Source organism: Manis javanica, chromosome 11 (genome assembly GCF_040802235.1).
Source record: "Manis javanica isolate MJ-LG chromosome 11, MJ_LKY, whole genome shotgun sequence".
Lineage (NCBI taxonomy): Eukaryota > Metazoa > Chordata > Mammalia > Pholidota > Manidae > Manis > Manis javanica.
The window spans coordinates 42,469,373-42,613,551 of NC_133166.1; the positions used below are offsets into that span (position 1 = coordinate 42,469,373).

Here is a 144,179-nt window from a genome sequence, read left to right on the forward strand (position 1 = left end):
AGACTGGGAAGATGGGACAGCAAGGACCTAGCTGAGCTAAATGGAGGCCACAGCAGGTGAGATGAGAAGGTTGGAATTCACTGAGGGCTTGGCCTTGGGGAAGAAAGACTTCCTGAGTAAGAACGACAGAGGAAGTTACATAGGCAGATTATCAACAAAGGACTGGAAACTAAGAAACTTTATAAATGATTATAATAAAAATAAACTTCAATCTGATATGCTGCAAGAAAGATAATTATCTTTCTATTCTCTCTATGAAAAATAATATGAAGTTGCTGTTCTTTGTTGAGACAGTTGAAGATCACATAGCTAGAAATGCACAAAAGCATTATGGAGTGTTCCACTCAACAGATTAATAAAAATAATGGGTTTGCCGCATTTTCAGGTTTTATGATATTTATATTATTTGTCAACTTAAAAAATAATGCAGCATATTGTGGTTTCTTCTTTTTAATTCTATACAAATACTAAAGCATTCACTCTCATCCCTACTTTTTATCTACGGTTTGTCTTCCTTTACTAAGGAGACTTATTTGAAAAGCTTCAGATGCCACAAAACCTTTTTTCATCCCAGCCAGAACTGTATATCCAATTGCTTCGGTGTGCTCATGGGATGCTGTGGTTTGCAGCAGCCCTTCATGCTTGCTATAAACTGCCAGCTCCACTGAGCCCCAAACCTTTTCTTCCTCCTGTAATTTCTCTTTCTCTGAATGGGACCAGTTCCACTGGAACCTCAGAATTCAGGAAGGTCACCTCTGAGCACCCCTCCCCAGGCTGAATGCCCTGCTTTGAGGTTCCATAGATGCTGGGACCTTGCTCTCTCAGAGGATTCATGTCCCTGAACTTTCACCTACTGCTTATTTGTCCATTTTCCTCATTAGCTTCTTACATCCCTGAGCACAGGGGCTCCTGCCTCTTGTTTCTCCTCAGAGCCTCACTTGGCACAGACTCCTTGTGGCTGAGTCGTCCCTAACATACTATTAAGAGGATGCCTACATTCTTTCCTCACTCACCCAGAGAATTTCACTCTTTGTTTCACTGATTTATTCAGGTAATAAGCAAATATTGGTCTAAAACTGTGGTGCCAAGGGAAGTGCGCACAATGAGGTTTAAGATGTAGAACTTGTTTTTGGTTGCCTTCAAAATATATTCAGCACTTTCTCTGCTCCGGGCACAAGGATCCTATGAGGCAAGTGTTATTGCTATTATATATTATTATTACTTTATCTTCTAGTAGATTCAGAAATTAATATTGCATAGTCAGTAAGTGGCAAAGTGCGGTTTGAAATGAGACAGGCTGGCATCACCCAGGGCGGACCCTCTGAACAGCCTCACTCTCTAGGAGCTGTCAGAGGCCTGATACCCAGATGTATGAAATAGAATCCTGCTCTTTAAGAGCTCACTGGAAACAAGTGAAGTTGACACTTAAGTAAAAGCTGTTACTGCAAGTGAAAGAAGGATGTTAACAACCAGAAGTTATTAAAAGGAAGACAGCATAATACAGATTTTTTAGCATTATGTTTACCACACCTTGTTTTTTCAAATCATATCACAAAGTATTTCAGTTGTAACTATAATAACCACACAGTAAAATATGTTAATTTAAAAAAGAAAAAAGTATACTGTCCTATTGCAAACAAATGTTATGTTTTAGTCTGTTTTATTTCTTGTAGACCTTATTTTCACAGCTTTGTTTCTCACTTATTTTTGATTAACTAAAAGTTCCAGCAAGGAATACATTATACTTAGGTATTCCCTTCATTTTGAACTTTTAGGCATCCCTTTATTTTTGTATTAGAACTAATTCTGCAGTGAACTATCAGAGCATATACTTTTCTCATTTTATATGCAAATACATACTTCCATTCCATCCCATGAAATTAATGTTATCATAAACGTTTCTCTAATATTAGGAATACATTTTTAAAAACTTGAAGGCTTTATATTAATAAAGGATTTCAGTAATTGAAATAGAGTTATGATTTTATTTTAAAGATTTGTGGATGTCACAAGATGGTAAATTATAACATTTGCTTGACTTTTACTGTGATGCAACACAGAGATATTTTTTTTCCTGGTCTTTTACAGGTACTTGAATATGTCATGAACATATCCTCTCTTCTTAAGTGTTTGTGTTTTTTAATTTTTGGGTATATTTTTTCAGATTATATTACCTCTTTCAGACCTTTTGGGTCTCACTTTAATTAAGACCATTTGTATCATTAGCTTATTAACGAGCACTTTCTCTTTCAAAGCATCTTTCAACTCAAGAGAAGACAATTGGCGTATTATAGAGCTCTTCAGGTCTATCAAACCATTGGGTCAGAATGCTGAACCTTTTACTTCACTCATTTTTTTTTTTTTTTGAGTCTTGTAACAATTGACCCAGTCAGTGTGTTTCAGGACTTGGGTTATTCTGCTCACCAAATACCTTCTCTGAACAACTGTACCTTTTTGAGTTTTAGATTTTTATTTCCTTTTTGTTTTTTCTTTTTCTCAAACACTGAAATTATGAACATCAGATCATAATTTCCTTTTCCTACAGTTACCTTGATGAATTATTCAAGGATGGAGAAGCAGAGCTGCAGCGCGGCAGGAAGCTGACTTGCCTTTGCATCACTTTTCTAATGAAGACTAACAGCACCTGCACTTAAAATATTTTAGAGTTTAACTCTGACCCATTTTCAACAACATGATTATTTTACTTTAAAAGATATTTTTTTCTTTTGTCCTAGAAGAACCAGCAGCTTCTCATAAATGTACCATACTTTAAAGTATAATTTATGGCAGAAATTCTACCTTCTTTTTAATTTCCTGTCTTTCTGTCCTATCTTGGGCACTGTGTATGTCAATCTTGGTTCACTGACTTGTTCTTTTAGCTAGTCTTATTGCAGGGAATTTCTTTCTGCTTAATTAAATCATGCACACCCTTGTTAATTCTATGTATCTATCTTTATCTCTATGTATCACATTATTCTTTCACTCAAATGTCTTATCTCCTCCCCATCTCCTTTAGGATAAAGTTAAAATAACCCAGATACCCAGACAGTGTGTAGTAGCAGAGCAGGTTATAGAAATACTGGTTTGAGTCCCAGCTCTATGACAGCACTATTTCATAATCTTGGGTAAGTTATTTCAACTCTATGAAAATCAATTCCATCATCCTCAAAACTGCCTAGCTCTCAGGAAGTATTGGTAAGGTTAACTGAGATAATGCCTGGGTATTATGTATGGCAAAAATGTATGTTTTATCCATTCTTGTAGTTTTAGTCTCAAGCCTTCCATTATCTTTCTGATATTTTTTATATTTAGCAAGCATGTCCCCAAGATTTACATCCCACCATATATTATTTCAACTTTTATGAGGGATATAAAGAATAACAATGTTCCTGCTCCCAAAAAATATGGGCATATAAACTACAAAGGTAAGGTAACTGAATCTTAGGAAACACAGGTGAGAGTTATGCCAGATGAGGCTCATTGGGAGGCCAGGGCTAGATGGCAAAGGGGTTTTAACTTTTTCTCAAGAGAAAGGGGAGGCTGTTAATGAGATTTAAGCAAGACAGCAATAGATCAAATGAGCTTCTTCAGAGCATGGCCCTCACTGTGAGAGTGAATTAGAAGGACCAGAGACTGAGCAGGAAAAGATGCTGAGACAAATTCCTAGAGATAACAGACTCAAGTAAGATTACCGACAGCCAACCTGGACAGAAGCAGATGGATTAAAGAACTATCATGCACAGATACTCAAAAAGGCTTGGTCATTGATTGAATGGGCCTTGGGGGACATAAAGGAGAGGAAAATGTCCAGGAAAGCACCAAGGTTATTAGATGGTGGCTTTTATTTTATAATTCTATGTTATTTATTTTCCTCTGTGTGAATACCCTTTCCTCAAATGGACTGGAAATTCCTTATGAAGATAAGCCATGCACAGACATAAACATCCCCCAAATACTCATCTTATAATAGCTGCTCAATAAGTGCTTGCTCAGTGAGTAAATGCTTGCGGGACCAGCTGACCATTGCTATGAGCAAATTATTTCAATCTCTGCAAAATACCAAGTCTTAATTACTCACATCCATGGTGGTAAGAGTGACTTTAACAAACTGCCATCTTCATTATGCTCAATTTTAAAATCTTAACTTCTGGAATAGATAACAAGTTGAAAATTACTAAACAGGATCTACTTTTATTCTCTTCTTAATAGTGACATTAGTGGAAAAAAACTGGGCTGTTTGGGAGAAGGAAGAAAAGAAAGAGATTCTAGTTTATCTACTAAAAGGACAATCATCTGTAAAATACTAGAATTCTAAAACTATATGAGAAATACGTGGGAAATAAATGTTATTTTTTATGGACTGAGGAGCTTTGATAGCTTACTCTTTAAAATACACAAGGATAAGTGTAAGTATTTAAAACTCTGAATTCAATCTTTAATTTATTGATGTCCTGACCTTGGAGAGGCTGTTGAAATAAAAGAGAGAGCAAGAAAGAGATTGAGAGAGACAGGCAGGCAGAAGTATTTATAGGATAATAGTAAGCATTAGGAGTCAACAGGTTGGAAATAGAGATATAAGTACTTGATTGGAAATCACAAAACGTCATTTCAAAAAGTAGAGGCGAGTGAATAATCAAAATAGTTCCTGGTTCATTGAGGTAAAAGGGTAGATTGAGTTGAATAGTGGACACAGTGTGTGTAGTGAAGTCCTGACAGTTTTTCTGTTTTTGTAATGCAAGGGATTGACTTAAGCTTTGATTTCTGAGGCTTCCACTTCAAAGAGCTGGAATAACAACATTGCTTGTCACAGGACTACATAAAGAGCCAGCCTGCCACCCCACTCTCTTCCTTTGTTCTAGACATCTTGGTTGATTTACAGTAACTGACCATTTGGGCCACCATTTCTGCACTCTAATTTCTAGTTCTTCACCCTTGACTCCAATAAAGCATAACCTTAGGCCCTCCACTGCCACCACTGTGACCTCATTGCCATATGCCATATGCTTTCCAGGCCCTGTAATTTACCTCCTACCCTCCTTTTTTCCAAATGTTGTTTGCTGAGGGTGACTTGCAATCATATAAGAATCACAAGGGCAGGGTGGCCCCAGGATGGGACTGGCACACGGCAGTGTGAATTGTAGTATAGGCATCACATATCTTGAACTTGTCTTCAGAAAGAATAGAAATCCAACCCACATTATCACTTGATTTCTTGCCTTTCACTCATTTATCAGATGGCTATTAAGTTAACTCTGTAACTATTCTATGTGCTTTATTTAAAAATACATAAAATACAATCCTTCTCCTGAACTAACATATACCCATGGGGGTGATAGGCACATAAAGAGATAATTACATTATGATGTCATAATGTTGACTCCTTGGTGGCATTGGTACAAATCCAGCCATGGCTCTGGTGCAGCTCAGACATCGCCATGCTTGCTGGGCACTCATTCCTGAAAAGTCTGGACATGTGTTTACAACACTGGGCTCCACATACCTGCTACCAGGTATTTGGTGTTGGCATGTGAGTTGAAGTTATTTGCCATTGATGTCAGGTTTTTATTACAGGTGTTTTGAAGTGTTGGGGAAGCAAAGCACTCCTACAATGATTGAGGCTTGCTATTCTGCAAAAATGTATCTCGATTCTCGATTCTCCTATTTTTAAAGTTGTTAGTTGAGTGAGTAATATATGGAATCCTTAGACAAATAAAATAGCATAAATGTCAACCCCACAAGACTAGTTCTTTGTGAATAGAGCAAATTCATTTGCTAATGAAGGATTTCTGATATGCAAGTTGAGACACCAGTGATTAAATTATAAGGCATACTTATATTTTCACTGACTTATCTATTGTGCTACTTTAACCTCATCCTTGAGGCTGAAATTTTTCTCTCAGAAGCTACACTGTTTTCGCAAATGTTCTCCACTCCACTGAGCATTTTTGAGTGCTTGTTATGCTTCTGAATTTTCCTCATAAACATCCTTAACTGTAAAGCATCCAGAAATGGTTTTCACATGTACATTAGAGTGAAATAAACGCAGTACTGAGCCAGGGGTGAGAGTGGCTACTGTCTCTGGCTCCCCATCTGCTGTGTGGTATAGGAGGAGAGAAGGTGTGTGGTGGTGTAGCCAGGGCCCAGGGCACACATCTTGTGGTGTTCCCAGAGACACAAGATTCCAGCCTCTGAGCAGACTGTCCTCCTTGGTTATATTTGTTGTCCCTGAGAATAGAATTTTTGAGTTGAAAGGATCATTTGAAGTATTCTACTTTTCATGGGATGACTGTACAGACCTTTAGAGATTCTAGGTGTATAAGAAAGAATTTGAAGAGCAATTACTCATGGGTGTCAGGGTGTTAAAAGGAAACTGCCTGGGACATATTAGAGACTCAGTATATTTTTACTGACTATATGAATAAAAATGTAATTGTAGTGTGAACTCAAAGAGTTTGTTTTTGCTGAAGGCTGGAATCCAAATGGCTTCATTGTCAGTGGAAGTCAGGTAGGAATAAAGAAACTGATTTCTGTATGAATTGTAGGATTACAACATTTCATAGCTAAGAGAAACCTAATGAGACCAGTTGTCCTTAAATGTTACTAACACATCAGATAGTTTAAAATCACCAGGGAGAATTTTTAACAATCCATATCCCTGTATCACAATCCCTACATATTTGAGTGAATTAGATCTAAATTGGGTCAAGTTATGTGAATTACTTAAAGTTCAGTAGGTAATCCTAATTTGTTGCAAGACTGGGAATCATTGCTCTAATTCAGTCTGTGAACCCATTCACCAATATAGTGTCCCAGCAAGGTCATTTACCACTGCTGACTGGGATGCCTCTTGTGACAGGGTACTCACTACTTAAAAAAAATATACACAGTAAGAAGGAAAGAAGGAAAGACAAGAACAGGAAGAAAGAGAAAAGAGCGACAGACAGAGTTCAGGAATTCTGGAGAGTTACTGCAAGAAAGCTTATAGAGAAAAACAATAACAACACTTTGGTGCTAAATCTAGAACACCAAAGAATTACTTATGGAAAGTAAACTTGAAACATTGCCTTCAGTAAGATTAAGGATAACAGATCTGACTGTTCAACAGGTGTTCCTGTAATTTATTTTATGCTTCCTTTTATTGAACACTCAAGACTGGGGCTGATACGTTATATGGCAAAGAAACTAATTAAATAACTTTTCCAACACCATATAGTTAAGTCAATGGAAAAAATAGTATTTGAAACCAGGCTTCTCTGACTGAATAGTTTGTGGGATTAACAGTCATTTTATCCTTTCTTGTTATAAGAAAAAAATGCTAAAACTAACGGTACATAGTAGTACAAAATGCATTTTGGATCAAATAAGAACTATAAGATGATCAGCAAATCTGTATCTACTCAAGTAAAAAGTATTAACTCAGAATTCATTAGAATTTTTAATTTGAAAAGGAATTATATTAGTTTAGGGTTGTAAGAAATCAGTAATTTTCATAGATCAATTTTTTAAATCTTATTTTTATTATGAATCAAATCTTATTAATCTGTGATGCTCTGGTTAAGCAGGCAATTTTATTTTTTGGAAAGCTATTGAGTACACCAGAAAATAGTAGCAAAACACCAAGGAGTCTAGAAGCAAAAGACCGCGTATCTTAAATTGATACTTTTTGATTTACATCGGAAAAATCATTTTAATTTTTATTTCTGTGAATAAAAAAGGAAAATTCTATACTTTAAACAAAAATTCAATTCCTCATATAACTTCACTTGTATTTCTTGGAAATAATTATAATATATACTTCCTGGAATGAATACAAATTGCCATTCTAATAAGATAGGAAAAAGAATAGAGGAAGAAATTTTGGGTTAATTCATGCTTTCTTGTTCAATTTGACAACTCAAAAATATGTGTCTAGCTTTAGTCCATATTTTCTGTGATTTTCAAATTTATAACCTGATGAATAAAGAGACTTAAAGGAGTAAATATATTTAGTAAATAAATAGTATTTTAAACCAGCCAAATTTATAATTGCCTTCCACCTCAGATTGAATTTCTTATGTTGGACTTATACAAATAAATAAGATATAGTCATCTAGGTATTGTGATACATAAAGAGAATTCAAGTAGATCATTTGCTTGTATTTAGTTTACTCTTTGCTTAGAGCAAAACACTTTCTTTTTAAGACTTATGGGAAATATTTTTAAGATCGTTCTTTTCTTATGTGTTAGATTTTAGATTGTTCACTGCCATGCCACCAGTGTTTCAAATTTCATGTTATTCCCCTTATATGTTCCCTCTTATTTGAATCTAGAGAAATACTTATTAAAAATCCTTTGGGAAAAAGTAACTTTATCCCTGAGGTTACAGAGGTGATTATATTTCATTTAAAAAATTTGTCTTTTTTTTGAAGAAGAAGAAGATCAAAGAAAAGGAGAAAACAGCTTCACATTACTAAATCAATATTTAAGTGAACTGCTTATTAGAGAGAAAATCAGCTAATGAATTTGATTTTCATAATCATTAAATAAAGTATATTGTACTATAAAAGTTTTTTGGAGATTAAAAATGACACTGTAATCTTTGTAACTGCAGGTTAGTAATATCACTCCCTCACACAACAAAAATCATTGTGATAAACACTGTTCTTTTCAAATAATGCTTGAAATCTGTTATCTGTTAGAAAAAATTTCTGTTTTTATGTTAGAGTATCTAGAAAGAAATGACTTATTTCACAGATCTGTACAACCCGCACCATATCAAACAAAACCGTCCTGTTTCATTACTGGGGACAAAAATTAGTCCCTATTTTATTTTATTGATTACATTTGTGGCTTTACTATGAATGACTTTCTCAGAGACAAGCTAAAAAATCATTTAAGTACTTAGTAATAATAAGTTGAGATTTATTACAACTGGGTATTTAATAGATCTTTCTTTTCCCCTTTGAACACGTGTTTTATCCTATTGACTGGGCCAGTGTCTATAGAATTGACAAAGGGGAGTTTGGGTTGGAAAGAGAAAAGGGATAAAAATATAAAACACATGAGTGCATATATTTGCAAGGCAGCCTGTCGAGTGGTAACGTGAGCTAAGGCAAAGTACATTTGTCATGCTAGGAGAAAGAGCCAAGCATTGTATGTGAGGAGACTAGGATGTATTGTCTTGATTGGTGTTCTGTCAAGAAGTCATCGTGGTTGGAATTAAATTTTTTAGTTTTGTCAAGTAGGAAGTGAAGTTGAAACTCACCTGTGGATGCTGAAGTGGGATCTTTCTCATTGAAAATGCCCACTGAGTGTAAGAAAAATACGTTATTTCTATCTCCTGAAATTGCTCCCTATTTTGGGTGCACAATGGTAAGATTCTCTAAGTGGGAGCTAAACAGGAAAGCTAGTCTTTCATTCTGCACTTCTCTTATCTCCTTTAACATTTAGAATTCAGCCAAGAAAGTAGAAACCACTCTAGAATGTTCAACTAAGAAGAGCTATAATAGAAGACTATCACTGGAAGGGCTGATACAGTGATTAGAACAAACCCAACTGGCACTCAAGTCTCTGTAACAGGATTCAGATGCTGCTGCTGCTAGCCAGGTCTTGGAAGTGTGTTTCAGAGTGACCTGCAGCAGGCAGAAAGGTGAGATCCACGCAGAAGACTCAGAAGCTGATGCAAAATGCCAGGTCTGATCAAATTTACTGCTCTCTGCCATTGCCACAGCAGGAAAACTTCTGCTTTCCAAATCTTGTGAGTACCTGTTATTGGTGGATTCTACACTGGAATCCTGCATAAAGGAATTCCAGAAAATGTAGCCCCTTAGACCCTGTTATACAAGGGACAACCATGAAGAGGTAGAAATGATACTGGGGTGCAGAAAATCTGACATACTTCTCTTCCTTGGTACTAAGGACAAGGATTTTTTTAATGTAACTTTGCTATTGATTTCTCTTCTAGGATTCTTTCAATAATACTGAGTCACTGTCTGTGGAACTAGGTATGTTCAGGACACAATCATACAATCTGTTGAATTTTAGTCTGTGAAAATATTTAGCCATGGTTCAAAGCAAACATAGATGGAAATGTCATTGAGAGCAAATAATAAGACATGGAGAAACCATGAACTTTAGAGTCCTGGGTATAATAGTTTGCTAGGGCTGCATTAACCAAGTGTCACAGACTGGGCGGCTTAAACAAGAAGTTTATTTTCTCACAGTTCTGGAGATTAGAAGTCTGAGATGCAGGTGTCAGCAAGATTAGTGCCCTCTGAAGACCTTAGGGAGAATCTGTTCCATGTGTCTCTCCTGACTTCTGGTGGCTTACTAGAAATCTTTGGCATCCCTTGGCATGTAGTCCTATCACCCTAATGTCTGCCTTTATGCTTACATGACATCTCCTGTATCTCTTCACATCATCTTCTCTCCATACATGTTTCTTCTAGCTCCATGTCCAAATTGCCCCTTTGTATAATACCATTAGTATTGGTTTAGGAGCCCACTCAGCTCCAGTACGACGACCTCATTTTAACTTGTCACATCCACAATGACCCTATTTCTGTATAAGGTCACATTCTGAGATGCTTGGGGTTAAGACTACAGTGTATGAATTTTAGAGGGGACATAGTTTAACCCAAAACACTGGGTTTGAATTCCAGTTCCATTGCTTACTAATATGAAAGAAACACTTAGCGTTTTGTAGCTTCAGTTTTTTTCTTACATGTAAAAACAGTGATTTATAAGCATTTCTAATATTTGCACAAGAATACATTTTTTTTAATTAGAACATTTTTTCATTGTTTGACATAGCAAGTACCAAATAAATATGAGGTTTATTTTTTCTTCTCTTTTAAATGGTAATTCAATTGGACCAGTTGAACTGGGCCATAAAAGGTAGATCTGATCTATGTATTAGAGAAATCGAGGAAGAAGAAATATGGCTTCATTAGGCCACTCAAAACTTACAGTCTGAGTTTAAGTTAATCAACAATTGAGTTTTCTCTCAGCTGAGGTGTTGGGACCTAAGAAAGAATCAGCTGTTGGGAAGTTTGGCAGGTTCTCTTCTCTATAGATGTGTTGCCTTTTTTTAGACCAGGCCCCAATTTTTCAGGTAACCTAAATATGAAAAGTAAATTTTAGTAAGTATAATACTGTCATAAATACTATTTCTGAGCAATAGAAAAAATAATGCTAAAAATTCAGCATATGTGCTGCTTATTACATGGAAAAATACTAATAATTTAAAATACAAGAATACCCTCATTTAATATCCTCAAAATTTCATTCCATGTTAAAGAAAAAACATGATCAAAAATGGAAATGTTAATTTTCCCCAAAATAATGGCTTTTGCTTAAATTTAAATAATATATGTAGATTGAGAAATAAAACTATAGATTTTAAGACACTACTTCTGAAAGCCCAGAGAGTTCTTAAGTAATACTGAATTTATTGAAATGCAAATAACTGCAGTTTTCCAAAGTATAAAATTAGCATTGGCTATAGGAAGAGAAGAGGAATCTGTTAGATTCTTCCTTAAAGGAAATTAATTTTTTATAATGAAGATTAATTATGCTGGCACTTACATAAATCAAATATTAAAAACGAATTTTTATAGGCAAAGATATCTAAGAATAGCAAGACATAGTTCAAATAATGGCTTAAGAATCAATGCAAGGATTTACAGATCAACTCTATAACCATAAAGAATGGCAAAGATAATAGTAATGAATAATATTTATTGATTCCTTACAATCAGCTGTATTACCTTAAGCATTCACACATGTTCCTTCCAATGAAAGAATGTGAAGTTCTATTTTTGGCCATGTAATCTCTAACAACTTTGAACTCTTTGAACCGGTTTCTCATCTGCACCATGAGGCACTGATAAATTGGTTTGATGACTCCAGTGTATCCCATGCTCGCATTCCCTCTTCCACCTTTCTCCTGACTCTAGGTAAATCTTTCATTCGTTTTATTGAGTTCTTAGAATCTCTTTTAAAAATGTTTTGCTGGTTGAAACCACAAAGTCCGTTCCACGACAGTCCCATGTGCTTGTACTTGGCTGTTCTTCGGGCTTTTCTCAGCTTTCCAGGCAAGCTATGATCCTCTGATCTTTCCTCTCCACATATCCTGATGGGCATTTTCCCCCAAGTCCTTCAATACTAGAATAATCAGGCCATGAAAGCAGAAGTTAATTTTTTCGATCAACGATAAGTTCAATTCCATATCCATTTATGAAGAGCCTGCCATGCACAAAGCCCTGCCCTCAGTGTTGTCAGTGACGGATAATTTAATGAGTAGAGTTATATCCTTCACATTTTACTTTTTCTTTGAATCTTGTCTTCCAAATAATAATTAAAATTAATCCTTGTGCATGTCGCATGTGTCAGGTCGGTGCTTTGAACCCATATAGTGCTCGTAGCATGACAAAGGAGACAAATGAGGGAATGGAGGTTTAAGTGAGCGAATCTGTTACCTCAGCGCTAGGAAGCACTAGAGGCACGTTGTGTGAGTCCAGAGCTGTGCTCTCAATCTGCCCATGACACAGCTTTCCCAAAGAGAAGGAAGAATGTATCAAATGCCAAAATTGACGTATATTCTATGGTTCTGAGGAAGAACAGAAGTAGTTGATAAAAATAAGGGAAAACAGTCTTTAGCATTAGTAACAATTAATCAAATTAAACCAAGAATATTTTCACTCTGTCATTATGTGTGTATGTATATGTGTGTGTATATATCTTCATCCACTATGTAAATATATGCATATTTACATAGTGGATAAAAGCACAGCTTCAGGAGTCAGGTTTAGCTAGATTTAAACTCTGATTTCATCTCTTAATAACTGCATGAATAACTGCATGACTTTGGCACTCTGGGAACAATAACAGAACCTAGTTTCTAGAATCACTATGAATAAGCTCTTGGCATAGTCTTTGATAATATTAAAAGCTTAATAAATGTTTGTAGAATGAATGAACAAATATTTCCTAGATTGTTCTATGCATGTACTAAAGACATATTTTTCTTTTTGCATTTCTGTGTTTTCTAAATTTAATGTTATTTTTGTAATAAGAGAATAAAAGTTATATCTATATATCTTCACTTTTGTACTGAAGCTAAAATTAACTTTTAGCTCTCTGAACCAGGCAACTCTTCGTGACCAGGACTATTTCAGAAGGGCTTTGAATGGGTACAGATCAGAGCAGGAGGATTCTGCCATGTGGAGGGACGTTCGCATGAGTGTTCAAAGGCATGGATATGAGTAAGTTCAGGAAACACAATTCATGTGATGTAGCAATAGTACTCGCAGTATTGGTGAGTGCTCAGGATTTGGGCAGGAAGGTAGAGTGGGACCGGAGTACCAAGACCATAGAATGCTGTGCTAAGTAATTTACACTTATAGTCACACAAATTGTCTAGAAACATTAGGAAGTCTCAGGTTTGAAGCAAACATTGTGAGGAGATTTAAAATGATCAGATGGTAATTCACAGAGAAAGAGTAACTTCTCTCTCCTGGATGCAATACTTCCCTCCCAAATGCTCATTCCTTCCAGCTTGTTTTAAGCTTGTGTTGCTCTTATTGGGCAACTCTTGTTCTGTGACTGATTTAGGTCCCTTGTGCTGGAGTTAATTTTCTTACTCTTGTCATTCACTTAAAGGCTTTCAGTAGTTGCTTTTGTGACTGGTTTCATCACAGCTGGAGAGCTGTTTTTCCCAAATGAATCTTTCCTTTTTCGTAGGAAAAATGAGTGTCTTCCTGAAAGAATGACATCAGGGCAACTGGTGCTCTGGGAACAAATGCATAAACTCTCTCTAATGTGTTCAGTTTCTCTAATTTAAGTACTATTAGTGGAAGAAAATTTTAAAAGATTGCCTGATAGAAAACAATGTTTGGAGTTTCTAACTATTTATTGAATATACTGGTTTCACCACTCTTTCAGAGATTATCTAGGGGTCAGAGGGAACTGAAAAAAATCAGTCCCAACATCCCTATTTGTGTGAGAATAGTTAATGTGAATGAGTAAGAAAAAGATAAGGTAGTTTCAAATTATATTTTTCTTGAATATAACTTTGATCTCTGTTTTTCTTGCATCTGTCTCTTTTCTTGTAATCTCCCCCCGACCCCTCTCAGGTTCTCAGTTCTGCCGAGCTGTACTCTGCAAATACACCAATATTACCGTTGTGGATCCTGAAATGGGTATGCCACATTTTACCTGATTATTTCATCTGGCGTTGTTCTGGCTTTTCTGAGATACCCAAATCACTGGGTGCATGAGTCCAGGTGAAGTGCTGCGTACATGTTTATGAAGAGGCAATAGGCTTTTGTATATGAGTCTTCTTTTGTGAGTACTTTGGTAGATTTTGTGACTTGAGTAAGTTGGCCTAACTTGCTCCCACTTTCTGTCACCTTACCTCCACTCATCTAACTTCATCTTCAATTTATCCCCAGCAATTAGGGACTTAAATATGTATTTTAATGTTCTTTTCCTTTCTAATGGTTAGTATTGTATAGTATGTGTTTTAATGTTTGCCTTTCCTCCATGGATTACTTCACTGTGCTTACCTACATATTAACAGGATTCTAGTTCAAAAAGAGTGGCAGCTATAAATTAATGAGTCTTTTCCTATTCGTTTTTTCTTTTTAGGATAAACCATATATTGTAAGCATCAGCACTTAATCATCACGTATCTGTGCATTCTTTTTCATCTCATGATTATAATTTTTGTATCAAATATTCAGAGATTTTCAAAATTTTTTTTGTGAAACTGAAGTCCTCATGCAGAGATACAGGCATTGATGGAAGGAGAGACTTCTCTCTACTAGGAATTACTGTAAGTCAAACTTTGTAAATTAATTAATCCCTGTATACAACTAAAAACAAAATGTTTCCTTTAAATCATGTGGAAAGGAGGTTATGTTTACACTGTAGTAATAAATTATTTAAAATATTTTGAAGAAGAAAGAATAAACTATTTACAGTTTACTTTAAAGTGAGTAATGAAATAAAGGATCATATCAAAAAAAAAAGGCTTTTGAACCTCATTAGCAACTGAATTTTCTATCAGCACTCCTACTTTGGGGATAATCTGAAGGTATCTGTTATACAAGAGTTGAAAATCTCTGACAGTCTATTTTAAATTTGTTCTGTCTCACAAACAAAAAGTCAATAACACATAGTTATTTTGAAACAACCTGGTTATTTTCACTTAAGAAATGCAGATTTTACTTGGATTACATTAAAAAATGAATAAATTAAGAATAGATTGGAGAAACTGCAGTTGAAAAACTCCTGGTGAAAATTCAGTTGAAGTACTGTTCTGGACACTCTTGATAACATAAGAGACTCTTTGAATATATCCAGAATTAATCTAATTGAGAATAGCCAAGATGTAAATTTACTACAATGTAACCAGTAAGGTTTTGAAACTGGGCAGCAATGTAGGAAATGACATCTTCAATTGCTTAGGAAAATGAATAGACAATGGGAACAATGACTTCAGAGCAGGAGAAATCCCATGCGATGTATTAGGCAACTTGATCCATCTATGCTGATCACACACTGTCTTTGGAAAGACACAAGATCAAATATTTTATAAATCATATTATATTAGGATGGTTCTTTGTCCCTCTCAAAATTTGTTAGATTGATTATTTTAAGAAAAAAGAATCACAAAATTCTTTATATTAGATATTATAATTAGAAGAATTATATTAAGAAAGAAAGGAAAAAACAGAAAGATGAAATATTCTTAAAATGCTTTTAAATGTACCCTCTCAATCAAACCCTCCCTTAACAAGATACTGTTTATTTATTTGTATTGATGGGATGAATGGAGAAGACAATGTTGTACAAGTAGGAGAAGGAAGAAATTATGTGATAATATATGAATTAAAAATTTAGCTGAAGAAAACAAAAATAATGTCTTGGGTTATGTTTTGAATCAGCACACTTTGAGTTCTAGATCTTGGTACTTCTGGGTTTCTTACCAAAAACAATAGTTAAGAGGTTGTCATGATTCAAAAGCTAAAAGAAGAACTCTTGATGAAGTGTATAATGTTAGTTAACACACAGCACTTATGCTTTGTGAGAGGCCCTGTTCTAAGTGACTAACATGTATAAATCAATGCAATCTTCTCAATAGTCCTGTGAGAGAAGTAATATCAGTATCCCACGTCCTCCATTATATTTTATAAATGAGAAAACAGGTTCAAAGTTAAAGTTAGAAAACCTGCAAATTTTCTAAAATAAATTGCTCCCTCAATTTGAGATGATCATACTTAAAACTGTTTTCCACTTTATATTTTACACATTTCTAATGATTTATGTAAATTTGAGCAAAAAGTACCCTTGTGAGAAGATGTTAGGATCTAACATTGCTTTTCCTTGGGAAGAATCCTGCTATGGTACTACAAGCTCTGAACTGCTTTGTTTTTTTTGTTTTCAGTTTATCCCATGAAAATTATTGGAGGGGGTTTCAGAATAATAAGTTATTGCCATTCTATACATACATAGCATAACATTAGTTTAATACAAAGTTTTGAGTGCACAGAATATTAGGTATGTGTTACAATCTGCTAAGAATGCAAAGGTGGGGAACCTTGTGGTCAACAGAATTCTAAATTGGCCCCACCGACTTCCAGCCCCTGTTTATGTACACCTTCTGTCAGTTATTCAATCAAAACAGTAATCCAGGTATTTCTCTGAAGAGATTTTTGCAGATGTAATTAAGATGCTGAATCATTTTACTTTAGTATATCTCATTATTCATAGAGTCTGAACCAATGACATGCATTCTTTAAATCTGTGTACAAAAGTTGGGAGAGGAGAGTCAGAGATTTGAAGCTTGAGACAGATTCAACAAGAAGATGGCTTGAAGATGTAAGGGTATTTGGGCCAAAAAATACCAGTGGTTTCTAGGAGCTGAAAGAGGAATCCAACTGATGCAACAAAGATATAGGGACCCCAACCCTACAACTGCAAGAAATAAATTCTATAAACAGCAGAAAAAAGATGAGAAGTTGACTTTTATCCATAGCCTGTGGATGATGACAGCCTGGCAGACACTTTGATTTCCACCCTGGGATTCTGTGATCAGGGACCCCAGCCATGCTGTGCCAGGCTTCTGACCTACAAAAGATGAGGCTTAATTGATTTGTAAGTTTGGGAGGAGAAACTAGATGTACAGAGCCATGCTTTCTCCTGTTTTTCCTTCTGAACTGATTCCAGACATGCATAGATGACTTTGGTGGTTCTTCTGTACACCATTCATTTTAAAGGGTTCTCCTCCTATGGGATGCTGGTGTGGCAAAGGAGCTGGCAGTTTTGGGGGTGGGAAGCCAGGTAACCAACAACAGGGACATTAGCCATATAACTTAAGAAATACACAATGAAAGTTTGAGGAACAAGATGACTAATAAACGTATAAATCTTAATTAAAGATTTAAGCTTTGTTGGTGCTTTACTTAGCACAGACTGTCCCTTTGATAGTGTGCAGCCTATATTTCCAATGTAAGTTTGTTTTTATTTACGTGTACTTTGTTGTCTTCTAATGTTTACAGCATGGTGAAAGATTTTAAATCTTAACTCTCATGGTATTTTTTAAAAGGAGATTGCAGTTAAACCATCTTACTTTATAAAAGATGAGATATACAGTAGCTGTTTCTATAGAAAGCAGGGCTGCAAATATTGGGCCTCAGGAAAAGTAAATGTCCCAGGGCTTTCAGTAAAAGAATAATTCCTTGGAGGCCTTAGCTATATGTTAAACTACTAACCATAGAAAACACCAAATGTGCTTCTTCATTGGAAGACCATTGTGGTTTGTTAATGTTAGGTAGGAGGCTGTGTTCAAAGAAGAAATTAAAATTAAGATCCTTTAATTCCTGGATATGAATAATATTTCTATTTCAAATTTCTAAACTTCTCAAGAACAGTAATGACTTAAAAGATTTCATTAATGAAGTTTTAGATCTTATGCACTATTGTTTCCTAAAAAATTAAAAATAAAATTTATTGAATCCACATGTGAATGAAATCTATAAATTTCTATGAAATAGAAATCTACTCAGTGAGGTTTACAAAATTAAATTAGGCCAAGATCATGGGATAATTTAGAAATTTGTCAAAAACTACTTCTCAACATCTCACAGGCAAAGTCTTTCTTTTAAGGGATATATAATTTCTATGTTAATTAAACTGTTTGATAGCATTAAGATGGAACTCGGAATTTACCACAAATAATCATACATATTGGTAGCATCCCTGACATTTGATTATTCATTACCATCATATCTAATGCATCACCAACTCCTGTTAATTGTGGCTTCTAAGTATCTCTCAGCTCCACCCACTTCTCTTCACCTCCAATAGCTAGATCCATAAAAAATCGGCAGAATTCTTAAACATGGCTTTCTTTGGCCTCTACCTACCTCTCTAGATTAATCTGGCAATAAGCATCACCACTGGCTCATTTCTGCGGGCCAGTTGTGGACTTTGAAAAGTAACTGCACTTGTATCAACTTGGAACAGACAACATCCAGGTCTGCCTGGAGAACTGAGATGACCGCAGTGAGATGGTCTGTGTGGGGCTAACTGCCGGAAATCTGGAGCTGTGGGGTTGGGAGGCATGGGCAATGTCAGGAATATGTAGTTGGAGAGCCCCAGCGACAGAAGAGAGCTTTTGAAGAACCTAAAAACACTTCCTGTGAGGGAAAATTATTGGATTTCTTTCAGAAAGAAATACATTTTTTAACTATGAACATATAATATACACGTTCTTATGTATAATTTGAAACTATGAGGTAAGTGACACCTATCCTCTGTCTCCAATCCCGAACCCCCTCAACGCTGTGTGACAAACTTGGAGACCAGAGAGCAGTAGACTGAGTAGGAGAGAGGCAGGACAAGGACGAGGTACAGAGAAGAAGCCGATCTCTATTGATTTCTGTCCAGACTCCCAAATTAGGCTAAAATTAGAAGAAAGAGGAGATTTACGTTATATAAGCCTGAATTTTGCTGATAGATTGTACTAGATATTTTATTACCTAAAAACAATATTATTGTCCCAAAATAATATTATTAAACACCTAAAAGTGAATGGAAAGTCGGTGGGATTTTCCCAAGGAGTCATGAAACGGTGGAAAGGAACATTCAGCACAGCAGGCAGAAAAGACACCGTTGTTTTCTCCTTATTGACTACTACATCCAGATTGCTCAATGAATAACTTTTACACAAGCATTGTGAGCAAGAGTGAGACAGTGAAAAAATGAACATAAAACAGAGCAACATAAAGTGAAGGAATGAGAATTACAGAGGAAAGCTAAAGGATTTTGACTTCAGAGATACGTGTCTTTGGGTCCCCTGATACCCCATGCCGTTTGTCTGTTGTTTACTCACATCCATTCCTCACCCCTCCCTTCTCTTCTCCCCCGCCACGCCTTCTTCCGACCTCCCCCTGGCCAAGTAGAGAGCACAGCGGATCATGAGCAGGAAGGAAAGGCTATGGCCTCTCCTCTTCACTTTTGGCAGTGTTTTCGGTAATGACTATTTCTCCCCGGTGGTTCTGTCTCTGAGAGCCCCTTCACTACAGTTGCAACTCATGGGTGACTGGCCATGACCCCAGCTCCCAGATCAGCCTCATCTCCCAGAGCCGCGTAACGGAATCCTCTCCCTTCACTCCCCGGCCCCAGTGACTCCCTGTATGTTGTAAGGCCCTGTGTTGTCTCTTGAGTTCCTTCTTCAGCCTCCCCGGTATGTCTGAAACTGGTACTCTATTTATCTGAAATTGCTTCTTTTTCCCTGACTTGCCCTTTTCAACATTTTTTATAAGATCATTTATAATTTAAAAAATAGTGACACTATTTTGATGTAAAAATAACCTACAGAGAGATATAAAATATGAAATCAATAAATATAAAAAGAATGCGTGAAAAAGATAGAAGTCAGTCTTGCCACTTATTTAGACATTTAGCAAAGTTGCAAGAATTTTTTGGTGTGTACTAAAATACATTCAGCATAGATTAATCATAAAGTTTCCTATTTTCCTATTCAAAATTTAATAGTGAAAAAAACAGAAATTATGGAAAACTGGTTCTCAGATTAAGGAGATGAATCCATTTTTTCTTAATTGCTAGGAATATGATTGAAAGAATTTTCGATTTAAAAGACAAGTATTTAATTCAAACCCATGCCCCATCACTACCTCCGGTGTCTTTCCCAGTTCAACTCACTTCTCTTGAGCTCTACTTGTTTCAGGTATAAAAATGACAGAATAATATCAACTTGCTAAATTGTTGTGAGGATGGATTGATAAAATGTCATGTAACTGCTCTGTAAATCTGAACGTAATATGGAAATGTTAGTTAATTGTATTCATTTTTTTCACAGTCAGCCCTATTTATCTGGTCCTACTAATAATCCCAGGTATTTAGTCCATCTCTTTTGTCTGTTTTCACATAGAGCTAGATTCCTCCCTTTAATCATTTGTTAGCCTTTCAGTCACCATTCCAATCTCCACTACATCTTTCTGAAGTTGCAATGATATAATTGCAGATAGTTTTCAGGTGCACAGAAACCAAGCCTTCATTGAAAAAGCATGTCATGTTCTCTGTTTCTTTCCTAGTATGTATTTTATGCTCACTGGTTAGGTCACGTATCTTGGAAGTCACTGAAAAAATGCTTCTTAAGCTTCATTAGAAAAGGCAGAGGTAGGGGAAAAGGAAGCAATAATATATGTAGATTTCAGAAACCAATGCATAAATATGTGAACATTGGCATAATTTCAGAATTGCTAGTTCACTTATATTTTATGTTTTAATTATTTCATTTACAATGCATGTGGAATTATGTTGTCTTTCACATATTCTTGATTAGATTAGTTGATGGCTATGTTATTTTATATTTAGAGTTGGTGAATTTTGGAGTATTTCTTTTTCTAATTAACCTCCAATGTTAAACCCCACTGTTTTCTTTTGTTTTTAATCCTTAATTTGCGTATCTTGTGAGGTGCCCATTTTTCTGGAAAAATGTGGCAAACATAGATGAAATCTATTTAGCAACATATTGGAATTTCAGTGTCATATTCCAAAAGCAATTAAATAAAGAAGTTATAAAACCAAGAAAAAGTAAAATCCAATTGAACAGTCTCTCATCCTACCTCCGAAGAGAATGGCTTATATTCTTTGAATAGTAAAAAACCACAATTTCTTCAAAGCAAAACAGTCATCAGAGCATTGCCAGTGAATATATATATCTCACAGTTTTCTGTGAGTGATTTCAAAGTTCTCTGTGGTAGAAACGGTTAATATTCCTCGACATTTCCAACATCCCCTGCCATTAGGCCACGTGATGGGTTCCTGGCAAACAGAATGTGGACAAAAACACTGAAGGCCATTTCCGTTTCCATGCCTGGCCCTTCCACACAGACCACACAAACCTCTGGTTCTTTCTTAGTCCTCTGTTCATGGCCATCTTGAAGCTACATGCATTGCTAACAGTCTGCAGAGGGCCACCCATAGAAGAACTTCTACTATGTTAAACCACTGTGCTTTCAGGATTAATTTGTTGTTGCAGATTAATAGTTACAGCAATAGCTCTAGGAATGAAGGGGTTAAGAGAACGTCTAGTGAAAAATGTCCATTGAAGTACAGTACCCCTAAAAAGGCAAGACAGTCCAAAAAGGAATTCATGCAGTAGAATAAAATCTTGGTCCTATAGATGACAAGGAGAAATATAAATCACTTCAAACATCCCTCAAATGAGGGCTTTCTTGTGACAACTGGGTAGGTTTTCAGGTTATTTTTATTATAATCTTTTAATTCACACCTTTTACATGTCAGGAACTGTTTCAAGCATTCTTTTTTTTTTAAATCTTCATAAGAATATCCTGGAAAGGTATTATAATTTTACTTTAATGACTAGGGAATCAAGATTTAAAGAGGGTATGTAATTACCCAAGGGAATGGGGCTACTAAGTGATAGAGCTGGAATATGAACCCAGGTTTTCTCTCCCCAGAGCAAGGGCATGCAGCCCACCACACAAATGGCCTGTCTAGGAGAGAGACATGAACCTATTAAGCTGAGCTCGCATTCCTCTGAAGTGTAGTCAGACACAGTTCCACTGCACCACAGGATACTGATATTGATATGACTCAATAAATCCATTAAATAATATCTTAAAATTAACAGTGGAGAGAGTTGAATGTGATGCGCTTAACTTTGATAACTTCTTGACTTTTAATACTCATCACTAAGCAGGTAACACAACCAATTTCCTCAAATGATTCTCCCCTACTTAAAATCCTCCCCATGATTTGCCCATGTCCTCAGAATAAGATCCAGTCTCCCTTACTGTGACTTACCAGGTTTAACATGTCTACTGCCTACTTCTGTCTTCAACCTTCTTTCATTAAAGTCCCCCTCACACTCCACATTCCAAGTACACTTACCTTCCTTTTGTTCCTTGAACAAACTGGTCTATTGCATCTAAGGGTCTTTGCACCTGCTGTTCCTTCTGTTTGGAACCTTCTTCCCTTGACTCTTCAATTGGTTGGCTTCTCCTCATTATTTAGATCTCAACTAATTTGTCACATCTTCAAGAGACTTTTCCTGACTAACTAATATGAAGGTGATCACCCCCATAACACATGACCCTGTTTCTGTTCTTCATGGAGCTCATGCTACTGTGAAATGAAAAGGTTTATTTATTGGTTTACCTCTTTTTTCTTTGTCTTCATGACTTTGTGCATATGTGTATGTTAAGAACACTTAACATGAGACATATCCTCTTAAATTTTTAAATATATATACAATGTAATTAACTATAGGCACAATGTTGTAAAGCAGATCTGCAGAGCTTAATCATCATGCATTACTGAAACTTTATTCCAATTAAATAGCAACCCCCTATTTTCTTCTTCCCTGAGGCTCTGGAAGCCACCATTTTACTCTCTGTTTCTAGGAATTTTATTATTTCATATACTTCCTATGGATGGTATCATCTAGTGTTTGTCCTTCTGCGGCTGGCTAATTTCACTTAGCAAATGTCCTCAAGGTTCATCTCTGTTGCATATGGAGGGATCACTTATTTATTCCTTGTTGAATCCAACCAGGATGTGCATTCCAAAAGAGCAATGAGTTTTGACTGTCTTCAGTTGGCCGCTTTGCCTCTGCTACCAGAACACTCCCTACACCAAGTGAGAACTCAGCTTCTGTTGAGTAAGAGTGATACCATATCTTCAGCCTGTCATTCATGGCATTCCATATTTTGTCCCTTCCATATCTTTCCATTCTTATTCTGAACAGACTCCCTTGCATCTGCTTTTTTTGTCTTACAGGCTTGTAAGCAGTCCTCCAAGACTCCATTGTCATTTCTTTCCTGTAAGCTTTTACCCAGGTTTGGGCTAAATAAACCTAGAAAAAAATTGGGTTTTATAATTCCTCTTAAATTCATCCCTAAAATATTAGTGCCTGGGTTATTTCAACTCCCTTATTCTTTTATTTCTTCATTTTTTTCTCTTACGTTTACTTTTCACATTTAATTGATTTAAACATTACTTTAAGGATAGTACTCAGATGAAGAGAGACGGAAAAAATAAAATATAGACTAGTGTCTATGTAGAGAATCTCAGGAAATGATTACCACCATTTTCCCTCCTTGTATATACTTGCTGCTCCAACCCATCATTCTGTGACTTGCTTTGGCTAATAGAATATAGTGGGAGTGGCAAGCTCGGATTCCTGAGACCAGGCATGACGAGGACTTCGGGCCTCCTTCCTCTTAAAGCCAGTCACTGTGTAAGAAAATGAACTGCCGGGCCACCATGCTGTGAAGAAGCCAAGTAGTAATGCAGGGAGATCACATGAATGAGCACTGCCCATAAAGTCTTCCTAGAATTTCCAGGCCATCCCCACCATCAGCTACCTGCTGGTGAGTGAATGCCTCCAGCCAGCGACATGAGGAGCAAAAGCTCAACTAATCCATAGAATCCTGACAAATAGTGACTTTTAATAATCTTAAACCAATACATCTGGAGCTGGTGTATCACTCAACACTAGATCACTGAAACAGTTTCTTATTATGTGATTTAGCAGTAAATATTTTCTTTGCACCTAGAAGATTGGAAGTAGCAAGCACATCAGTTAGGGATTACCTGGGGATATATTTTTAAAATAATGCTTTTTACCTTTACTTACTGATCTTTTTTCAGTTCACTAGTAGATAGGTTGAAAATTCTGTCAACTCTAATCATTCAGCTAAATGGCCTCGGTGCCTCAGCTCAGTTATCATTAAAATGAAAATAAAAATGTCTACCTTATAGATCTATCATGAGGGTTAAATAAGTTAATGTTAGTAACATTGTTATCATGATTGTAGTAAGGCCTATTAAATTTTGCAATTATGATCATTATTAGTATTCTGAAGGGATAAACTAATTCCAAAAGTGCCTATCAGGAAGAAAATTTCTAGAAAATAATTACTTTAGGTGAAGTTCAATATTTAACTTTCTTTTTATATCTAAATGCTAGAAAATAACCTTGTTTTCTTGCTCTGAAGAATCTCTGTGGTTTCTTTAATGTGTTTTCTTCTGACTTGCCATTAAGAAGTTTCCTGCTCAAATTTATGTTTAGTTGTTGCAAATGTGTAGAATCTTAAGGCCTCTTATCTTTGTTACTTTGGAAGGAGTTTGCATCTCATGAAGAGCAAAATAGTTGGATTTTAAATAAATTTTGGTTTTTAGTCTGTTCAAATTGTTTCTTTTAAAAACTGTATGCAAATATACGCTGAGTTAAAGTATGTTTACATAAGATATGCATATGAAGATTTTTTGTTTACTTGATAATGTAAGTTTGTAAGATGTCATGTGCAGTTTTCTCTTTAAAATCATATTGCTAATTATAGCCCTAAGGATTTCTTTCTAATATGCCATTACCAGGTAAAATATATTCTTTGATTATATTTTGAATTGTGCGTTTTAATCAACTAGTAAATGAAAGCTGTAATATTATTTTTAATAAGATATTTTTGATACTTAATTTCCAAGAGACATGTGTTCAATCACATTCAAAGTGACATTCACTATACATTATATTGTATAATGTTAAAATTATTTTATGGATTGAGGTGGAATGCCCAGAATAGTAACTGGTGCCCAATACATGATCACTGTTTCATTGACTATATTGCCTAGGGAGTACTTACTTATCTAGAATCTTCTCAAGGGATTTAAAAAGATGAAAAAAAGCAACAACTGCCTGAAAGTGGTTTCCATTCTTAACATTAGGAAAAACAGGTATGATAATACATATTCAGCATGTGCCAGGATTTAATTTTACTTGTACAAATTAGTTCATGTTTTACTACAACTGCTTAAAGAATTAGCAACATTTTATTGAAGAGTAAATTAAATCTTAAACAACCAAATTGTCCCAGATCAACTAGTCAGGAAATGGTAGGACAGACAAACCACTCAGTTTACCTTCCTCCAAATCCCACTGTAACGACTCCTAGAGTGTCAGGCTCTTGTCTGGAGTCGAAAGCTCTGATAATAGCTACGCTCCTGACTCCATCACATCCTGGGTAAGTCACTCTGATTTTCTGTTTTCTAAAATATTTTGTTTCCTGCTTTTGCTTTATTTTTAATTCTTCATTTCCCACCTGTAAAATGGGGCAGATGATTTTGAAGCCCTCATCAGGCCTGGACTGACACAGAGCTTCTCCTGGGTTTTGGGTCCTCCTTTTCTGCCCACTGATGTTTGTGAGGTTGGTAATGATGAAGTTTTTTTCTCTGAAGGTCCTTGTATTCATGTGTTTCAGCAAAGACAAGGAAATAAAGAAGAGACCCTTTGTGGTAATTTTCTTTTTAATATCCAGATTCTATTTCACCTCATGGAGTACTGCACGAACATTTTCTCCTTTTGTCTTCATTTTCTATCTTAACTGTTGATCTGTGAGTTGCTCTTGGAACTGATGCACTCAGCATTCCGAGGGTGGTGGAGGGAGGTGGTTGCTAGGCAACCTCCCCTGTTCCAAGTTCATTATTGGGCTTTACCTTTGAGAATCTTATTTGTAGAGAAAGTGAGGAAAAACTATTTCTAATTATTGCCATCTTAAGACTACAGAAAACAGTGATTTGGAACAAATACACAATGTGCTTAAAAAGGATTATCAAAAGGAGAAAACTGGATAGAATACGTGTGTTGTATTTATAGGTTTTAGATTATTTCTTTAAGAAAAAATCCTTTGATACTGTTCTGCTTTTCTGTTGCTGCATAACAAATCACCACAAACACAGCGACTCAAGAAAAGTACATTTTTACCTCACAATTTCCATGAGTTAGAACTTCAGGCATGGCTCACCTGGTCTCTGTTCAGACTCGCACAGGCTGCCATCAAGGTGACAGCTGCAATTGACGTTGCCTGAGTTAAGGTGTGGGATCCTCTGCCAAGCTCCTGTGGCTGTTGACATAATTTATTTCTTGCAGCTACTGAATTCATGGTGATTTGCTTCTTCAAATCCAGCAACAGAAAAAAGATTGAGGGTCTCTGTAGCTTCTAATCTGAACTACAGGGAAGTCCTAAACCCTCCTTGAAAGGTCTGATTAGGTCTGGCCCACACAGGAAAATCTCCTTTTTGGTTAAACTAAATTTACCTTAATTACATATGAAAAATTCCTTCATTTGTGCCATATGATATTAACCATAATCATATAAATATATACAAATCACATAAACATAATCAAAGAACTGATATCTCTTAATATTCACAGGTCTCACCCATACTCAAGGAGAGGGATTTATACAAAGGTGTGGGTCATTGGATATCAACTTAAAAGTCTGCCTACCACTGATATATTCTAATGATCAGATCATGTTTTATTAAGATCTTAAAATTTGGACTATGAGTCTAACACATGTAGTTCTTTTGTTTCTAAGTTATAATTTATCTTTCAGTATTTTATGGTCATAACTTAGTAATCAGTGTGAGCTATGTAAATAATACTCTAGTTAGAATTATTTTCTTGGAAGTAAATCATTCTTTAGATCTTTAGACAAGTACATACAAAACTACTGAGGAGTATTAAGGGGAGGGTTTAGTATTAAATAATCCAATTTCACGACTATGTGTACCATAACAGTATTGACTATGATTCAGGCATAGGAAAGAGATGAAGGCTGAAAATTTGCCATTAGATTTGGTTGATGGAAGGTGCAAATTTTTTTACTTGATTAGCTATCAAATATCTGTCTCAAGCCTGTGTATCAGATTAATATTCCTCAAGGGACAGGAGAGTGCAGTTTTGTGCCATAGTGTACTTAATTCTCCTCTGATACCACCTCACCACATGAGCAGAAAGCTGGCTTAGAAATATGAAGCAATTATACGTAGTAGTCAGCACTCAAGAGTAAGGATATTATTGGAGCAATTCTGTTTATTAATTCATTTTCTGGAACCTAAGGAGGTGATGAATAAGCAAACATGGCAATAGTAGAGAAAAAGAGAAATAATACAAAACACTAAGCTTTCAGTGCTTTCCCAGAGACTTGTGAGATACTATTGTGCAAATATTAAGTACATACTGTGTTGGGTTCTCATTCATTTTCATCCTCAGATAAACTAACATCTGAATTAATTTTTTTGTATGGTTATTTATAAATCTCACAAAAATCCAGACCCTGTGCTTATAGAGGAATGTTACATGGACTTCAGAAGAGAATTGGCACCTCTAAATCACCTCAGAATGTGCCTGAGTATATTTTTCCTATGGCAGAAGGAATTTATTTAGGAAACCTAACCAGATAACCAAGGTAGATGGGAAGAGTATGACAATAGTTACCTACCAACCTTCTTTCCAACTTTATGTCCTATTAGGACCCCTGTTCTCAGTTGAACCACAAATATGAGACACATATTTCTCTTAGGTGGATTGCATTATTATTTGGGTTCTATATTATTTGTTCTAAATAGAATTTCAAAGGTTTCTGATCACTTTTAAACGTAATACATTAGTTAGGTGGCCTCAAAATTAAGTATGCATAATAATTACCTGGTTATACCTGATTTTTCTATGGATAAGGTTCAACATCCTTTTAAGTAGCTTAGAGTTGAATTGTGAAAAAGAACTCATTTCTATATGGAAATAAAATTAAGTAATCAGATAGGTTAAAAGACAGTTTTGAACCTCGGATTGCCATGGATTCTAGCTGCATTTAGAATGTTAAAACAGGAAACATTATATTATAAAAGCACACATATACCATACATATACACATGAACAAATAATCATTAATAGAATAGTAAATTACAGGTCTTTAAATATGAATAAAATTTTGGAATTCCTGAAGAGAAAAAAATAAAACTACATTGTGTTTAAAGAGTGATGCCATCTGATAAAAAGATAATATAACCCATATATATGATTTTAAGTTTTTTAATGGTCAGATTAAAGTATAGAATGGAAAAAGGAAAATAAATTTAATTTATAGTTCATTTCATTTTTTTAAGAAAGTGAATACATTTTGAAAATTAAATCAATGAACTATAAAATAAAATCTACTGGATTCCAAATATTTTATTGCCAAGATCTCCAGAGGACATTATGTATTCATGTTGTGTGGAGAGCAGCGCTGCCCTCCTACAGACTTTAGGGACTGGTTGGGGTCATCTGTGGCATTACTGGTGAGGCTTTTTAGCCATCTTTACACCATTTTCACCTTGACCCTCACTACACAGTTTTGCTAAAGTGGAAAGCAGTTTGACTGCAAATGGGTATTTGCCATTTTAGACATCCACATTGTGGCAGTTCCTCCTGCATTTGTGATCTATTCTCTCCAGCCGTGGCATGTCAGTCCCTATGACACATCTTTAACCAGCAATCTTCTGAGCCTCTTCTCTTTGAACTTTTTCTTTGGATTCTTGATCACATAGAATGGCATTGATCTATCCCTTTGGGATGTTTCTGAGGCCCTGGGTTTTTGCAGCGACTCATTAGCTCTGCCACAAAACCTTCTGGTGACTACAAGAAAGCTCCCAACTTTGGGAAATCTCCAAAGCAATTACCTGGTACTTCACCAGCCTATGTCTTAGACCATACCATCATATTAGACTGATGATAGTACATTTAGCTATTTTTAAATGATATCATAAATGGGCAAATGGAAACAATTTTTTTAATATACAGAGAAACAGCAAAGTTAATTTTTTTAAATGGTTGAATAAACACAGAGTTCTCTTAAATTATCTAAATTTCCTATCCAGAAATAATATGATGAGCAGATTAAATTTTACTGTGCTTTTAAGCTTTAAATCCAATATATTACAACAGTTTGGCAGGTTGACATTTTTCACAAAACTAATACTTTATCAACCGTCTCAATGTAGGCATCAACTTTTCATTACTTATAATCAAACGTAGAGTTGCCAACTAGGAGCGAAACAAAGATCAGAGGGTCCATTCATGCACTAATTATTACAATGCATGACTTTCATTGGTTCCTTTTTTGTTGACTCACTCATTTCTTGTTTCTTAACCATTTTCTATAAGAAACCCTAGTCTTCAAATTTAGTTCCAGCTTCCCTTGGGGTTGTTTTCTATTTAGATTTTGGGCTAAGAGGAAACGGAGTATACAAATTATATGTAACATGATTTTGAAGATTGTGAAATCAGGGCAATGAAACATATACTTTGTCTTACATTTGGTTTCATTTTTTAGACTGAGGTTGAATCCTCCCTGACAGAAATATTTATTGGCAGTACTCTTTAAATCATGTGGAGAATAGTACTAGATCAAAGCATCATCAGCCCAGTGACTGTGTCAGGAGGAGGGAAGGTGTGAATCTTTTCACATGAGTGCAGCATTTTATCTTCACTGAACCTAAAAATATAAAGCATGAATAATAAACATATGAATGCAACTTCGAAAAACATGCGATCTGCTCATTTTACTTTACAATTCAAAATAAAATTGCCAAAGGTAAAGTTTGGCTTACAAAGTCTGTCACTTCAATCTATTCTTTGTGAAAAGTTCATGCTTGTTTTATGTATTTTGCAGGCATACTTCCTAGTAATGCAATGGAAATTATTCCAATAAAATAAATTAGGGAAATATACCAGCATGGCATAGCTGGATTCTCTGTTCAAAGTATCACAAGGCTGAAATAAGGTGTCATCCAAGCTGAGTTTTCATCTGGAGACTGGAAAACATCTGCTTTTGGATTCATTCCTTGTTAGAACCTGTTGACTGTTAGCTGGGAACCACCCTCAGCTCTTAGAGGTTTGTGGCCAGGTGGCTAGAAATGACATGCCAAATTCTTGTACATTTTGAGTCTTTTACTTCCTCTGTTTTCAACCTCTAGATCCAGGGATAAGAGCTCATGTGATTAAGTCAATTTCCCTGCCTGATAATCACATTTTAAAATCAAGTGATTAGGGAACTTAGTATGTCTGTAAAATTTCTTTTGTCATATAAGGTGACAAAACCATGGGAGTGATAGCTTACCATATTTACCCACATACAAGAGTGTGCGTAATCGGGGGTCATCTTAGAATTCTGCCAACCACAATCATTTCATGTATAATTCAGATTTATAAGACAACTGCTATATATGAAATGTGTTCTTTGTGTGAATCGCAGGATTAACATGGTAGATTCATCAACAGGCAATGAAAGCTTTTAAATTTAATAATTTACTAGATATGTGTTGTCTCTATGTCATATGACGGGTTTTCAGTTCATGTAATAAGGCTTTGCCAAAAAACTATTGCTTTTTCCTTTTCTGTACTGTATTATTTTGAAACAATGTAGAAAATTCTATGTTTGAACAAATTTCTCAATTTTGTGACACATTTTAGTTTTAGCTGTTAATTGAAATATCTTGCAAGTAACTTCTTGAGCTTCATTTGCAAATTTTGCAAATATTTTTAGGATAATTTTTCATCTATGCTTGCAGAAGCTTAAATAAGTTCAAGTGTATGTGTGTTTCTGTGCATGAGAGAAAAAAAAGAGAGAGAGGGAGAAAGAAGTGTTTTGGAGGTGGTTTTGGTTTGTCTTCCTTGGTATCACTGTTTATTTGCTAACTTTTATACATAGATAAGTCTGATAAACTGAAAAACAGAATTATTGAATTGTAAAATTAAAATCTAGGCAATCCTCATTTATATTATCCAATTAGTGATGTAGACAATTTTGTTTTTATTTCGTGCATCTTGTAAATCTCTTTATTGCCTTAATCAAATGTTATTCATTATTATAGGAAAAATCAATGTGAATTACTTAAGATAAATGAATTACTTAATATAATTTAGGCATTTATGGCTTCCAAAAATCAGTTTGTCTATATAAAGTTTGGATATATTTGCAGTCCTAAGATAATTATAAAATAATTCTAATTGACATTAGTTTTTTAACTAAACATGTAAGAAAATAGGAATACTAATTTTCACTATTAACTAACAAATGATTAAAAATCATAAAATATGCATATAACTTGCATTCAGTTATAATGCAAAACAGGTATAGAATAGTGAGGGGGAGGTGAATGTGAGTATAAAGATGAGGAACACAAGAGATATCCTTGTGATAAAATAATTCCATATATTGAATTGGTAGTGGCTATACAAATCAACATATATGAGAAATTTGGTATAAGACTGTGCACACAGTTCAAACCAATGTCAACTCCCTGGTTTTGATACTGTACTCTATTTATATAAGCTATAACTAATGGAGTAACCTGGTGACACATACATAGTACCTCTCTGTACTATCTTTTCAACTTCTTGTGAATCTGTAATTATTTCAAAATAAAAAAGCAAAAAAAAAAAAACCCTTTAACCTATGAAGTCTGAGTTTTGAAAATCAAGGTATTGTAAACATTTTCTAAAAATCCAAAATGTTAGTGGATAATTTTTTCTTTATAAGCAATTCTTCCTTAATTTGTTTCATACTGATATTAATTTAAAAGGTATGTGTTACTGTAAACAGAGCTTCTTTTTCTTTCCTAAGAATATATTAATCATGTTTGAGATTTTGTAGATTCTTGCAAGTAAAAGGCACTGTCTTCTGAATTAATAAGGATATCCATTTGAGATATGCATAGCATCAGACTGATCGTCACATATATCCTAGAACTGAACCCACTATATTTACTGCTCATTCGCAATGTTTAAAAATTAGAACTTCTAGTCCATAAGTAATTATTTTATTTTCATTTACAAATATTTATCATCATACAAAATTGAATAGCCTTTTTTGCACCTCGAATTAAACAATATAAAAAATGTTATAAAGGATGATATTTTGGAAAACTTGGAAAATTAAAAAATAAGTGATAACTTGGACAATATTATGGACTATAACTTGGATAAAGGCAAATTCCTTGGCTTTTAAATAGTATTATATTGTATAAAAGAATGTTCTTATATTGAGAAGATATAAACTAAAGTATTTAGGAAGATACATCATACATTAACGTACTCTGAAATAGTTCTGGAAAAATATATCATTCTATATAATCTATATATATAATTTATATCTATACAATATATCTATATCTTTATCAAGATATAAATATATAGAAAGAGATTTATGTATATTTAGAGAGAAGGAGAAAACAAGAAAATACAGGAACATATTAGCACTTACATAGTAAACACAAGTAGAGAATATAAGGGTGCTCTTTGTACTATTCATTCAAATTTTATGTAGGCTTGAAAATTTTCAGTAATCAGTTGAGCTGTTACTATAGAAGAGCTTTAAGAGAACATGATTTTATTATTCCAGCTAGTACTATGAGAGGATTATTGGATATTTACTAAAGGAAGGGAAATGAGAATAGCTGCGAGCTAAACCAACAAAGTCAGAATCCCTGACTTTACAATAGAGACTATTCTTAAATCTTTTCACCTTATACCAGCTAAATTAAGAGTGGGCATATATCACTTTATGAATTCCAAGTCTTTAAAATGTACTTTACTCTTGATCATTACTATAATTAAAATTCATTTACCCCTTAAAAAACATTTTGAACAAGCAACTTTCTGAAGGGTAGTGAATTAGTCTCCATTTATTAATTGACTTAAATGACCAATTAAAAAATTTTTAATTGCATTTTTTATATGAAAAAAAGACAATAATTCATTACAAATTTCCTCTCTAAATCACAATTTGACTAAAAAATTCTTAAAGACCTGATTAGGGCAGCAAGTGACAACGTATTCATTTTTATTCTATTAGAAGACCTCCAATATTAAATACCACTACGATTGCCACTCTTGAAAACAATAATCATACATATGTTTACCTTAATATAAGTATAGTGAAAAATAACATTTTAATTCAAAAGGAATACTGAGCATTTTTCAAATTCATGCAAAACAAAGGACTTCTCTGTGGCTCCCTTGATGATAACTGACTTATAATCGGAACCCCTGGGTGGATCACAGGGAAGGTGAGAGAGGGATTATGAAGTCCAACTGCTTCAACACACTTTTTAGAAGGTAGTTCTATACACATTTTATGTGAATAAACATTATTATGCACAATGTAAATACTAATGAATTAAAGAACTTTACAGAGGCAATCAGCATATAGTGTTCAAATATTATTTAAATTATTACACAAGTTTGAAAGTCATTAAAATGATTCAGAATTTTTATTTTACAATGAATTCATATTATTGTAGTTGGGAAAGTTTGCAGTATTTAATAGCTTATAAATCAGAAGAAATAGCTTTAAGGACCAAAGTGGTGTGTCTTTAGAAGTAAGGTATTTACAAGATTAGGATTTCAATTTTTTAAGTTAATTTTTTCCTTGCCATAGTCTTGGGAATTTCTCAAACCGCAAGACTCAAGTTCCATTGTGCCTGGGTCAGGATAAGCTTCAACACTTGGTAAAGTTCTGTATAAGGGCTTGAATGGAAGAAGGAGTAGATACAGTGTAGAGAGAATGTTTTTTTAGAACTTAATGATCCAGACTTAATATTTTAAATTATGAACCCAGATATCTTCTTGTGCCATTGCTCAGAGAGAAAGAAAACCCATTTACTATATTTTACTTTGAAATGTTAGGTTTGTGGCAACCCATAGTCAGTGACATATTTAGGAAGGTTTGCTTAGACACATATGTTTGCTAGTGACTTTCCTGGAGGTGAATAGGTGAAGTGAACGCAGGACTAGCAATTTGCCATTATAACCTTTCTAGAATTGCTGTTCAGAAAGATTACAATGTCTGCAAGTAACAATCCTCTCAAGTGGGCAGAAAAGCTTTTCTTGAGGGACACAGAACTGCAGTCATTTCACAAAGAAAAGTTTGAAAGAGGAAGCTTAAATCTCAAATTCTAGGCTCTGTGCCATCTTGGGGTTGACATCTGAGAACCTTCTAACTCACTCCTCACATTCTGTCCTCTTTCCTGTGGGATGATGAGATACTTCCCAACTGTAAAGCTGTTGAGAAGGAAGAAATATGCGGAGCCGTGGTTTTTGAGAAATAAGAGGAATGAGCAATGTATTCCTGAAGATTTATCCACAGTCACCTGCTGCTGGCCTTATGACCCAGTAAGAGGAAGTAGTAGGATGTGTTCTATGTAGCGGTGACTGATGGAGCAACGAATTGTTCCACCAGACTGCAAGCTCATTGGGGGAGGAGTTTTTGTCTTTTCTCTTCCCTATTTTCTCTCTTAGAATAGTGTCAACATGCACTATGCCCATGTTGAAACATGACTGTGTTGCAGTATCTCCTCTAACCCCTCAGGGAGGAGACGGTGAGCCCCGCTTTCTTTGCTCCTCCTGCCTGCAGACTCCTTACGCTGTAAGCACTGCACTGTCACCAAACTCAGTGTGTGCTTCCATGAGAAATGGGAGGAATCTTACCAACGTTACACCAGGTCAGCCATTTGTGGTCTGTCATCACTGTCCTGCTGTCCACTCTTTCTTTTTCAGTCAGGTGAACATATTTGTAACTCCTCTCATTGATTACTTATGATGCTGAACTTTTGCTTGATGAGTAGAGGATTCATCGTTGCATATCCAGTGCTTTGCAGGATGTCTAACACAGAGAGAGTGCCCAATAAATACTCATTGAAAGACTAATCAAATGAATCATATGTCTATCCTAGGCTCATTTCTTTACGGCACTCCGAAAATTGGGCGGGGATGAGGTGACAACGAAATGCTTGCAAGTTGCAGTGTGTCTGATGCTAAGGCAATGTATTAAAATGTGAGACCTGATCAAAACTCTTAGGGGACCATCTGAGTGGGGAACCAGATGTAGTAAGGTCAGTCAGGTAGGTGAAATACAGGGCTGTGTATATGAGTGTTTCAGAATGAGAGAGACAGAAAAAAATAGCTATAGAAATTCAAGAAACAACTGACGTGTGTTGGGCTACAGAGGACAGAGAACATGTGATTATGAAGGAGATAGTTGGAGCTGTCCTTCAGAGAGCGCATGAATTGCATGTGAAAACAGGAATTAGACTTTCAAGAACAGAGTCAGTAAAAAATATTGGAAACAATAATTGAGTTTGTGGCCAGTTCTGAAGCAAACTAAACTATGGACTAATAATCATAAACGTAACCATAATAAATGTTTTCAATAATTGTTATTGGCTTCACCACTGAGTTTCATTAATGGGAATATTTGCAATTTAATATGAAATTAGTATAATGTTTCAACCATGAAAATTAAACTTTAATTAAAAACATGCTTGGGCACAAAATGTTTATATTCAGTATGCAGAGAATTAAACATCACTGAAGAGGTTAGGGACAACACATTGCAAAAGGGGAAAAAAGGTTTTGGCTGATACAGGAAAGAATAAAATATGTACTTCTGATTCTTGAAAAATATAAGGACATTAATGTTCTCATTTTATGAGAAAATTCTTAGAGGAGATCACTTTGTAGGGAGCAGAATTCATATATTTTGTGGTTCCCATGATGTGTTTATCCAGTGAAAAAAAGAAGGAGGTATGTAATTATGTCTGGACTCCAGGAAGATCCCAGCATAAACCCCTCCTTTTTATTAAGTAGGCAATTCAGGAAAAATGGAACCTATATTCTCTTTTTGCCACAAAGTAGGAATCTGGTTTGGATAAGCCCCACCATCAAAGATAATAAGGTCAACACACTGAGATATCATTTTTAATTTACCTATATTTTATCATACTTATTTGTTATTATTCTTGATGTTTGCTTTGTTTATATTCTATTCTACCTTCACTCTCAGCTTCTCCCCAGCCTCTGTGGTCTTCAAACACACACACACTCACACCCCTTCTCCTCCCCGCTGCCACACATGATGTGTGCTAGACAGATGCAAGGCTCTGTGTCCTTTGTTTAATAAACATCAGAGGAGTTACTGTTATTAAGTTTCCAGGTGACAAAACTAAGATTTCAGGAGGTTAGGTGACTCTCCTAAGCTCAGTCACGTAACTAAGGACTGTGGTTCTAGAAATCAAAATGTAGATAATCTCATGATAATCCAAGTTCTTAAATATAAATTAAAGCATAATTATAAAATAGTTATCCTCAGACAAATAAGAAAATATATTGCACTAATGAAGGTGAATGGATTATTCTAAAGTCAAATTTCCATAAAAGAGAAAAAACTGTGGAAATTAAATATATATATCAGAAATTAAAAGTCCTATAGAAGTGCTGTAAAATTAGACTGAGGAAATCTCCCAGAAAATAGAAACAAACAAGAAAATTCAATGACCAATTCAAGAAGTCCTGCAGGTCAAAGCCCTACCTTCATTCCTGCCCTCTTCCCAGTTCCACTTTTGGCCTTGTTCCCATTGACAATCCCAAAGAAAGCTCCACGGCAGCTTCTCTTATGTTTAACCTTGGCCTCAGAGGAGACAGCCACCACTCAGCTCCACAGATGGATAGAAACCCCAGCACCTGGGGAAGAGTTGAAGAAACTGTACATATTTTTCTAGAGGTTCAGACTGCCCACCTTGGTTTGGAAAGATAGAGTTTGTCCAGAATTGATGCCATTCAAACATGACATGAATTACTTGGTCAGGAAAATTAGAGATTGGGGTGAAATGCAAAATTGAGTGAGAGTAAACTTTTTAAAGATGTATTTCAAGCTTATTTTTCTTAAATTTAAAATCTCTCTTAACCAGTTGTTTTTTAAAACTTCATCTTTTTTTAAATCTAATGTTATTTGGTTCCTTATTTTATTAGTTACCTATTATCTGTCTCTATCTCTATCTATCTACCTATCTACCTACCTACCTGTGTATATCAGAGGCAATAATTTCTGTTTAATATCACAGAATATAACATCTCTTCTTATGTGAATTATTGTAAATGTTAAAAAATTTTTTTACAAAGCTCTGACTTTTCAAAGATCCATTCCTCCTGAGTCCATTTTTTCAAATCTCACATCTTTTATCACCTGTTCCAAACTGAGTCTATTCAAAAAGCCCTCAGTGCTAATTTCCACAGTACACTGAAATCTTTGTTCGAGGAGGATGCCTGTCCCCTGGTGTCTATTGTGTCTGGAATGTCACCTTTGTGATTACATTTTTCTCTTTATTTGAGACTGAGCTCAAGTGTTGCTTCCTTAGGAAGTGTTCCCTCTTGCACATGACTAAAGAATGTAATCTTATTATTGATCAATTTTTTTAAATCCACTCCTCAGTTTTGATATGACATCTGAAATACCCAATTTCATTTTTGCCACAGTTGAGCTGAACATAAAGCTTTCAGACTGATGTTAACAAAATTGGCTTATACAGCCAAATGCCTTATTCTTTTTTTAAATAGTTCTTTAGAAAACTGTAGTTAACAGCTATGTTTAATCTTATCTCTTTTCAATTGACTACTCACAAAAAGTCAAGTGTCTCTTGAAGTCCTCAACTCAAATTATATTGCCTTGATGGTAAATGCAGAGATTTACTAAAGATTAACCATCATCTGAAGCCTATTTAAAGCCAGAACGTTTTCTATGTTCTCGTAGTATAAACCATAAAAGGCTGAAAATACCAGTTTCTTTGTGACTGAGTTTTTAGATCTTCGTGTGGAAAGCAAGGAAGTTCAATGAAATACACTATAGCTACGTTCATGAAATTGCTTCATGTTTTTAAATGTGAATATTTAAGATAAGTATATATATATATATTTTAACCCCTAAGTTTGTATCTACATGGAATATGGGAATAAGAAGCCTCAAGAGTTTGTAGTCTCTTGAAAAGCCGTGTAGGCAATAACATGACTGTAGAAAGCAGATGGTGTCCGCTCCTTACACCGCGCACCGGGCAGGTATTCTTCACATTGATGCATCTTTTCCCTTCTGGATGCACTGACTAGGACTGTCAGAGTTGGGCTGTGGGATTACAATTTTCCCCCCTTCCCCTTGGGGTTGCTCCACTTTCTGGCAGAGGAAAAGAGCCTGTCAGAGACAATGCATCTTAGCTCACAGAGCCTCTGAAATTTCTTGAGCACAAAGAATAGCACTTTCCAAACAATCCCTTAAATTAACTTTTGGTTTGGTTCTAATTATTTCTGGGGGCTATAATTTGGGCTCTTTCCAAGTGTCCTGTCAGGCTGTCTTAGCTGACCCAGTGGAAGGTTAAATTTCAAGTAAGTCTTCTTTTGCTCTCAACACTTCTCAGCTCAAAGGAAGGAGTAGAGTCTTACTGTCTGTGTATATACAGCACTTACATTATCAAGTATTTTATATCTATAACACTTGATATTCATTTTATTGAAGACGCTGCTCATATGTCACTTCCTCAGAGGATCTTTCTGGATCACCCCAGGACCCGTTCTTGTGCCTGCTTCATTTTTCACCACATTTTTTGCTATTTTATGTATTTATTTCATTTTTTTAAGTTATTCATTTCCTCTCTTTTCCACTGGAATATACACTTCAGAAAGGTAGGTAATTCTGTTCATCCTGTTCGCTACTATACACCCAATACGTAGAATTGTAACGGAATATTAGTGCTCAAATACATTTATAATTAGAAAGAGTCCTGCAGGGCAGATACAGAACATTTCTGCAGAGCAGATCTGACGGTAGTGAAACACAGTCTGTAGGGCCTCTTGATTTGCTCACGGTATAGAGCTAATGAGCAGCACAACCTATTTGCTTTTGCTGCCTTCTATCTGGGCACTTTTGAAGATTAATTTTGAACCACGATTTAATTACCTTGGTCATTTGAAAATATGGTTTGATATGCAGAGGAATCTGAAAACAATTTAGAGTCACTAACCTGCGAAAAGAATCTAATGCTTTTTTTATGGTAGGCAGAACATGAGCCATGTAGATAAACTCCCTTTGGGAATGCTCTGGACTCATGAAAGCTGTTCGCATTAGAAAGTTTAGTACCTCTGGGTTCTCTAAGGCAGGTATTTTGAAGGTTTTTAAAGAAAGCCTCTTGCTAAGCATCTGTCAGACAGATCTCCCACATCACTTCAATTTATGGTTTATTTTCATAATAACCAAAGTCATGGTACTCCATTCCATTTCCACTATGATTAATGCACATTTTGGAGAGGCCAAAAAAAATTACATAAATTTTCTACCTTTCTAATATCTTCAATTGTCCTTCCAAATGTATGATAAGCTTTCCCTCTTTATGATAATTACAGCTCCTATTTCGAGAAGAGATTTCAAACGTCAGCATTAACTGTACTGCCTCCTGTGTAGCTGGATTTTTAGAGCGATGCTTGTAAGCCTATTAGAATCCACACAGAATGGCATGTATCTATTTCTATGATAATGGTATACTTTTGAGGATCCTCACTAAACATAAAATATAAACATGTGGGTAATGTGCTTGGCTGATTTTTTAAGAATATCATTTCACTATCGGAACTCTCAAGGATTCCCTCAAAACAGTTGACTTTACCTGCCCTGTCAAAGCAGCAACCTTGAGCTAACCTGAAGCAGAGTTTGAAGAGGTTCTCCAGCTGAGACCATACTCAAGGGGCAGTTTTCCATGACTCCTTCCAAAGCTGCACAAAACACAAAGCTAACATAATACGTGTTTCAGCTCTTGGTAATGAAAACCAAGTGTGCTTTTCACCCAGCAGCCTTTCAATTTTACTTATTTCTCTTAAGCCTGGAAAAGGGGAGCAAATTGCCACAAGGCTAAAAATATCTCCAATGCACGAATTTTTGTCCTTTTTTGAAGCTCAGTAAAGGGCCTATCTTGATGTGAATTGTTTCCTCATTTCCCCCTGCAGACACTTTTCAGACTGAACAGCGACACATGCCTTCTCTGCAGTGTGCGCCAGCCCCACAGAAGGTCATAAGAGAGCCTTTCTGGAGGGAACCTGAGTGTCCTTGCTTGCATGCTCTGATTTCAGCAGAGCCCCTAAGCAAAATCTGTCCCAATTTCCCCTTTCATTTTTCACTCCTCTCCAAGGGATTGGCCTTGCCTCTTGGACTGATTTCATAGTGTCTTAGTTTAGACTAGGAACACTGATGTTCAAACTGCCTGGAATCAAAACCTGGTTGACTATTTATTAGATGTGTGACTTTGAACAAGTTACTTAACCTCTCCTTACCTCATTTTTCTCTTTTCAAGTGAAGATTATAACATACCTTAATCTTAAGATGACTGTGCTTAAATCATTAAATATCAAGCTCTTTGACCAGGAACCTAGCACAGGGAACCTGCTATGCAAATAACTGCTATCACCTAGTCACTGTGTACACACACATGTATTCACACACACACATTCCCATTAACACGAATTGGTGGCTTCTTTGGTCTATTTCTTAAAAGTCCTTATTTCTCTTATTAGTCTCATTATTCACTGATTTGATATGCTGGATATTATAATGCATGATGAGAGATTCTCAGGTAAAGGCTTGATCAGTGTAAATGTTCCATACTTCTCTACACTGCTTAACCCAGTGTTTAAAGTGGTCAATGAAATACTTCCAAGTCATTCCTAGGCTCAAATATTTACCCTACTGTTGAACAAAAACAGATTCCTTATTCCCTGAGGATTCCTTGAACTTTATGCAACTTATATTTTATTCATGTTATTTCCTCTATTATCAATACCTGTCTAAATCTTTTCCTTTAATGACCAAAGCTTACTTCTATTATGAAGTTTTTCTCTAATTTTGTAGTCAAAATGATTTTGTTCCTGCTTCAATTGCAGTTTGGTTTAGATTTCTATCTCTGTCTTTAAAAAAAAATACTCTTTGTGGGGTGCAATTTACCTAGATACAAACGCTCAAATTTATGTTGCAGTTCTAAGTTTACAGAGTTTTGACAAATGCATATACCTATGAAACACACCCCATAGTTAAGAAGATTTCCTTCACTCCACCAAGTCACTATGAGTCTCTTCCAGGTAAATCCCCACCATGTGTCTCAGGTAAATCTGTTAGGATGTCTATCATCACAACTTAGACTTGACTGTTTTAGAACATCTTATGGATCAGACAGTAGCTACTTTTTTATATGTGTTAGTTATGGATTAAAGAACTCCAGACCAAGTCACCATAGAGGGTATTCTAGCGTGAGAGAGATTATTAGTCTCTCCCTATTACATAATGTCTATCTTAAGTGTCTCTTATGGAATATGTTGGAGATACCACAGTGCCTGGCAGCGTACCTTATAAGTAATTCTCCTCCTCACATGAATTCTGTTTTCTCCCTATGTTTAAGAGTTCACCTAAAGCTCACTTTACATTGTAATCATGAAAGACTAACCCCCGACCTTGAGGAGAAACAGGCTAGGCCCAGACACTGCTTTATCTTGTATGCTATTCAAAGTCTGCCTAGAGCACCTCAAAGAAGCTTCACATAAAATGATACTCTTACAGTGTTTACAGAAACCATAGTCAAATGACAAGTGCATAACTTAGAAAATGCTATGCATTATCCTGCTTTCACTGAATGGGTAATATCTGCTTAATATGTATAAGTAATTCAGCTTCCCCAAAGTATATCATCTTGTCAAAATAAATTTTCAAGTCCCTGTTGGCTATATGTTCGGTATGCTGTTGAAGGAGAACTTTCATGCATTTGGAAGGAAGGGAATCTAAGACATTCAGCATTGGTAGCTTGGAACTGTAAATCTATGGAGAGTACACAAATTCAGAACATGTATAGAATTCTTTTAATTTGAATTTTTAAATCAAAATTACATAACAGTCACAAGAGTTTTGCCTACATCTGTAGTCTACTTTGGAAGGTCATACATTTATTTCTTGTTACAAGACGTTCTGTTTGGTTCAAGCACAAAGTTATGGAAAGCCAGGAAAGTCTTTAAATAGATTCAGTCATTTTCAATACATTACCCATGCTGATTACCCAGTCCCAATATCCCATCTATACTCAAATAACCAAGATATGCCACAGTTGAGGAAAGTGCTTCAACTCCAAAACAAACCCTTTAGAAAGAAGGCATTCTAAAACTGTAAGCAATAAACAACATGGTTTGAAAAGGAACATAGCTTGTCAAAGCCACTTTACACACATGGAGTAAAAGTTCAGATGTACTGATACACACCAAAACTCACATAGGTACAGTAAATACATTGAACATTAGCTGCTTTAATGATATCAGCCCTGTGAAGAATCCAGCCCATCAGAAATGTGCATTTATTATTCCTGTGCCAAACACAGGGTCTATAGTATCAAATATGACAGACACCTTTCTTGCTTTCACAGGACAGACACATTAAGAAATAATTACAAAAATGGTCACTAAATTTATTTGACATGTGAAAAACTCTCTGAGAGTATTTAAAATCTTCTAAATGCAAGGATTCTTGTGACAGACTGTTACTCAGGACTTTGACTCTTATGCAGCAATCATGGTTATGCACTTTCTTGGTCTGTAGTAGTTCAAAAATGAAGCTAGAAGAGATCTGCTGGAGGCATTAGTGTGTGCTAATTTTAGCATCTTTTGCAATCTGAATAGGCTGAGAATTTTCCAAATCTTCAAGTCCTTGTTCTTTTCTTGCTTAACAATGCTTTCCTCAATTCTATCACTTTCTTCTTGCATTTTGTTATAAGCAGAAAGAAGAAACCTGCTCACATCTTCAACACTTTACTGTGGAATCTCCTCAGCTATATATCCAAGTTCTTCATTTATAAATTCTACTTTCCACCTAACTGCAGGTACTAAATCAGATAAGCTTTCTGCCACCATATACAAGGATCCCTTTCCCCCGTTTCTAACATTTCTCCTTTCTATCTGCAGAATTACTAGCAACACCTTTAGTGTCCATATTCTTATTGACAACCTCTTCATGACGATCTAGGCAACCTCTAAGATGGTACGTGTCTTTCTTTCTGTACTCTTCATTTCTTCTTCATATCTCACTAGCACAGTCATTCATATCTATGTTCCTACTAATAGTTTATTCAAAGTAATCTAGGATTTTTCTATCATGTTCCTCAGAATTCTTCTAAGTCCTGTCCATTGCCCAATTCTAAAATCATTATTGCATTTTTAAGTCCTTGTTACATAAGCGCCCCACTTTAAGGTCACAAAATTTGTATTAATTTCCTACTTCTGCTATAATAAATTATCATAAGCTTCATGGTTTAAGTATATAAACTTGCTGTGTTACAAATCTGAAGGTCAGAAATCTCACAGAGATCACCCTAGGGTAAAAACAAACTGTTGGTAGGGTTGCATCTTTCCAGAGTTTTTAAAAGAGCCTGGCCGTGTCCAGCTTCTAGAGGTCACCCTCTTTCTTTGACTCATGAGCTCCTTCCTCCATCTTCAAAAGTCAGAAATGTTGGGCCAGCTCCCTCTCTTGCTGCCGTCTCTCCAGTTCTCTTTTCTGATTACCTCTTCAAGTTTTAAAGACTGACAATTACATGGGGCACACTGGGATAATCTAGGATAATTTTCCTATTTTAAGACCAGCTGATTAGCAACCTTACTTCATTGTGCAATCTTTGCTCTTCTTTGCCTCGTGACCTAGCAGATGCACAGACTCTAGGGATTAGGACATACATCTTTTTGGAATGAACACTGCTTACCACAATGCTCAATTTTTGTCTTCTCTAAAAGAGATTTTACTGATATGATTTTAACAGGCTGGTTTTAAGACTTAATGAATTTAAAATGACATTTATATATGGAAGCTTTTTGCATGCTATAAAGTGGCATACAAATTTAAGTTATTCTGATTTTATGATTTCATTTGTTTTCGGATTGTATGGTAAGGATGTTTGTTAGACATGTCTAAAGTTTTTTTAGAATGGTATGCCTTTAACATGATTCTATTTGCCAATTAAGATGATAAAACTGGGAAGAATGATTAATAATAATAACAGCATTTACCATTGATTGAATAGATAAACTAGGCATATATCAGGTTCATTTCACACATTAGTTCCAATTCTCATAACAATCACGCAAATTAAGAATTACAGTCTGCATTTACAGATATTGAAACTGAAGCCAAGAATAGTCAAATAATCCAACTTAGCAAAATCACAGTTACTAGAGCAGCAGAGGCAGAATTTTCACTTCAGATTCTATATTCTTCTCATTACTACACTTTTTCTTTCTTGTAACATGAGAAAGAATAAAATGTTTATTTTGAATCTACTGAAACTCATCTTGTTTTTGAAAGAATAAAAATCTATTCTGGCAGAAAAACTTTCAGGTAAAAATTTTTTAAATGTTATTTTGAATATAATTATACTTAATTTTAAATATATATATATATAAGTATATAATATAACCAATATTTATTTTACATATGCAAGGGAATAACACCAACCTAATAAAAAGGAGACAGTGGTAATAAGCAGGTGAAGGGTCCAATTAAGAATAATTTCAGGAAAGAGGTAGTTTTGAGAAAGCTTTTAAGGCAAGGAATGGAATCGACCAAAACCAATTGGTGGTTGGAAAAGAGTTATATAGATTGGAACTGCAAAAAGAGGGACCACCAAAAGTGAATACAAAAAGGTGAGACATTTTAGATACACTTACTGACATGTTGGCTGACACATAGGTTGCATGATGTGTGAAATAAGGCTTGGGAGGCAGGGCAGAGAGAGATTGCTCAGAGATTTCACCATTAAGTTGTGGAGTTCACATTTAATTTGGTAGATATTTGAGAGCTTTGGGAGACCTTTGAGTTAGGGGAGATTGCATATAATAGAATTTATATTAAAGATTCTGGAGCTTTCATTTTTAAAAACCTTGAGTATCTAACTTACTGAAAAATTATGATTCAACAAGTGAAGATTTTGAAAGACTGATTCAGGTGTTTGATTTTTGTCTTTTCATTGGCTTCCTGAAATGATAAAAATGTTTCACTTTCAATTGTGTATAATGACATGATTATATAATATGCAATCTTTTACTAGGAAGAAAAGGTTTTCCTGGACTGTGTTCCCTATTCAAGGGAATTTTGGTTGGGATGAGGGGCAGCGTTGAGGCGAAATTCCTAGCTACTCCACTGACTAGTGGAGGAAAAGGCAGCTGTTCTCCAAAATTGCAGTGAGAGGCAGACCAAGCCAGGGAAACGGGAGCCCAGGAGGTATGGGATTGGATCCCATTTGCTTCTTTCACCACCCGTGTAACCTAAAGCTAGTTATTAGTTGAATTTTCAACCCCTCAGTTCTTTCCTCTATAAAATAGCAACTATAAAACACTTTTGTCAAAGTTCTTTATTTGTTTTGTTTTTGTTTCGTTTTATTAATTAGGATGTGAAAAGGGTTGGCATAGAGTATAGTACTAAATAAGATCGTTTGTTACCAGATGTATTTCAAAGCTTGCTTAGAAGAATTTCTATTTTTAGATACAGGTTAATAAAAACTATAAAAAATGTCAAGTGTATTTTTAATGCTTTTATATTGTCATGTTTATACAGAGCTGAAATAATTTCCAGTTTTATGACATTTAATATCCTATGTGTTAATACATTTGTTACTTCATTATGAAAGCACATATAAACACGTTTTCACTGCTGCTCAGTATGAACACTTTCTGTGTAATAAGCAACTTAGATCACAATTATAGGCTACAATATAGATCTGTGTTAGAGTGGAGCTTAAGAAATTTGAAAATAATTTCCTACTTTGAGGGAATTAGTGAAATCTGGAAATGAACATGAATCCCTTTTTTTTAATATACTATTAATTCACATTTCATTATACTTGTCTGTCATGGGTGTTACTTCTTTTCTGCCTCCTTCCTTTTTTTTCTTCCCAGTATTTAACTTTCAAATGTTTCTCCATTAATATTTTCACTTGGAAACATGACCTTATCATTGATCTACACATAGTTTACACTTTCAGTTCCCCTTGGATATCAGGATTTTAAATTATTTAAAAAAATTAAACTATAATTATTTTTCTACAATAGGTTTTGAATCATACTCGCAGAGCTTTTAGTTTCTTAATCCATGGTAGTTTGATACTGTAGGCCTCTTTCTTCCAATCATTAGTCAGAGAATGCTCTTTCTGGGCTTCTCAGTTCACCTGCTAATGCTAGAACACACTGTTCACGATCATCAATTCCACAGTCTATAGATTTTACTTTAGTTTTGGCAGCTGTGGACAGTAAGAATATTTCTACTTGGGTGGCCAAATCTTGTTTTTTCTTTGCTCTTGAGGGAGTATAGCTCTGTCCCAATTCCAGAGACTCTTAAATTTATCTTTTGTTTTTTCATGTGAAGCTAATATTTGTTTGTATCATGATGATGTTTAGCCAGGGAAAATATTTAGGTATATTCACAAGGAAAAATTTAGAGCAATTTTTCAAAAGTTAATAAATATCTATAGCCCTTTCATTTGAAAAAAATTGAATGTAATTCTGAATTCATCTTATTACGCTTTCTAAAATGATGTCCCTCTCACACACATATACAAACATATTTAATATTCCATTATAGTCCCTCTAAAATTAAATTTTTTTATTAAGGTATTATTGATATACACTGTTATGAAGGTTTCACATGAGAAAACAATGTGGTTACTCCATTTACCCATATTATCAAGTCCCCACCCATACCCCATTGCAGTCACTGTCCATCTTCAGATTCACTATGTGCCTTCTCTGTGGTACACTGTTCTCCCCATGATCCCCCACACCATGTGTACTAAACATAATAGCCCTCGATCCCCTTCTCCCTCCCTCCCCACATGCCCTCCCACACCCCTCCCCTTTGGTAACCATTAGTTCCTTCTTGGAGTCTGTGAGTCTGCTGCTGTTTTGTTCCTTCAGTTTTGCTTCACTGTTTTACTCCACACATGAGGTAAATCATTTGGCACTTGTCTTTCTCCACCTGGCTTATTTCACTGAGCATAAAATCTTCCAACTCTGTCCATGTTGCAAATGGTAGGATTTGTTTGTTCCTTATGGCTTAATAATATTCCATTGTGTATATGTACCACATCTTCTTTATCCATCCATCTACTGATGGACACTTAGGTTGCTTCCTTTTCTTGGCTACTGTAAATAGTGCTGTGATAAACATAGGGGTGCATATATTTTTTTGAATCTGAGAACTTGTATTCTTTGGGTAAATTCCAGGGAATGGGATTCCCGAGTCAAATGGTATTTCTATTTTTAGTCTTTTGAGGAACCTCCATATTGCTTTCCACAATGGTTTAACTGGTTTACATTCCCACTAGCAATGTAGAAGGGTTCCCCTTTCTCTGCATCGCCAGCATTTGTTGTTCTTAGTCTTTTTGATGCTGGCCATCCTTACTAGTGTGAGGTGATATCTCATTGTGGTTTTAATTTGCTTTTCTCTGATGATTAGTCATGTGGAACATCTTTTCATGTGTCTGTTCGCCATCTGAATTTCTTCTTTGGAGAATTGTCTGTTCATATCCTCCGCCCATTTTTTAATTGGGTTATTTGCTTTTTGGGTGTTGAGGCATGTGATTTCTTTACATATTTTGGATGTTAACCCCTTGTCAGATATGTCGTTTACAAATATATTCTCCCATACTGTAGGATGCCTTTTTGTTCTGTTGATGGTGTCCTTTGCCATACAGAGGCTTTTTAGTTTGATGTAGTCCCATGTGTTCATTTTTGCTTTTGTTTCCCTTTCTCTATGAGCCTCTAAAGTTTTTAATATACATCTCCCATTCCCAGAATGCATATTTTGTCAAACTAAATCAGATCTCAGATGCATTCTAATGAATCTGAAGATATCCAGTCAGCCATTTCTGGAGAGATGTGGTATCAGTTAACATAAAGATGACAAATGTAACCTTATTATAAAAATTATATAGATCTGAAGAACATAGGTAGATACTAAATTGGTAGCTTATAAAGTTATTTCAACTTCAAAACTCACTATTGGCAATTCCTTGGAAATCTATAGGATTGTTGTCAATTTTTTAACATATTTATCAAGTTTCTTTAAAATATGTGCTATAAAATATGTGAACAATCTTAATTTCTGGCTCTATATATTTCAAACCTTTCTACCCCATTACCCACATGCCACACATTGTAGGACATAATCATACTGCAATGCAACTTTGACCCTTTGTTTAATGTCATTTTGCCAGATGTTTTTGCACAATGAGCGGTGGGAGTCTACAGAGCCATTCTTATACCCAGACACCTAATGTACTTATATGGAGATAAGACTTCACATACAGGATATCTCACTAAGCCCACACTAAATGTTTTTCTAGGTCAACCTTTTATTAACTGAATCTCAAAACTGCCCATAATGACTATAACAGTTTAGTCTAAGAGAAGTGGGAAATATACAGGAGACATAGTTGATTGTGGATAAGATATTTTATTTTTTGAAAATTTGACAAGATAACAAGACCATGAAAATACATTTTCTTTAGAGAGCCTTCTAGAACCTTAGAAAAGGTCTGTGCAGGTGAGGGTCTCTGGAGCTGTTTCATTAGTTTCATGTAAGTATGGGAAAATACACAAGTAAGACTGGGAGTCAGAAGTCTATCATAGCTTTGCTACTCACTTGTATGGCATTAGGTTATGACTCAAGGTCTCTCAGCTCAAAATTCCTAACTCAGGTGTAAGGTCTAAAGTTAAGGCTGTTATTACTATGATATCCAGTAACTGGGATGACCTTAAATGACCTACCACAAGCTTCCCTCCCCATTCTGCTCATAGATGAGATCCCCTAGCTAGATAACCCTTCTCATCAGGGGGACCTGACATAGTTCCTGCTTATCCCTGAGTAGTGGGTTTCAGTCCCTGACATCCCACAGCATTATTCAAAGAAGCCAATCTATCTACACATGGAACATGGAACCAGGGGTCATGTCACCCTCTTGATACTATTATTTTACAAACAAAGAAACTGAGAATAGAACATAAAAGAATAACCCAGACTGAACACCTAGTGCTACTCTTTAATCACTTCAATGGCCAACTCCAGTTTATTCTGAAATCTCAAGACTCACATAGCAGTGTGAACACATCTAATTTTTTTAGGGGAAGCAGTAGTATTTTCTTCTTTTCTCTCTTAGTCCCCACTTGCAGCCCTGCTACCTCAAGAGATGTTTCCCTTACCTCTGGAAAAGGTCAGTTGCAAACCTCTGCTGAGACTGTAACTTTCCAGCTCACTTACTCTTTCATTGTGACAGAATTTCCCAGAATGTCACCTACGTCCCACAGGTTACCTTCTTGTTGTCCTTTCCTTCTCCCTGAAAGAAGCATGTGACCTCACTCCATTCTGGGTCTCTCTCATGTGAGACCGGCATCTTAGCCTCCTTATAGATGTCCATCCCAGCACTCATAAACCAACATTCCATGAGACTATTTGTTATTTGCATAGAATACCGCATGAAAAACCAAGTGGTCTATTTTCTGTCATCAGGGAAGGAATTTCTGGTCTTACGTTTGTTAAAGCCTGTTGAGGCACCCTAGAGACTGTTCAGAATTTAGCAAGCCTGAGCAGGAATATTGCCAACATACTTGGTAAAAGAATCTCAAAAGAAAATGAGTTTTGAACACTTGATTTTGATCGTTCTTGTTATTTTTTATTTTTGTCTCCACCGTAATGAATAAAGTAACTATTTCCTCCATTAGAGCACAGAATGAAATTGTGGCAATATATATACTCTTCTGTATAATGGTAGATATGCTCCAGGGCTGGAAGACTCTTAAAAAATCTACGTCTCTTGATGAGCAGGTGTGGTGGGCAGAGCCGTGAGGAAACAGGGCAGCACAGGGAGATGCAGGAGAGTCGGGGGAAGCAGGAAGCTGTCAGAACTGGCCTGGTGTTACAGCAGGGATCCAGAGTAGAGGGGTGGGAGATGGAAGAGAGCATGATGGGAAGGCAGGGATTCTTGGGTGGAGACTTGCATAGATTTGAAAATTTATGTTTAATGTTATAATGATATGCCTTGCTCAGAGAGAGCTTGAGTGAAAAATCAAAGCTACAAAAAGATTAGAGCCCAGCTTTAGAGAATATGTGTATCTATTAATTAAGAATTTCTAAAAAAGTCCTTTGATTCTAATCTGCCATAATTGATCATGTTTGCCTGCTCTTAATTCTTTGGTATAATAGAAAAAGTTAAAATGCATCATTTTGAATTCCATAACATTGCTCAGCCATGACATACGCAGCAAGATGTAATCAGGATTTTCCTTTAAGAGAAAGGAATAAAAAAGGAAGAAAAGTCATAATGCTTTAAAATTCTTACACACTAAGTGAGCACCCTTCTGTATCTTGCAATAAGCAAGATGAATGTTGATTATATTAATAGAATCAATTGAACAGATAAAAATGCAATGGTGTGAGATGCTTGGAATATGTTCTTTTTGAAGAGCATGAGTTTTAACAATGGATGACCTCTGTTTATACTGAAATAATTTCCTGCAACTATCAACAAAGCTGAAAGCTCACTTCTTATTCTTCTTCAGCTTAGGGCTAGGGGTACAGTGTATAGCATATTGTGAAGACTTTTGCTCCTGAATGAGACTCCCTGGGATGGAATCCTATTTCCCCAACTCACCTGCTCTATGATCTTGGCTATCACTTCACTTTTCTAAGTTTCAGTTTCTTTACATATTAAAATTGAGATAATTTAAGAATGCTTTAGTTGAGAGCATAAAATGATAAAGCCGTTAATAGATGTTAAATGCTCTATAACTGCATTTATCTTGTTTATGCCATGTATATAGAGAACATATTGTACCTTATGTTTTGTCTGACTCTGTACAAGCAATCTTGCTTCATAATGTTGTGCAGAAAATGGAAGTTCCTATGACCAGCATCCTCACGGGATCCTAAACTGCTTGATGATGTAATTGGCCTACTGCTAGGCTACTGCTTCCACACCCATAGGCTATTATTGACTGAGGCACTGTATGAAGAGCTCTTCCCAGTGCTGTAGGTGAAGGCAGAGAAAGGTGGATGAAGGACCTGCAGACTGCTGGATGCAGACATGATTCTAGTGCTTGTTCTACCACTGTGAGAATGAAGCCTGGTATAAACACTTTTACTCCTAGAACATTCTGTTGTCATTTCTTGGTCTCACTGAATACAGAGTGAACTTGCCTGGGACTGAACCCCTCAGACAGGATAAATGTGCTATCCATTTTGAATTAGAAAGCCCAGGGTTTGAGTTCAGGATTCCATACTTACTGTTGGATAAAGCTTCTCTATGCTTCAAGTTTTTTGATTGTTAAATAAAAACAACCATAGCATTAAATGATTCACAAAATCACCCATCCCATAGTGGCACTTATGTCTCCATTCTTTTCTTTTAGTCTTTCCTGAATTTTGCTGTAGAGATATACAATCAATAATTTTAGTAAGTCTAATATTAAAATAGAGTTGGAAATAAGTTCAAAATACATCACTCTGCCCAACTTTCCATTTTTAATGCTCAGGAAGATTGTAAGGCACAATGACTTTGAATGTCCTGTCTTATTAAAAAATATATTTATTCCTTTTGCAATGCTTATTAAGTTATGTTATTTTTATTAAAGAGATATTTATCCAGACTCAAGCTAAATTTTATCATGCTTTCTGAATATAAGGCCTTATGTGGGGAAGATGAAGGATTTATATTTCCTTTACCAAATTTATAATATTCAAAATTCAGAATTTTTAAGTTTGGAATAGAATTCCAAAATGTTTAATAAAGTTCAAATAATTCCAGTTCAATAAGAGATGATGAATGTCAAGTAATGTGAGGAGCTTCCAAAGAGAAGGCTGAAGGAGACTTGTCAGAAGGCCTGCCCAAGCATTTACAGACTCCTTGGAGAAGACGGTGCTTGGGAGGACACCTGAGGCCTAGACTGGGTGTGTAGTGGTAGAGGACAGCCAGAACAAAGTTAAGCTTTAGGCCTTCATTATTGCTGTGTAATGCAACTCTCATAAGTTAGTGGCATGACAATCATTTTATTGTCCTCACAGACTCTGTGGGACAGATATTTTGGCAGTGGCTTATCTTTGCTCCATGATATTAGGGCCTCAGCTGGAAGACTCAAAGGTTTGAGATGTGATGGCTGGAAGAAGGAATCATCAGGAAGTTTCTTCACTCATATATTGGGCACGTGACTACAGTGACTAGAAGGCTGGGTTTACCTAGAGCTTAAATTGGAACACCTACACATTCCTTGTCATGTGGCCTAGGCCTCTCAAGCACGGTGGCTGGATTTTGAGAGAAGCTACCCCAGAGCAAGTGGCCCAAAAGAAAATGGTGAAATTGCATGGCCTTTTCTCTCCTAGAATAAAAAAATGTAGTGTTATTTCTAATGCATTCTATTAGTTATATGGGGGCCACGAAGGCCAGCTAGATTCAAGGAAAGGGACATAGACAGATTGCAGGCTTATTTGAAAACCATGATACAGAGAAAAACAGTGACTTTATCTTCTGATTTCTCATATCAATAAATATGAGATATATAGAATGCATATTTCAGAGGTGGATGGTAGTATTTAGGAAACAATGGTTGTATATGCTCAGAAGCAACTAACCTTTCCCAGTTCTTTGTGAATCTCCTACTTTTTAACTGGGTCCCAATTAAAAATGTAGAAGTTGGTTCAGAAGGTTAGAAATAAATAGTAAACTAAGCGGTCAGGAAGACTGTTTAAAAGGTCAGAATATTGGCACTATTGGGGAAAGATTGGTGGGAAATATTTCAAATATCAGAGAGATGAACAATTTTTCTTAGAGATAAACAGTTGGCTTTTGTGATCAAAGGCGAATTTTGTCAATAGGCTTTTTTTTTTTTTAAGGCAAATGACAAAAGGCCTTTCTGTATCTCTCATATAGAAATCACCTGTGATATTCATTAAAAGCAGACCCTCTGGGTATTATTTAATTTCTTCCATGTGTTAAAAGACAAAGATCTTTAAATTTAAATTAAGTTAATTTTGCCTAGTTTAACTTTGACAGTAGGAGCATATCCCTGCCACTACTTAGATAGAATTCTGTTGAATCAGAGAATCAGAGAATCTTAGAACATCAAAGGTCACTGGGAATCATCTATAAAGTCTTTGTGTCTTATACTATATGGGTAATGAAAATCAGAGTTAAGTGACTTACCCAAGATCATAGAGGGAATTAACAACACAGCTTCCAATTTTAGAATTTTTTTCAGTGTTTTGAAGTACTTCTACCTATCCTTTTTATGTCTCATTTTTCCCAGATCTCAAAGTTTTCTGTCATTAAGAAAAAAAAAACAGTTCTGTCAGACTGCAAACATTCTTTCTCATCAAGTTGTAAAAAGCAGTTTTAATACCATATTCTGACAAAACAAAAAACTCATTATTGTGACCTTGTCCCAACTTTTAAAATGAGGGATGGCTGTCATTAAAGTTGATGTTAGATTTCCTGTTTTGGAAAGATTTGGATGGCAGGCAGCCATTCAACATCTTATTGTTAAATTTGCAAATGATTTGGAAAATACAGGAGTTATTTAGCATTTTATTCATAATGTAGAATGGCTAAGCAGAGAGAAAAAGCACTTACTGACAATTTAAGTAATTTATATAGGTTAATAAATAAAACTTATTTTATTCTGCCTTGGTTTTAAAATAGTTTCACAACACATCTGAGATAATCATCAAGTCACATACATTATTTTAAATTGAATTAAATTAAGCTAAAACTTTGCTTTCATCAATAATAATTGAATAATAAATGAAACAACTTCTACTGCTCTTTCTCATTTACTAATTGGTTGATTGATTGATTCAATAAATGGCTATTGAGTCCCTGTTATGTGCTAAGAGGAAATAGGGGCAGAAAGTTACCTTAAGTACCTCCAAGTACTTTTCTAAGAAATACATTTCTTCTTATTCAGCTTGAATTCCATAGTTCATATTTTTAATTGTTTTTTTTCAACCATTCCCAAATCTTTACCCGTTTCTTTTCCCTTTGTCACACTCTCCTTGGCTAACCTCCAAATCAAATTTGTCAGTGAGCTATTGCCGTAAGAATACTCTGCAGCAAACCATTCCAAAAGAACTTTTCAAACAATTCTTTTCATTATTGCATCTGTGAATCAACTAGAACTGAGTGGATCTCAATTTGGTTCAGTTGAGGGTTCTTCCCAGGTCTTTTCTATGTGTCTGTGACCTCCTTGAACCAGCAGTAAACCAAGTTTTGCTCTTCCCAGGGGAAAAGGCAGGGGAATAAAGAGCAATAGCAATCGTGAAAACAAAATTTAAGTCCCTGGTAACTTTGTCTGTCATCTGATTGGACAAAGAAAATCCTCCAATGTGCAGACTGGTCTGACTTTATATTCATGACAATTAATCTCAAACAGGAACACAGTGCTGCTTATATGTTGTTCAGTGTCTCTGTCTCTTTACTTATTTTCTGCCTGGTTGATCTGTCCTTTGGAGTGAGTGGTGTGTTGAAATCTCCTAAAATGAATGCATTGCATTCTATTTCCCCCTTTAATTCTGTTAGTATTTGTTTAACATTTGTAGGTGATCCTGTGTTGGGTGCATAGATATTTATAATAGTTATTACCTCTTGTTGGACTGACCCATTTATTATTATGCAATATCCTTCTTTGTCTCTTGTTACTTTCTTTGTTTTGAAGTCTATTTTGTCTGATACAAGTACTGCAACTCTTGCTTTTTTCTATTAGTTGCATGAAATACTTTTTTCCATTCCTTTATTTTCAGTCTGTGTATGTCTTTGGGTTTGAAGTGTGTCTCTTGTAGGCAGCATATAGATGGGAATTGTTTTTTTTATCTATTCAGTAACTCTATGTCTTTTGATTGGTGCATTCAGACCATTTACATTTAGGTGATTATTGATAGGTATGTACTTATTGCCATTGCAGGCTTTAGATTTGTGGTTACCAAAGGTTCAAGGGTAATTCCCTTACTATTTAACAGTTTAATGTAACTAACTTAGTATGCTATTACAAACACAACCTAACAGTTCTTTTTCTTCATCCTCAATTCTTTGTATGTTATGAATCATATTCTTTACTCTTTGTGTATCCCTTGGGTGACATCTATTTAGCCTTAGGAATACTTCCATCTATAGGAGTCCCTCCAAAATGCACTGTAGAGGTGGTTTGTGGGAGGTAAATTCTGCCAGCTTTTGCTTATCTGAAAATTGTTTAATCCCTCCTTCAAATTTAAATGATAACCTTGCTGGGTAGAGTATTCTTGGTTCAAGGCTCTTCTGCTTCGTTGCATTAAATATATCATCCCACTCCCTTCTGGCCTGTAAGGTTTCTGTTGAGAAATCTGATGATAGCCTGATGGGTTTTCCTTTGTTTGTGATCTTTTTTCTCTCTCTAGCTGCTTTTAAAGTCTGTCTTTATCCTTGATCTTTGCCATTTTATTTATTATATATCTTAATGTTGTTTTCCTTGGGTCCCTTGTGTTGGGAGATCTGTGCACCTCCGTAGCTTGAGAGACTATTTCCTTCCCCAGCTTGGGGAAGTTTTCAGCAATTACCTCCTCAATGACACTTTCTATCCCTTTTTCTCTCTCTTCTTCTGGTACCCCTATAATGTGAATATTGTTCCATTTGGATTGGTCACACAGTTCTCTCAATATTCTTTCATTCTTAGAGATTCTTTTCACTCTCTGTACCTCAGCTTCTTTGTATTCCTTTTATCTAATTTCTATTCCACTTACCATCTCTTCTACTACATCTAATCTGCTTTTAAATCCTTCCATTGTATGTTCCATTTCAGACATGGAATTTCTTAATGATTCAGTCTCCAAGTTAAATTCGTTCCTGAGTTCTTGAATATTTTTCTGTACCTCCATAAGCATGGTTATAATTTTTATTTTGAAGTCTCTTTCAGGAAGATTGGTGAGTTAAGTTTCATTTCGGCCTTTTTCTGGTGTTTGTGAGATTTTGGTCTGAACCATGTTCTTTCGACGTTTCATATTTCTGTGTGGTGCCCACTAGTGCCCAGAAGCTCCAGTCTCTGGAGCTGCTCAGCCCCTAGAGTGAGGCTGGGGGTCATAGGAAAGCAGAGCTGGTGCCTGGGGGAAGGGAAAGAGCTGTTTCCTGATTCCCATCTGTGGTGCCTGTCTGCAGTGTCAGAGCCAGTGGGCTAAGCACACAGGTGTAAGCCTCTGTGCTTTGCATCTCTAGCTGTTGTAGGCGGGGCCTCCCTCTGGCTGGCCTGACACCAGTGCAGTAACTGCCGGTTTGCGAACTGGTGCCGGCAAGCTAGGAGAAAAGCGCAGTAGGCTGCGTGTCACAGTGGGGGGCCTCGGAGCTGAGTAGGCAGCCAGGGCAATGGGACACCTGAAGCTCCTCAAAGTTCCCAAACAGCTGGGTGGAGCATACCCAGACAACCTTGTCCAGCTCTCCCCTCCCCCTGCAGCAATCCCTGCCTGTTCAGCAGCCTTCTTGCCACTTCTCTCAAGCACTCCACCTGTCCCAGCTACCCATCCTCCAGAGCATCACACAATATAGGTTTCTGCTCTCAAAGCAGACCTCTAGGGCTGGGTGTTCAGCAGTCCCAGGCTTCCACCCCCTCCCGGCTCAGAGTTCTCCCACCTGTGAGTTAGGGTGGGGGAAGGGCTTGGGTCCTGCCTGATAAAGGCCTTTGGACATTACCCTGTTTCGTGAGGTCTGCTCTGTTTGTGAGGTCTGTATGCAGTCTGTTTCAACCTTCTTTCTTGTTGCTGTTTTAGGTTAGTTGTATTAATTAACTATATTTTTGTACTACTTGTGGTTTTGAGAGGAGTTCTCCAACTCACTTCTCATGCCACCATCTTGAATACCTGAAATGTAGATATTTTTTAATTATTTAAAAAATTTTTGAAATAAGTGTACATACACACAAATTTGGAAGAAACAATGAAATGGATTCATTAAATTCTTTAATGAATTGCCCACATTTTGCAAAACTATAGTTGGCCACCACAGCCAGGGTATTGACATTGACATGGTCAGCATGTGGACCATTTTTCATCATCATATGCACCCTCCTTTACAACCACACCTACTACCATCCTCCCACTGCAGGCAACACTGATATATTCTCCATTTCTATATTCTGTCATTACAAGAATGTTACAGAAATGGATCATACAGCCTGTAACCATTTCAGACTGGCATTTCTCACTCAGCATAATTCCTTGGAGATTCATACCAGTTGTGTATGAATAGTTGTGTATGAATAGTTGTGTATATCAATAGTTTGTTCCCTTTTTTGCAAAATAATTTTTTGTATGTACAGTATGCATGTACCCCAGTTTGCTTCACAACTCACCTGTTAAAGAGCATTTGAGTTGTTTATATTTTGTGCTATTAAAAATAGCTTATGTAGTGAAGCTTATGGCTGATTTAAGTTTTTTTCTCAAATGCTTAATTGTAGAATACCACTGTGCTCTTCAGAAAGTTGTTTGATTAATGAATAATGGTTTTAGCCTCAAATAGAATACAATAATATTAGCCAATCTAATGACCCTCCTATTAATTTATTGGTTAATTGTTAAGTTAAAGATTAAAGGAAGAAAAATAGAAGAGACATTAATCAGAAATGAAATTGAAAAAGGTAGGTGTTGGCCTCTTGAGAATTAAGGATTGTGGGGACATGACTGTACAGTGGGGACTCAGCACATTGTAACTGTGATTATTTTCATTATCATCACAACCATGCTTAGAATGAAACCGATTCTATTTGAGTAGCAAGGCATTTAGCTTTAGAGTCCTAGGGGCACTAACAGCCCTTAACAACTCCAAAATCCTCTCATATACTGCTGTAACACTAATTCCTGATAACTGATATTAGCATAATCAGAAAACCCCAAGATGCAGTTTGGGATTCATACAAAGAACCCTTTAGTCTCTGAACTGTAGGTCATCATCATCCATAAGGTGATCGATCTCTCAGTTTCCTTGCAGGGTGAAAGTTCTTGCTTCTATGTTTCTCCTTGGTTGGATTTAAAAAGGAGAGCAGCAATTCTGAAAGGTGGAAAGATTAATGATGGAGTCAAGACATCTATACATTTTATTTGAGTATGTGCTAGTCAGAAAGACCTATGTGGAAAGTCAAGGGCTCATTTCTCTGTGGTATCAGCAGCCCCTGACACATGCGCACAGGCACTTGGACCTCATGGACCGAGGCACTATAACTGGAATGACAAAACTCGGGACAGTCATTTCTGTTATCACCATAAGATGACAATGACATTGAGTTTTTAGTTTCATTTGTGCCATATATGAAGGGTTCACATTTTCAATAAATAGAATACTAATCTATGTTTCACAGTTTGTATAATATAGCAAATCTCACAGATTTCATGTTGATACCAGGTATGGCTGATGGCATTGTTCTGTCCTAATAGTTGTACAAATATTTTATCGTCTGAGGTTGGGACTGGGTATGTGATAAGTATCTGTCCTGAATTAACATATTAAGTTTATATGTGAAAATGAGTTTAAGGAGTATTGAGTAAGTAGTGATGGGTAATAATAGAACATAAGAGGGATTTTTGGAGACAGATGGACTGGGAGCTGAGATCTGGCTTAACTGTTTACTTGCATGCATTTGATTCAGTTATTTGCTTCTCTGAACCTATTTTTTTCTCTATAATAGATGCAGTTATGGTCAATTCTCAAGGCTGTGAGGTTGAAATAAAAGAATATGAACAGAGTCCCTGAGATGGGGCTTGATGTGGTGCAGACAGAATGATTTTCTCTCCCCTCTCACTAATTTACATTTCAAAGACACTGTGTATTTACACACGCACATACACACATACAGATATAATGTGTAAACACAGACAGACATATATAAATAATTTTATTATTATACTTTAGAGATTGGAGATTTAGATATTATAGATGGTTATTTAATAACTTTCCAAAGCATTCTTAGGTCGTTTGAATCCCAAAGTTTGGAAAAGATAATAAATTCTGAATTCAGAAACAGTAAGTTACTTTGAAACATAAAATTGCAGGGTTTGAAATAAATAAAGTTGGCTATCAGCAGTGTAATATGGTTTAATCTTCTAGGTCTCATAGCCTATATTGCTTGTGTTTGGCAAAGCCTATAAAGTGAATTGGGAACAAGCTCTGTTCTTGAAGAATGGACAAGATCTAAACAGATGGGAGTTGAGAAGCTCGTGTAGAGAACTCTTTCAAACTGTGGTGACAGCAGGACTAGTCAGAGTAGAACAAGCCAATCCCAGCAGACCTATTCTTCCCAGTGACAGAGACAAAAATTTGCCCTCTTGGCTAAGCTAATATATTCACAATCTAAAGGTGAAAATGATTTGATACTTATCAGTAGCTGCTTTAATTACTTTTATTCATTCTAGTCCAGTTGTAATCAGCTCTCTGAGTACTTGATAGGAAAGTGTAAAGCCACTGAGCTCTTATTCTTCGTGAATAATCTTTCTATTCCCAGGGAAAGCATTTTACATAGTGAGATTCATTACAGTCCAGCACCTCATTTCAGGCAAGTTGTCTGGGGCAATTTCCAGGACATAGGGTGTGCTCAAGCACCAAAGTTGGGTTTTCCACTGAGCCCCCTTATGTTGCCAACAGAATGACAGAGAATTACTTGGTGTACAACATAAATTCCCTGATGCATTAAGTGCAAATGTTGAGAAGCCTTAGAGACCAGTGCTGACACTTGTAGCTAATGAGGAAATCTGCCAGCAGAAGGAGAAATACTGTGCTGAGAAATCAGCTATGATACAGTGACTATGGCAAAGGATTTGGCCTCAGGAACTCCAGTGTCAGAACTGCTTCTGTCACTTGCTGGTTACAGAACTTGGACAGTTTAATTCATCTAAGCTTTTATTTTCTTTATCTATTAAATAGATCTGTGCTACATAATGAATGTGTTTATTTTAAGCCACAAATGTAATAGCATGAATAAAATATCTTAACAATGGTAAAGTGAGGTGTAAGCTTGTCTTAAGAAGTCACTATATATCAGACAACTTGAAATGTATTGGATATAGGCATATTAAAAACAAAAGATTTTTTTAAGTCAAAAGAAAGACAGTGACTTCATGTAATACAAAAGTTGAACAAAAAGGTTAATAAAGCCAGAGTTCTATATGTGGTTCAAGTGTAATGGACATGCAAATGTTTACACATTTAATAACTTTCCAAAGCATTCTTAGATCATTTGAATCCCAAAGTTTGGAAAAGATAATAAATTCTGAATTCAGAAACAGTAAGTTACTGTTACTGGTAATGGAAACACAAAATAGCAATTTGGTCAAAAAATTGTAAAATTTTTATATTGAAAAAATGGAGAAAGAAAAGTTTAAGGGGTTTGGAATAGCCTGAGGAAGGGTATATAAGAGAACTAAATTCTCATTCAACATTCTTAGAAGTCTATGTATAATGTCAAAATTTTAAAAATTAGTAAGAGTAGTATATATTTTATTTGGAAATATGGTAGCAGGAAAAAACAACTCAATGAGTTGAAAGTGGCTGTTTCTAGATGTTGGAAACTGAGATTGAGAAGAATGGGGTAGGAGATTCTTTTAGTACATGCTAATCTTTGTCATGATTTTTTAAATTTAACTTTATTGTGATAAGAACAGTTCACATGAGATCTAGTGTCTTACATTTTTTGAAGTGCGTCATACAGTACTGTAACTATAGGCATGGTGCTATCCAGAAGATCTCTAGAAGTTATTCATTGTGAATAACTGAAACTATGTGCTTGTTGATTAGCAACTCCCCGTTACCCCCTCTCTCCACCCCTGACAATCACTGCTTCACTCTGATTCCATGAATCTATTTTAAATAATCACACAAATGAAATAATGCATTATGTGTTCTTGGACTGACATTTCATTTAACCTATTTTTCTCAGGTTCATCCTTGCCACAGATGGCAGAATTTCCCTCTTTTTTCAGACTGAATGACATTCTACTGTATGCATATACTGCATTTTCTTTATACATTCATCCATGGAAGGACATTTAGGTTGTTTCCACATGTTGGCTATTGTGAATAGTGCTGCAATGACTATAAGGGTGCTAATGTAGTCAAGACACTGACTAACTCTTTTGGAGCATTACTAGAGTGAGATCATATTGTTCTATGATGGGGGTTAGGAATTCTGGTGGAAAGGTACCAGATTTTCAAGCTGGCTTGAGTGTATCTGGTTTTGTGCTTGCCTGGGGTGCAGGAACCTCTCATTATTTCTGGATATCTCACTCAGGGATTTGTCTGTGAGTTGTTGAAGTGGTGTGTGTGCGTGTGTGTGTGTGTGTGTGTGTAGGAGGGTCCGGGGCTTCCTATTTTGCTATGTTGCTGATGTCATTCCCCATTATGCTATTTACAATGTGAATGCACATTAATCAATAATGATGCTGTATATATTCTTTACGGAAAAACAGAATAAAATCTAGGACATGAGAAAAGGCAGTTTCACTGGGAGCAAAAACACATATTCATAATAAAAAGCTTAGTTTAGAACTTCTTTCTCCATTTCTTAGTTACATGAACTTGGGAAACTATCATTCTAAGGATAAATAATAAATAAGTATATTTGAAGTGTCTGGTACTATTCAATTAAAAAATATATTTTTCTTTGTCAATTTAAAAACACTTATAGAAGATATTCTAATTTACTCCATGGAATAATATCTAACTTTTTATGTTCATTATTCCTTTAAGCACAAAAATATTTTCTATGGCAATTTTGAGCATACATTTTGCTCTGTTTCCTTAATGCATCTCTTTCACAAAACTCTAAATCATACATCCTCATGTTTATAGACCAAGAAATTTAGAAAATAGAATTCTAGAATAATAGCACTCAAAGGGATATTAGAGATCATATATTTCAATTGCCATCTAAACTATGAAAGTATATTCTTTTATTTCTTTTGAGACCTTTTTAATCCCTTGAATAAATAATATTTGGGTGGTATTTTTTGAAATGTAGCTAAAGTCTAGCATTTTTAAGATACAAAAGTTCCAAAGTATAATGCTTTCATTTAATTTATAGTTTTTATTGATATAAATAGGATTATTTTCTAATTCCATTTATTCCCTTGTTACTGATGACCTACAGAATAGCTCTTGATTTACACACACACACACACACTCACACACACACACACACATTTTCCTGTTTCACTGGCCACTTGCTAAACTATTTTCTTAGTTCTAACAGTGTTTATAGTTTTTAATTATTCTTTTTTATTAACAGATATATAACAATTTCATCTGCAAACTGAAAATTTTGGTTCTCCTTAATATTTGAATTTAATTTTTCTGTAATTAATTCCACACAGAAACATACGAAAATATTTGTAGACGAAAGTTCACTGCAACATTGTACAAAAGAGTAAAAGCTGGAAACAGCCCAAATATGTCCATTAATAAAGACTGGTTATTATCATTAAAATGAATGATGCAATTCTGTCTGTTCTGACTTATAAAGATGTGCCAGAAATAATACTTAACTGAAAAATGTGTTGCAAAATGTAGGCATTACATGCTCAGTTTTTCTTGACAAATGATTTTGGACTTGCCCTTTAGAAGTCTTTAAGATACTGTTAACAGCCATTCCTAGCTGATAGTTCACATGCATTGAAAACCCATTACAATACAGAGGCACTGCTTAAATGGGCCAAATCTGTCATTTCAAAATAGTGCAATAGTCTAAAAATGTTTGAAAATATTGGTTTATACACAGCCCAGTTGAGAATTTAATGGGTATCCTTGTCTTATATTCAGCTTCCTGGTTGTAGGAAACAAATATTCTTTTGATATCCAGAGCCTTTGCCTAAAATCTACATTCAGACACTAGAACCTTGAAACATTTGATCTAGATCTTGTCTCTCAGATTGGTATTTAACAGTAAAAAAAATTACTTTCCCTACTTTTTGGGAAGTATTTCCCCCAAGCTACTTTAAGAATACTTGGATTTTAAACTTGATACACTAAGAGATATGCTGACCCTTCAGAAGCCAATTCAGTAAATGGGAGACTGAGAGGCTGCAGGATGAAACGCAAAAAGCCTTAGGAGAGATGACATTGGTTAAGCACATGAGGATTTACAGAAAGAAGGGAGAATCTCCTAGAAGTCCTCAGAGAAGAATCGTGTACACCTTCATCTTGTGTTTATGTAGCCCTATAGGACTGGGATGTTTTATTACTGAGACAAACACAATTTATTATTGATGACAAATGTGGAGGTAGGAAGAAATCCAATTCAATAATCTCCAAAATGCCTAAAACTGAACTTCTGATTAAATCTTTGATTACCACCTAAGATACAGTATTTTTATTCCTTTAAACATTCAAGAAAGTCAATAGATAAATTGCTTTCAAAAACAGTAGTAGAAATATTGACCTTAACTAAAAAAGTAATGGGGTTTTAATGGTTCATTTACTTAAAGGTACAATATTTTAGTATTTCATAATAAAATCATAAAAATAATGATAAATATCCACTAATCTAAGTTTTTAGATACATTTTTGCTGGGGTCTAATTATGAAGAATTTTCTGTTTAAATATATACCTACATTTTAAAATAAAAACAATTCAGTCTCTCAGTCTTAATTTATAATATCAGTATGTTCAGGAAAGACAACTTGCTCGTAATTGCTCCCAAATAGTTTAGCTACTAAAAATTTTTGAAAAATAGAATCTCCTAATCTGTTTTCACATAAATTGCTCCTTTAGAGTAGAATAAACTATTATCTAAGCGCTTTGGGTTACTGAACAAACCACTTTAGTGAGTCAATGAAGTCCATTGTAAGTGGGAGAGCTCCAAAAGCACATGTAATTTTGCTCCAGAAGTATAATTTAGACAAAAAAAAAAGGTTATTAGAATGTAAGGAAAAGAGAACATCACACTTAAGAGAAAAAATAAAGGCAAAAAGTACTCATTTCTATGAGGAAGCTCCAAGGATCCTGTATTACCCAGGAGTAATGAGGGGAGGCTCAACTTCTAATTCTTGGATATTTTGTGACAGAGACAACTTGGCTACAGTTTTAATTTTTTCATTCAATATGTATTTGTTAAATACTTATTCTTTGCCAGAATATTTTGATGGATATAGAAATATAAGGATAACTAAGACCAAAAACAACATTTAAGAAGTTATCATGGTTTAGCGCACAAGACACATGTGTAAACAATCCAAACACGTGTAAGGTTTAACTATGTCCATGTGATAAAGAGGAATAGAACAAAAGGAGGGTGATCAGTTACAACAGTGGCAGGATGAGGAAGCTAGTAGGAAAGTTTTCATGAAAAGGAAATAAGCAATTTGAGGCATATTATATTTTGGCTAAAATATAAAAATGCAACCTAATACCATTGACTCCTTAATATGTGCTAAGTGAAATATTTATCTCACTGAGTCCTAATAACTACTTTATAAGGTTAGTGATACTATCTTTACTTTACTAATGAGGACCTGGGGCCCAGGTCATATAGCTATGAAAAAGTAGAGTTGAGATTTGAGCACAAGCATCTTTGTTCTGAAACCATTGCTCCCAACCACTTCATAATCCTGCTTCTCATTGTAAAGGAAGGAAGGAAGGTGTATTTGCAAAACCCAGAGGTGGAGGCAAAATTATACTTTTGGAGAACTAACAATAATTCAGCACATCTGAAGGAAAGACAACACAGAGAGAGAGAAAGGGTCCAGGACTGGTTGGAAGGATTAGAGGCCAGACCAAGTGGGACCATGGAGGCTATGCATATGGCATAAGGAATGAGAAATATATGACTAAAGATCAGATAAGAGACACACTGGCCAAGACAAGAAAGTGATGTCTGCCTAGAGTAAAGTAGAAGAGTGAGGATAAAAGGACAGGGAGTGGATAGAAAGATGATCAGAAAGAAGAGTGGAGAGGATCTGGGGATGTAGTGAAGGTGGTGAATGAAGACTGGAATGAATCCTAGATTTATAACCTGAATAATTTGGTACATATTAGTGTCACAAGCTAGGACACAAAGGAGAGAGTTGCATTCCCAGAGTCAATGTCCTTATGCCTTTGAGGGTTTCATGTGTGTCTTTAAGAGATCCTTGTGCCCAGTGAATGCTTAAGAATCATTATCTACTCATTGGAGATTTCTTTGAGAGAAGAATACAACTGCCTTTGGGCAACAATGAGATATTTGTCTCCTTTTTCCATGTAATAATTTTCCCTTTTCCCCAGTCCATGTAAATATACAGGGAAAATCCAGTATCATGGGTTTCCTCTTTAGATTCTGAGCCAGAAAAATCCAGGAACTTGCTTTGAAAACATCTCACATCTTTTTTTGTGAATCATTCCAATTGCTTTGCAGATATGATCTCATGGATAGTCACATCAGCTCCATAAATTGGGCCAAGAAACAATTTATCCCTATTGTTAAAGGTAAAGAGAGGTTAAGTGACTCATTGGATCATTCAAAACAGAAGCTCAGCTCTGAAGTCAACCCTTTGCATATAAAAGCAACCATCAAAAGGCTGTGTGGCAGGATGTAAATTGAAGTTTATTGATACTTGGTACAGCTTGACTTTCTTAAGAGTCTTAGTTTACTTGTGAACAATGAACTTACAAGTGAAAAGGAAAATGGAAGCAATATATTTTCAAGATGGGCAGTTCATTCTTATTTCTTTTTAAGCTTTCCTTTTGACCTGTGTTTTTTTGTACACAAGAATCTCAAGGTAATGCTCAATAGCAAAATTTACCTACAATGTTTGGCAGAAATGTTTGCTATATAAAAGTGCTTTTATATTATATATTATCAAGTCCTCATACAATTTTACATTTTATAATTTTATATCTAGGTCATCTCATCTAATCTCTGCTAATGAATATGCATGTCACACCCAGCCCTCTTCCCTGAATTCCAGACTCACATATGGAACTCCTACAGTCTTCTACAAATAGTTAATTGAAGTTCTAATATTCCTTAGGTCAAAATCTTGGAGTCATCCTTAATGCTTCACCATTACTTTATTCAGGCTCCAAATTGGGTCTTGACTAAATCCTACCAGCTTTATTTTAAAATATTTTTATTCCATTTACCCTTACCACCTTCACTGATTCCTTAGTTCAAAGCACCAATATTCTTGCCTAAAAAGTTCTAATAGCCTTTTAACTTGTTTTCATTCTATTTACTTCCAAAATCTATTCCCAACACAGTAGCCAGAGTTATTCTGTCAAAATGTGACAGTGTATCATTCCTTCACTTAAACTCTGCAGTGCCTTTATGTCTCACTTAAAAATCAAAGGCATTGCTGTCATTCATAAGGCCCTATTTAATCTGGCCCTAACACTGCCCCTCTGAATTTTCTCCTCCCACATTTCATCTAGCACCTTCCTTTCTGTCCATACCTGACTCCTTCTACAGGTGGCAAACTTCTGCCTCGGACTTTTGTACTTACAGTTCAATCTTCATGAAATGATATCTTACAGACATTTACATGACTTCATCCCTCACATCCTTTAGGTCCGTCAGTTGAGGCCTTCCCAACAGCCTGCTTTAAAAGTGGAACAGTTACTTCTACACACCCCATCCCCCTCCCTACTTTCTTTTTCCCCTGAGCTTTTATTACTGCTTATAATGCTTAAAATATAATTTATTTATTTTTCTTATCTCTTGTCTTGAATACTAGATTTAAGCACCAAAGGACAGGGATATATTTTGTTTTATTAACAGTCTGGTATATGGTAATTACTCAACAAATATTTATTGAATGAATGAGAGGCTATATACTTTATACTTAAGATCACCTAGCATTTTGTAAAATGTATTGATAAATTTTAAGAAACTTCATCATAGAAGAATGGTTATTGTCCTGGCATAGACCCATGAAAAGTTACATACATGTTTCTTCTGTTAGATTGAACCATATAAATTTACTAATATACAATATTGATTTTTATCAATTTTTTAATAAATGCAGTCACTTTTCTTCTCAAGGCTGATTAGTTTTCTCCTTTGACTTACTAAAAATTTATAATTATAATTCTCCAATTTAGAAACATTAAAAGTAAATGGTTACTGACTACCTTAGTTAAAGGGGGACAAGAAGGCCACTAACTACTAAGAATTTAACAGCTTTGTGATCAGTTGCATCTCTGCAAGCATGTGGAGGTTAAATGTTGGCGCTCAAAGCTTGGTAGAGGAAACCTCTGAGCTCCACTCTGCTCTTACAGCACTATGGAAATATGATCATATAATCACCTTTTTTAAAAATTTTTTTAAAAAGAAAAAGTCCATATCATTTACTGAAGGTTTAAAACATGAAGTTAGTTCTCTTTTATCCCGCCATTATTACTGTAATGCTTTTTAAACTGGGTTTCTCTTGAGCAAAACTATTTTAGACCAAACAAAACTCTACAGCTTTTCTGTCTTTACAGAAAAAAAATTAAAAATGAAGAAAGAAGAAGTTATGCTACTGTTTTCTTCTTAAGTGAAAAATGACTATCAGTGAGTTTGACATTTTGAAACAAAATCTTCTAATAAGCTAGTGACTACACACAAGAGGGCTCTGTGATTTACTTCTCCCTTATTTTCAAAACTAGCCGGTCTAACCTTATTTAATCTGTTTCTACAGGCACAAAAACAAAACAAACAAAAAACACTTGAAATATGACCAGTGAGGTATGGACAAGGAGGAAAAGGTGTCCTTGAAATCTGGGGAGGGAGCTTTAAGTTGCATGCTGTGTTAGGAATGGGATAGTAAAACGATAATATGGATGTGGTCCAAATGGTGTTTGTCCTTTGCCATAAAAATACTCCTGTAGGGTAAGATTTTTCTATCTTGTTTTACAGTTAGATGACCTAAAATGCTTGTTCAAGAAAAAAGTGTACATGTATGCATATATATATATATATATATATATATATATATATATATATATATATAGTATATATAGGTATACACACACATACATATGCATAAATATATCTAAGACAGTAAATTGGAATCGTTCTATGTGATAATAAACATTATTCTTCATCTTCCAAGTTATGCTTAATGCCTTAGATATATAAAAGGAAGGAAAGAAAGAAAAGGGAGGGAAAAAGGAAAACGTTTTTATGCTTTCTATAAATTAAAGGAGCTCCATTAATCTATTCCTTTTGCTGTGGGCGTTTGTGAGCAAGGTTTTAAATAAAACAAAATTTTATAGCTATATACAGAAAGGGGCTCTTAAATGTAAAACATAATATTAAATTATAAGTCAAGTCTATACTTTTGTATTAAAGTCATTTCATTTATCGGCTATATTTCCACTGTTACCGAAAATGGAATCATGAGTAAATATACATGTATAACTCCTATTTCATTTTATTTTATTTTTAAACTTAGAATTAGCACCTGATACGTGTGTCAATACTGTTCAACAAAGCAGCAGTTGAGGAATGAAGATTTTGAACAGCCTATGGAATTCTGGCACTGGTAAAACTACCAGTTCATTAAATATCATTAAATTTCAAACCAATGCCAGTAGACTAATTCTTGAAATGCTGATCATGCAGTAATTCCAAAGAGAATTTCATGTAAACCAAGGTGTGTAAAGTGTGAATTTTGCATTATAAATCCTATCACCTGGATGGAAGAATTTAATATTAGAATTGAGACACTGAAACTGAGTTTGTTTCAAAACTTTGCACAACTTTGCAGTGTCTGTTCTTAAAAAAAAATTCTTGGCATCAATTTTCATCGAATAAGAGAGAAAGCTCTGTACTGTTATGGTGATTGTGAGTATTAGAATTTGCCAACACTCACAATCAAGCAGATGGCATATCCAATCAGATGCATTCTATACTACATGGTAATATGTAACTGACCTCCTAGGAGCTATGAGATAGCGTTTATTTGGAACTTCCTTTCTCCGTATCCAAAAAGTTTTTTAGATAATTGAGCTCAAAGTTATGCCAACAGTACCAAAATCATCATCAGTTGTCCTCCAAGGGCAACATAACTGACCTGAAAGGAAAGACGGCCATAAACAATCAAAGTACTTTATAAGCAGTAAGGTCTATAAATAGACACTAATATTTCTGTTACAGTTAGAACTATCATAATTTCTGTTTCATGACTCTGTCGTCAATATGATAATGGAGTACTCAGGTTCTTGCAATAATCTCTAAAGTATATCTGGAATGACCTAACATGTGACATGATAATTGCATTTTTATTTCTCTCTGACTTCAACTCCCTTTTATATAAGCGTGCTCACTGCACTGATGGAGTGGACATCTTAAGTAACCCCCACCAGAGGGAGCCCTATAATGAAATGTACAAACCACTTATTTCCATTTTCACTATGCGTTCTTTCTCAGGGATAGTAATGCAGTGCAGTGTATTCCCTGGTGAATTGAAAATAGTTGCAAATAACATGGGTATTGCTGTTTTATTGCTGTTGTTCTTTTCCTTGCCAGCCTTCTCCCAGCCTCTCAGGAATTCACATGTGATTTCAGACAGGACTGTTTAGGGAGCCGCTGTCAGTGGGGGAACCCACACGATATTCTGAATGGTCCCTCTGAATACATGACTAAGGCTCCTTGCTGGTTATTGCTTGTCTTGTTTTCTTTAGGATGAGGCCATTTTCAGAAGCCTGCTCACACATGAAGATTTCTGATTGATAGCACACACCTGTTTTCCTAAAATGGCTGATCTCCAACATGGGAAACATCTCAGGCTCAGTCTTCCCTAAACCACACACTAGAGCTAATAACAAAAACTAGAAAGATAGCGCAGAGAAGACAAGTAGTGATTCTATAGCATCTTACTACTCTGATGGACAATGACTGTAATGGGGTATGTGGTGGAGACTTGATGATGGGGGGAGCCTAGTAACCACAATGTTGCTCATGTAAGTGTATATTAATGATATCAAAATAAAAAATAAAAAAGTAAAAATAAACCCAGAAAGATTATTGAGGGATATGGTATAGAGCACATTTTATTATATTAACCAAGGTGCATGCAGAGGATATTTAGCTTTCTTTTTGTTGCAGTCTTTCTTTCCTTTGCATGGTGAGATTTTCACAAATAAATCATACTAAGAAGAAGAAGCTCATGCCTGGGTCCACCTGCCAGGCTAAACTCCAACCAAAATAGGCCATTTCCATAGGCTATTGAAGATCTTCATTCCTTTTGAGATGACAAGATTGTACGGACGAGTACCAGACCTAGGGCTGAAATGTCAGAGTACGAAATCCGATTCAATATAGGCTCTGAATCCACCTCACTCTGTCACTTTTGAACTGTGCCAAACTCTCCAGGCCTCCATTAATTCATCTGATAAGTATAAAGAATGCTGAATATTTAATCCATCTGTAGGGACACTGGATGGAAAAAGGGTGACAAGTTTTTCTTTGATATATGGTAGAATTTTCATAATAACACTAACATAATACCAGTGATTTAGTTTTAATATACCAATATGCTAACTAATAGTAAAATACCAATATATTAAATGATGCTGAAGATAATTTGTTTATAAAATAATAAAATATACATGATAATTAAACTGCATTATAAGAAGAAAGTTACTGGGCATGAACAGCTTTGGAATTTGAAGCGGATGTGGTTTCAGAAAAAGAGTCATTTAGTGAAGTCTACCAGGAGAATAGATAGAATCAGAATGAAGACAATTTCAACAATGTTATATATAACTAGAAATTCCTATCACGTATTCTGGACTCTCACTACCTTAAAATCGGCATATACACCCATCTCCCCAAACATTAGCATCTATGCTTTTAGACATCACCAAGAAAGATCTAATTTTCTTTTTTTGTAACATTTGGCAAATGGATTATATTGGTGATTCCCAAGGTGCGTTAAGAGGAACTCTCATCCTACAAAATGCATTAGTCAAAACAGTTTAGAAATTTAAATAAAATATCCTCCATCTTAAAGCTGTAAAATGTACTTTCACATTCATATCCTAAAATATATGAGAAGTCATAAAGTCAAGAAACCAATTTATGTTTGATTAACATACTTTTCTAGAATTCACATTGATTCATACACTATACTTGAACCTGTAGGTGTCCCAGCCGTTCCCTATCACCCTTGCAATTTCGTACATGCTTCTCCAAGGGACAGTACCTGTATTCCTTTTTCTAAGGGCTTTTCTCTGTACTCCTTAAGATCTCCCCACTCCAACCCCCATTCCAGAGAGCTTCCTCTGTCTACCTTGCAGGAAAGAAATACTGGAAATTAGCACCCTCAACCCTCAAACAGTGTCTAATGAGAGCTGGTACACAAATAGTACAGGTCCCTCACATTTTGTGCGGTGTCTTTTACAATGACTTCCAAAGTTTGTCATGAGAGATTATCCTCCATTCACCCACAATAGTAGCTGGTTTGAAAAGTAGTCTTTACGGGCTGCCTTTTCTCCTATGTCAATTCTCCACTACTGGTATTTCTTTCACATCTTAGACAAGCTACTTGCACTAAATCTTCACCTTAAAATATACTTCTGGGGAACTCAAACTGAGACACATCTTTTGAAAATTAGGTGTTTCCTGCTCGACTTGTCAGTGACCCAAATACCTGAACAATTACTTCTGACATGCTCTGAACACAAATCTCCAGTTTCTGTATTCCAAACTTTCCATTGTGTCACTCTCCTCTTTGTATATTTTAAAAAGTAAATTTTGCTGACATTCTATCCTTAGTAGTTAGTTCCTGGGTCCTTTTAAGGTCTGTCAAAGTACAGTTAAACAGGCAGGGAAGACTTTATTTAAGACTGTTGTAGTGGGGAGAGAGAGTGAACTCAACTCTGCTGAGACAAAAGTTGAGAGGGTTAAGTAATAGAGTGAACTAATGGAAAAGTACTGGATGATGTTAGGGAGAGCTGGTCATCAGGATGTAGAGAACACACTGGGTTATTTCTGAGTCAACAGTTCTTTTCTCTAGACCATTAGTAATTGCTAATTTAGTGTCCATACAAGTTAGGTTCCTATTCTCCACAAAGACTGGGAGATATAACCACTATTCCTTTCAATGTTTACATTTCAAAAAGATAGTCCCAGGTCCTTGAGAAAGACCTTTCCTTGATTGTATATGTTTCAAAGGGGCAGAGAAAGGATATACAATTGCAAACGTTCTAAAGCAAATGTTCTAAGAAAACAGAGGTCAGGAGCCTATCATTAGGAAGAGAGCTGTCTAAAGTTCAGTCGAACTGACGGGACTATTAAGGCCATCTCTGTTAATTCCTACCAATGAACATGTGAGGACATACTTTTCTAATCCCCTCTTATGTAGTGGTGGGAGGTAGTGTAAGAGTTTTCCTTATTATTTGTGTGATAACATCCCTAAGGCTTGTTTACAAAAAGCTGGTTGTAATCATACCCTCTTCAGTATTTTGTAAAGATAAAAAGAAATAACAGGCATTTGTGTGCATTTTGTATCAAAATACAAAGCTGAAGGTGCAGTGTTTTTGAGAAAAGCTGAAGTTGTTGATAAAATGCATTAGTCTGCTAAGGCTGCCATAACAAAATGCCACAGCCGAGATGGCTTAAACAACAGAAATTTATTTTCTCCATTCCAAATCAGAGGGCTGACACGATTGGTTTCCATTAGACCTGTCTTCCCAGCTTATAGATGGTCATCTTCTCACTGCGTCTTCACATGGCCCCTCTCTATTCTGTACATAGGCATCCTGGTGTCTCTCTCTTCTTTTAAGGACATAAGGACATCAGTCCTACTGGATTAAGGCTCTACCCTTATGACCTCATTTAGCCTTAACTGCTTTTGATGATATATTTGAAAGTATAACTATAATCACAAAGGAGTTTTAATGAAAACAAAAATGCTTTGACAGAAAAAGACCTGTAGAGATGGGGCAGTGGAGGGCATTTTGGATAAAGCAAAGTTGAAAACAGAAATTTTCTGATGGAAAATTGTTTGGAGAAATCAATTTATTTTTTGTTCCTCTCACGTTTTGAGAAATTCCAACCTGTACCATTAGAGCAACTTTCATGATTTTCGAAACTTTTTAAAGTAAATGGCACTGTCCTTCCAGACGCTGCTCAGTCTTGCATCAAGATCAGGGAATATACCAGATGTCCAAGAACAGAAACAGTAAAGCAAACAGCACACTAACATTTTCAGAGCTAACGTACCCGCTCCGTCATTTGTGCTCCGTCATCAGTCAATCTGATAACCCCTGCCTGAACGTACCGTCCTGAGTCTGAGCCATTAAGCGGTTTTTGATGGTATTGTGATGTCACAGATGTGGTTGGCTCTGTAATATTTGTCAAACTGCTAGCCTGAAACAAACATTGCAGAATAACACGATATGTCAGAGTCAGGGATTCTTGGATGTTGTATAAGCAGAGGGATGCCTCGGAGCTCCTTTACAGTAGTATCTCTACAGACTCTTGCCAGGAAATCTGCAGCTTGGGGGGACTCTGTCAGGGTTATTACCTTCAGGGCTTTGTGCTTGTGTATGGAGAGGGGTTGGGAAGAGACTTGACTTGTCTACTGCTTCTACGATTCCATCCCTGACACATGTTCTTCCTTATTAAAAAAAAAGAAAATAAAAAAGAGTCTGGGGGAGAATAAGGATTGGGAAGAATGACCAAGAGGGAAAGAAGAGGTTGTGGTATTCTGGAGCCAAATTGAGGACACAAAAATCTGAGCCCCTGACCCGCCTCATTTCTTACGTCTTCTGGCATTGTTTATCTCATTTGCTAAATTAATTAAGAACTTAGTCTCCTTGACTGCTAATCAGTCAATAAGATTTTCAGAGAGCCTAAATTCATCTCTGAGAAAACCAAATTTGATTAATGCTTCTTGTCACATTCACTCACACACACACACACACACACACACACATACACACACATACACACATACACACAAACTAATTACTAAAGTATTATTTTGGCAACTTAAGACTTCACTCTCAGAAGCATTTTCACAATTCATCCATAAAACTGAGCAAATAATAATATCTCTTTCACAAAGGTGTTATGAATGTTAAATAAAAGGATTAATATGTCTGTTATTTACCCATAGTACCACAAGCAATGAATGATGGATCTAGTACTTTAACCCATTTGTGTCTGATTCTAGAATTACTATGGGGAGGCAGTAGTTTAGTTATTAAGAGATGAACTCGAGTCAGGTGGCATATCTTGAATTCTGAAGGGACTAATCATAGTCTATGAACCTTTTGCATGTTGATTTCCTCCTTGGCCTCTCAGTTGCCATTTCTGTGATATGGAGATAATATATTTTGTACTTCATGGAATGTTGTGACAATTAAATGAGTTAATCTATGTAATGTACTCAGAACATTGCCTGGAATGCAGCACATTTTCAGTAAATGTTAGTTATGAAGATGGTAATAATGATGACGATTAATGATGATAATAAGGACTCTCAGCCTGCAGTGATAACCAGTTTTCTCTATAGTGGGCGAAGCTTCTACCTCTTGGTAGAAACACATTTACCTTAGACACAATGATATATGTTTGATTGGAAGGTCTGTTTCAGCTGAAACAAGCTGATCTAGTCTACCTGTATTTCCTGCACTGCTGTTAGTGGTGTGACCACTCTTGACCATTTCTGTGGGGAAATGCATGATGGTGTCCCTCCAGAAGTGGGAAATGCAGTTTATTTCTCCTATACTCTAAACTCTAGGAAACTTCTTATGCCATGTCTCATAACAGAGTTGGGGGAAAGGGCATCCACAGGGGCAAGATGGTTAAACCCAGGCTCCCACAGTTCATTAATGCGGCTTTCGGAGGAAAGACCTGCTCTTTCCATCTGCAGCCTGTAGATTGATTTTCATTTGTTCACTCTACTTTACACGCACCCTTAGGCTGAATGGGAACTTAGGGGATTTCTGACACCAACCTCTGGTTGAGAGATTGTTTGTAAGTCCTTCAACATAATTAAAGGAAGTCTCCTTCAAAGATAAAAGCTAGCTGAAAACCATAGGTTTTCAGACAATTTCTTGAAGCACATTTGTGTTTCCATGGCTATCAATGCAGTACCAAGAAAAATATTTTTCCGAAACAAAAGTACTAATTTTTGTGGATCATCATATTTGGGAAACTGGCTCTGTTTTTAGATGGTGTTTCACTTGATATCAGCCCATAGACAGGGTTCTGTCTTCACAAATAATGGTGGCAATAAAAATCTTAAAATTAGTAAATGGAGGAAAAATTGCAGATCAGTAGGGTATTTTCAATAGTAAAATTTACCAAGATTTTCATTAATGACTTTGAGAAGGTATTTGAGAGAAGTTGGTCAGCAGAGCCCTTAAATTATTTCATTTTTTTTTGTGGACTTTATGGGATGAGTGTTGAAAGTTATTTTTTAGATTGGTAACATGAAATTAAGAGGCTATGATATGGAGATAATATATTTTGTACCTCATGAAATGTTGTGACAATTAAACGAGTTAATCTATGTAATGTACTCAGAACATTGCCTGGAATGCAGCACATGTTCAATAAATGTTAGTTATGAAGATGATAATAATGATGATGATGATTAATGATGATAATAAGGACTCTTAGCTTGCACTGTTACCAGTTTTTTAAATTGGTAATTAACATGAAATTAAGAGGCATAATTGAGACACTGGAAGGCCAGAATTGGAATAAGCTAAGAACAGCATCTGTACTGTATGGAGTAGGCTTAGTGGGAGGACGATTGGTTTGGGACTAGTAACCTAAGCATGATATGCATGAAAAGTATTTCATTGCAAAAGCTGTTATAGAGAATTATGGCTCCTAACAAGTCTATCACTCACTGAAGTTCTGCCAGATTATACAACAATCAAATCCGATCCATAAGAGCTAACCAGTAACCTGAATGCAAGTCAAGCTCTCTAGAGTTAAAATAAGTTTCCCTTCACTTTCTAACTTTCACCTCTTGCTCTTATTTAAACACATCTCTCTCTCTCTCTCTCTCTCTCTCTCTCTCTCTCTCTCTTCTGTGTGTGTGTGTACACACACCTCACGAGTGAATGCACACACATGCACAAAAATGAACATTTGTTCATTCCAAAATTAATCTATAATAATAGTGGCTATGACATTTTGTAAGCAACCTAGATACCCTAGATAAATTGGAAAAGTGAATTACAAAAGGTTAGAGGGAAATGATATAATAATAATGTCATAACAAGAGACAAACTATCTCTGAGTGGTAGAGAATATCACTAAACTAGTAAATTAGCTTCAAGTTATTTGAAAAGACAAACACAAGTGATTTTGAAAGAATATAACTTGCTTTAAATTTGGCGTTTGCCTAAGGCCTTACCAATACCAAAACTATCATATTCTTAGACCATAGATTGTCCTTGGTCATCAATTTCCATCATCAGACTACACCCAAAATTAATTCTAGATGTTTGCAAAGTTAAAACTTATGGTCAAAGGACAACAGTCATTCTACATTACAGGAAATAAAAATAATTTGTTCCAGAGTCTGAAGACCCAGTCAGAATTTGTGGAAGGAACTGGGTCTGTGGGGAAGCACTGTACCAGTACAGTCAGGAGTTTAGATCATTAACTGTTCATAGCTGAGAAAATGTGGTTGTAGTGACTGTATTTTATTGCCTAAATCAACCAAGTTATGTTGGGATTAATAGGATATGAAGTATGTGGTTCCTGATGTTGAAGTTGTTTGGATAAAAGGATTGATGCTGCATTTATACTACCACAATATAGTTTAGTGTTCCTAACTTTTCCACTTCTTAGTAACTAAGTTCCCATGCAAGTCTAAATCACATAAGATATCTGTATTTGCAGAGGAGAGGGGTGCACATACATTCAGATGCTGAAAGCAGTAGTGTTGAGCCCTAGGAAGCGCTAGTCTCTTTCGCATTAGGCTCTGGTGGCTTGTCGCTGCCACTAGTTAAGTGTGAGATCTGTGCTAAGTAAAAAATTCTTCCAGGTTTACTTCCTCAGTTGGTAAAATGATAAATTGTAACTTACACAGCCGTAAGGAGAATTAAAAGTGATGAAATTCATGAAACTGATTTCTAATATCTAAAAATATGAATATATATAATTGAAACAAGATTATAATTATTTTTATTACTTTATTCTCTTTATTCTTTCAATCTCAGCTAGACTGAAGAATAACTGGTGATGCAGGTATAAAAATAAAGCACAATGAGGAGAAAAGGAGAAAACCAATTTAAAGACCACTCTGAATTTTATGTAACAGAAGGTAACAAAAAATGGGAGGAAATAGCATCACTCTGAACATGTAAACTTTGTTTTTCTCATTAAGATGTGTGTGTATGGTGACCATACCATGGTCTGGAAACAGTATTCTATAGGCTTTTATGAATAAATGAGATACTCTGGTGGTGAACCAGAATAAGGGATTGAAGAATGGAATTCTTGACTTTTCCTCTGGGTTAATTTGAATAATAACCTCATGCTATAGAAAAACCTTGAATAAAACAAATAAGATTAGCCATGCGAAATATCTCAAAAAATCATTCAGACTTTAAAATTCTTGAATGTTATGGAACTGCTTCTAAAGTGACACAGGGTTCATATCAATGATATTTTTATTATCCCTTTTTATTAATAGAATGTCATCATACATTTCTATAGCTCAAAGTTTACTTTGATCCTCATACTTTTGATTCTCGAAAAAAATCTCTTGCGAAATATAGAACAGAGAATAAAATTCCATTTTATTGGTGAAGAAATTAAACAAAGCTAATACTAAAACATAACATGCTTCAGTTTTGTAAATCATGGTGTGTTAAATTGTCCATAATCATTTATAGCACTAAAGTTCTTGCTTCATTCCAAAATGATTTCCATCAAAATGTTTTTCAGTCATTAGCTCAAGTGAGTAGAGCACAAAAGAATCTGAGATTGAAGGCCTGAATTCATTAAAGCTGGTAGTTTCTCCTAATTCCATTTTCTTGTGTTAAATCCCAGCCATTCTTAATATGCACACTACTCGTAGATCATGACCAGCACACACAAAAATGACCATAATTCCATACATTTATCACCTACTACTGGAAAACAAACTTTAAAAGTTTAGTTTGTTGGATCAGAATTTTTATCTTTACATCTGAAGGTCAGGGGAGATACAGATATCTACCTTGACTTTGCTGTCTCTCAGTTTAATGATGCTCTTTTCTCACACTCTTTGTAGGATAATTAAAGGGGCCTGGCAAGCCTAACAGAGCCAGGCTCTCTGGTTAGACTCTTAAACTTTTAGTTATATATACATTTCACATTTGATAAACATTCTCTTCAGGAGACCAGTACTTGACATGAAAATCTCAGGAACAAAATTAAATAAAGACCATGATATTTACCGTGTGTTACTGTTGTGCAATTTAGAAATTTCAGATGTTGTGAAGTTTAGATTTAAAATATAATCAAAATGCCTGGCACTGCCTCACATAAGATAGGCACCCAAGAAATTGCAGTAGCTGTTGTGTTTATTATACTACTGTTAGCCTCACATGAAGTGCATGTGCTGGAAAAGACAGAGGGTGGAATGACCGATTTTGATGGCTAAATAAACTTTTCTATGCACTGGAGAAGAGGTGAAATAAGGACAAAAAAGAATGGATATATTAGAATAGGCAGGTTCCATTTCAAAGCATTCGAGAAATTAGCAGTTAAAAAAGAAGCTCTTAACCCATTTGTGCTGAAAAAGAAGACTAATTTGGAAAGTGACATTGGCAATATTACAGAACCTGCTCTTTTCAACTTTGCTTTTTTTACCATTTGGAATCAGAATCACAGAGGAAACAGGTCTTTGAAATTTAGTTCCGTGTTTCCTATTAGTAAATGACTCCTTATGTTATGACTCAAATTTGGGAGGACTAAAATGATGATCCATAGTATTTTTCTTCTTTCACATAATCATGAATAACTGGTAAGTTTTTTAGTTAAAATAAATAAAAAGCTAAGAACATAATCATCTATTTAAAGCAATTTCCACTTTTCCTTAGAAAGATCATTCTTGGATAAAAATCTAAGTCTAAGTCAAATCAAACTAGGAACTAAGTTAACCCTTTTTGATGGCCAACGTGGAATCATGAACTGCTGGTCAATTGTTTCCTTACTCATCAGTGTTCTGTTTGTATCCCATTTCACCAAACACAGTGACTTGGCAGTTATTGAGCTTATATACATTTAAAGAGAAATAAAAAGCAAAGTATAAGAATTTTGTAATTTGTTAGGCAATGCCTATCTGAGAACTTTCAAAAATGGAGTCTACTAATACGGAAAAACAATAGAAGTTTTGATGATAAAAATTAAGATAAACCATTTATGTATCTGTTCTAAGTGAAGTTTAAGAAGATAAGGTATATGATAGACAGACATAATATAATGAAAATTTTTACATTATGATTTCAATTTACTAGAATATAGACTATACATAGCTTTCCTAATATCATGACAAATATAGCTTATATACATATTTGCCAGTCTTGTGTGTCTTTGTATGTACTTTTTGAAGATACCACTTGAGTTTAACTCAGAAATTTTTCATTTTTTCTACTGAAGTGTTGTGTGTGTTTAAAAAGTATGTTGTAATCTGTAACAGGAAATGTAATACATTCTTTACCTTAGAATAGATTTCTTATCTTAAATAATAATTCCTTAATTAGCAGTACTATTTGAGCATTTCAATGTCAATGAGTGTTGAGGCATAAAGTATACCAGAAAATAAATTATGTGCAAATAAATTGGGTAGATGATTGATACATACATACATAGAAAGAAATGATATGGAATTGCAACAGACTGTGAAGGATCAGATAAAGACTTTGCTTAAACAGAAGTAACCTGAAACTGATTCTAATTACTGTGAGTCTATGATTAATTCCAGAGAAAGCAAGTTGGGAAAGCAAGATTTTATTTCTCAATCAGGCAAGGTATCAAGCTGAGGGAAATCAGTTAAGTCATGCTCAAAAATATCTAAGCCATCATTACTGAAAAATAAAATAAGAGCCACTTGCCAAGGAGACTAGCAATAGGAGAGCAGAAGGTAGACAAGGAATCTGGCAGCAAATTCTGGACAAATTGCATTAACCTGGTACATCATGAGTCATAAGCTCAGTCTGCAGTTATACTGAATCTAATTTGAACAGTGGGCAATAGTGGAAAAGGTTACTAATTGCATATATTCTTTATTTAGATTAGTATTATTGAAAAAGTGCATTTTTTAAAAACATATTTAATTTTCCTTTCTCATTAGGCATGCTTAAAGAGAAGCTTATTTCTACAAACCATATGCATACCACTCCCAATCTACCACCTGATAATTAACTTGAATTTACTCATTCTAATTTCTGGAAATGCAGAAGAAAAAGAACTTTCTTTTTTATCTGTAAATTGTGATAAAATTAATGATAACACCCAAAATTGGTTACATTAGTCATTCACCCAATCAAACTTTATTTATGGAAGCAAATTTAATCTGAGTTTTGGTCCATTTTAGATTTTACTTTTTCAATAATAATAATAGGAAATTATAGAATAATATTAGTATATTGAGATCTGTGCCCTCTCAAAATTGTCAACAGGATTCATGCTTTACCTTTGATCTTAAAAATTGGAATTCAAACTAAAGTTGTCAATTTAGTGAGTTGACTAAATGCAGAAAGAGCAAAAATGCAATGAAATAGAAAGCAAGATAAATTAGTTTAGGCAATGAGAGTAATGATTCACTTTCTTAGCTAAATCATAAAGCAACTTCAAAAAATTTAAATAGAGATGCTTTTCTTCTAGTTACATAGGAAAGTAAAATATATTAATCTTACTTTAACATTTAAGTAAAGTTAAAAAGTTAGATTTTTTTCCAACTGCAGTATTTTGATTATTTGTTAAGCTGAGGTTTAAAAGTCAAAGATTATGATAAAAGACATTTCAATTTTATAGCATCATCTTCAGCTTTCTACTTAAAAAGCCATCGTTTTAATAGACTATACTGTGTAAATATCATGCACTAATGAAGAAATAAAGCTGTATGGGACTGCAGTTAAGAATTTGTTTTAGGAGACAAGGAGATAAATGTTCGAATTCCATCTTTTTGACTTTGAAAGTTATTTTTTAAATCTGAGACTTTTTTCATGTTTAAAATAAAGTTAATAAAAATAAGGTTACTGTGAGGGGTAGAGGAGCTAGCTATATTTATAATGTTTGCCATTGAATATGGCACATGGTAAAAAGTAGTCTCTAACTTGTTATTTCTCTTTCTCCTTTCCTTTTGCTCCTTCTCCTTCTCCTCCTTTCTCATTTTTCTATCATTATTATCACCAATTGTCTTAGCCTCCATTCAATTAAATGAAAACCCAATCATCTTCCTGGATATTTTATGGTCTCAAATTCAAGATCTTATTGTTATCATAGTCATATTCTCCATATTCATTAAAAAATTTTTTATTAAAGTATGGTTGATATACAATGTTATTTTTGTTTCAAATATACAATGTAGTGATTCTACAGTTATACACATTATTTATTGAGTGCCTGCACCAACTAGTGTAGCTATGATCTGTTAACACAGAAAGGTGTTACAGAATTATTGGCTATATTCTCCATGCTGTACTTTCTCACCTTTCAACCACTCACCCCAAGCTCTCTCCCATCCACTTTCATTTTCTAAATTTGATTACATACTTGGATATTATATATTGATGTTCACAAATAAGTATAACATGTTCGAAGACTTAGGGCACTTTGGGAAAATAAAATCAATTTGAATATATAGCTCATACAGATAGGGTCAATCTGAATAGATAAATCATTTGTTTCATCCACTGTTAATTTGAGCTGTGTGCCTGAAGTCAGTGTTGCCTAATGGAAATCATCGATTTTGATTTGATTCTGGATCTGAAACTAAATTATATTGTGAGCTTTCAGGTGGCATTTAACTCTGGGACTTAATCTGTGTACTTCCTCTATGAATGAAATCTTTGGCACCATTGTTAATTCCAGGGTAGATATAAGGACATCAAGCTGGGAAATAAGGATTGGTGGAGAAGTAACAGCTGTGACATAAAGAATTGTAATCTTTGCTTTCTGGGTCATAAGCAGTCAGAATCTTAAGCTTAGTCAATGCATTAGCAAATATCTATATTTATTTATATATCTGTACCTATGTATCTTTATACTCCCCTCATCCATAATCTGTATATCTGTTTCAGCAATTTGACTTTTGTTACACAATGCAAATTCATTTATCCAGAATATAAAATAATGAGATATACTAAACTGATAACAAAAGGCCAAATTTTATGGAACATTGTTCACTTTATAATGGCCTTGATTTGAACTTTGAGTAATATGGAGAAGTGACAATGTCTAACTTACACTGTTACTTGATCATTCTTATTTTTTCAAGATATTTAAGGGTAAATGCAGGGAAACTAATTGGGAGGTTATTGCAATAATCTAAGTAAGATATTTGTGGCTTTGATTGGTATGATAATTTTAGAGGTCATAATGAATGGTTAGATTCTGGGTAATTTTGACAAGATAGCAAACAAAATAATATATGTTGTGTAAAAGAGGAAAAGAGCCACCAAGGACAATTTTTTCAAGGTTTGTTTTTGTTGTTTTCTGAGCAACATTCACACATAAGGAAAACTGGGAGAAATAGTTGATGGGGGAAGAGAAGAGAAATGCAGCTGGTCTGTATGCACATTGAATGCACATTGGATTCTCCAGATACATACAGTGTGATGCTATTTGCAGTATGTTTATGAGATATCAACACCTGTGAAGGGAAGGTGGACAAAACAAAGTTGGATAGAGGAAAAAGTTGAATTGCAATGCAGGAGTGTCAATGATGTGACTAACATGATGAGGTTTTCTGCTTCTCAGTGTGTCCTGCAGAAGGCAGGAATGGCTAGGCTTATAAATCCCAATCTCCTGCAGTCACTGGGTGTGGCTTCCCTGAAACAAGGCTTTCTGCAGGCAAGGCAAACCCTGTTTGTCTGGTTCAAAAAGGTCTGTTGTTGGAGGCTGTCTGCTGCCTGCTGCCTGCTGCCTACATTAATTGGAGCATGGCAGCAAACCTGTCCTTGAAAGTCTGGGTGGTGAATCTGTACAGATACCATGATCCACCTTTGGTGGCATTTGATCCACTTTTGCCTATTCATTCAGAGAGCAGCTCCTCTAGGATGTAAATGGATCTTTCTTTATGAAGGGAAACCAGACAAGACAGACATTAGTTGGATAAATTACAGCTGGTCTCAGGGCTAAAAACGATGTTTATTATCTCCCTCCTCTATCCATTCTAGTTTCCCAACACTCTCAGCTGCCATCTCTGTAGCCTTAGCAGTTGCCTGGGGTAGTCACTAGACCCTGCTCAGAAGGATCCTCAGCCCTTGGCCTTTCTGCTCCTCTCAGAACACGGTTGCTGTTGCTATAAATTTATGGTCACAATTGGCCAAGAATGTAATAAGAAGCATCCAAATGGAACAACTATGTTCAACATGCATTCCTTCCTGAGCCCCATTATGCAACTGCAGCCCTATATTCTCAAATTAACAGGGTCCATTACCCCTGTCTAAACAGTGATTCCTTTTCTTGTCTAAAGGATCCTAGAAACAAGGAGCCCTGTATGTTCAGGCAGCAGCTGAATCTAATAATTGTAATTAATTAAGATACTTATGTACCCACAGTGAAAGTAATTTCCTTATGGAGATCAAGATTTTTGACCCTACAGAGTCCAGAGTCAAGGATACAGAAAGTATAAAATCTCCATCAGGTCGTCAGGAATGATGGTGAGACCACCCTCTTTTTCTAGATGCAAATATACTTTTTCTTTTGGGGAAAAAATTTTAATTGAATGCATAGTTAATGTCCTGGAGAACAATACCTCATCCTTTCAGAATATATCCCTGGGGTGGTCTATTCGCCTGTACTTTAGCAGGCTATCCCAGTGCTCTGTCAGGACGGAAGCTCCCAATAGAGTACAATATGATATGACCAGTAGATCTTCTAGTCACAAGCCCACAACTACACCTTCTTTGCCAGAACTGAGTCTCCGGGTCTCCTATGATGTTATGTGGGATCCCATTCCAGTGTATTGGATATTGAGTAAGCCTTCAGAAAGTGGTGGTGGTTAATGTCCAGGGGGTAGGAAAGCAAATCCATAACCAGAATATGTGCCTATTATTCTGTTCTTTCCAGGAAAAGGAGCTCTAGTGAAATGAACTTTCTAGTTACTCTACTCAAGAAATGATATCATATGAAGACTCAGCACTGATTTGTTCCTGGCATGTCAGACATTAGGTAATAATAATGATTAGATTAACCTTGATAAGTGGAGATGTTGGGCCTATATATATGTGATCTCCATTCCTGTAATTATAGCCCTTTAGTTCATGCACCCATCATGACAGAAATATGGTAGCTACGGACAGAAGATAATTTACATCAATTGACACAGGTATTTTTGTCTACTTAGCTATTTAATGTTTTTTTCTACTTGAATGCTTTCTGGTGGATGTTACTGTGTTATACACAGATGTCCAAAGGCAGTCAGTGATCTAGTAAAGATGTCTACTGTAAACCATTGGATGACCAATAGAAAATAAACTTGATCCCTATGTTTTAAAATTTTTTTAAATAAAATTCTTGAGCTTAAAGCCATAACACAAAGTCTCATCTTGAATATGACATTGGTAAAACCAGTGGGATCGTGGCCAACTGGAACTGCATTCATGTAAATTGAAGTACTACTTGCTCTGCACACTTCAGTGTGTTATTGTGATCAATAGTAGGTTTTGATACAGTTTAATGTTCAAAAAGCATTTATGAAATAAATATCACAGGCAGAATAGCCCAACCAATGAAGTATTTTAAGACTCTTGGTTATAAGGATATTTGTAGGGTGATTCTCCCTTAGGAAAGTTTGATTTCATTTTCTCTCTCTCCTTGACAAGTCTTTGTCTAACCATTCCTCAAAGCAACAGGCTCTATAGGCTGTGACTGCATAAAAGCTTTTTAAGTTATTGTGGAGGGTAATTTTGCCAAATAGTTTTACTTCAGCATTTAATAGTTTTACCCCAGTACTTAGAGGTCACCAGCTTCAATACGTTTGTTTACCACCTACACCTTGATACTAACGCTAAGGGTATGAGCTTCAGTTTTCATGGTTGTTGTTAAGTTAGCATCTCTATTCTATGTACACATTTCTAAATTAGATAGTATAAATTCCTAAACTACCTTCCTCAACTTTGAAAAAAAAAGGTGGTTAAATGATATGAAAGTTTATTTTTCCCTTATGTAACCATCTGCAGGGACTGGTCCAGGGCCAGGGGAAAGTTCTGCCATCTTTTTCATCCCATGACATCTAAGCTTCCTCTAGAGTTATCACTACTTTCCAGCCACTGTAAAGGGACAGAAAGTACAGAGTAATGGTTCAGGCTTTAAAGAGTGATTTATAACCCACTAATTCTAACAAAAATGTAATCTGGGCTCATCAGATCTGATCTGGGAAACTGGAACTAAGAATCACTTAAAGAGAATTGGCCAGTATCATCTAGAGCGGAAAAAGGATGACACTAAGTAATCTTGAGCCTAGGTCAAGTCAAGTCTAATATGATAAATTATAAATGGAAAAAAACTAGTTGGTAATGAAATAGGGAAAAGTAGCATGTGATAAGTGAATCATAGAATTAGAGAACCATGAAAATAAAGACCCATTAATTAAATCTTATTATTGAGATCTTGAGAAGTTGCAAAATTTCTCCAACACCCAAGCACTTTAACCATGCCATACTCCTCTTAAGTTTTCATCAAAGTGCCTGAAAACCTTTCCAACATCTGTTCATACTCCTTTCCTTGACTGGGATGAGCTAGGTTTTTATGCCTCACCATTTGCTGAACCTTAAAAGAAAACCCAGACCAACCAGTTTTTGAAACCAAAATGGCATTTAATTCAGAAGTAGCAGCCTGAGAATGATCATATCCATTGTGTTGACCAAATCAACTTTCAAGATGACCTTGAGATACCATCAGTGACCACAAAACACTTTTGTCACACTCATTGCCCCATCAGTGCAATTTGGTTGATTCAACAAAGCTGTCACAAGTACTTGTTCAATAACTAGGCATATAGGCAGAACTGTAGAATTTTCTCCCAATATACAAATTTATGTCAACTTGTACCCAACATATTTTTGTTACCAGAATATTGTGTGTTGTGCTATGATTATTTCTTAATATAAGTCATAAATTACTTAAAGATATGCTCATATTGACAAAGTGCTTATTCACTGACATCAGTTATTTCCCCTTAATCTTGTCATATGGCTGCTGTTCAGTATAAGGTGTCCTTAATTAACAACTAAGTGTAATTAAAAGCATAATGAAAATATATTACATTGTCAACATTGTGATCATTTTGGTGTTACAAGGACAATAGGACTGTGCCTATGAGAACACAGTATTCAAATATTTAGGTCCTCTAAAACTTTCTCAGTGCGTTATAAGGATTAGCATTTTGAAGTCATTGGTGTAGAATTACAGCAGATATTAACTCCCTAAAAATAAAAACCCCAAACAGATGTTCATGAAATAGTTCTCAAAAGTAGATTTTATTTTCTAGGTGTAATAAAGAATGAAATAACTGTGTATTCCTAGTAAGAATCAAAGCCTGAAGCCACTTCTTATATTTAGGTTGATTATACTTCAATTAGGTAAAGTTAAGCCACATAAAATAAGGTAGTGAAAGTCACAGAACACATGTTAATATCTTTAATTACTCAGGCTACTTCTGTGAGTTCATTCTGCCTTGGCAGTCTCTGGAGGTTTTCTCCTAAAAACACAGGCTTTGAAAAGCTTGTGTTCAGGCAGCCTGGTGGGGTCAAGAGGAGGAACAAGTGTCCGATTTTCTTTTTCACAGTTCCTTTCTTTTTTTCAGAGTAGCTCAGTTTGAATCCCAAAACTTTTGCAGAGTTGCTGGAGAAAAAAACAGAGGGCAGTTTCTTTTTACTGAGATTGCTAAATTTTGAGGATATGATTCAAAAGTTTCCAGCAGGTACTTAATCTTTCCATGGAGAAACAGCCTTCCTGCTACTGAAGCCGATAAAGTGGAAGCACAAAAGAGAAACACTGAATGAATCCAGAGGATGGTTCTTGATCTCCTGCATCCAAATATGCCTGAAAATTTTCATGCTTCACTTTCTTACATGGACTTTTCAATAATGAGAGTCAAGAAATTCTTTTTTATTCCTGTAGTGGGTGGAATCCAAATGTTATAGAAACAAAAAGAGGGACAGCACTTGACTTATAAATGTCAGAGAAGGTTCTGTGTGGAAAGTTACTAAGAAGTAAGGATGGGAAGCTGTTAACAGAGGGACATGTTCAAGGTTGGAGACGATGGAGTGTTTCAGGACTAGGGAACAGACTCAATTGGTGAGTTCATGGCATGTCAGGTGACTGGGAGTAAGTCAGCATGTCTGGAACTGTGGTGTGAGGGACACAAGACACAAGAAGAAAACAGGAAACAGTGACGCTTAAACTTTATTTTGATAGCAATAATAAGCTATGTTTTGATATATATATATATATATATATATATATATATACATGTCTCCAATAAGAGGTCTAAATGTCAATGCCCTACAAAGTTTGAGCACATTTTGTGAATGATATGTTCAAGTTGAAGTTCACCTATTTTAATATGGAGATGACAGAACCTTAATACTTACTTCAGTGTGGAGCCTGAACAGAATCTTAAATTACAACAAGTTTTTGTATTGTAACATCGTATCTTAAAAAATGAAGAGGTGCTTTAGATTTTGACAGTTTTGTTCAAATATCAGCATTACCCTTAATTGTGTAAAGTGAGCAAAATCGTTTAATCAACCAGAGCATCAGCTTCCTCTTTTGTAAGATAGGAATCAATTCCATCTAGAGGAAGAGTTAGCAGATCTCAGGTGATACCTTACACAAAGGTAAACCAAGAGGGTGCCTATTAATAAAGAGGCACAGAAAAAATACTGTTTTCCTATTCCTATCTCAGAGATTGCTAAGGAAACATGAAAATGAAAATGACTTCAGAATGTCACAAGCAAAACAATCTTTTAGATGCAGCAAACTCCAGTTGATAAGTGCTAGACATTCCGTTCTAAACACTGAGTCTATCCTGCAGCATTTCAGAATAAGCAAATATTTCCTCTTGAAATTCTTTACCTTGCATACAAACTCAGCAATATATGCCTTGAAAAGTGCAATATTTTAACTTCTATTTTACCAGTTTTTATGCTATTAGCTTTTATAATATCCTCTTAAGTACCCCTATTTAAAGAGATTACAATCACTAAACCCTGAATATTCACCACTGCCTGGCAATTCATTACTTGGGCTTCATTTCCCAAATCATGATCCAAAATTCTCTGTGCCAAAGAGACCAAATCAGTACATGCACAGACTAAGGTTTCTCAAGACCCTTTTCAGTTTACTCAAGTGCTTGTGGTAACTGAAATCATGCATAATCACAATTCTAACTATCTATATGTATTTACAAAGACCTCTTTGCTTTACCTTCTGACAAAAGTTTGTTTCTCCTCAGTATTTCTTCAAATTGAAATAGCTAAATATCAAAATTAAGTCATTAAGCCCTTTAAGACTCTATTTCTGGTTCCTTTTCTAATGGCATCCCTTCAGGAATCATCTCTTTTCTATATTAATTTTTCTTCTCAATATACAAACATAACCAATTAACACCTCTTAATCCCACATACTCATTACGCTTCAGACAAATTTCTCTGATCCATCATAAGAGCTGTGCACACTCTAATTCCTTTCTGCCCACCTCTTTTGAACTTACTCCAATGTAAATTTCATTCCCATAGCTCTTTGAGCTAACTAGTCAAACTCAATAGTGACATCCAAATTACTAAAGGCAATGACCATTTCTCAGTTCCAATCTTATTTTGACTCTTTAACCTCATTTTATACATTTGATTATCATCTTGAAATACTATATTCACTTGGGTTTCAGAAATTAACACCCTACCTCTAAAGGAGTGTTTCATGGATCAGCCATTGCAGGTTTTCTTTTCTCTCTCTGCCTTCACACTGTAAACTAGAACTATGCAGGGAAGATATCAAATGACCCACAAGTTTGGACCACATATAACTTTAAATTTTCATAAAAGTAAAAAGAACAGGCAAGAGAAATAAGGTACTCAATATAAAATTATTGAGATCCTTTATATTATTTTTTCATAGTATGTCTTCATTATCTGGTGTATTTTATACTTAGAGTACATCTCAACTCAGCACTCACATTTCCAATGTTTAAAAGCTGTGTGGGTAGGGCTACCTAGCATTGGTCAATGTGGTTCTAGATGATCTCATTTATGGTGTAAATTACGGTATCTCTGCTGAGTGCTCTCACATTAACATACTTAGAACCACTTCCCTGAAATCCTTCTCCCTAAAAAGCTTATTTCAATTTCAACTTAGATATCTAATATTCCACATCAAACTTATGTGTAAAATGATTCCTACTCCCCACCTCCAAAAACTGTCATCTGTCTTTTCCATTTCAGTAAATGACAACTTTGTCTATCTAAATCAGACCTCTCTACAAAAAAAGTATATATTGTCTTGCAAATGGCTTTCAGCCCCGAGAAAGTTCACTATGGATTCAATGTGACCAAAGAAAGTGACAGCAAAACGTTCTTTGGGGTGAAAGGGTTTATTACCCAGCTTGTTCTCCTAGTGGTAAACTGAGCACTAGCCTCTCTGCCTCTGCCCAGAGCACTGGACCAAGCTCTTTACATAGTGCAAAAATAGCTTATTGCCTAAAGGTGTGGAAGCAGTAGCTTAGCAGTAGGCCAGTTATATCATCAGGTGGTTTAAGTTCAGTGAGGATCCTGGCCATAGATAGAAACCCCAACTTCTTCACACTCCACCCTGGCAGGATTCTCGCCTTACCATCTACATGCTTTCAATCTTCCGCAATGGTCCCTGTGTGAGAAACCTGGAACACTCTAACCAGATTCGACAATAGCAACAGAGAATAACAAAAACTTAGAGATAATAACAAAAATTAAGATGCAACAAGGTTTTGATACAGGTAACAAAAATTATAATAAATCTCAAACAAGATGAGGTTCCTAATAACAAAAATTACAATAATCCTCAAGCCAGAGGAAGTTCCAAATCCATAAAGGCTTTAGAAGCAATAAGACACGTTTGAATGCCAGCAACATAGGCAAATCTTGTCTATCAGGTAGGATGCACGCAAGAGAGTGGCCTGTGATAGGACTGTAGCAGGAATGGGCTCCCTTCCAGGTCTAGTATACCATACTTTAACTCCTTTCTCCATTGTGGTTCCTGAAGGGTCTATCTAGGGTGCTACTGGAGGTGTATGCACTGGCCATAATGATAAACCAAAACTCCTCGGTAAGATGTTCCTACCTTCTTCCCGTTCAGGATATACTACTGTGATCTTTGGCGGCCACTCTGCTGTTATTCCAGGAATACACAGGAGGCCAGCTACCAGGCCTTGTCCCCAAGGTGCCAGGAGAGCCAGCCATCGTTGGTCCATGTGTCGAAAGGTCCTAGGCCACGTGCACACCATGGAGTCTCCAGGGTTCAGTGCAGATCATGCTGGCAGTAAGGTGTTATTCTGGTGGCTGAATCTTGGCATCAGTGATTCTTCCTTGGTTTGTACATACAGTTGTATATGGGAGGCAGCCACATGTGTTAACGTGTCTATGGGTCTCAGGGCTCCCTTTCGGGGTCTCTCCTTCAAACTCTGTAACACAGTCCATAAGTGGACTGACCATCCCCACAGACTGTTGGTATCTGACTTCAGTCTGGACTTTAACAAGCCATTGTGTCTATCATGCCTGCTGCAGTGGGATTGTATGGCACTTGAAACTTCCATTTGATTCCCAGCTGTCACACCCATTCTGGCAGTGCATGTCCAGTAAAATGGGTGCCCTGATCACTCTCGATTACCTGTGGTCAGCCATAAGTGGCAAAGAGATGCTCCAGGCCTCTTTTGGTTGTTTGCTGGTCTGCCCGACATGTAGGAAAGGCAACCAGAAGTCCAGTAGTTGTGCCCACATAAGTTATGGTATACCAACATCCTTCTGACACAGGTAGATGCCCAATATAGTCTATCTGCCACCTGATGAGGGCTAGAGGACCCCTAGCTATTGTCCCATGTTGCTGTGGAACTTGGTGTAAGTCCCTTTTGGAGCACACAACAAAACTCCTGCTGGGCTCTACTAACTTCTTCAAAGGTGAAAGGTAAGTCCCACCAACAGGCAACAGCCCACATTGTCTTTTGCCCCACATGCAACAAATGCTGATGTAACTATTGGGCTACATCAGAGGCAGGCTTTCCTTCTAACCAACGTATCTGGGCCAATTTACCTCTTCATCATGTCTTGCCAATGGGTTTCATACCCGGTCAAGTTTGCTATGTATTCAGTGTGACCAAAGAAATTGACAGTAGAACGTTCTTTGGGGTGATAGGGTTTATTACCTGACTTGGTCTCCAGTGGCAGGTCAAGCACTAGCATCTCTGCCTCTGCTCAGAGCCCTGGGCCAAGCTCTCTAAATAGCACAATAATGACTTATTACCTAAAGGTGTGGAAGCGGTAGCCTAGCAATAGGCCAGTTACATCATCAGGTGGTTTAAGTTCAGTGAGGATCATGGCCATAGGAACCCAACTTCCCCCCCCCCCACATATATATATATATATAGACACAAACACACACTTTATGTATATTTAAAAGTTTCAATGAGCACCTACATCATCTTATCAGTATCATTTTATACATTTGTTTATCTTCTTAAATTCTAGAGCAGTGATAGTAAGTATGGAAACAAATATATATACAACAATTTAAGGTTATCTGGAGATAAATGGGCCAAGGAGTAAGGAGATAGATGCAGGACATCTTCCTTAGAGTGAAAGTCCAGCAGGGAGACCTAAGTGGAATAGGCTGTATATCTAACATACTCAATGAGTTGGTTTGAATGTGGAGACTGTGTGAAATTTGTCAGCTTATCTGGTAACAGTTTAGCTATTTTGTGTTTTCAATGAAGCATGATGTTTATGTAACAATAAAAAGTATTTGTGCATTTGAAGTTACATAATTTAACTGCTAATATACCATCAAGAAAACTGTAAAAATTGTGTTGGCATTGGTACCAATGATGTAAATAGGCAATAAGAGGAAATCTTAGGGGAACCAGCTCATATCAATGCTATTATTGACTGAATTAACACATTTATGGAAAATTCATAATTATTAATTAAAGAGCTGCCAGCCTTTTAAAACCCATGCACAGAATAACATGTAAAATATGAGATAACTCTTAAACTTACTGTATCTCAATTATCTTATTTGTTTAAAGACTTCCTACTATATCATATTTTTTCTTTGAGTAGCGTTTGGGCTTGAACTGGCAGTGGGCACTCAAGTTCCTTTGAAATGCAGAGTATTATGGGGTTCCTGAGTACACAGGGCCCTATAATTATGCCATAACAGGGAACCCCCAACTCAAGAAAAACATTTGACAGCTGCAGTAATTGTGTACAAATGTTTTCTCAAATTTCAAAACAAACAGAAGCACACACTGTTCAATAAGCTTTATTAGCAGTTTACCCTCTAATTTGGGCTCAACAATCTGCCAGTGTTTTCCTTAAAATAGCTTTCAAAAAGAAAAAAAAAGAGAACTGTATTACTTAGCCGATTTTAATTTCAGTGAGGCTAACATTCGGCATTTCCTTGGGACTGCAATTTTATTTTTCCCCTGAGAAACTATTATAAAGGTACTGTTATATAATTATAATCATTATATAAATAAAAATTATGCTTTAATACTGAACTTGAGTATGTACCATAAGCATATATATATATATATAGCCTTAGAGAGAGTCACTCTGCACATATCTTTTTTCCATCAACCCTGAAGGAATCAGACCATGTACACAAAATCTCATTAGCTGATCCATTCAATCTTACATAATGAAATATCTCATTAATTCCAGAAGACAGTCCTATAGAGTAAATGCAGCCAGGGGCCCTGGAACTTCGGTTCAGATCCTTATTCATGAAGTCTGTGGCTGTGAATTGGTTACTTTACACTTCTGAATCTCAGATTCATCATTTATAAAATGTGAATGTTAATAGCACAAGCTCCTAGTGTTGAAGTGATTAATATACCTGGTTTTAGTAAGAGCTGCCCCTGGTTCTTGGTAAGAGTTTGATGAATGTCACCTGCTCCTTCATGTTTATTAACGTCAGTGAGCACAAGCATAGTGGACACCCAAAATTTAAAAAATGTAAGTGACTGATATTTTATTTTAAAAAAACATCAAATAGTTCTAGCAATTAGGTATGTACTTTTCTGAGTGACAAAAACTCAACTACTCTTGAAGCCATATATTGTTTCTCACCTAACCAGAATTCAGGAGATAGGCTGTTACTTGATCATGTTCAACTGCACATTTGCTTTATCAGAGAACCCAGCTTTTAGCCTAATGATTGCAACATAGCAATCAGAGGGATCCGTTAAGAAAATCTTCAAGTGCGAAAGGGTGTGGGAGTGAAGGCAAGCACTTCTATTCCTTGCTCTTTCATCAGGAAATCAACAGGTTTCCCGTAACTTCCCATTGGAATTTTGCTGATGACTTACTGGCATTGTCTGTGTCCTGTGGCTATTTTCAGCTGCAAGAGGCACTGAAATGGCAAGCTAAGACCCTGCTGTCTCCAACAAATTCAAGGTTATGTTACTAGGACAGGAGGTGGGAAATAGATGTTGGGTATTTTAGTGTCTAACATAACAGTCGTCAAGGGAAACATCAGAACTCGGTTACTCTTCTATATACTTATTTTATAGTCTAGTATTTATTGTTTTAATATCAAATGCCGTTGGAAAAGTGATACCACAAACTTTTCATTGCTTAGTTTCTTTTAAGTTTTAATTTAGCGCTAATGTAAGATTTTATTTTGTAACTGAAATTTAAAGGCTTTTGTTTTCTGAAAAAAGGGTTAGCAGTTGGGCAAAATGCCACCATAAAAATTGTCCCCATCTACTCAGTTCACTCACTGTGCTCTAGCTACACTGGCTTTTGTTTGTTTTTCTCAAACATGCCAAGAACATTTCTACCTCATGGTTGTTACACTCGCTCTTCCTTCAGTATTGGAAAGCTCCCTTCCAGCCCAAACCTCCACCTGTCACCACCATCCTCCCAAGCCTCATTCCTCTTCCAGATTTGGTTCAAATATCCCCTCCTCAGAGACTCCTTCTCGGATCAGATGCCCCTTTCAACCAATCTCTATCTCATTAATGCTACTTTATTTTATTCATTTTCCTTTTAAAATATTCTTTCTTTGAAATTGTCTTATTTACTAATGCACTTCTGTGGTTATTATTTGAGGGACATTTGTCTGATTCATCACTGCATTTTCTGAACCTAAAGTAGTGCTTAACATGTATTAGCTACTTAACAAATATTTTTAAACAACTGCAAAAATTCTTAACATAGTGTTCTTGATTAAAACAAGAGAATGTAAATATTAAATATTTGATTGTATCAAGAGAAAATGAGTTGATTTCGCTATCCCAATATTAGAATGTACTTGAGAACAAGTCCTCTTACACCTAACTGCAGTTAAATGGGCACATAACACAGTTCTCACTTATATCACCCGCTAACTGAAAAACTTCCTTTCATTGACAGACTTCAAATCGTTGTCTGCTCATGGTCAATTCTTGCTAGCCTGGGCATCACTAGACTTGCCTTTGCCTATGTCTACTCTGAGTCATTAAATATTAATTTAAAGTGTAATTCTCCCCAGTTAAAGGATGGGCAAAGGATCTGAACAGACATTTCACCAAAGAAGATATACAATTATACAAAGATTGCAGAGGCTGCACTGCCAAATGCTGGTGAGGATATGGGGCAACAAGGACTCTCAATATTGCTGATGCAAAATATACAGCTACTTTGGAAGAAAGACTGGCAGTTTCTGACAAAACAAAATTTACTCTACTGTATGATTCAGCAATCATGCTCCATAATATTTAACCACATGAGTTGAAAATTTATGTCTACACAAAACCTGCATGTAAAATGTTTATACTTTATTCATGAATGCCAAAATTTGGAGGCAACCAAGATGCCCTTCAATACATTAATGGATAAACTGGTATATCCATACAATGAAATATTACTTTTCAGCAATAAAAGTGATCTATCAAGCCATTAAAAGACAGAGAGGAAACTTAAATGCATACTGTTAAGTGAACCATACTGTATGATTCCAGCTATTTGACATTCCGGAAAGGCAAAACTACAGAGCAGTAACAAGATCAGTAGTTGTTTGGAGTTTGCAGGGAGGAGGGTGAGAGGGATAACTAGGTGGAGCATTATGGACTCTTAAGGCAGTGGAACTGCTCTGCATAATACTTTAATAGTGGATAAATATTATAAATTTGTCAAAACCTATATAGTATGTACCCCATAAAGAGTGAATTCTAATTTTAGTTAATAATAATGTATCAATACAGGCTCACCAATTTTAACGAATTTAATATTGTCAGCTACCCTAATGCAAGATATTTACAATAGGAGACTAGAGGAGGGTTGTAGGAGTAAATGGGAACACTATATTTTCTCCTAAATTTTTCTGCAAACCTAAAATTAAAATTTTTTTAATTAAAAAAATTTTTAAGCCAATTTTTTAAAAAAAAGTAATTCTTGTAGAACTTAATATTTAAATACAGAGAACCTGTCTGTAATATGTGTATTAACTTGTAATATGTAAATTTGAAAAAGCAACATTGTCATTCGTATCTATGAGTTGATAGATTCTCTTTCTTCTTCAGTTTAGTTGAATAACCAAAGGTCAGAACATTCTTTAATCATATTTAATTCAAGGCTATGAGAGTCTTTGGTTTTCAAAGTTCTGTCTGGAGTGGCTTTTATAACTGTTAACCAAAATAAATGTCAGCCTTTTTAGAGATCAGCATGTTAGGAAACTTTCATAACAAATTATTTCAATAGACTGTATTGGAACTAATAAGGAGATATTTCATTTTCTTCCTCAAAAAGTAAAATACTGACTCTGAAGTAAAATAAAACTCTTATAGTAATAGCATGTAGAAATTGTTTGGGAAGGAAAACACATTCCAGATCTTGCAGAGCAGTAAAATTAAGATATTTTATTATTTCTTAAAGCTTCTGCCTTATGTGGAACAATCCAACTCATGTTATTTCATATAACACAGTAAACAGTTCCTGTGTTTTTGGCCACCATCTAAGATGAATCAAGGCTTGAAAACCAAGCCACATTAAGGAGAACCAAACAATTTTTAATTAATATAATATTTGTCAGAGCTAACAGAAGTGCTCATCTTCTCTCCATTAACCTTAATAATCACCATGATAGTGCATAGCATCATCATTGCTGGTCAGTGAAGTAGTTTCACAATGGTTTTACTTTCTTCTGTTTTTCTTATCAAATGTCTATAGTGCAGTAAAGGTTACAGATTATCAAATTGCCTTGTCATTTACAAAGTCAGAGTGATTCATTGATTGCTGGTCTCCTGGCTCACCCTTGTAACTAGCTAAAAGGTTATCTTTTCATTTATGAAAGTCTTCCAGGGGGCAAGGCAATAGAATGTATTGATGAAATGTCTAAAGGCAAAAAATGCAATGGCAATTCACTGTGAAATTCTAATTGGAAATTGGTTTTAAGACTTCACAGTTGAGTAGTTCCATTTGTTCTCTCCTGCTTGTAAATGAGCATTGTATAAAGCCAGCTGATTGTCAGAGGAAACTACAATGACAGATCTTGAATTTCTTTCCAGGTTATCTGATGCCACAATCCAGAGACCAGAGGTTCTTTCTTGGTACTCTCTATCTTAATGGAAACCTGATGCTTCCCGGGACCACATGCATTTTTAGCTTTCCCCCTTGTACAATAAAAAAACGCATGCTGTATATGTGAAATCTTCTACTAAGCCTTCAATAGAAATGATCTCATATGACAAGACAATAACCCTCTGAAGTAGACATTACCATCCTATTTTATAGTGGAGAACCTAAGACTCAAGACTTAAATATCCTGTTCAAGGTTTCAAAACTAGAATAGGGCAGCATTTGATCTGTACAACTCTGATGCTTTGCTGATGATGTTCCCATTCCCCATATACCTTAAGACCAGCAAAGGCAGAACATTGAAATTCTCCAGCTCATTGCTGCCGCTCCTTTCCCATCGTGTCTATTTTCATTACAAATGTTCTTTCAATCTCATGTAATTTTGCTATTCTGCACACCTCTTCATTATGTAATGTGCTAGTCTACTGCATCTACTGGTCATTCTTCCATACTTACTGAGGCTTCCTATCTTGGATGATTTCTCTATTCATGTTGACTACTTATTTTATATCCTGATCTCAAAATTTTTAATGGTTCCTTTAAGGTCCTTCACATCTACTTCAGAAAATCACACTTAGGGAGACATCTGGACTTTGTTACTACCCCCAAATTCTTTCTTCATGAAATGTTAAACTGACATCTCTCTCACCACTATCAGACATTGTGTTCCATCTCTCTCTTTAACTGTTCTTGTTTATCACCTCATCAACATGCCCTTACCTTGATCTTTCAATCTGCTAACCCCCTTAGATTATCACTTTTTAATGATAGTCTAGTAATAATAGTAGGAATAATAATGACACCATATCATTTATCACTGTTTGGCAATTATTTAGCCTTCATTGCAGACAGCACATCATATATTTTGTAAACTGAGTCTCAGAGAAGCAAAGCAGACCACCCAATGCTATCTAGTTAATAAGTGACTTAACAGGGATAAGAAAACAGGTCTTCCAGCACCACTCCAAAGCCCCTGTGCTTTCCATTATACCATGCTGCCTCATTAGCAGACTCTTTGGAAATGCACTCATGAAAATCACTCAGCTCTTAGATGTCAGCTTTATCTCTGAGTCATCACCACTGTCATGGTGGGTCTCCAATGTTGTCCATCTTTATGACTGTAGTCAACTGCCATTCCCAGCCACCCCAATTGAGACTCAAACTTTGCCTTAAACTACTCAAGCCCTGCACCAAATAGGTGCCTATTGTCAGACAAAAGACATGTCTGCTCAGACACACACAAAGCAAATAGCTTTGCATCCTACTTTATAGAGAAAATTCATATTTTCAGGCAGATTTCTCAGTATGCTATTTCCCTATCCTTACCTCTGAACCTATATACATCTTTACAGCCATCCTTCCTGTCTCAGTAGGAAAGATATCTTCCATCTTCCTGTAGAAAGCTGATCTCTTTACCTGAGCTCTAGGACTCCAAAGCCTTGGAACTTTGCCTTATTAATATTCTCTTTTGTAAGTTCATATGCATGTATCAATTTTAGTCTCTACAAAATCTATATGTGATTTTTAGGAATGAAAGCAGGGAAGGAGGAAGTTAAGGAAGGGTACTACTTAGTAAAGGCTGCAGTTTTTGACAAAGTACATACGTGTATATAACTGCCCTCTATCTTTGAAAGAGGAAGGTTATACAAAAAGAAGACTGTATCAGATCCAGACTTTCAGTTAGTGATCCTATGTCCTTCCTCTGTGGTACCTGGACTGCTTCAAGCTTGACCTTCTACAGGGGTTTTCTGGGTCCATGTCTGTGAACACTTAGAGCTGTGACTATTTATCCCCAGACATAGAAGTTATCACTCCTCATCCACTTTGTTCTGGAAACATGTGTTGGAAAATCTTGCATGCCAATCAATCCTCTTAAATTTGCTTTGCAGTTACTAGTTTTCATATATTTTATTTTTTGATAGCATCCTAAAACTATTTGAAGAAAATTAAAGCATGTTGAGTCTGTCTTCTTTAATTGGGAGTTTTTTTTAATTTTTTTAATTGCTACATTGGGTGATTATTTTTGCCTGTACTTACCACTAGATTCTGAACTGTGGAGGGAGACACCACTTATCCTGTTTCAGTTCCCTTGTACCACAGAGTTTTGAATACTCAATTATTGATGAATGTGAATGGATAAATTAATGATTAAATTCTCACAAGGACTTGAAATCCGAATGCCAGACTTGGGATGCTGGATTGCCCCTTTACCACCTGCATGAAGCAATAAAATTTCTCACTTTTCAGTACTTCAGTTTCTCAACTATACATTCACACATATATATACATTTCACATTCTACACTAAAGTAAATAATGGATATAAACATGCTTTATGAATCACAAAGTATAAGCAATTATTTAACACTTTTTTCTTGAGTCATTATGCAGTATATAACAAAGGATTAATTGATCCAAATTTATTAATTAACATTCATCAAGTATTTATTGGGTATTTCTATGCACCAGGCACTGCTCTTGGTACCAGAAATATAGCAGTGACCATAAGATCAATTCTTGTTCATCTGAAGTACTCTATTTCTAGTGGGTGATACAGGGTAGGTGTATTAGTTTTACATTTGCTTCTGTAACAAATTACCAGATTTAAAACAACAGTTGATCATCTTGTATGGGCAAAAGTCTGACACATTTCAGATTAAAATCAAACTAGGCAGGGCTGTTGCCCTTTCTGGATGCTCTAGTGGAGACTGTTTCCTTGCTGCTTCCCCCTCTTCCCCCCCGCCCCCGCCCCCGCCCCCCGCCCACTGCCTTTTTCTTTTTAACGCATTCAGTGAGAAACCTGGAAATTCTTTTCCACAATCCATGTGATGGAATAGAAATGGATATAAAATATAATTTACTATCATTGCAGATATTTTTTCAAAAAAATATATTTCAAATTTCTAAACTGAAACCTATTTTTAAAGAATTATGTCTGTTTGAGAAATATAAAAAATCAATTTACTATAATTCCTTCAGAACTAGGTCAAGGAAGGTTCATTTATTTCTACTACCAGCCCAATGATTATTTCTTCTATTTTCTCTTAACATGAGTAAACTGATGTTCAAAAAATTTAAGTAACTTACCCATAATATGCTACTAGCAAGCAGTTTGTTCAAAGTCTGAATGGAGGACTGAGCAGCTCATGGTACAAGGCCTTCCCACATATTGGACAGGCACTCCCCCCTGCCTGCTATCGCGCCCGCTTCCCGTGGGTCGAGTGGACGCGATCACAGGAGACCTGGTTCGGTTTCAATCAGCTTTAATTTCTTCTCACAGGCGGTGTTACAGAAAGATTGCCCCTTGCACGCAGGCAGGTGTGAGTTAGAGCTCTTTCAGTTTTTCGTCTCTGCAGGCTGGCTCGCTGGCTTCTCCTTCTGCTGGCTTCTCCTTCTGCTGGCTTCTCCTTCTGCTGGCTTCTCCTTTTCCCTCCTCCTAACTACCGTTATATATATGTTTCCTAGACCAATCAAAGGGGAGAGCATGCGTGACCTTTAACTCTATTGGCGACAGGGCGGAAATCATGCAGTGTGCACGAGCACGGAACTACTTATAAGGTCTGGGAGGGGGATTCTCCTATTCGGCAGAGTGGATGCGTGGGATGTGCCATTACCAGATGTGAGCGCCATCTTAGAAGGGCTGGGGTCCGACCTCGGCTGCGGCTCGGACCTCTACACCTGCAATGTGTGGGCCTTTCCCGTTGCATTGACAAGAAAAGCTCACATGTTTAGAAGGAGCTGAAGAAATGCCAATTGCAGCAAAGAATTTATAAACCACAAAAGGCTCATCACTTTTTTTATAACTTCATTTTTGATAATCTGATGAAGATTAAGACCGGATAAGCAGATGAGTTGGGAAAGTAGATATCGCACCATTCTATTATTCAATATAATTGTAAAATGTTTTCAAAGAGTCAACCTTAGGAAAATGTTGTAAACCCAGAAAAGAGCCAAAGAGAGAGAATACTGGAACATAAAGCATTCAAGCATCATCTTTTTAACAAATGGCCTGGAAAACCCCAAACCTCAGTGGATTTTGAATGTGATTGCTGAATACAGACAGAATCTATGTTGCAAAGATTCATATGGGCTTAACTTCCTTTAGAAGTGGTTTTTAAAATTCTGAAATCTCAGGGGAGAAAACCAAGTCAGAGAATGATGGGACTGCTCAGTGAACCACAGATGCCCAAAGACTGTAAGTCTCATGGGAATGGACAGATTTAGTCATCACTACAAATGCAGTGTGATGTCACTGCAAGGATACAGGTCTTTGGAATCAGATGAACTCTACTCAAATCCAGGTAGTTGTTCTGTGTAATCTTGAACATGTCAGTGCCTCTCTGAAAATCACTGGCCCTGTGTCTAAAATAGTAATTAACCAAGACAGAATTTATTAAATGTTCAGCATATGGCCTCACATACAAAATCTCAACATTTTAAGCCTATTTTTTCATTCATGTGTGGACTGTACCTTGAGCACTGGAGAACACAGTCCCTCTGCTAAGTCTTGGGGGATGAGAAAAAATAACCAGGTACTGCATGTGGTACATACACCATGGCCAGTGCTTTAATGGGCTAAGAATTTGGTGCTCTGGGAACAAACAGGAGTGTCACTCTGCCTGTTTGGGTCACAAGTAAAGGAATCTAGGAATGGCAATGTCTCATCATAGGTGCCAAGTATGAATAATAGTAATTTGGGCGAGAAGACTAGAAATGTTACAAGACTAGAGAACTAGATCCAGAGTTGAGGTGCACTGCAACAGTCCAGGAGAGCCTGTTTCGAGATGGGAGTTGGACAATAAGAAATATGCAGGCCAGAAAGGAAAGACCTGGTTAAGAAGCTCATCCCCTTTATTTTCCTCTTCTGTAAAGATCAAGCCAGATGAGAGGCAACCCATATCTCATTTACTCTTTGACCATTTTTTCTATTTATGTAGGAAAAAAGTAAAAATCAAAATATCTAGATACCAACCAATCAGAGCAATGGCTGACTTGACAGTGAGACAGGGTTCTAGGGAGGGGGTTTGGGGTAAGGAGTGAGATGAAGCAGTTGCAGTTTTCAATTTGAAGGGAAGTACATAATATTTAATAACTGGTGTGCCCATGCCCTGTGTACCATCAGAACTTCAGTCCTGGATCAGGTTAAACAAACAGAAAATGAAGTAATCATTTCAAGTGATTTTTACCTTGAACTCACTGTGTATAAGTGTGTGTGTGTGTGTGTGTGTGTGTGTGTGTGTGTGTGTACACATGCACATGCAGCAGAACACCCTATATTCCCTCTATGAACAATTGGGTCAAATGTTGAAATCACATTATTTAATTTCATGGAATTAACTGATCGAAATGTTGATGATTCTGGCACTGTTATGACTGTCATCAACCTAAAGTGACCCACAATTCAGAGATGATAACATTAGTGTGAGACTTTTTGAGTTTCAAAGCACATTCATGTTTTCAAATGTTATCCTCATCACACAGTAAAGTAGAAGGAGCAGGAACTAAATGATTTAGAAATGCTCTGAAAGTCAATATTTACCAGTTATAATATTGCCAGGAGCCAAATAGGCAAGTATTATCATGATCCGTATTTTGGAAAGTGAGGAAACACATTTAGTGAGATAAAATGAACCTTGATAATCTTAAAATAATATGTGCTACTCCTGAAGCAAAAAATATAAATATAGGCAAACATAGGATTTAATTATTAAAGACCTTTCACATGCTGGGTTGGAAAACATTACGAGTATTAGACATTACTGCCTCCCAAATTATCTAAAGCATTCAAATGATGGGAATAGTTTCTTATCATAAAAGCTTTTATTTCAGTAGGCTATTTGGAATTACAGAAGATTAAAATTTAGTTTGGGATTCACTAATGAAATATGTCTATTGAGTTAAATCTTAAATTAGAATTTATAATGTATTTTGCCTTAACAGGAGGCAATGGCATATTTTCCAATAAGAAAACAACATAGTGGAAAAACTAATGCTCCCTCTTTAACCAAATTGCCACAAAATATACTCCTGGTCTTACTACTGATGTAATGAAGTACTACTACACGATTGTGATTTTTTATACAGCATTGTCTACAGGATTCTAGCATTTCATAAAATATGATAACATATGAGGAAACACAAATATATCACGTATTTAGAGAAACTTTTATATGCAAGGCATTTAGTCAGGTCCTGAGAACATGCAAGATAATTTCTGTCCTTTGGAATGAATAGTCTGGGGCAGGAAATGTGGTCAATACATATAGAAAAGTTTTTGTTCTGCATTACTAAGTAATTAAAATCAGTAAAAGGATTTAACTAAAGTAATTAAAAAATAAAGTTCAGGGAAGATAAGTAAAATTTCCTGAAGGATCAGGACAAGTTTCATTGGAGGAATGGCACTTTGAAGAAGGAAGGGAAGGTTGCATTATTATTCAAAGGAATCTCAGTAAAGCATTGCTTATGAAGTGTGATTTGAAGATAATTTTTTTTCAAGATCTTTCTTAATGGTTGCTTTAATTTTGACTCCTGAAACTGGAAGAAAACAGATTCATTCATTTGTTTATTCGATCAACGAGTAATTGTTAAGGACTATTGTGTGCTGTACACTGTTGTGTTTTCTCATGATGGAATTATAAGCCCAAGGCAGGTGAAGATCTCTGCTCTTTGAAGAGTTTACGTACCATTTGAAGAATCAAATAATAGAGAAGAAAATATACACAATAAGATGATAAATGCAGGTCCACTTTCACTCTGTAAAGGTAGAAAAATATTAAAATAGAATGATGATATGATGATCAGTAATGGGACAGGGGCAAAGAAGAAGAGAGACTAGAGTGGCAGTCAGGAAGAGCCACTTTGAAACAAATAGAGCCAGTGACATGAAAGAGTGTTTTCAGTCAATAGACATGACAGTACAGACACTTAAGCTAAGAAGAAGCATGGTGTTTGAGAAATAGAAAAAAGGGCAGTGTGGTTGGAGTGGAAGGAGATGAGTATAGAGCAATCGAAGGTAAGTCTGAGAGATGGGGAGTAGCCATGCCATGTAGGGCCTTGTGAGACAAAAAAAAGAATTTAAATTGTATAATTGATGGAAATCCCTGGGAGGAATTTAAAGAAGAAAAGGATGACATGATGACATTTATAATTTTAATAAACTCAGAGTGTTTGCTGCATGAAAATTGCAGTGTATAGTGGTAAGAATGAAAACTAGGAGATGAGTAATTGGAATAACTCAAGAGAGAAGTGAGGGTGTCTTGTATTACCATGAAAGACATTTTGGCATATTGAGAAGATTGGATGGGAAGAGAAACAAGGGTCTGGAATGTTTTCTTTACATCTTCCTTCCTAACCCTTCTGGGAAGACTGAAGAAGCCAGCCTTTGGCAATTGATAAAATTAGGGTTCAAATTCAAGTAATTCACTCATTATTCAAAGTGTTATAAACTTACTGAACATTTTTGTTATTGATCATCCAAGGTTTGGATTGTAAATTTGGCATTGATGCAAAACCGATCTGACAACTCTCCTCCCTAAATCTCTCCCATTAAGTTCTGATTGCTTATAGCAAGATTTACCTTATATCCCAGGTACTGTGGAAGAAATCTGAAGTGATCATGTGTAAATTGAGGTTTAGGCATTCATGATGTGCACATGAATATGAATCATTCCATAGCAGGATCACAAAGGGAACTTCTCCACAGTCCAGTGATTTTTCTAATTTTGCCTAGAAAATTGAACTAAAAGGGTCAGTGTCGTATCTGGAACTTTACTTGAACACAGGTTTGGTGATATTTCATGCCCTAATTTTTAACTTATTTTTCAAAAGTAAAAATGTAGTCTTAAACATTTTTGTGGTACCATCTCAGTAATGTACCCTTTATTTTCTGCTTTTCCTCCCCTACCTCACTTCGCATTTCCCTCCTCACTGGAAACTTCAACTTCCTATGGGACATTTTCTCTCTCACCTTCTGTTCCTAGGCCACAATGTGACCTCATCATTTTTGGCCAGGCAAATTAAAAAAATTTATAAACAAAATGAAGTATAAAATTGTACCAGTCGATGAAGAATGAATGAAATCAGAATAAAGATATTCCTTTTGGTATTTTTTAAAGTTATTTAGTACCCACTAAACAGAATGTACTCTGGGAGGTATATGTATAGAGGAGACATAAATATAAAGTAAATCCTCACCTTGGACAAATACAATACATGGCACAAAGTATTGGGCCTAGTGGAGACATAAGGTGTCTACATAGGTAATTACAACATATAGTGGAGAATGTGATGAAATGATATCTGGAGGATCTAAACATATGGTTATGGGATTTCTGAACAGATAATAATGATGGCTTCAGGGGCAAGATGGTGTAAGTAGCACTAAGAATAAAGTTTAGGCACATGGAGAAAGGGAAAAGAAGGCAAAGAATTACAGTAACAATGTGCAGTCAAAGAAACAAGCAGATGTTAGGAAATAGAGGGAAGAGTTAGGCAAACATTAAGTCTGAAACCTTAGGTAAAGTTAAGAGAGCAGCAGGATGCAGCTGTATTTTGGAGACTCGATCAAGCAAGGAAACCCTCAAATATACTTATTTGAAAATCACTGTGTGTCAGACAAGCTTTTGGAAGATCGCCTCAGTCCTCTGCAGGGTGGATGGGAGGCACAGGAGAAGCCATGAGAGTTCCTGGGAGACCGTCTCCTTTGTCCCACTGACACTCGCCGAGAGTCAGGTGTCCTTAGAACCCTGAACATGCCAGACCTCGGGAATAGGATTCTGCCTTTCACTATTACCTTTTTATGATCATTTTTCATTAATTTTTTAAAAAACAAGAAGACCAGCCTCCAAAGACAGACCATGGTATTTGAAATCAATGTCAAATCTTAGTGAGGGAAAAAAGAAAAAATAAAGGTCCCCTGAGGCAACAAGACATTGAACAATGGGCACTGTTGGACCAGGGTGGATTACTGGTGTGCGTTTGTGAAAGATTTTATTGTAAGAGGAACAAAGCATTCTCCTGAAAGACTGGCCTCTTTTCTTTCTAATTTTAGTCCCCTTTCTCTACCTCTGCTAGTAAATGGCTCTGACTTTTAAATGGAATATTTTACTACATCTCTTCACAACAAATAATACTTTGACTGCCAACATATTGAGAAGGTCATTTCTCTAGTGCTGTTTTCCACTCCAGAGGGTGACAGCCAGACAAAAGTCTTCTCCTGACACACTCCCATTGCTTCAATTGGATTACACAGGCTGTGTTGCAAATGTGCCTCCTGAAACAATTTAGTATCCAGAAGAACCTGTCAGGGACACTAAGTGAAGCTAGGGGAAAATCTTCCTTGATCTATTGATGGTCGTTCACAATGTAGCCGGCCGGCCATGTCAGCAATAAGAGCTGAGGCAATACTAAAATAAAAGAAATGTCAGCAAAGTTTAGTTTTTGCCCTTCAACAAAAGCATGCATTGTATTAAGCAAACAATCTCATTTAAAAGCATCTTATTCCTGACAGTACGCCCCCTGAAGAAATGTTGAAAACATCTAAATCTCAAATTAAGTGTGAAATACTGCACAATTTCTAATTACCAGGCCCCATGAAAAGGTTAGCTCTAATTGAATGTAACACCAAAAGACTTATGGCATGGCATATTAGGAACACCTGTTGTCAGGTAAAGTGGCATCTAAAAATGCTGGCACAATCTCCCAATTAAGGTGGTTGATGTTTGCTTAGGGTAAAGCCAATAAAATTCAGAATAAAACATGCTGTCAGCTAAAAGATAACTGCATAAAATGGGCCTTGAGGGGGTGGTTGTATTTGTGTATTTTGCTTTTTTCATTTCCTGCCAGCACCATTACCACGAGGTTCATTTTCCCAGTGGCTCCTTGCTAATCTGCACAGGATACAACAGGTATGTTCAAATACAGTCATCCTTCTCTTCCCTGGACTTTAATGAATACTAACAGGTGTTTATTTTTCATTAAAGGATGATATATGCTGGACAACAAGTCTCCAAATCTCTTTAGTGAATATTTTGGACATAAAATATTTAAATGCTATTGTACCATTACTTTTTATTGCACGTGGCTTCTGTCTTCCCCTGAGTGCAAGCTGCTTTGTGGATATTATTGCATGTTTTTTAACAGTGTGGTGGGCAACCATTATGCTAGTTTTACAAATGTCACAACAGACATGCTGGCAGTTTGTGACTTTCTCAGTGTCACAGAACAGTACTGAAGCTGCAGTTTTTTCCTGGACCTACTAAGTATCTATACACTTACATAGGAGGAAGAGGGTGCAAGGCAGTTAGAAAAGTCAGAACAGGGAGATGGGCATAGCTTTTATTTCCTGCCATCATCTCTATTTGTACAAACTCATTTAATTTTATTTGTCTTGTCTATATATGGGAAAACTTAGAGCTTTGCACTTTGTCTTGCCAATGGGTTTCAGCCCCAGGCAAGTTCACTACGGATTCAGTGTGACCAAAGAAATGACAGTAGAATGTTCTTGGGGTGAAAGGGTTATACCCAACTTTATGACCATGGTGGCAGGTCAGTCACTAAAATCTCATTCATTCAGAGCAAGTCTGCATGCAGCAAGCTGGCCTCTGCCTCTGGGCCTCTCTACCTGCTCAGACGTTCTCTGGGACTCTGTTCTCTGCGCTGTCACGACTCCAGACTCTGCTCTGTTCTCCTTCAGCCTTGCAGCTGTGCCATGTTGTCCAGAGCACTGGGCAGAGCTCTTTACATAGAGTCAGTAATAAAGCATTGCCCACACATGTGTAGTGAGCTAGCCGACCAGGGCCAGGTGAGAATCCTGGCCACAGAAACCCGCATTTTATCCACACACTTCTAAATCTCGTGATCATCATGAAGCAACCTAAAAGTTAAAGCCAGATTTTGAACCAAGCTGACTCCAAGTATTCCCACTGCATTTTGCAGGTAAATTCATTGTTACTCATCACAGTTTATTGGCGTTTATCTGTCAGAGGGACTGCACAGAAGTGGCAGATGTGCTTAGATAACTTTAAATGTTTAGAGAAGTAGGGATAATCCCAGCAAGGCAACAGTGTCCAGGTTATGGAAAAACTCAGAGGTTTGGATTTGGGCTGCTGTGGGCCTGAAGCCTGCTGTTGTGCCTCACAAGGCGTAACATCTTTATCAGGTGCTTACTTTTTATCTATTTCAGTTTCACTCAATGTACAACTGTAGACTGCTTATGAGAAACCCACTTCAAATTCAACAGTATAGGTAGTTGGAACCTAAAACAAACCAAAAAGATAAATCAAGAAACAAAAAAAGTAGCTGTAATATCAAAGAATGCAGACTTCAGAATAAAAAAAAATTCATGTGAGGTAAAACAGGAAATTATGTAATAATGAAAGGACCAATTCACCAGGAAGACATAATACCAGGGCAAATACTGATAGAACTGAAAGCAATAATAGAAAAATCAACAATCATAGTTACAGTTTTCAGTATTCCCCAATCAGCAATTGACAGAGAAACTCAGGGATGACGTAGTACATCTGAACAAAACAATCAACCTACAGGATCCTTCAGTCACAGAGAACATTCTGCCCAACATCAGCAGAATGCACATTTTTGTCTAGTGCCTGTAAAGCATATACCAGTATAGACTTCCTAGGCTATAAAACAAGCTTCAGTGAAATTTCTGTTGCTATGGATTCTTACCAGAAGTTGGAATTGTCAGATTTTTGGATTTCAGTTCCTCTATTTGGTATGCAGGGTTTTCTCACTGTTGTTTAAATTTGCAATTCCTTAAGGACAAATGATGTTGAACATCTTTTCATATACTTACTTGCCATTTATTATATATCTTCTTTGTGAAATACATATGCAGACATTTATACTTTTCTTAACTGATGATTTGTTTTCATACTACTGAATTTTTAATAGTTTTTATCTGTATTTTGGATTCAATTCTCATCAGATATGTATTTTGTAATTATTTTCTCCCAATTTGTGGCTTGTCTTTCGAGTCTATTAAACATGTCTCTTATTGTTAACTTTATGTGACTAGATTAAAAGGGATGCACAGATAGCTGGTAAAACAATATTTCTGGATGTATCTGTGAGGGTGTTTCTGGAAAAGATTAACATTTGAAGCAGTAGACTGAATAAAGAAGATGTCCTCCCTAATGTGAGTGGGAATCATTCAAGTCTTTGACCCCCCCAAACAGAACAAAACTGGAGGAAAAGAGAACTATCTCTCTGCTTAAGCTGGGACATCCATTTCCTCCTGCCCTTGGTCAGTGTGCCTGGTTCTCAAGCTTTAGGATTCAGAATGGGATTTACAGCATCAGCCCCCTGATTCTCCCTGGACTTGGAATGAATTATACCTCTGGCTTTTCTGGTTCTCCAGAGGGCAGCTCATGGCCAGATCATGGGGCTTCTTGGCTTCCACAGCCATGTGAGCCAACTTCCATAACAAATCTTTTCTTATATTTATTTATGTTAGTTCTGGGGATCTAATGTACACCATAGTGAGGATGGTTAACAGTACTGTATATGCTGTACTTGAAATTTGTTAAAAGAGTTAATGTTCTCACCATACACAAAACAAAGGTGACTATGTGAGGTAATGGATATGTTAACTAACCTTATTGTGGTCATCATTTCACAATATATTTATACATCAAATGATTATGTTGTACCCCTTAAATTTACAGTGTTATTTGTTAATTATATCTCAGTAAGGACAAAAATTAACAGTTAATAGGAAAAAGTACACTTTCTGTAACTATAAGAACAAAGCCTGAATCAGAGTGAAGAATGAAGGAACAGATTAAAACCATTCTTGGTAATTGACCAAGAAATCACACTGATATTTCATCATTTGTTTATCTTAACTGTGAAACGTGTTAGTAATAGGCCTATGCTGGTATGTACTGTTTAGGCACAGTTAGCAGCTCTTAATGACACCAAGTTAAAGTTTGACCTTATTATGTCAGATACAAAGGAAGGCCAGTGAGCAGTAAAGGAGAATGCCCAAGATTAGGCTGTAGAAGTTTCATGAAGGCAGAGCTGGTCCTGTCCTTCATACCATTATTTTCCCTTTCCTCACATATGACTGTACTTTACAGATGTTCTCTCCTCCCAGCCCCTGTCTGACTTAAAGTCTATTGCCTGTATCCAGCCAAGATTTAATCATCCTCTTCACTGCTTTGGGACTGAGAAAAATATGCCTAATTTGAATATAGTATAAAAGGACACATCCATAAGATGCAGGAAAATAGAACTTTTCTGTATCTACACTATGGGAGTACTTACACAGCTATACTCGGTTGTCAAACCTCGGCATTTTGCTATCACTTTTCAATAAGTATATAGAATAAAATACTTTGGTATGATAGTCAATTAGGGAAGTTCATTAAAGTCTGTAGCTTTAGCAGCAATGCCAAGTATTGAATAATTCATCAGCTGTTTTTCACATTTAAACCTCCCCCGATTGCTGGTTTGTTTGTTTTTTTCTTTTCAATTTTGAAAAAGGATTACATTTTTTTCACTGGGAGACTCCAGAAGTTTAATTGCAATTTTATTAACATGGAGGGTTTTTTTTTTTTTGCCTTAATTATCAGAAAGCTTTAGCTAACACTAGGCTCTGTGCCGAAACCTCACTGAAGCATTAAGTAAAAAGTATTTGTCCTAGATAAACTCTAAATCTATTTATTTGCTAGGACAGGCAATGGAGAAGAAAATGAATCCAGAATTACAAGCCACAGACAGATAGCTGTCTTGCTTCTAATTGTCTGATCTACAAATTTTGAAACAAAGGAGAAGATTTAAACAATGGCCATTAGCTGAACCAGAATAACAAAACCTAAAGAAGTTCCTTCTGTCTAAGTGGACTGGTCTCCCAGAAATGAAAAACAGGAAGTAATATGATTAACAAGATAAACACATAAACATATGTAGATTATATTAAAACCTAAATAACAGGTAATTCAGGATAGCTTAAATTGTACTATATAGAAATAATGTTATATTAACTAGATTGTCCTATGCTTCTGTTAAATATTATACTATTTGGTTATTTAAATAATCTGTCACCAATTTATTTTAGCATGCAAATTATTAATTTATGCATATTTTATATTCATATAATGAATCCCTCATATGTCAGCAACTATGCTTAATGCTGCAAATAACTATATATATGTATCTATAGGATATAATACTCTTTCCTGGACCAGAATACAAGCTTTCTCAGTATTTGTGGTATAAATGAATAAAGAGAATGGATTGTTTACTCTTAACATGTGTTTGAGTTTAAAAGAAACAATAGATTTTAAATTAGTCATATTAATCAATATATTTTCTTTCTTTTGTAAGCTGTAAACATCTTAGATTTAGTAAGTTTTCTAAATTACCAGTTTCCTAAAAAATAAGTGATTTTTCTTCTTTTTTTATCTGTTACATATTCGGAAATAACATAAAGTCATGCTTTCACATTACTTTTTAATACTACTTGGTATCTTTACAACATATTTTCTGATGTAACAAGAAAAAAGCATTAACTCCAATGTTTTAGAACTTCAAGTCTTCAATAATTCAGGGTTTGATTAAATGAGCTATAGGTCAAAAACAACAAAAGATAAATTAGAATAAATTTAAGCATTTACAATTATTTGTCTCTTGTAATTCTGAAAAAGAAAGGCTGTATGTCTACACAAATAGGAGACTGGAGATAATATATAAATTAATATATCTATAATGGTTTTGAATGTCACGTACATGAAGGAAATTTCTCATAGTTACAGAGACATTTCTCACTTCATTCTTAAAGTTTCAACACAGTGTTTTCAGTAAAGCTGTATGTACCAAATTACACATGTCACAGGTTTGCAATTATAACAAAGAAAAAAAGAAACTTCACATATCTATTATGTCTCACTATGTTTTGCAATAAGATTCACATAATGGAACATTGTTTATTGAATTCTACTACAGACTATCCAAGTTTCTTGTGTGATCAAATCCAATGAAATCAAAATAATGTTCCATAATTTAGCAATTAATAGTTCTACATTTAGACTTGCACACACTTCAAATCCTAGCTCAATCTTTTAATAATTGAGGACTCAGATTTCTGGTCTCATAAAGAAAAATGATTCTCCCCTTCCTTCCTACTTCCTTCCTTCCTGTTCTTCCCTTGATATTTTCTATACTACCTTATTTTGATGGTAGCAAGTTTCCCATAAAAATCTGCATTTCCTAACCCTCTTTCCATGTAAGGTGAATATGCAATGTAATATTTTTGGCCAGTGAGATATGAAAGTTGTGTGATGAGAATTCTAGAAGCTTCTCTTAAAATGGAAAAGGGGGGCTTATCTACGTAGAATATTTTTTCTTTTGTTCTTACCCTTTTTCTTTTCTACAAAGTAAACTAGATGCTAGAATTTAAATATCTGTCTTTCATTGTAAACCAAGAGTACATGCTAAAGATAACTGAATCTATGAAAATACAAAAGCCCAGAACTCTAATAGTCTCATGGAATCATCACACATGTCTGAAATGCCTACTTCCAAATTTCTGTGTGAGAAAAATAAAATCTGTTTTGCTTCAGCTACTGTTTTCCCAATTTTTATTTGCAATTAACCATAATTATTAACCAATAAGGTAATTATGTTGCCATTGGTAGATACTAAATCTATTCAGAACATTTCTTTATTCAATCAAAAAACAGGTGTAGTAAGTAATAAAAGTAATAATCTTAATAGGTATGCTGGACAGATTAAATAAGAATGTAAGTATAAAGCTATCAACACAATTCTTGGCAGAAAATTTGCACTTAATAGATTGTAATTATTAAGATGAAGCACTATGATAGAAGCAAGGCTTCCTTCCCCCTGCCCATTTTTAATGTTATATTTGAGAGAACAAATCAGCTGTCCAATATTCGACTTTTTAAGATAGGTAACGTTGCATCTTCACATCTCTTTGTATTTGTAACTCTTAACAATACAACCAATCAATCAGGAATTACAGAAATCATAAGGGCACAGTTTCTAAAACTGCTGTAAATCCATGCCCTTTGAGAAGTCTCCTGAGCAACGTCACTATTCACCTCAAAATACAGAGAAGAATGTATGCTCTAAAGCTACATGTAGGAAAGCTTTAATGAAATATGAAAATGTGAAAAAAATAGAATACAATTGGATATTTTATAACTTAACTGTGTAAAGTTTGATGGGCTTATTTATACAAGACTCTAAAAAGAAGTGATGTTAATTTGTGGGACAGCAGAATTGTTTGAAAGTAACAATGACTTAAAAGCAATTGTACAGCAAATGTGCTAATGATTTTAAAGACTATTTTAAGTAAAACCCATCAAACTGAGGAAGTAAAAACACAAAGCATTAAATCTTAGATCCTCTTTAAAGCAGTGTATTACTTATTTATTGTTTTTAGAAAATGTTTTTCCTCAACAGAGCAATTAATTTATCATGATTTAATATATAATTGTTTCCTTTGCATAATTATATTCCTTTCATTTCCATTTCTAAGAAATCATGGAACTTCAAAGAAGAAAGTTTATTACAATGCTAATATTTAATACTTCAAAAAAATCTGCCTGCACAAATAATAAATTAACTGCTTGATTAACTCTATTTACCACATTTCTTTTCTCTTTCAACCATGTCATTAATTTTTTTTCCAGACTCACTCAGGAAGTTAATTCTCCATGATTTATTGGAAAAGGAAACATTTTTTGGGTTTATTTGGTTGACTTTATGTGTGAACTTTGCATTTTTTATTTTCCTGTTATTAGTTTCAAAAAGCAAATTTTAAAGTTGTTTATCAAACATAAACTGTTCAAATATATATTATCCCTACCAAACCTTTGAAAATTCTCCAATGTATCAACCATTACATAAAGTCTAAAATATGTCCCAATAACTTTATAACATAAAATGAAAATAATAGGAGGGGAAACTGATCCTCTCTTTAGATTAAGCTGAGACTCATATGTGTTTTGCTGTTTTATTTAAAGTAGTGAATGCTAAGTACATAATGTAGCAGTTCGATTAAATGAAGGATGAGCTTATACATTCCTGGAAAGCAAGGTCTCTGCCCTATACCCTGGTGTCTATCCCCTCCTCCCCCCATCTCCAACATAGATAGGGTAAGGAAAGCGAAAATGAAAACAGACTTAAGTAGTAAAAGAACAGAGCAAGCAATAAAAGAGAAAAGATGGGAAAGAAGAGAGACAATGTCACAAATTGCTTATAAATATAACCTGTTTTAGAAAATAAGCCTATCTGCAAGGCTTGCTCTTGTACAAATACATTTCTGGTCCTCATTTTCCCCACCTGAATAATGAGAATAATATTATCCTTGGGAGAATTAGATGAGATTATGTCTACAAAGTATCTGTCACAGAGTAAACATTCAGAATGTAATGTTCGGTAGGAAGGATTTCCTCTAACCTCGAAGTTCCTCTAACTGGTCTAAGAACCAAATTGATACGAGACAGACTAACAGAAGAAAATACCCATGTTTTACATACAGGGAGGCCATAGTCCTGGGTTCCAAAGACAGTCAGGAAGAATGGGGTGTATACATCATCCTGAGCTGATGAGAAGGGGGTAGGGGTCTGAGACTTCAAAGGAAAAGGGAAGTGATTCACAGGAATATGAAAAGAGTAAACATTTTGTAAACAAAATAGGTGACAAGACACACAGAAACAATGGGGCACAGAGAAAAATTTTAACAGACTCAGCCACATCCTTCACTGTCTACCACACTTCACTTACATTATAATATGGCCATCTAAGGTGAGAGTTTTCTTCCCGGAACATGTCTTCTATCTTAATTCTTTTTATGCACTTGGGGTATGGGAGGTCAAAATTCCTTTCAGAACCATTTGGGCCTTGATTGATAGCTTTCATCTCAAACAATCCGTGTCACAGTGGCACATCTTGGGGCGACCTGCCCTTGTTCCCTACAGTTTCAAACTGGCAGAATGATCGTAGAAGTCATCTACTTGAAGCAAATTCTTTCTCATATCCTTGTTGATAAATTGAATAAAGGAATCAAGATCAAGCCAATCTGATTGTACTGGATTAAGTGAGCTCACAATTTAAAATGCAAAAGAATTCACCCACATTACAGACCCAAATAATGAACTTCAATAGGGCATGTAAAACTTCAAATATAGAATAAGGAAGAGCTGCCTAAAGGAATTTAAAAAAAAAAACTAATAAACTAGGCCATGGAAGGCAAAACTAAGTATAGTTAGAAAGTAATACTAGATTCAAATACTTAATGATTTAAAAGTTAGTCTGTCTATTCTGTATGAAACAATTCTCCTTAGAACACAGGGTCCTGCCTCAACCACCTGTATTTAAAAGGATAAGCTAAAAGTGGAAAATGTTTGCAGATGAATGACAGAGGTGGAATCAAACCCTTATAAAGAAATAACGGGAATATTTTAAGCTTTGACATGGCAAAAAACACTATGCCAAAGTACATTTAGCAATTCTATGTTTCTCAGCAGCAAAGTCAGTCGTCAAAAATCTCACCAGACAAAATTAGACAGGTAAGGAAGATTTTATTCAAGGCTATTATAATAGGGAAGAGAGCCCAGAACTCAGTCTGAACTCCATTCCACTGAAAGAAAAGACAGGGGTTTAGGCACTTGGACAACCTAGTAGAAAAGTACTGAAAGACATTAGGGGATGTTGATTGATGGTTTGTGTGAAGCACATTGAGTTATTCCTGAGTTTGCAAATGTTTTTGTTTTCTTTCCTCTGTGGTTATGCCACCAGTATTTGCTAATTGGTGCGAAAGGAACTTAGGCTCTGACTGTCCCACAGAGAGTGGGGGTAGGGACACTACCTTCCTTGATACATTTCAAAGAGATGGACCCCAGATTCTTGAGAAAGGCATTCTTGAGTAGTAAAATAGATGAGAAGCTTTTTAAAAGATTTACATATCAAATGAGCAGAGAAGTAATATATGATTACAAGTTTTCTAAAGAAAATTCTGTGAACAAAACAGAGAGGTCAGGGTCAAAGTCAGAAAGAGGACTGTGTAAAGTTTAATCAAGGTTAGGGACATGTTAAGATAGTCCAGGTCAGAGTATTTGTTTTCTAAGTCCATAAAAAAGCAGCACAAGAAAGATTAAAAAAAAATGGAAAGAAAATAAAATACAAGAAAAATAACAAATAATGTTAAGCAGAGATTTTAGAGTTAAGAATCACAAAGTGAGTTGCCATTTTGGGTTTATTGTATGTGTAATACAATATTGTAGGAAATAGTTTAGAGGAATTTTATAGTATCAGTCGATGATGAATATCTTTGTGAAGAATAACAATTATTTTTTCTAGAAGGTTAACACTTATTGCTAATGAAAGAAGGGAAGGTAGACAAAAGAATCACTCATTTTGTGCCTAAGAATCATGGAAGCACAATCACCTTCAATTACTAATCCTAAGAGAGCAAACTTGTATGATCAGTGCATAGACTCATGAAATATAATAGCTCTAACTCTAGAGCAGAAATTCAATTCTTACTTAGCATTATAAAATGTAGCTTCCAGAAGCCTCAGTAAATTCCAAAATATTGAAATTCTACCAACCAATTTTTCAGAACACAAAGGTATGAAAGTAGAAATAAATTCTACAAAGAAAACAAAAAGGCTCACAAACACATGGAGGCTTAACAACATGCTACTAAATAATCAATGGATCAATGAACAAATCAAAATAGAGATCAAGGAATATATAGAAACAAATGACAACAACAACACTAAGCCCCAACTTCTGTGGGATGCAGCGAAAGCAGTCTTAAGAGGAAAGTATATAGCAATCCAGGCACACTTGAAGAAGGAAGAACAATCCCAAATGAATAGTCTAACATCACAATTATTAAAACTGGAAAAAGAAGAACAAATGAGGCCTAAAGTCAGCAGAAGGAGGGACATAATAAAGATCAGAGAAGAAATAAACAAAATTGAGAAGAATAAAACAATAGCAAAAATCAACGAAACCAAGAGCTGGTTCTTTGAGAAAATAAACAAAATAGATAAGCCTCTAGCCCAACTTATTAAGAGAAAAAGAGAGTCAACACAAATCAACATAATCAGAAACGAGAATGGAAAAATCACGACAGACTCCAAAGAAATACAAAGAATTACTAAAGACTACTATGAAAACCTATATGCCAACAAGCTGGAAAACCTAGAAGAAATGGACAACTTCCTAGAAAAATACAACCTCCCAAGACTGACCAAGGAAGAAACACAAAAGTTAAACAAACCAATTAAACCAAATTAAAAAAGTTAAACAAACTAAAGCAAAGAAATTGAAACAGTAATCAAAAAACTACCCAAGAACAAAACCCCGGGGCCGGACGGATTTACCTCGGAATTTTATCAGACACACAGAGAAGACATAATACCCATTCTCCTTAAAGTGTTCCACAAAATAGAAGAAGAGGGAATACTCCCAAACTCATTCTATGAAGCCAACATCACCCTAATACCAAAACCAGGAAAAGACCCCACCAAAAAAGAAAATTACAGACCAATATCCCTGATGAATGTAGATGCAAAAATACTCAATAAAATATTAGCAAACAGAATTCAACAGTATATCAAAAGGATCATACACCATGACCAAGTGGGGTTCATCCCAGGGATGCAAGGATGGTACAACATTCGAAAATCCATCAACATCATCCACCACATCAACAAAAAGAAAGACAAAAACCACATGATCATCTCCATAGATGCTGAAAAAGCATTTGACAAAATTCAACATCCATTCATGATAAAAACTCTCAGCAAAATGGGAATAGAGGGCAAGTACCTCAACATAATAAAGGCCATATATGATAAACCCACAGCCAGCATTATACTGAACAGCGAGAAGCTGAAAGCATTTCCACTGAGATCGGGAACCAGACAGGGATGCCCACTCTCCCCACTGTTATTTAACATAGTACTGGAGGTCCTAGCCACGGCAATCAGACAAAACAAAGAAATACAAGGAATCCAGATTGGTAAAGAAGAAGTTAAACTGTCACTATTTGCAGATGATATGATACTGTACATAAAAAACCCTAAAGACTCCACTCCAAAACTACTAGAACTGATATCGGAATACAGCAAAGTTGCAGGATACAAAATTAACACACAGAAATCTGTAGCTTTCCTATACACTAACAACGAATCAATAGAAAGAGAAATCAGGAAAACAATTCCATTCACCATTGCATCAAAAAGAATAAAATACCTAGGAATAAACCTAACCAAAGAAGTGAAAGACTTATACTCTGAAAACTACAAGTCACTCTTAAGAGAAATTAAAGGGGACACTAATAAATGGAAACTCATCCCATGCTCATGGCTAGGAAGAATTAATATCGTCAAAATGGCCATCCTGCCCAAAGCAATATACAGATTTGATGCAATCCCTCTCAAATTACCAGCAACATTCTTCAATGAATTGGAACAAATAATTCAAAAATTCATATGAAAACACCAAAGACCCCGAATAGCCAAAGATATCCTGAAAAAGAAGAATAAAGTAGGGGGATCTCACTCCCCAACTTCAAGCTCTATTACAAAGCCATAGTAATCAAGACAATTTGGTACTGGCACAAGAACAGAGCCACAGACCAGTGGAACAGATTAGAGACCCCAGACATTAACCCAAATATATATGGTCAATTAATATTTGATAAAGGAGCCATGGACATACAATGGCAAAATGACAGTCTCTTCAACAGATGGTGCTGGCAAAACTGGACAGCTACATGTAGGAGAATGAAACTGGACCATTGTCTAACCCCATATACAAAGGTAAACTCAAAATGGATCAAAGACCTGAATGTAAGTCATGAAACCATTAAACTCTTGGAAAAAAACATAGGCAAAAACCTCTTAGACATAAACATGAGTGACCTCTTCTTGAACATATCTCCCCGGGCAAGGAAAACAACAGCAAAAATGAGCAAGTGGGACTACATTAAGCTGAAAAGCTTCTGTACAGCAAAAGACACCATCAATAGAACAAAAAGGAACCCTACAGTATGGGAGAATATACTTGAAAATGACAGATCCGATAAAGGCTTGACGTCCAGAATATATAAAGAGCTCACACGCCTCAACAAACAAAAAACAAATAACCCAATTAAAAAATGGGCAGAGGAACTGAACAGACAGTTCTCCAAAAAAGAAATACAGATGGCCAAGAGACACATGAAAAGATGCTCCACATCGCTAATTATCAGAGAAATGCAAATTAAAACTACAATGAGGTATCACCTCACACCAGTAAGGATAGCTGCCATCCAAAAGACAAACAACAACAAATGTTGGCGAGGCTGTGGAGAAAGGGGAACCCTCCTACACTGCTGATGGGAATGTAAATTAGTTCAACCATTGTGGAAATCAGTATGGAGGTGCATCAAAATGCTCAAAACAGACCTACCATTTGACCCAGGAATTCCACTCCTAGGAATTTACCCTAAGAACGCAGCAATCAAGTTTGAGAAAGACAGATGCCCTCCTATGTTTATCGCAGCACTATTTTCAATAGCCAAGAATTGGAAGCAACCTAAACGTCCATCGGTAGATGAATGGATAAAGAAGATGTGGTACATATACACAATGGAATACTACTCAGCCATAAGAAGTGGAAAAATCCAACCATTTGCAGCAACATGGATGGAGCTGGAGAGTATTATGCTCAGAGAAATAAGCCAAGCGGAGAAAGAGAAATACCAAATGATTTCACTCATCTGTGGAGTATAGGAACAAAGGAAAAACTGAAGGAACAAAACAGCAGCAGAATTACAGAACCCAAAAATGGACTAACAGGTACCAAAGGGAAAGGAACTGCGGAGGATGGGTGGGCAGGGAGGGATAAGGGGGGGGAAGAAGAAGGGGGGTATTAAGATTAGCATGCATGGGGGGGAGGGAGCAAGGGGAGGGTGGGCTGCACAACACAGAGAGGACAAGTAGTGACTCTACAACATTTTGCTAAGCTGATGAACAGTAACCGTAATGTGGTTGTTAGGGGGGACCTGATATAGGGGAGAGCATAGTAAACATAGTATTCTTCATGTAAGTGTAGATTAAAAATTTAAAAAAAAAAAAAAAGAAAAAAGAAAGAAAGAAAGAAAAGGGGGATTACTCCTTAACAGGATAAAACTATTGGTAAATCAAAGATCAACGCATGCTTTAAATATCCTTAATGTTGATCACTTAAAGGGTGTCAGATGATCAGCTATGGAGGTACTCTTTTCTGATAATATTCCTTTCTCTTAATTAAAAAAAAAAAAAAAGCAGTTACTGTGTGCTGACCTCCAATGAGTTCTGCACAGTGGTATAGAGGGCATGTCAAAGTGTGGGCAAAGGGTCTGTTTGTTTCTACGCAGAAGATCAAGGCCTAGCTTGGATACCCAGAAAATGAACTAAGATACGATATGAGGAGGAGCTTCTGGCATAAGCACTCTCTGGAGGACTTGTGCCGGGGGATGATCATCAAAAAGCCTCCACAGGGATCCGGACGATGCTGCGGTTGTGGCTGCATCCAGCCCACCGTCTCCTGGACTTGCCATAAGAATGAGGAGGGAGATGTCTAGGCTGGCATGTGCATACAGTGAGACAACGAATTTGACCGGATCTGTACTGTTGGAACTCAACCAGGAGTTGGGAGGGGTGCAAGTTGTAGCACTCCAAAATCTCATGACTATAGACTATCTATGGTTAAAAGAACATATGGGATGTGAACAGATCCCAGAAATGGGCTGCTTTAATTTGTCTGATGGTTCAAGTACAGTTGGACAATATCCATCATATAGATAAATTTTCACAAATGCCTAGGGTGCCTAAATGGTTTTCTTGGCTTCACTGGAGATGGATGGTAATTATAGATTTGCTTTGTTTATGTCACTGTATTCCTATTATGTTAATATGTGTGTGCAAATTAGTTAGTAGTTTAAAACCTATACATACTTAAGGTACTCTACAAGAAGATATGTCAAAGAAATAATCAATCCTCCCAAGTTTCCTTCATATGCTACATCTATAGCTTTTCTTCTTCCTTCCTAATTACAACCCTTAAATAGAATTCGTGCCTCATATCGAATTTACCGAGTATCATAATTCCTCCAGGTGGTAAAGATACCTCGAGACAAGTGCTGGGCATAGAAGCCACAGGGCATAAACCTGCAAAGAAGTAAAAAGCTAACCTTTGCAAACAATATGGCTTCTCTCTCACTTACCAACTTTACATTTCCCTGTATGGCCCCGGAAGATGACTGGTTAGCCAGAGACGGGTAAGATTCCTCAAGGGAGGAACAACCTAAGACAGGCACAGTCGCAGGGGGGCCATCAGGTGAGAATTTGGGGATCAACAGAGGTGAGGCTCAGAACCTCACCCCCCCTGCTTTGAGAGAAATCTTCTGCATCCGTGGATGTCTTGCTGCCCTTGTCTAGCCTGGATTAATACTTAGTCCATAGGCACACACCTGATCATCTGATCATCTACATTTGCCTTCTTACAGCACTAAACTATGTTTTCTACCTTTATCTTGCATCTACCTACCACTTCAGCATTTTATTAAAAATAAAAATAATAATAATAATAGGAGAAATGTGGGATCAACATATAAATCAAGTACAAAAATCAAACGAATATTCATATTTGACCTGATTGTTTATAGGTCATATTGCATGATCAAAACCGAAAGTTTCTGTGATGACTGCCCTTGTACTGTTCACCATGTAAGAATTTATTCACTATGTAAGAATTCGTTCACCATGTAAGAACTTGTTCGTTATGCTTCAGAAGATTGGAGACTGACGAGAATTAGGCTTGAGATGGATTAATGATTGTACATTGAGCGTTGACCCCCCTATACTGAATTTTATTGTTGTTAACAACCATTTGATCAATAAATATGAGAGATGCCCTCTCAAAAAAAAAAATGTAGCTTCCAGATAATAAGAATACTTGACATTCATTGAGCACCTATACTTGTCCAATACTATGATAGGCCCTTTTATATGTATTTCATTACAACTTACTCCATTAAAATTTAATCTTTAAGAGAACAGATTTCTCCTGTTATATTCTAATTTTGCATGTTCTGTCATACAGTTTTATGATAGGACAACAGTAAATTTAAGAGCTGGGATGTAAACCCAGGCAGGCATAACTCCAGAATTCTACCTCTCATTCATGCATTTTGAGCTTGTCTTAGTGTTATTGGAGATAGGTTCTTGGTCTCATTGTGAAAGAGCTCAAGAATGGATGCTAAAAAGCAGTTGAGCTTTAAGAGTTTATTTGGAGAATAAGAGTTAAAGAAAAACAAGAGTACATACCCAAGAGTCAGCAAGGGTACACCCAGAGGGAGCTGTGCTGAGGAAGCAATAGGGAGCCTTTTTGTGTAAAGAGAGATGACTATTAATCAAGTGGGGATAGGTTTCAGAGGGTGGGATCTTCTTGGAGTTCAGGCTTGCTCCACTCTCATGTTTGGTGGGGAAGTTTTTGGCTATATTTTGGTTCTCATTGGAACTGTCATGGCTTTGGTTCTCACTGGAACTCTTAGGGCATGATTTTTACTATATTAATGAGTGTATAATGTATTTTTGGGTGAAGCTCAGGTAAATTTCTCCTCCATGCTGAAACCAGCTGGTTTTACTATCTATATTCTTTCTCCCCACATCCTGAGAGAACAGCATACATGCAATGTACAGAATGTAGCCATCTAGCTGAATGTAAATACCACCCGAAGTCCCCAACCCCCTTCCTGGCTCATGTTTGGCTATCTACCTACTGTGACATTAGTACATGGGATTTGCAGTCAAGTGAGAATTGTGAAGAGTGTAAGAGACTCTCATGGGCTTGAGGACTATGGAAGAATGGATGTTCCAATAGATAATAAAGATTCATATAAGTTTTTGATTCATTCTAAGTTTTTGATTGATTTAAGTTGTCTTGTTTATTTCTCAGCTACTTCTTGCTCAGAGATGTTACATTTGGAAATTTTGTGGATTTATTGTATAGATTTACTTCTTTCATTTTTTAAGCATCCTTTATGACATGGCAATGTTTGCTACTTACAAATTAAATGAAAGTTAGCCAAATAATAGAACAGTGTTTCTCTTTGGTGTAAGAACTCATCAGTATAGTATAGGAAAATGAGTTTGCTCTCTGAGATTGAACCTTGTCAAGTTCAGTAGTCTGTGTAAGAGAAAGAGAGGTAAGGGAAATAAGTCATCAATAAATAGAAGCAGGCTATACCTAACTGGAAACTCCATGTTCCTAGATGAAGTCATTTCAGCAATCATCTAGAAGGTCCCCAGGACCATGCCATCCCCCTTGTGTGTGACCAGTGTCTGGCCATCATCAGCAACAAATTTATGAGCCTTCTTTATCGGCTAACCACCTATCCTAGGATTTTCCATGGTTCACGTGCTCCCACCTTCTTTATCTGCAGTCAGTGCAAATTTAAAGAACTTTCTTTTCTTGGGACCCTTTATAAATGTGCCCTGCTTCTTGAGTCTGGCAGACAAATTGTTTCTGGTAACTGGCCTTGCTGCTGGTGAAGCAGAAACTTCCTGTCCCAGGATGCAGTCCTCTTTCTGGATAGGCTCAATAAACCCTTTTATTTCAGAGATCTCTCAGTTTCTAGAGTTTTTGATTTATGAATGGAGTAATGATATTCCTTATCGATAATGCTCATGACCATGCTTAGAAATCACAGCTCATGTAAATTCTCTGGTTGTCAGGTAGTTAGGCAAATAAGAGTGGGCCCTGCCCTACCCTGGAGAAGGTCCTCCCCATCTCCACCTATGCTTTGACATTAGTTGTTAGAACATGTCCAAAAGCCCTCCTGTATTTATTTCAGTTTCCTGTCTTATCAGGCAGGGCCAAACAGTGTGTTAAAAAAAAAGCCCAGTATTGCTTCTGGACCACCAATCCAGGTTGGCACAGGCACACAAGGATCTAGGAGATGACCCAGATTTCACTATACCCTAATTCTAATAAATTTACATTGCAGTTTTGCCCCACCCCACACTGTGCTTTTCACTTGGGTACTTGTGGGTAAGTGCCTGTGAGGTAAGGCAGGGATGTAAAGCAAGCATCATGATTAAGTTTTCCTGCCTATGATGAAAATGCCAAGATATAAACAGTATATGGTAAGAATAGGAGGGACTCCATCTTAAGGCTGAGATTCTATTTTAAAAACCAGGGAGTTAGGAGGTAGGATTCTTAACATATTTTTTGGTAATCAGACAATAACTGACCCTATCTTAAAACAGGACAAGTAATCCTAAATGATATGTCCCCAGTGCTTGAGGGTAACCACTATCTGAGGGAAGAACAAAATCAAGAAATCCCTGTGTTAAGTTTATCTTACAGAACATCTAAAGGACAGACTGGGGATGGTGAAATAATGCCTCTCACTGGAGATAGACATCAGGAGACCACATTTAAAGCCTACACCTCTGACCACCACCCATTGCCCCATTCTTGAAAGCCTTAAATGGCAGAATGCTAAACCCTTAATCATGCCTCCTCTCTGAGGTTGCCCACACTCCCATTTCTTTGAGTGTATACTTTTTGCTTTAAACAAAGACTTCTCACTGCTCAATTTACTGTGTTTTTTCCAGTGGTAAGCATCTTTGTTACTCTGCTATTTCATTCAATTTTCTAAACTTAAACACTACTTTTCTCTCTCTCTCTCTGTTCTACTTGAAAACAAGTAGGAAGGGCTGCTAAGATTTCTGATTTGGGCTTGCAAGTTCCCATCACCTGGGTGACCCAGACAAGACTGCATCTATAAGATCATGTTTTTTAGTGGCCTGCCTAAAATCTCCTTTCTTTGCTTTGGGAAGTTCTCAAAACAAAATCTCACTCCATCCAGTGTTCTTCAGCTACCCAGATCCTGGGGTTGTGGGGGATTAGTTCCCACTCTGTGCAGATTCAAGCAGACACTGGACACCAGGTGACCCTGACTTCAGGAGTTGGCAAGGGATCTGCCCCATATCAAGCAGGAGTTCACTGAGCTTCCCTTTCCTCCCTTTGCTCTTCCTGGCCCTCTGCTGCTTGCATGGCAGCTGCCACTCCCTGCCACTCTCACTTTAATGAATTCCTTCCTTACCTACAATTGTCCAACATATTTGAGAATTTGTTCTTGATCAGCATCAAGAATGCTTCCTGTCCAGGCTGAGTGTTCATCCAATGCACAGGGAGAGACCTCCCCAGATGCAGCTGCCCAACAACACCTGCACACTAGAGCAAAGGTTATATAACCTGAAGCTGTCAATCAACATGCCAATTAAACGATGTTAGATGCAGGGAGGGACTTCCCATCATTTTAGAGGAAATAAAAAACAACCCTAACTCTAGTAGTGGGGCTGCACCTTATTGTCCAGACAAGCTGCTCTCCTCCCTTCTTGAGAGTGAGTATATGCTCACTATGCTTAACAAACCTCCATTTAAAACTGTTCTAAATTTCTTGACTGAATTCTTTGAGAAGGCAAAGAACCAAGGTCTAGAGGAACTGGTAACAAGAGGAGCACTGGGGCTTAAATGAAGGTTGCTAGGATGTCCCTCTGCCATTTCTCATGTACAGAGCCCTGCAATAAATTTGTCTAAAATGTCAAAGGGTCTTGGGTGCGGCAGTTTTTCATTCATCTGTATATGTGACTGGAAGGAAGAATTTTCCTCTACTCTTCAAGGTTCTTCTAAATGGTCTTAGAATCAGATTGATATGAAACGTTTACAGACTGCCTTCATATTCTGCCTAGATAACTTGAACCTGTCCCTTGTTATGTTTGGTTTTATGACTTTGGCTTTCTTGGAGGAAGGTCACTCAAGCAGTACTAGTAGTGCAGTTCCCAGCAGTGTTATTTTCTCTAATACCCATCAAGGAACATTTTTTCCAAATATGTCCTGATAATTTTTTTTCATGGAACATTGTTAGGTTGGCAAAATCTCCACTCCTAACTCTTGAGAAATTCTGAAAAACAAGACAAAATATTTAACACAAAACTCTATTAACAAGTTTATGTAATATAAAACAGCTAGAGTTCAGTTTTTATGATTCTCTATCACATGGTTTCCAATATCTTGTTCTTAAGAGCACACTCGATGAGATTAAAACATTTCCACAGCAACAGCAAACACATCAGAAATAATTGCAAAGCAATCATTTCCTAACAGTAAAATGAAAGCATTTACTGTGTTCACTGCATACACACTATTGGGGAGGAAAATTGTTCCTCTACCCTTCAAGGCTCTTCTGGCTCATCTAAGAATTAAGTGGACATGAAACAGATTAGCAAGAGAAAAATGAACAAAAGTCTAACAACATGTACACCTCCTGTACACATGGGAGAGACCGAAGAAAACTGAGCAATTCCCTGAAATGAGCCATTACCTTAAATACTAGGTTCAGTTATAGACAAAAGATATTGGAGGTGGGGAGTCAGTCATGGGAGGTTACCAGCAAAAACACAGTAAACAACAGTTTATGTAAGGTTGTTATGCAGATTTAAGTCCCTGCCTTCCATATTGCTAAGACCATAAAGATTTAGTCATTCCCTTCTTCCTAGTACAGGAGGGAGACATACTTACAAATAGAGATTTTCCTTATAAATTTAAATGTCTTGTAAAAAAGGGTAACTTCTTGGTTTTTAGATTTTGTCCTGTGTTTGTATTTTCTTAAAGATAGCCAGTTTGAAATAATCAATATGCCCAAGAGGCATGTCTCAGCCTGGTAAAATTCACTCTCCTTCAACACTATTCAGTTGGTTTTAAAAGTTGGATAAGATCTTTATCTTTGGAGTGTATACGCAGTGAACACAGTGGATTTTAAGCTTCTTTTGGACTAGAATTGGTTATTCTAAATTTCTCAATCTCTCACATGTTCATTTTTAATGTTCTTAATGTTTAAGTAAACATCTGCTTTTCCTTTGATGCAGATTTAAGACACTACCATAGCTCTTCCTTTCATTTGGCAGCAAAATATATTCCATTCTCTGACCTATTCAGCACCACTTTCTTTCTTTTAAAAATCTCCCATACCTTTGCAAAAGTATATGGTGAAAACATGTTTTATGTAAGTCAGAAATTCACAACACATTTATGAAGAATTTGTGATACAGAAATGAGCAAAAATTGGTGCTGGATATTGTGCAAATATTGTACCCCAAACTTACCATGAAAAATTTTTCCCTTAGACCAGTGAAGGTGCTGGGCCCAAGCCTCAGGGAAGCCAATGTTTTGGAGTGACTCCCTCAAAGTTTTCTATGTCATCTACTGGTGCCTGGTACCTATACAAGAGCATCCCTAGGTGATAGACCCAGACTAGGAGCCACGTGGGGCTGAGTCAGTATTTCTCCATCCTGAAGTGCATTTAACAAAACTTTTCCTGAGCTTAGCTTCCAAGCCATGGTAAAGATAAAGATCTTATCCAACTTTTGAAATTACAACAGCGCCAGGTCCAGCCGCAACTCCATGTCAGATTAACTCAGTGCTGTATGTCATGGTCTGATGGAATAAGGGAGGACATCTTTTTAGGATATGTAATTTTTTTTTTTTTTACTTTAGACCCTATTATTATATGAAGGACCAGTGTCCTTCAAAAAATCAAAAATTCCAAGGCCAAGTAGAGGTAAATAAAGTATAATGTTTGAGAGATAAAATAGTTAATGTGTACAAACTGATCGTTACCCAAAAAGTTGGAATGATCATATATAACTATAACATTTTTATAGTATCCGGTGGAAAAGGTATGCAGCATATATACAGAGATAGATAAGATTAGCAAAGGGTGGCAACAAAATAAATGAGACTCAAGAAAGAAAAAAATGGCATGAAATAAAAATTTATATGTGTGATGTTTGAAATAAAATTAGTAAGTGCATTTAGTAGCAGATTAGACACAATAGAGGAAAGTTGGGAAACAAAACTACACATACAGAGTAAAACACAATGGGAAAGAGAAGAATGAAAATCAATGAGAAAGTACAACATGTAATTACTGATGTCTGTAGGTCTCTGCACCTGCATTTGGAGAGTGTCTTCTAACTTTTAACTGCCATGTGTGATTGTCTTAAGTTAACTCAGTTCTCAGGTTACCTACGCAAAAATGCCCACACTTTCTCACTAATTATTGTACCCCAGATGTTAAAACAGGTCATTTTGGATCCAAGAACTTTCATTAGTGGCTTCCTCATTTCCAACGGCCTATTGATTCTCTGGCTTATTGCTCCCTAATATCAGACACCTGTCAGAGAGCAAGGCATGTGAGAATGAGACAGCACTAGTGTAAGAGCATCACTTAATGACAATTTCTTTTTTTCCCTGAATCCTTTCATTATTTTTTGTCTCTCTGTGACCCGAATTTATCTGTCCACTACTCCTATGGCGGGAGGGAAACACATTTTGGAAGAGAAAGCCTTGGGTCTCTGAGCTGGGAGCTGTTAGCTCACTTTCTCTGAGGAGTTGAGATAACCAAAAAAGGATTGTACTTCTGAAGTAGTTAAGATTCTGAACTGCGCAGGCACTTCTTAAACTTTGGCAGGGGACCGAGCAGTTGCAGTGCTTTGGCCCCTACTGGTGATGGTCAGCTCCCCGGGGCTCCGGTCACTCACCCCGCTGAACTCACCTAGCACTGAGCACCAGTGCCAGCAGGAGAGGCGGCATGGAGTGCGCTGGGCTGAAATGCATGCTGTCACCTGCCAGGGTCCTCCTTTCTCTGCTGCCTAGATTTCTCACCTCCTGTGCGTCCTGTCGCTCCTTGGTGCCTGTTTTTGGCACTAGCCCTCTGCAAGCCCTCTCCTGTGGAGGACAGAGAGAGATGGACTAAGAGGCCCCTCTGGAAAGCTGGGAAGGGGTAGTGAGCGGTGGAGTGATGTTTCATGAGAAGAAAGCCCTGCCAGAGGTTGTTTCCCCTCTGCAGCTCTGTAGCCAGGAGGGCCCGCTGTCATTCCCTCAGGAGGTGGCGCACGGAGAGCAAGTGCCTCCGAGGTACACCCCGCGCGCTTGGGCTCAGGTCACCAGGCTGCATACTGGCCTGGGGCTGATCATTTATTCCCAATTCTCCCAGGACAGAGAGGAGCAGGGAGAGGACGAGAATACATCAGATCAGACAATAATTGAATGAGTATTCTAAGCAGGAAATGAGACTAGATTAACTGAGGATGACGATCAGACGTTTAGAGTCTCAGGTAGGTATCCCTCACCTGATACACAGTTTGGAGAACGGGGCTTTAGAGAGAGAGCATTTAAATATATTTTTCTAATTAGAAATACATAACGATCCCCCCAGTTCAGGTGCATGGATAGTGGGTGTGAGCAATGTCCAGAAATATAACCAGGTCCCATAATGCCAATTCAAGCTTCTTAACTGCCAAAAGTGTATTATAAAGAGACGTCGGGGCTATAAGGATGTCTGCAGCTTCTGCGGTTTGAGGATTTCTGATCCTCCTCTGGCTTCAATCTCTCTACTCCCACCAGCAACTGAAAGGGAGCTGGAGCTGGCGACCATTGTCCATTCACCGGCAGGGGTTCTTTTTCTCAGGCAGAGCTAATTAAGGAAACATACGGAAAAATTCAGCAATTCGTTAACTGTAACTAGCAAGGATTGGTGGTGTCGGAAGGGGAAGGTTTTTATTTGTTACTGTATTTTCTAAATATTCCAAAATTTCCATAAAAGAATGGAGAATTCAATGAACTCTAACTCAACGGCAGGAGTCTGTTCCATCAGCTGAGACACATGAAGAGGGAATAACTGAAGAATTAATCAAAATATTAAGAGTAACTAACTGAGAGTGACAATATTTGAAAGAAAAGGATTTTATTTTTGATTGGGTTTTCTATTATTTCCAAATATTCTTTCAGGTGCATGCCATATACAATAGACTTTATCTTGAAAATTTAATTACAGGAGTGAAATTACAAAACTCTACTACAAAAGTCTTTTGTAGAATGAAACCTTGGAAGATCAAAAGCTGTTCTGCCTACTGAGATAAACAATCCTGAATCTTTGCAATAAAATAAAGAACTTTGGATCCTGCAAAATAACTTGGCTAGTTTACTGTTTATAAAGCATTCACCCATTCACTATTTCTGGATTCTCACAATATTGAAATGGTCAGAAATAGTAATTAAACGTATTTATGTTGTAGAGATAAAGAAACTGACCCTGATGAATGTAGTTTATTCTCCTCTGAAAAATGAATTACTGGGTTTTCTTCCATCTGAAAAAGCTTTATGCTTGAGAAAAACACAGCTAAGCATTTGACTCAAAGTGAGGTTTAGTGAAGATTGCTTTCAATAGAAGCATGCACATGGGTTAGAGTAGTTGGTCAGAGGAAGGCTCGTCCAAAGAGTTCACCCAGGTTTTCCATCTTAGGTGCATGTCCTCAACAGAACAATGGTTCGTAAGATAGTTCCCTTCATCTCATCCTTCTGTTCTTAGAACAATATGTATATTCTTTTATTAATATATACATATATGTAAAACCCCTTCCTTCCTCTGCCAAGCTTTATTATGAAGAGAAAGCACATTCATGAACCTATTATTTCCTGCTTTTAATATGATTGGAGTAATAAGCATCCACACAGAACACAAGTGACATACTGAAAACTCAACGTCACTACAATAACTAAGCAGGAACAAATGCAAACCAGATAGCACTAAAGGTAAAAGTGACACAAATAAAAGTAGCAACATCAACTCATATTTGAACTGTATGTCATTTGGTAAGTGAAAATGACAATACATTTTACCAAAACAGGATCCTGACTTTAAGATTACAAATACAATTTCACCTGGCCCTTGCTAGAGTTTTCTAACAATAGTTTTTCAGTTAAGTTTGAAAATGAATCATTCAAGATGCATTTTTTACAATGGCATGTGACAATTTTCTATTAAAAACATGTATATACTAGAAAACAGCATTCTTATTTGCAGCATCTTTATATTTGCATGACAACTTTTCATTTATTATCTCGTTCTCATTACAGAAGTCAAGTACACCTAGCATTTCTATTATTATTCTCTTCTGAGAAGTAGGTAGTCACAGAGAGGTCAAGTAATTTGTCACTCAGTTAAAAAAAAGAAATGATATTCAAAATCCATTTATATCACTTCAAAACCTGTTGTGATAAAAATTTCCCTGAAACCACAAAAAGGGAAAATTTCTACTTAAATTTTATTATTTTCTTCTAGACATATCAGCATAAAACAGCAATCCTCATCATCTTTATCAATTTAGGGGTAAAATCAAAATAAACTTTGTTTAGACATATTTACACAAAGTCAGTCCTGCATTGTCTCCATATTTTATATCTGAAAAAAACCCCAAATTTAATTGACTTGCTGTTCATGTTCTGTAGAAAAAAAAAAAAAGACAACAACATTGCCTATTGCAGATGGAAGAGAGATGTATCAGCAAATCCTATCTTGGGAAATGAACCTGTGTAAGATTTTGGAAACATTTGTGGGGTTTAAGAATAATATCTTGAATTCTGTTATGGTTCAACCCCACATAAGAAGTCTTTTCTTCTGGGGAAATTACAGGACCATAGGTCTTTATTGATCAAGACATTCTCTCTCCTCTGTCATAGAGAAACTACAAATCCAGAAATTGATTTTATGACTTCAGAGGGTTCTTATATGAATTTTAAAGACCCAGCAGTGCAGACAGCAAGCATACAGCATAGGGCACACTTAGCATAGAGCTTAGAGTTTAGAGGAATTCATAGTGAATGGCAACAGTCACTATTGATATTGTTGTAGATCCTGAATATCTAAGAGAAATCTTTCATGTGAATTAACAATTTTACTAGAATCTCCCTCAAGTCCAGCTTTAGATTTTTTCTGGATTTCCTTCCTTTTCTTGTTTTTTAAGATTTAGTGTTCCCATGGGTTCAGTCCTTGATGTACTTCCCACACCTTTTTTTCACCAAGGTGAGCTTATTATCATTTTCATGATTTTGATCTCTACCAATATGACACAGCTCCCAAATGCAACTTTCCCAGGATTCCTTTGAATACCTCAGAGGCAAATTTGGATTACATTGACTCATTTTCCTCCCTCTGCTCCATCCTTCTGTATTTCCTGAAATCTTCAACTCCTTAGTCATTCAGTTTATAAATCTGGGGGTTATCTGTTATTCACACTCCTGTCTTACTCTCATATCATCAAGACCTGCACTCTTTATCTCCTATATATTTATTTAATCCAAACTACTGCCCCCATCTTCATCCTCACCATAGACTTAATTTAAGCATTCATGACCACTGGCCTTTAAACCGAACTCCTTCTCAGGTGCTTTTTCTCTTATATATATTTTCTCTTAAAAACTTACCCCCGGAGTAATTAACATACTGCAAATCTCAATATTGATATAAAGATCCTTGGCAATGGTCCTAACTCTTCTTTATAATACCTTTGTTTCTCTTGCAATTATTGTCTTCCACATTGCATTTGAACATATATATATATGTATATATATACACAAACACACACATATATATATTTCCCTATTGAAAGCATATATTCTAAACAAAACTGAACAAAATGATTATAAAGATGAAGAAGTATAACTTTGTCCTTTTATATTTTTTTGTCCTTCTATCTGACACATGCAGATTTTACTACCCAGAAATGTTGTACCTTATATTATTGTTCTTTAGTATCTATTCCAACAGATTCCAAATACGTATTTTGTATATGCCCCTCTAGTGGTACTGAGAGATCAAACTATCTTGAAAAAAGAAGGCTTTTCAGAGGAGGCAATAACACCTGATTATATTCTTTAGCAAGACAAATGGACTTCCATATAATATTTTATTGGCTACATAATGGTTTTCGCATATAGGGTCTTACTTAATTTTCACTAGAACGTTACAGTCAGAATATTTATCTCAGTTTTACTGGTGAAAAAACTAGGCTCAGGAATATTACATAAGTTGCCTGAGGTCATATGCCCAGTAAGTACCTAAGACAGAGACTGACATCAGATCTACATTTAAAAAATATGTATATATGTATCTATAGACAGAGAGAGAGAGAGAGGAGAAAATTGCAAGCCAGTAACTAGTTTAAGGTCAATAGTGGCTAGGGAAGATTTGATTTGATCATCTGATTTCTTATCTAATCCTTTCTAATTCTACTCCCTGCATCCATATATATTACATTTGCACCAGCGACAAATGACACCTTACATTTTTACTTTGTACAGGTGACTTAAGATGCAGCACTACCTAATCCATGTAAGCACTTGGAGATCAGAACTAATCTTCTGACAGTTTTAAAAGGACTAATGTTTATCAAGCACTGTTAAGTGTCAAGAGTTGGAGCTGTAATACCTGCTATAAACAACCATGCTCCACAATCAAGGCATTTTCTAACTTACTTAAGCTTCTCCAACATAAATTTTTGCAATGAAAATGTTGAAACACTATTTTTTCCCCAGTTTCCAGTGTTTAAACTACCTATTTTCAGTTTTATATTAATGTACTATCTTGGTTTTATGTAAATGAGGTTTTTCACCAAAAAAAAAAAAATCACAATATTTAACTAGTCCTATAGAGAATATTGATATATCCTATTTTATTTTTCATTGCTGGGAACATGCATACACTTGCCTCAGGCTTTTCTGTTATTCCTCCACAAACTCATGAAATAAAATCATGCATACAATTGCTGATTGTGACATTTATTCCACTGGGGCAGAGAAAAAAATCCTAAGTCACAGCCGCATTGACTGAGCCATATGTCTCATCAAATTAGATTCATTCACACTTGCCTCACAGCTACTGACTTCAAAGCTGAAATCTCAAGCAAAACAAAACCCATAATCACCCACCACAGGTCATAGATACTAAGTGTTTTTCATTTGCTTGCCTAGTGTCCATTCTCGTCCTTCTGGAAATAAAACATGATTTGAGGGGGAGAGAAAAATTCCTCCTTTCCAGTTCTTGTAATTTAAGTGGAGCAGGACCCACCATCAAGTTCATGAATCACTGCAAATGTGACCAGTGATTTTATCTCTTGACAAAAAGACTATTAGGAGTACTGACAAGAAATCATTCAGTACTTGAAGAAAGGCTGCACACCCGTTCCACAGAAGATGGTATCATATGTGCCATTTGAAGATTTTTCAGATGGCATTTGAAATACAACTTCACTGTTTCTGTGGCTTCGGTGGGATCTGAAAGGAATGGGGCTGCCAGTCATTTCCTTTTCTTTCACTAGTAGCAGCTAGGTGTGATGATGCTCCATGTCAGATCTTAATGTCATTTACTTTAACTAGATCCCAAAGTTTAGTTCCTACAGTTTGCGCTACCCTAAAGTTTAGCTGCTACTCTTTGAATCTGAAATTTAAAATATCAATACTGAAATTTCTAGGTATTAGATTCAACTATTAATTTTTTGGCATTTAGTTAGGTTTGCAATTAGGTTGTGGATGACTTTTACTTATTGTTAGAGTCATTTAGGATGAAACTATTAGAACACTTTCATACCTTTATAGATGTACAGGCTAAAAATGATTCATTCATGCAATTAAGTAGATGGATATGAAAGGGTTGTATTTATAGCAATGAAATGTAATACTTCAAGTCCTTTTGAAGTTATATTCTAAGAATCAAAAAGTGATCTATAACCAGAATTCTGTAAGTTATCTATCAGTTTATGACTCAATTAGGTTCCTCTTCTAATATAGGTAAAAGGACATCATGTCTTCTTGGTTAAAGCCTTAAAATGGCTTCAGACATTCTTATAATGTCTGAAACAGTCATATAAGACCTGTCATATAAGTCCTTGACTTCATCTCCTACACTAACCCCTCACCCCCAAACACACACACACACTAAACGTTAAATGAATTCCATGAAGTTTAGTCCTTCAACACGTGAGGTACTTCTGTCATTTTAATTGTGTTTACACTGACTGCTTCCTCTATCTGGAATGCTTATGCTCAAATGGCATCTTTTCAGTGAGTACCCTTTCAGTGACTAATGACTATCTTCGATGGTTGCAACCAGCTTCCCTAACTTGACAGCCTCCAGGCTCTCATGCTGCTCTTCATAGAAACACATTTATTATTTATTCTTTGTTTTTATTTATTTTCTTACTAGAATGTAAGCTCCATGAAAGCAGGTAACTTGCTCAAGGTTGTGTGGGTGGTAGGAGAGAGCAGGACTGAAAATCAGGCAGCCCCATTCTGGGGTCAGTGCTCTTGGCTTCCTCCCAGCATGTCTATTAAGTGCCCGACACAACCACTTACTTGTATCGTCCCTCTCTGGACTCCTTGACCACCTTATAGTGTAATCATGATTACCTTCTTCCTCTCTCTTCCTCCATTAAAGAGAAGCTCTTCGAGGGCACATTAGCCCCTGGCAGCATGTCTCACAGTTGATATTACAATACACTGTAACTTTCTTGTGTTTTGTTTTGTTTTGTTTTTAATAATCTAACTCACCAGTATTGAAAATGTATCATCTATAGAAGGAGATCATTTGTGCTGGTCAGAACAAGGAAGTAGCATGTTATAAAGCGTTATTTTTTTCTTTCTTTTATAGGAGAGCTGCACTTTTATTTTGCAATACTTTGCACAACTTTGGGTACATGGCCTTGCCTTTCCACCAACCGTATCTACTTAGGAAAATAAATTAATCCAGCACAGGTGATGGGGATTTGTGTGTTAAGAGGATTGAATTTTTATCACAGGAAATAAAGAAATAAAGCTCTCATTATTTATTTTTCTTTCCCTCTGCTTGGCCAAGATCAGAGACAAGGACGGGCTGAGGAAGCTGCTACAGAATAACAGTTTACAGTAACAGTTCTGGTTGTGTACTGAGTTTGAAGTCTGATTTACATTTTGGAAATGTTCTAGCTTCTTTTTGGAAAAGAGTGTATCTGATAAATGCTGTTTCCTAGGGCTAAATTGTATCCAAGGACTTAAAGTAACTCGAGCTTTGATCCCTTTCAAAGGGTAAGTGCACACACACACACATCTTTCCGAACATGAAGACTGAGATGGAAACTAGAAGGAAAGCTTTATAGCATTTGGTGTTTGGCAGGGAAGCTCCATCTAAGATCACTGATTTGCCTGGAAAATGGTGTTCAGGGGTTTTAAAGGTACAGGAGCAGATGTTCATTTTGCCAGCCACTTCCTAGTCACGGGGAAAGAGAAACTTGTGAATAATACATTTGTAGGTTTTCTCGGTTTGTGCTCTGACAAGTTGGTGTGGTCTAGAGAAAGTGAATTTGTCTTTTTCTACTGTGATAACAGAGTGGCATTTTCTGATGTTGTTCTGTGAGATCGTTTTGTTCTACTGGACAGCACTATGGTCCAGCTTGATTGCTACGTCAGCTCCTAGAGAAAGCAGTCAAAGGCTGCTTTTTCATTTTGTTTTCTTCTTTCTCAGTCTTACAGTCCAGACAATATAGTTTCAGGCAGTAACATAATCACAAATATACAGATATGGCTATAGTTAAAGCTTGCTTGTTTTTAATAATGGAAGAAATTTGGCTTTTCTTACTTTTCTTTTTCCTTCTTAAAAAAAATCCTTAAAACATTTTTTATAACACTGACAGAGAGTAATTTGTTTAGCAAACTGACTTCAAATAAAATATTAACCTGCCTCAGTTATGTTAATGAAGACTTTTTGTTGAGTTCTCAGAAAACTGACTAGGAACGAACTTCAGCTGGTAATACTTCACTGGGGAGTATAGTTTCAAGAATACAGAAATGAGGGAGGAAGAAATTGAGGCTGGAAATAAGAGGAAGAAAATAGGAGGAATCCAGTACCACTTGGATGAAGTCTTCGTGACGGCTCCATTTCATGCGATTGCCTCAGATAAACTGAACTACCTAGTGAGCCCGTGTAATGACTGTGCAGTGTTCAGTTACTATTCTCCATAATAGTTCTTGAAAAATATACCATTCTTTGATTCTATTTTTTCCCATTTAAGAACTTCTTCACATACAACCTAATAAGAAAATACTATAAGAATGAGATTTTGACCGTCTTCAGACAGTAACACACTAACAAATATACTTGGTATAGTAGTTTCTAGTCTGAGACTGTCAAGAGAAAATAACTTTGAATTGTGTACTCCATTTGAATAAGATAAAAATTTCACTTCACATATATATGCCAACTGAATACGATGAAGAGGTCACCTCTTCTGGGTCTGTGCATTCTGTCATACTCATCCATTATTTCCAAGCTTTGAAATATTCTGAATTTATCTTTATTTTGTCCTAAAAGTAGTATTCCTATACAGCTTTATTTCTAAAGAGCAGTTTTAGTGCAGACCATGAGTTCTACTAAGGTTGAAATTTGGTGGAGTAAACAATGCAAAGAAAATAACAATGTGCTCTCCAAAGAATGGCTTCCTCATACCCATCTTTCACAAATGGCCACCCAATAGCAACTCTTCTTTTCTTCCTTGGTAAGTATAGCAAACCTTCACTACATTGCACCATATATAAAACTGTATTCATTTCCCATTTGCTGCTATTATTTATGTAAACTTTATTCATTATTTTTCAATTGCTATATTTTTATTTAAAAATATATGGTAACTTGGATTGAACTGGAATACATCATCATTCGAATATTCATTATAATTAATGGAAAATGTTTCTTTTCAAGAGGTGTTTTACTTATTGTCATTGTTTTCAGGCTCAAATCATGGTTTTAAGCAAGGAATATATGCACTGCATTTCAGGGCAGTCTCCCAAAGGGAGAAAAAGAGTGCATCCACTGGGTCTTGTCTATGCTTGGCAAAATATTCAACCCCATGAACTGGCTGCCCTGCTCTTCCAAGTTGTTCATCCACAGAGTGGACGCACAGATTCTCATGTTTCTCAGCAGCTGGGGAGCAGTAAGATATGTAGGGGCAGAGTGGCTGTGTCATTGTAACTCTGGGGAGGGGAAATCCCAGGGCAAAATACCTTTAAAACTGAAATCAGTCAAAGGGAGAAATTAAGTCTAAGAAGTCCATTTATTGCTTACAAGCAGGTGTCCTGCATCTCTCACAACCCAGCTGCAGCAGAGTAAAAAGCTCCACCTTCCTCTCCAGTCCCTTACTGGCCCTTGTAATTACCTACTGATATAGAGATGAACTACTTCTCTTTATCTATTGAAAAGACTTATTGGATATGGAGATGCACTAAAGCCAGGTAAGAGATTCTGGAAATATTGCAATTTTACCCACACGCCATCTATCCAGAAATGTCGCCTCACAATCTACTCATTCCCCATCTTTCGCAAAGGCCCCTGTGTGAGAAAACTGGAGCATTGTAACCAGACTAATAACATAAAATCATGATAATCCTCAACCAGGAGGATTCACCTAGGTTCAAAGTCCTTAAGTCCATACCTCGCCCTTTCCACAAGCAGTGAGTAGCTGAACTCACTGGCAGGAATTCAGAGTAATCATCACATGGCAGCTACAGCCAGGGGGTGCATCCAGGCCACAGAGACTGTAAAAGAAAATAACCTTAAGGGCAATAAGATAAATGTTTTAATGATACCAGCATAGGCAAATCTTGTCCATCATGTAGGACGCATGCAGGAGAGTGGTCCTGTGCTAGGAGAGTGGCAGGAATGGGAACTCGTCCTTGTTGAGTATACTAGACTTTTACCCCCATCTCTGTGGAAGTTACAGATGGGTCAATGTACAGGGTTATGGGAGGTACATGCATTGGCCATAAAGATAAAATGTAACTTCTCCATAAGATTCTCTTACCTCCTGGACATTTTGGACACACTACAGAGATCTTTGGGGGCCACTCAGCTGTTACTCCAGGAATACACACAAGACCAGCTTCCAGGACTTTTCCCCAAGGTGCCAAAAGGGCCAGCCATCACTAGTCCATGTGTCAAAATGTCCAGGGCCAAGTCCACTCAACAGTCTCTCAAGGGTATAATGCAGTAGGGGCTGGCAGCAGGATGTTGCTCTGCTGGCCATATCCTGGCTTCAGTAACTCCTCTTTGGTTTGCACATACAGTTGTACAGGAGAGGCAGCAGTGTGCATTAGCACATCCACAGGGCTCAAGGATCCTTTTCAGGGTTTCTCATTCAAACGTAGCAATGTCCAAAAGCAAATTGATCAGCCCTGTAGATGATTGGTGTCTGACTTCAGACCAGATTTCAACAAACTGTTGTACCTCTCTATCATGCCTGCCCCATAAGGGTTATATGGTACATGAAACTTCCATTTTATTCCTAATTACTGCACTTATTCTTGTAACACATGTCCAGTAAAGTAGGTACCTTGATCTCTCTCAATCACCTGTTGCTGGCAATAGGCTGCAAAAAGATTCTCTAGGCCCCTCTTGGTGGTTTGCTGATCTGCAAAATGTGCAGGAAAAGCAACCAATAGGCCAGTAGCGGTGGCCACACAAGTCTTGGCATACCGATATCCTTCTGATTTGGGCAGAGGCCCAATGTAGTCTATCTGCTACCTGACAAGGGGTATCAGCCCCCTTACAATTATCCCAGTGTGCTGCAGGACTCAGTGTAAGTCCCTCTTAGAGCACACAAGGCACTCCTTCTGGGCTATGTTGACTTCTTCAAAAGTTAACAGCAAGCCCCACCAATGGGCTACAGCCTACATTGTCTTTTGCCCAGCGTGCAACAAAAGCTGATGTAACTATTGGGGTACATCAGAGGCACACTTTCCTTCTAGACAGTGCACCTAGACCAATGTATCTTCTTCACATTCCCTGGGGATGCCAAAGGCAAATGGCCTGTCACGTGGTACACAGTAACAGTTTTAGTCTGACCAGAAACCCACAGGTCTTGCCACAACTCTTGCTCCCAAAGGGGTGGGTGACCAACCATCCAGTTGGCATGGTACCATGTCGTTAGCCACAGGGTCAATCCCGGATAGACAGCCCAGCTGTCAGTGTAGACAACTATAAGGGAGGGCTCCTAAGTGATCAGAAGCCATATTGCCCACAACCTTCTGTCAGTATTATAAAAAATGTTTTAAGGAATTTTTTTAAGAAGGAAAAAGAAAAGTAAGAAAAGACAAATTTCTTCCATTATTAAAAATAAGCAAGCTTTAACTATAGCCATATCTGTATATTTGTGATTATGTTACTGCCTGAAACTATATTGTCTGGACTGTAAGACTGAGAAAGAAGAAAACAAAATGAAAAAGCAGCCTTTGACTGCTTTCTCTAGGAGCTGACGTAGCAATCAAGCTGGACCATAATGTAGTCCTACAGAACAAAATGATCTCATAGATCAACATCAGAAAATGCCACTGTAATCACAGTAGAAAAAGACAAATTCACTTTCTCTAGACCACACCAACTTGTCAGAGCACAAACCGAGAAAACCTACAAATGTATTATTCACAAGTTTCTCTTTCCCCGTGACTAGGAAGTGGCTGGCAAAATGAACATCTGCTCCTGTACCTTTAAAACCCCTGAACACCATTTGTCAGGCAAATCAGTGATCTTAGATGGAGCTTCCCTGCCAAACACCAAATGCTATAAAGCTTTTCTTCTAGTTTCCATCTCAGTCTTCATGTTCGGAAAGATGTGTGTGTGTGTGCACTTACCCTTTGAAAGGGATCAAAGCTCGAGTTACTTTAAGTCCTTGGATACGAGTTAGCCCTAGGAAACAGCATTTATCAGATACACTCTTTTCCAAAAAGAAGCTAGAACAGTAAAAAAGATTGGGAGCAAATGCCCTATACCCAATGGGATTTGGGCTTTCTTTACTCTAATTACCTTACCCCCAGAGCCATCTATTACAGCAGGGCTCCCAGGAAAATGCTTAGGGTTGCCATAAATCAGAAACAATTAGCTCCTTTCTCCACCAGCACCAGGACACATTGTACATTCACAGGGGACCAATGAATTGCAATTTCTATATGTGACCTCTAGTCCCCACCATGTCCCCCTATATGGGGACCTTGACATCCCCCAGTTGAGCTGTGATGCCCAATCGTCCTCCTGTGGGTGAAGGTCCAGGCGAATCCTGAGTACTGTCCCCCAAGAAGTCTTGCAGGGACATAGGCGAGACATGAGGCTTTGACTCTGGTTTCTGTGTCTTGGACCTTAGTGGCTGGAACTGCTGGTCTGGCTTTAATTGGTGCCACAGTTCTAACAAGATCCTATTGGGCTACCCATCAAGTTTTTCTTTCACTACCCTGGCCTTTATCAAATCAAGAAATGTCTGGTTCCTCGAGACCTTCAGAGGGCCTTTGCACCTCTCCTTTCAGTTGTAGCCTGTACTTCCTTTCGTTGCCTTATTGTTTCAACCTCCCCCAGATCTGTTAATGTATGAGTAGCCTCACTTATGGGTTGCCCTATGTTGGGGGCAAGAACAGTCACTACAGACTCAAAGAGAGATGCGGGAGCTATTGCAGCACCAGATTTCTCATTCCTACCATGAAAAACGCCTCACACGGGTCCTGTGGGTCTATATTATAGATGATATTTTTCATGTGCAATTCCTGCAACAACTGTTGGAGCTCTACATACATTTTCCAGCTAGTGGGTAAGTTAGGTAAATCACCCTGATTAGACCAAACTGGCCTTGAAGGCTGCTGTCAGCCAATCCAGGCATGTCTGATACCCTGAGGCATGATGGGCACTTTACAACTGCTGCCTGAGTGAAGGGTAAGACATCAGGGAAGCCAGTCTACTCATTTTAGAACACAATATAACAATGTTTTCCACTCCAATATCCCAGAAACAAAAGTCATGCAGGCAGTTTCCAATGGCTTCTTCCTATACTGGATGCTCATGTCCAGCAGCTCATCCTGGGTATAGGGGTGGAGCATGGAGTGCTCCACAACCTGGGGAGGGGGCGGCTCCTCCTCCTGAGAAGCCCACCGTTGTTTCATTTTTATATTTTTAATTAGAGCCGGGTGGGCCTTTAATACAGGAGAGGCTGGTGCTTCGGGGGGGGGTGACCTCAGCAGCAGATCAGCCCTTGGCCCCGCCTCCTCATCCTCTTCCCAGACCCTGGCCCAACCCATCCACTATCCCCAGGGCTGAAAGCGCTGCTCTTTCCCCACCCTCCCCCACAGCCTCCTGCAAGGCAGTTCTGCTGCCACCTCCGCCATTGCTGCTGCTAAGGTATCTTCCAGGAGCGTGACCCTCTTCTTACTCTCTTCCTTAAGGGCATCCCATAGGTCATTGTGCAGCTCCTCCAAGAGATGCCAAAGTCTCTCTCTCTCCTCGATAACCCTTTCCATTACATCAATGAAAAAAGTTCCTACAATGCCAGCCATGACCACTCAGGGTCTCTGGGCAGCCTTCTATCTCACAGACAGCTAATTCCATAGCTCCCAGTGTCTCCACCCTTCCCCGGTTCTGGGGAAGGCCCCACCTCTCCAGGAGGTGCTTTACCCTAGACCAATTTTCCACTAGGGGCTACCCAATTGGAAGCCCCACAGGTAGGGGCTTCCTGGGTGAAGCTGCACCCTCTACCACTGCAGCCACTTGGGCTTCCCCACTATCTACAGGGGGAGTTCTGGGCACTTTTCCACCATCCCTAGGGGCAGCCCACCCAAGGGTTGAACCATGTAGACAGGTTTCAGGTTCAGAGGTCCTGCTGACTACTTCCAGATGTAACTCCGGGGAGGGAAAATCCCAGGGCAAAATACCTTTGAAACTGACATCAGTCAAAGGTAGTATTAAAGTTTAGAAACTCATTTATTGCTTACAAGCAGCTGTCCCAGGTCTTTCTGGACCCAGCTGCAGCAAAGTAAAAATCTCCACCCTACCTCTCTCTGTTCCCTTGCTGGCCCTTAAAATTACCTACTGATAAGGAGATGCATGAAAGCCAGGGGAGAAATTCTGGAAATATTGCAATTTTACCCACAGACATGTTAATATGAAGACCTATAACGAATGACAGCAGACTCCTGCTGGCTTCTAGCTTAGTCTTAGATCATGTACGGCACTTGATTTCTGTCAGATTCACATCTTTATCTTTTTTAGTTTCATTATATTCTATTGTTTTTCTGTTTTGTATTTCATTGGTTTCCAATTTAGATTTTATTATTTCCTTCCGTCTGCTTTCTTCAGGTTTAATTTGCTTTCTTTTCTAGTGTCTTAAGGTGAAAACTTGCATTACTGATTTAAAACTTTTTCTTTTCTACTCTTGGAGTTTAAAGCTCTAAGTTTTCTCTAAGCACTGCTTTTGCTGCACTCCGTAAGTGTTGATATGTTGTACTTTAATTTTCATTTAATTCAAAATATTTCTAATTTCCCTTTTAATTTTTTATTTGGCACACATTTGTTATTTAGAAATATGTTCTTTAATTTCCACATACTTGGACACCTCCGAAGACTTTTGTTATGATTTCTATCATCATTGTAGCTGGAGAACATCCTTTGAATGACTTCAATATTTTTAAATATAAGGAATCTTTTTTACTGCCTAGCATATGGTCTATATGGTATCCCCTGCAGAATGTTCCTGTATGTTTCGAAAGAATATATATTCTACTCTCATTGGCTGAACTGCTTTGTAGATATCAGTTAGCTTAAGTTAGTTGATAATACATCAAATCTTCTATATCCTTGATAAATTTCTGCCTAGTTATCCTATCAATTATTGATTGTAGAAAAGTAAAGTTCTCAATAATTAGTGTTACTTTCCTTAATATTTCTGCCTTCATTTGCATCAACATTTTTGTCTATTTTTAGAATATTGCTGGTAGTTCATATACATTTGTAACTGTCATATTTTCCTGATGTATTACCCCTATTATCATTATGAAAATTTCCTCTTTGTCTCATTTCGTATTGCAGAATCTATTTTATCTGATGTTTGTATAGCCATTCAAGGTCTTATTATTGCAATTTTCGCATGGTAACTTTTTCCATTAATATACTTTTAACTTATTTGTCTTTGAATCTAAAGGGTGTTTCTTATAGAAAGCTTGTATTTGGAAACTTCTTTCAATCTAGTCTGTCAATTTCTCCCTTTTTAATGGGAATGT

At 36.4% G+C, this 144,179-nt stretch overlaps 2 long non-coding RNA genes across 3 annotated transcripts; one reads left to right on the forward strand and one right to left on the reverse strand.

Moving 5' to 3' along the window:
* The first annotated feature begins 2,056 nt into the window (after positions 1-2,056).
* LOC140844401 (uncharacterized) lies at positions 2,057-84,817 on the forward strand. Of its 2 annotated transcripts, XR_012122644.1 has the most exons (8): positions 2,057-5,527; positions 9,430-9,736; positions 13,129-13,244; positions 14,115-14,180; positions 14,629-14,815; positions 77,381-77,484; positions 83,936-84,037; positions 84,447-84,817. It is a non-coding gene; the product is annotated as an uncharacterized lncRNA (long non-coding RNA). The 2 variants fall into 2 exon arrangements; XR_012122645.1 differs by lacking the exon at positions 77,381-77,484.
* On the reverse strand, positions 49,903-54,281 carry LOC140844254 (uncharacterized). The gene is made up of 4 exons (XR_012122403.1): positions 54,147-54,281; positions 53,437-53,552; positions 51,525-51,665; positions 49,903-50,524 (listed from the first exon to the last, which is right to left on the reverse strand). It is a non-coding gene; the product is annotated as an uncharacterized lncRNA (long non-coding RNA).
* Positions 84,818-144,179: the final 59,362 nt, after the last annotated feature.